Consider the following 144,179-nt stretch of genomic DNA (forward strand, 5'->3'; position numbering starts at 1 on the left):
ATGGCAGAAAAATAAAGAGATACATACTTTTTAGGGTATTATTCTTCAGTATTGATGAAAAAAAATGCACATATATGTGCAGACACTTAACTGCTAGCAAACTATCCCAAAGAGATAGTACAGGAATAATAAAAGATGTATGCAGGTAGGAACATTTCTATATTAACAGAAGTTCAAAATTAATCTAAATATCCTTGAACACTAAGATAATTTTTAAGATTTTTATAGGCATGAAATATGGTATTATGAGATACATTTATTTATATAGATTGTGAAAGTACCTGTTACTATAATCTAATGTCACCAAGAAGTCAGAGATATATTATAAATAATACATACATACCCACAGAAACACACATGCATATTTCTCTGTGTGTTCAAATATAAACATAAATACATATTATTTTCCTTCTTTTTTGCTTTAATATGTCTGTATATCTGTAAATGGGTCTATGTGTGGGTCTGTGCTTAACAACTAGGAGAAAAGAAAAAGGACAGCCTTGAAAATAACCAGCAAATGTAATTTTTATCTTATGTTATTCCCCCTAGCTGGAGCAATCTTCCTCTGCTTTCTTCCTGCATGTATGTATGTATGTGTATATATATATATGTATGTATACAAATATAAAAACATATACATCACACAAATAATTACACTTTAATGAACATTGAAAAAAACAGAAGTTATACATGCCAAACTGTCAAGAGATTATTCCCTGAAGAGATAATAGCAGTAAGAGATGAGTACATTATGCATATATATTTTTAACACATGTGATAATTTTCCACTCTAATTTTTTTTTAAAGTCAAAATATGACATTTATAAGGTACCTTTCCACTGTAGAAGAGACACAGCTTAAGATCTCAGTATAGAATTACAAAAAACATTTTATTGAAGACAAAACAATCAGCTATATTTTGCAAAACTTGAACCGAATCTTAAAGAAAATCAGAAGAGACAGGGCTCAGGAATGTCACTCCTGACATTAAGGGAGAGGTGGACCATCAAGGGCAAAGAGCATCAGCTTGTGTAGATAGAGCTGCAGAGGCTTGTTCTGTGATCTGGCAGCAGCCCTTTCTTCAGAATGCAATGAAATAGACCTCGTAAAAGTGTAGTAGAGAGCCTAACGCTTTCAGAAGTTGTGTAGTGTCAATATTCTTCGGATCAACCAGAGATTTCAAGGTAAAATGCTGTAAAATGCTGACCAGGAGTAAAAACAGCTCCATGCGGGCCAAACCTTCTCCAGCACAAACTCTTTTTCCTAAAAATGAGACATAAATGAAATATTCACATAATTCTCATTTGACCTAGTGCACAGGGAGGTGTAGATAAATATGAAATGAAAGACAAGAGTAAATAAATAAATAAACTAAGGAAAGACCAAATAACCAATGGCATCTCCTATTTAACCAAAATCTGGTCTGCTTCATTCCCTCAGAACATATTTCTGTGTACATTCTATTTAAAAATCTGTTCTGTACACATGGAACTGCTGGAACTGCTTTCCTAAGGGTGAGCTGTGACAATTTTCTAGACTCACACACACTCACAGAAACATATATACACATACTCACTCATCCCAATCGGCATGAGACACACTCTCCATTTTTCATCTACCTCTAACCCAAGTCTCAACAACAGTTTTAATTCTCCTCATCTGATTCCTAAAAATAATCTTTACCTTGCCATGTCCCTTCTTTAACACTATTTTAAGAGTTTACCACTATCAGGTATAAAAAGAAATGTCACAAACTAGACACAAGTATTACTACATGTTCAGACATCCCCAGACACATAAGCTATTTCAAGTGTTAGGAATTTCCAGTCATTCCTCCAACTGAAATACTCATCCCCTCAGCTCTGCCAGCTGAGATTCTCTACATCCTTCTAGACCGACCGCAGGTGTCATTTATTCTATACAAACTTCTTTGATCTATTCAGGCAGATATAATTTACTCCCTCGCTGGTATTCCACAAGACTTATTAGTGCTTCTAATACAGAATATTTCACTTGAAGTCATAATTATTCCTCTGTCCCCACACACTGGAATATAAGCTCATAAGTTAAAGCCTTAGATCTTATAATGGTAGCACAGTGTCAGGACAAAAGCAGTCCCACAAACCCTGTAAATTGAGCAGAAATCTTGAGCAGGCTCATTTTGCAACAAGGGATCCAAAATTCAGGAAGAAGATAAGGAGATTAGCAGGTCTCTATGAGATGACCTCTGGGCATTGTTCATAGTCTGGGGATGTTTCTCCATCTTCCCAGATCCATTCTGTTTGTTTTTCTTTTGCACCTACTCTGTGTTTAGGAAGTTGATTTCTTTGGGATGCATAACCCCAGTAGTTACCGTCTTCACTGTGAGTAAACTCAGAGGATTAAACATTGAGAAGGTTAGAGTATGCCCTCCCTCAGTCCCAGCCTGTCAGGCCACAGTTTCAGCAGTGGCTGTATTCTCCAACCTGCAGACCCATCTCCTGCTGAGGCAGCCATTCTCTCTTTGCTAAAAATCTGCTTGAGTTTCAGCAACACCCTCCTTCTCCCGACCCTTTCGACATAGAATGGTAGCATTGTCCTGCTGATGCTCATCCCTGAGTACCTGACCACTCCTTGCCACTTTCCTTAATCGTGTCCGCACCTCTGAAAACAGTTTCTTCATTAAACTGTCTAAAGTATCCTACCTTTTTCTTTCAGGGACCCTGAAAAATTAAAGGAAGATACTAACTATAAAATATTTCTTCCTGCAAGAAAACTTCCTTTATCTTCTAACTACTCTGCCCTCTGCCCTGTCCCTCAAAATGCAAGATTCAGGAGCTTCTCTCTCTGGGAGCCCATAGAAACCCTTTGAAGAGTATTTTCTCTCTGGAGTATCCTTGCCTTTAACCTGCATTCCTCTTTCTTAGAGGAAGGATGCATCTGTTACTCACATTTGTATCTCTGGACCTGAGTGATCATGAGTCTACTACATATAAGGTATGTAGACCACATGAGTGAATTGACTTCATTGAGTGAATTGACTTCTCAGGGCAGGGGAGAAAAGTCGCAGTGTCTAGAAACCTAGATATCAAGGAGGAGCTCTTAGGAGACTCAGCAGCGGGTAAGAGAGCAGAAGTCAGGAAATACAGCCTCCAGTCCAATGAGAAATTATCTGCACTTTGGGAGTGGTGCCTCTGGCCTCATGCAAATGACAATTTGTCCAGCCCAGACTAGCCTCCATGCAAAGCCCTTCCTTCTCTCATTTTACCACTGAAGTACAGACAAAAATGAAGCATGCTTGCCTGCTGAAAAAGCCATGAAGTAGTCACTCTTCTTAAAGTTACCAGTTTTATCCAGGAAGTGACCAGGATCAAACTGCTCTGGGTTGGGAAACTCTTTGCCATCGTGCAGAATAGAAGTCAGAGATGTTAATATGGTTGTGCCCTGAGATAAAGAGAAACAGATTAACTGTATTTTTTTAATGGTCATGGAGCTTGAAAAAAAAAAAAAAAAACTACCTTGTCTAACCCTTTCATTTTGTAGATGAGATGCCTGAGGCACACACACAAAAAATTATTCTTTCCATGTCAGAGAACAAATTAATGACCAAGCCTGTGCTGTGCTTAGACACGCAGTCATGTCCGACTCTTTACAACCCCATGGACTGTATCCCACCAGGCTCCTCTGTCCATGCGGATTCTCCAGGCAAGAATACTGGAGTGCCATGCCCTCCTCCAGGGGATCTTTCCAACCCAGGGATCAAACCTAGGTCTCCCTCATTGCAGGCAAATTCTTTACTGTCTGAGCCACCAGGGAAGCCCAATGACCAAGCCTAGAAAGTGAAAGTGAAGTCGCTCAGTCGTGTCCGCGACCCCATGGGCAGTAGCCTGCACCAAGCTTCTCCGTTCATGGGATTTTCTAGGCAAGAGTACTGGCGGGGGTTGCCATTTCCTTCTCCAGATGACCAAGCCTGACAGTTCAGGGCACTGTTAAAACCTGACTCCAAGACAATCGTCTTCAGCTTGTAGCCTACCTGCTGCACTTGCCTCCCAGTAAATCAAAGAAGCTGCATTTTCTTGACAAAAGACAAACAAAAGAAAAAAAGCCATATTGTTTAAACATGCTGATGTCACTGAAAATCTAACTCATTCTCTTTGGAATCAACTATGACATCTTCTTCAAAACTACATGAGTGGCCATATTTTTGAAAACTATTTTCTTCTCCTACTAAGATGAGAAACTGGTAAGCATACGCGCCTCCTGCTATGTTTTTGCAATGTATTTGTTGAATATTCTTCTGGAAATATGATGGCATTTCTGGTTTCTTTTAAGGTTTTCCTAAACTCAGAGATACCATGTAACATAATGATTTAGAATTTAGCTTTCAGAATCAATTAAGCATTTCTCTCTACTAAATTAATCTCTGTGACTATAGGCAAGTTGTTTTTTGTTTTGTTTTGTTTTGCATTTCCATTCCTCATTTTCATCACAAGTAAAATATAAACAAGGAGTTCCCTGCTGGCTAGGGTTCAATCTGTAGCTTAGGTTTAATCCTTGCTTGGGAAACTGAGATCTCACAAGTTGCTCAGCATGCCAAAAAAAAAAAACTAAACTAACAACAACAACAAAACAGAAACAATAAATTTGTATTATTTTATTATATAATGAGATAATATATGAAATACTTTTAAAACAGAGGTTAATATCACAAGCTAAAATGCTCAATAAATAGAAATTTTGCTACTATTATGATAACAATGATTTTATTCACAATATCTTGGGATCATAATACTACAGAGACAAAATTCAAATTCAGATTCATTTGAATACCTTCTGGTATACTGTATGGCCTTTCCAAATATATGATATAATTCTCACTCCAAAACATCATGAACTGAAAAACAGATTGTCATTTCCATGAGGGCAAATAAATAAAAGAATCAAGATTTCTGGGAGAAATAAAAAAAAACCTCAGATATGCAGATGACAACATTTTCTTATGGCAGAAAGTGAAGAGGAACTAAAGAGCCTCTTGATGAAACTGAAAGGTGAAAAAGCAGGCTTAAAACTCAACATTCAAAAAACTAAAGTCAGGGCATCCAGTTCCATCACTTCATGGCAAATAGATGGGGAGACAATGGAAACAACGACAGACTTTGTTTTCTTGATTCCAAAATCACTGCAGATGGTGACTGCAGCCATGAAATTAAAAGGCACTTAATCCTTGGAAGAAAAGCTATGATCAACCTAGACAACATATTAAAAAGCAGAGACATTACTTTGCTGACAAAGGTCTGTCTAGTTAAAGCTATGGTTTTGCCAGTGTCAAGTATGGATGAGAGAGTTGGTCTATAAAGAACGCTGAGTGTCAAAAAATTGATGTTTTTGAACTGTGGTGTTGGAGAAGATTTTTGAAGGTCCCTTAGACTGCAAGGAGATCAAACCAGTCAATCCTGAAAGAAATCAGTCCTGAAAGTTCATTGGAAGGACTGAAACTGAAGCTCCAATACTTTGGGCACCTGATGAGAAGAACTGACTCATTGGAAAAGACCCTGATGCTGGGAAAGATTGAGGGTAGGAGGAGAAGGGGATGACAGAAAATGAGATGGTTGGATGGCATCACCGACTCGATGGACATGAGTTTGACCAAGCTCTAAGAGATGGTGATGGACAGGGAGGCCTGGCATGCTGCAGTCCATGGGGCTGCAAAGAGTTGGTCATGAATGAGCAACTGAATTGACTGAAATAAAGGAGAAACTGAACTTTCAGTCTTTCCTGAACCTGTTTCTTATGACACAGCAACTCCTGTGATTCATTTTCTGGCCTGGGTGGGCTTAGAGATATACCATAAGCATGAAGTACAGAAACATAGTATGGTCACACTACACAGGCTTTCATATAAGGTTAATAAGTGACAAAAAAAAAATTATCCTGGATGATGGGACCATTTGTTGCTGTTTAGTCACTAAGTTGTATCTGACTCTTTGCAACCCCATGGACTGTAGCTTGCCAGGCATCCCTGTCCATGAGATTTCCCAGGCAAAAATACTGGAGTGGGTTGCCATTTCCTTTTCCAGGGGATCTTCCCATCTGAGGAAGATGGAACCATCTACTTCAAGGTATAACAGAGTAACTGCTTTTGAGTTGCCCTCACAAACCTGAAATATATATAAATACAGAGAGGAGGACTTTCGTGGTGGTCCAGTGGTGAAGAATCTGCCTGCCACAGGACATGGGTTTGATCCCTGGTCCGGGAACATCCCACATACCTGAGGGCAACAAAGTCCGTGCACTACAACTACTGAGCCCACATGCTCTACAGCCTGCATGCTGCAACAAGACAAGCCATTGCAATGAGAAGTCCAGGCACTGCACTAGAGACTAGCCTCTGCTCACCACAACTAGTGAAAACCCACACGCAGCAATGAAGACCCAGTGCAGCCAAATTAGATAATACTTTCTGAAATCTACGGGGGGGAGGGGGGGGAGGGGGGGGAGGGGGTGTGCGGGGAACACAAAGTAACAGCTTTCCCGCATTGAACAAGAAGCAATCCAGGACTGTGATACTTTAATAAAGAGGAATTGGTAGGCCCTATATTCCCTCCTAATATACTTCTAAGAACATTTTCCTCCTAGAGTGCAGGGAGGTGGCAGCCAAGCAAAGTGGGACCCTTACTGAGCTAAGGAGACAGAGATCAAAACCTGATGCCTACAACTCACGAGGAAGGACACAAGTCAGGAAGAATCTATAAACAGGGAAGATCTCAAAATATACGAGACTATTCTCTGTACTTTCATGTCTGTGGGTTGGGCAGCTTCAGGACCCCAATTAGAGTACGACTCCTGAGGAGGTGAGAACTGAAGGTGGATACCAGATACTGTACAGTGATAGAGAAGTTGAGGTTCCAACCCAGTGAGAGTGGAAAGAACTTTCCTGGCAACTCAGATTTTCTGTCATGATTGATCCCCCAAATTCTAAGTTGTTGGATTAGTGAACCCACCCTGGACTAAGGGTCATGCCCTAAGATTAAATCAAAAATTGAAATTAAATCACAATGACAATTATAGTAAGCTTAAGAGACTAAAGGACATCTGTCAGTAATTTAGGTGCCTATCAAAATAAAATTCAGTGCCCTTTAAAGAAAGGGTAACCCAGACTCCCCATAAGCCATCATTCAAAATGTTCACTATAAAACATAAAAATAAATGTGAAATGAAGGAAATGTGGCCCAAATTTGAAGAAAATATAGCCAATAGAAGTAGAACCCATCTAAGAACTACACAAGAACTACAAACCATCTATCATAAGTATATCCATGTTCTTAAAGGAATAATTAATAACAAAAAAATAATAAATGCAAAATCTCTACAAAGATTTAAAACTATAAAAATAGAAATTCTAGAAATGAAATTTTTACTGAATTGAATTAAAACATTAGAGACTGCAAATAAAAGATTAGTGAATTAAGAGACATATCAATAGCGTAATGGCTGGGAAACCCCTACTGTAAGAACTTTCCAAAAGACAGTAATTATAAACTGTGAAATACACACAAACACACACATTCTGCAAGGTAGCCAAAAGCAGAATATACTAAAGTGTAGAAAACACTTGAGAAGACAAAAAGATACTGGGTGAGTTTTCCATTTTAATGATGTTATCATGAGGACAGGTCTCAGACAACAAAATATTGAGTGACTAAAATATGGCCATAAGCCAACTCTCATTGGTGTAAAGAATCAGTGACTACAACAGCTGTACCTTCTGTACAGAAACAAAAAAAAAAAAAAATGGGGGGTGGGAATACAATAAAAGAAAGAGCTAGAAAAGAAGACCCTTAAATTCCTTATATAAAATATCCCAAATCTCTGATAATCCTATAATCCTTGAATCACATGTGGAATGAATTCCAGATAACTACCCTAAAGTTAAAAAAAAAATCTAAATTTAAAACTCAGAATTTCGAGTACAGAACAGAATAGTTCAGTTCAGCTCAGTTCAGTCTCTCAGTCGTGTCCGACACTTTGCGAACCCATGAATCACAGCACCCCAAGGCCTCCCTGTCCATCACCGACTCCCAGAGTTCACTCAAACTCTTGTCCATCGAGTCCGTGATGCATTCCAGCCATCTCATCCTCTCGTCCCCTTTTCGTCCTGCCGCCAATCCCTCCCAGCATCAGAGTCATTTCCAATGAGTCAACTCTTCACATGAGGTGGCCAAAGTACTGGAGTTTCAGCTTTAGCATCATTCCCTCCAAAGGGCTTATCTCCTTCAGAATGGACTGGTTGGATCTCCTTGCAGTCCAAGAAACTCTCAAGAGTCTTCTCCAACACCACAGTTCAAAAGCATCAATTCTTCAGCACTCAGCTTTCTTCACAGTCCAACTATCACATCCATACATGACCACAGGAAAAACGATAGCCTTGACTAGATGGACCTTAGTCAGCAAAGTAATGTCTCTGCTTTTTAATATGCCATCTAGGTTGGTCATAACTTTTCTTCCAAGGAGTAAGCATCTCTTAATTTCATGGATGCAATCACCATCTGCAGTGATTTTGGAGCCCAAAAAAACAAAGTCTGACACTGTTTCCACTGTTTCCCCATCTATTTCCCATGAAGTGATGGGACCAGATGCCATGATCTTCATTTTCTGAATGTTGACCTTTAAGCCAACTTTTTCACTCTCCTCTTTCACTTTCATCAGGAGGCTCTTTAGTTCTTCCTCACTTTCTGCCATAAGGGTGGTGTCATCTGCATATCTGAGGTTTTTATATTTCTGCCAGCAATCTTGATTCCAGCTTGTGCTTCATCCAGCCCAGTGTTTCTCATGATGTACTCTGCATGGAAGTTAAATAAGCAGGATGACAATATACAGCCTTGATGTGCTCCTGTTCCTGTTTGGAACCAGTCTGTTGTTCCATGTCCAGTTCTAACTGTTGCTTCCTGACCTGCATATAGATTTCTCAAGAGGCAGGTCAGGTGGTCTGGTATTCCCATCTCTTGAAGAATTTTCCACAGTTTATTGTGATCCACACAATCAAAGGCTTTGGCATAGTCAATAAAGCAAAAATAGATTTTTTTCTGGAACTCTCTTGCTTTTTCAATGATCCAGCAGATGTTGGCAATTTGATCTCTGGTTCCTCTGCCTTTTCTAAAAGCAGCTTGAACATCTGGAAGTTCCCAGTTCACATATTGCTGAAGCCTGGCTTGGAGAATTTTGAGCATTACTTTACAGAATATTTAACCACTGCTAAAACAAGCAAATGAACAAAGCTTGGTGTTCCTCAAAGGAAATAAATGAATCACGAGTCCCTATTATATATATTATTATATATAATAATAACAATATATTATTAAAAATATGTAGGACATAATCCAAAATTATTAGACATACACACATGCACACACACACACACACACACCCAGAATATGTGACCCATATACAAGAGAAAAAGAACAGTAACACTAAAATAACAATAGTGATAATGAAATAAACATATAAGAACTCTGAACCACAATCAAATTTTGAATTTATAACTATAGTTAAGGAAATGAAAAAAAGTCTCAACATTAACTAAAATGTTAATGAATGAATGATCAAAATATAAATTGCAGAAAGAACCCAAATGGAAATTCCAAAACTAAAGTTTATGGTTGATTAGATTAATTATTAAATAGACTTTACAATAGTTTGAAATAAAAAGTTAGTAAAATAGAAGAGAAAATAAATAAAACTTTTTTCAGTCTGGAGAAAAGGAAAAAATTGAAAACAAATAAGCAAACAGAACCTAAGGAACCTTTTCAACAACACCATAAGGTGATTAGAGTACCAAAAATAAATAAAATAAGTAAGACAGAATGCACAAAAAATATTCAAGAAAATAATGAAGAAAATATAGACATCCTACAATGTAGACAAATAAAACAAATAAAAACAAAAGCAGACTTAAACTTAAATGTATTGTAGTTAAAATATAATCAAATACACACAGAAAACTTGAAGGCAGTCGAAGAAAAATGGCCCATTACCTACACAAGAACAAGAATTCAAATGACTGCTGACTACTCATCAATAAAAATGGAAACCAGAAAATAGTAAAATGAAATATTTAAAGTGCTAAAAAGAGAAAACTTATAGCCAGTTAACACAGTAATCTATATGCAGATATGCACCTGTTGTAAACAAAGTTTTATTGGAATACTTCTGTGGCTATTTCTTAAAATATTATCTATGGTTACCTTTATTCTACAATGGCAGATTGAGACCACATGGTCCACAAAATCAGTACCACTGCTTGGCCTCTTAAAGAGATGTTTGCCAACCCTGTTTAAAGCAAACATTATAACATTAATGGTAGCTTTATAATATACATACATATTATACATGTGACAACGTTGGTATAAGAGAGAAGGAACAGGTTAAATACTCACATATGATTGCAGTGTTCTTATATTTTTTAATTTAATAGTTTAATTTTAAGAAGACTGTAAAAATTTATGATTACATATTGTAATCTCAAGACAAATCACCTAAAAAATAGTTCAGTGACAATAGATATTTATACTCCTGAAAATAATCTACTAATCCAGAGGAAGGCAGGAAATGAGAAGCAGAGTGACATAAAAAAGAGGGACAAACAAAAAAAACCAATTATTTAAAAATACAGTTATTCCTAAGAGAAGACAGTAAAGGAGGAAGAGTAGAATTATGAACTTGGTGGATAAGTAGGACACAAATGATGAATCTGCAAATATAAACCCTCCATATCAGTAATTATATTAAATTGCAACAAACTAAACATTCCAATTTTAAAAGTAGAATGCACTTAATAGACATATAGGGACAATCTATCCAGAAGGAACAGAGCACGTTCTTCTTAAGCACACATGAAACATTATCCAGAATAGATCATATGTTACGGCACAAAACAAGTATTAAGAAGTTTTAGAAGACTGAAATCATATCAAGTATATTTCCAAACAAAATGTTAAAAATTGAGAAATCAATTATAAGAAAACTGGAAAATTCACAGAGATGTGGATATTAAACAATATGCTACTGAACAATCAAAGGATCAAATCATAAATCAAAAGAGAATCAAAAAGTACCTTGAAACAAAAAATAAAATAAAATGTAAACATAGCATACCAAAACTTGTGAGGTCAAGAAAAGCAGTTCTAAGAGAAAAATTCAGTGATAAATACCTACATAAAGAAATGAGAATGATATCAAACAAGCAACCTAACTTGACACCTCAAAGAACTAGAAAAAGAAGAAAAAACAAAGCTCAAAATCAGCAGAAGGAAGGAAATAGAGATCATAAGGTAAATAAAAGAAACAGAGACCAATAAGACAATTAAAAAAAAAAAAAAAACACGAGACTAAGAGCTAGCTTTTTAAAGCCATAAGGAAAATCGACAAACCTTTAGCTAGACTTACCAAGAAAAGAAGAAATAAGACTAAAATAAGCAGAAATAAGAGGAAACATTACAACTGATACCAGACAAATACATACAATCATAACAAACTATTAATATAATGAACCATACTGGAACAAATTGGAGAACTTAGAAAAAATAGATTCTTAGAAACCTACAACCTATCAAGAAAGAATCATGAAGAATTAGAAATTAGAAAATTTGAATATATGAATCATGAGTAAGGAAATTGAATTGGCAATCATACACTCCCAAAACACAAAGTGCAGGACCAGACAGTTTCACTGATTAATTCTACCAAATATATAAAGAGAAATGAATACCAATTCTCAAACTCTTCCAAAAAATACAAGAGGAAAGGCCACTTCCAAACTAACTTTAAAAAGCCAACATTACCCTTCTATTACAACCAAAAAGAATATTACATGAAGTGAAAGTTACAGGCCAATATCCTTGATATCTGGTTCCATCACTGCATGGCTAATAGAAGGGGAAAAAGTGGAAACAGTGACAGATTTTGTTTTCTTGGGCTTCACAGTAACTCACTGAAGACAGTGACCACAGCCATGAAATTATAAAACGCTTGCTCCTTGGAAGAAAAGCTATGATAAACTTAGATAGCATATTAAAGAGCAGAGACACTACATACCAACAAAGGTCTGTACAGTCAAAGCTATGGTTTCTCCAGTTAATTATGTATGGATGTGAGAGTTGGACCATAAAGAAGGCTGAGCGCCAAAAAATTGATGCTTCTAAATTGTGCTGCTGGAGAAGACTCTTGACGAGTCCCTTGGACTGCAAGGACATCAAACCAGTCAATCCTAAAGGAAGTCAGCCCTGAATATTCATTGGAAGGACTGATGTTGAAGCTGAAGCTCCAATACTTTGGCCACGTGATTTGAAGAACTGACTCATTGGAAAAGATCCTGATGCTGGGAAAGATTGAAGACAAAAGGAGAAGAGGTCAGCAAAGGATGAGATGGTTAGATAATATTGCCAACTTAATGGACATGAATTTGAGCAAACCTGGGGAGAGAGCGAAGGTCAAGGAAGCCTGGTGTACTGCAGGTCATGGGCTGAGAAGAGTCAGACATGACTTAGGGACTGAAAAACAAAAACAATCCTTGATAAACATAGATGCAAAAATCCTCAACAAAATATTAGCAAACTGAATTGAAGAATACAGTAACAGGTGGATTTATGAGAAAGCTGGATTTATTCCAGGGATGCAAGGATGGTTCAACATGTGTAAATCAACTGGTGTGATAGAATTCATTAACAAAATGAGGAATAAAAATCATAGAATCCTCTCAGTTGATTCAGAAAAAAAAAAAGCATTTGATGAAATTCAACATTCACTTATTATAAAAACTCTCAACAAAGTGGTATAGAAGGAAGGTACCTCAACCTAATACAAGTTATATATGACAATCCAACAGTCAATATCATTCAACAGTGAAAAGGTGAAAACTTTCCTCTAAGATCAGTAACAAGACCAGAATCACCAGTTATATTGAACAGAAGGAATCAGGGTTTGGGGAAATTTTTCTTAAGACACAAGAGAAATGAGTATGATCAAATGCTAATGGAAAAGAGCCAGCAGGGAAGGAGAGAATACAGAAAAAAAGAAGAAATTATTATTTGAAGAGGAACCATGAAAAAGTGAGAGGAAAGAGATCCATGACACAGATGGAAAGATTTACTTTAGACAAAAGGAAAGCCCTTCTTCCACAACAACAAAATGAAAGAGAAAATAAAGGGATGTGGATATAGCTAAGTTTGTAAATCTAGTGGAAGGGAGTTGAGGGAGTTCCCTATAATGGCTTCTGGCTTCTGAGTGGAAGACCAGATCATTTGGGGAAAAGTCCATAGTGGAGAACTGGAAGGGAATAATTCAGAGCTGAAGGTTGTTGGTGTGCTTGTTGGAGCAAGATGAGTTCAGTTACGAAGCAAGAATGTTGGATAAAATTAAGGAGACCTGTTAAGTTAGTGACAATAATATCAACCTGATGGGCTGCATGGTCTTCCAGAAAGGATCAGTTGTTTAAATGCAGGTAGGGAGGAAGAAAACTGTTGCACTGGACTTTTGACAAGAAAGTGAGACAAATAGGGAGGTGCTTACTGACTAAGTGGTAAGAGTAATAAGACATACACTGTAAAATAAGGAGTGGACAAAAGAGTAGCCTAATGAACAGGCAGAATATGTACTGAGAATCCTGTGGGAGTCTAAGCACTATTATATTTATTAAATTGTATCTACAAATTAAAAGGAAAGGAGCATGTGGTCAAAGGGTGAAATGCCTGAGACATGACTATGTAATACCTGTAGACAATTAGGCAATCTATGCATCTATTGCTGTGATAGTTGAAACCTAAGAATCTTAATGAGGTGTATAGATGAAATACTTCTCACCTTGGGAATGATATATTCTCTGAATTTAATGTCCTGAGCTGCTGCATGGGGTAGGTTGTTGGGGACAACTACAATGTATCTCATGATCTCATGGATCACAGCATCTGTGTAGGGCATGCGGCTCCTGTCCTGCATGCAGGGGCTCTGGTTTCTGCCAACCACATGGTTAATTTCTTCCTGGACTTTAGCTGGCAAGGTAGAAATCAGAATTTATGTCAAGTGATATCTCAAAGGCTCACAGCATGCAGTTTAACCATTTTGTTTATGTCAGTTTTATTTTATGAAAGTTCTAAGAGAGTAGAAGTACTCTATGCAGTAAATACTTAATAAATGGACCAGCTGAACAATGCTTGGTTGACTCAACACATAGGAATAATGACTAAGTTAAGGGAGAATGACCAAGATACCAGAGTAGGAAGACTCTGAGATCACCTCCTCCCACAAGCATTACAAAATGATTAATACAATGATTTGCAGAGCAACTATCAATAAGAACAACATGAAGTCTAAGAGAAAAGTTCTTCAACAACTAAAGACATAAAGATGGAGTCACGAGATGCATAGGAGAAACAGAAACATAGCATAGTTAAGACTGTACCCCCAGGTAGGAGACCCATGAACAGGATAATTACAATTACAGCGGTTCTTCCTGAGGAGTGGGGGTCACTGGGCTCCCTAAGCCAGGAGTGCTGCACCAGGAAGATGAGCCCCCAGAGACCTTGGCTTTGCAGGCCAGCAGGGCTTAATTTGAGATGAGCACCTGAGGTCAAGGGAGGTGGCCGAGAGGAGCAACCCCACGTCCAAGGAGCGGCAGCTGCACGGGTGCAGGAGGGCCAAGAGGAGCTACTCCACATTCAAGGTCAGGAGGGGCAGCCGTGAGGAGATACCCCTCGTCCAAGGTAAGGAAAAGCAACTGCACTTTGTTGGAGCAGCCATGAAGAGATACCCCACGTCCAGGGTAAGAGAAACCCAAGTAAGACAGTAGGTGTTGCAAGAGGGCATCAGAGGGCAGACAGACTGATACCATAATCACAGAAAACTAGCCAATCTGATCACATGGACCACAGCCTTGTCTAACTCAATGAAACCAAGCCATGTCTTGTGGGGCCACCCACGAGGGGAGGGTCATGGTGGAAAGGTCTGACAGAATGTGGTCCACTAGCGAAGGGAATGGCAAACCACTTCAGTATTCTTGCCTTGAAAACCCCATGAACAGTAGGAAAAGGCAAAACGATAGGATACTGAAAGAGGAACTCCCCAGGTCTGTACATGCCTAATATACTACTGGAGATCAGTGGAGAAATAACTCCAGAAAGAATGAAGGGATGGAGCCAAAGCAAAAACCATACCCAGTTGTGGATGTGATTGGCGATAGAAGCAAGGTCTGATGCTGTAAACAGCAATATTGCATAGGAACCTGGAATGTCAGGTCCACGAATCAAGGCAAATTGGAAGTGGTCAAACAGGAGATGGCAAGAGTAAACGTTGACATTCTAGGAATCAGTGAACTAAAATGGACTAGAATGGGTGAATTTAACTCAGATGACCATTATATCTACTACTGTGGGCAGAAAATCCCTTAGAAAAAAGGGAGTAGCCATCATGGTCAACAAGAGTCCGAAATGCAGTACTTGGATGCAATCTCAAAAACGACAGAATGATCTCTGTTCATTTCCAAGGCAAACCATTCAATATCACAGTAATCCAAGTCTATGCCCCAACCAGTAACGCTGAAGAAGCTGAAGCTGAATGGTTCTATGAAGACCTACAGGACCTTTTAGAACTAACACCCAAAAAAGGTGTCCTTTTCATTATAGGGGACTGGAAAGCAAAAGTAGGAAGTCAAGAAACACCTGGAGTAACAGGCAAATTTGGCCTTGGAGTACAAGATGAAATAGGGCAAAGGTTAATAGAGTTTTTCCAAGAGAACGCACTGGTTATAGCAAACACCCTCTTCCAACAACACAAGAGAAGACTCTACACATGGACATCACCAGATGGTCAACACCGAAATCAGATTGATTATATTCTTTGCAGCCAAAGATGGAGAAGCTCTATACAGTCAACAAAAACAAGACCGGGAGGTGACTGTGGCTCAGATCATGAACTCCTCATTGCCAAATTCAGACTTAACTGGGGAAAACCACTAGACCATTCAGCTATGACCTAAATCAAATCCCTTATGATTATACAGTGGAAGTGAGAAATAGATTTAAGGGACTAGATCTGATAGACAGAGTGACTGATGAACTATGGATGGAGGTTCATGACATTGTACAGGAGACAGGGATCAAGACCATCCCATGAAAAAGAAATGCAAAAAAGTAAAATGGCTGTCTGAGAAGGCCTTACAAATAGCTGTGAAAAGAAGAGCGGCAAAAAGCAAAGGAGAAAAGGAAAGATATAAGCATCTGAATGCAGAGTTCCAAAGAATAGTAAGGAGACATAAGAAAGACTTCCTCAGTGATCAATGCAAAGAAATAGAGGAAAACAACAGAATGAGAAAGACTAGAGATCTCTTCAAGAAAATTAGAGACCAAGGGAACATTGCATGCAAAGATGGGCTCAATAAAGGACAGAAATGGTCTGGACCTAACAGAAGCAGAAGATATTAAAAGAGGTGGCAAGAATACATGGAAGAACTGTACAAAAAAGAGCTTCACGACCCAGATAATCACGATGGTGTGATCACTCACCTAAAGCCAGACATCCTGGAATGTGAAGTCAAGTGGACCTTGGAAAGCATCACTACGAACAAAGCTAGTGGAGGTGATGGAATTTCAGTTGAGCTGTTTCAAATCCTGAAAGATGATGCTGTGAAAGTGCTGCACTCAGTATGCCAGCAATTTTGGAAAACTCAGCAGTGGCCACAGGACTGGAAAAGGTCAGGTTTCATTCCAATCCCAAAGAAAGGCAATGCCAAAGAATGCTCAAACTACCGCACAATTGCACTCATCTCACATGCTAGTAAAGTAATGCTCAAAATTCTCCAAGCCAGGCTTCAGCAATACGTGAACCATGAACTTCCTGATGTTCAAGCTGGTTTTCAAAAAGTCAGAGGAACCAGAGATCAAACTGCCAAAATCTGCTGGATCATGGAAAAAGCAAGAGAGTTCCAGAAAAACATCTATTTCTGCTTTATTGACTATGCCAAAGCCTTTGACTGTGTGGATCACAAGAAACTGGAAAATTCTTCAAGAGATGGGAATACCAGACCACCTGACCTGCCTCTTGAGAAACTTATATGCAGGTCAGGAAGCAACAGTTAGAACTGGACATGGAACAACAGACTGGTTCCAAACAGGAAAAGGAGTATGTCAAGGCTGTATATTGTCACCCTGCTTATTTAACTTATATGCAGAGTACATCATGAGGAACGCTGGGCTGGAAGAAGCATAAGCTGGAATCAAGATTGCCGGGAGAAATATCAATAACCTCAGATATGCAGATGACACCACCCTTATGGCAGAAAGTGAAGAGGAACTAAAAAGCCTCTTGATGAAAGTGAAAGAAGAGAGTGAAAAAGTTGGCTTAAAGCTCAACATTCAGAAAATGAAGATCATGGCATCTGGTCCCATCACTTCATGGGAAATAGATGGGGAAACAGTAGAAACAGTGTCAGACTTTATATTTGGGGGCTCCAAAATCACTGCAGATGGTGATTGCAGCCATGAAATTAAAAGACGCTTACTCCTTGGAAGAAAAGTTATGACCAACCTAGATAGCATATTCAAAAGCAGAGACATTACTTTGCCGACTAAGGTCCGTCTAGTCAAGGCTCTGGTTTTTCCAGTGGTCATGTATGGATGTGAGAGTTGGACTGTGAAGCAAGCTGAGCGCCGAAGAATTGATGCTTTTGAACTGTGGTGTTGGAGAAGCTTCTTGAGAGTCCCTTGGACTGCAAGGAGATCCAACCAGTCCATCCTAAAGGAGATCAATCCTGGATGTTCATTGGAAGGACTGATGCTAAAGCTGAAACTCCAGTACTTTGGCCACCTCATGAGAAGAGTTGACTCATTGGAAAAGACTCTGATGCTGGGAGGGATTGTGGGCAGGAGGAGAAGGGGACGACAGAGAATGAGATGACTGAATGGCATCACCGACTCGATGGACAAGAGTTTGAGTGAACTCCGGGAGTTGGTGATGGACAGGGAGGTCTGGCAGTTTCATGGGGTCACAGAGTTGGACACTACTGAGCGATGAAACTGAACTGAACTGAGTGAGCTGCAGGAAGTAGAGATTCCACTCTTAAAGAGCATATACAAAATTTCACCCACTCTGGGACCCAGAAGAAGGAGCATTAATTTGAAAGGAGCCTTGGTCAGACCCATTTATTGATCTTGGACAGCCTCCCAGAGAGGCACAGGGCAGTTGGGGCTCACCTCTGGAACATATATGCTGGTAGCAGCTACTTTGGAGAGCTCATCCCAACACATGGACATGGATGATAGTAAGTGCAATTTTAGAATCTTCCCTGTGGCTTAGTAGTGCCACAACTTGGCCCTTCTCATCACCCAGTTATCACCCGTTCTTGGATGTGGGAGGCCAAGCAGCTAGCTGGGCTGGGACATAGTCCTACCCACCAGCATACCAGTTACCATAGCAGCCCTGAGCCCCAGCTGCCCCTGGACTCAACCCCACTCACCAGTTGGGAAACACCAACCCCAGGATGCCCTGGGCCCCCATCTGGACAACGGGCAGGCCAACTGCAACTCCTGGACCCCTAGGGTCCTACAGCCAGGGAACACAGGATCTGGCTCCCCCCAACAAGATACCCAAGACCCTGCTGCCAGAGATGTCAGGATGTGGCCTCATACACCAGAAGGCAGGTACTATCCTCAAGACTCCTGGGGCCTGGTCCACCAACCAGCAGGAAAACCCCAGCCCCAGGACCATAGCAGTCCTGCAGCCAACCATGTCAAGATCCAGCCTACTCAACAGCAGGTCAGCACTACTAGAAGACATCTTGGGTGGTACAGGAGAAACTAATACAACATTGTAAGACAATTAAACTCAAAAAATAAATAAAAGTGTCCTAATGAATCAAAGCACAAAACATGATATAGTAAAGGAAATATTCTCTTAGATGAGGACTGAATAAACAAGAGGATGAGAAATTATGTTTGTAAGGAAAATTTGTTTGCCCCAAAGGGTATACTTGAACAGAATTTTTTAATTTAAAGAGTGAGGCTTTCTGATGAAGAAAGATTATGATTTTATTGAGTCAATCCTTCCATTGCAAATGCATCTGCGTAGAATTAACTTTTGACAAAAGTATATTTATCTGGACTTGGAAAGCTTATCAAGCAGTATCACTGCAGAGAAAGAAGATAGCTAATTCTTTCTAGACCTAAGGACAACTCTTCTTACTGCGTCTGTCAGTGTGTGTTAAATCACTCATTCATGCCTGACTCTTCACAACCCCATGGACTGTAGCCTGCCAGTCTCCTCCATCCATGCCATCCATGGGACTTCTTCCATGCAAGAATACTGGAGTGGGTAGCTATTCCATTCTCCAGGGAATCTTCTCGACCCAGGGATCAAACCCAAGTCCTTGCATTGCAGGCAGATTCTTCACTGTCTGAGCCACCATGGAAACCCTGCTGCACCTGACCTGATGCAAATCAAGGATACTTCACCACAGTAGGGAGGACAGTGATCTCTGCCCTCCATAACTCTGCTCTGGTTAAATATTTCATTCTCTTTTTGTACTGTAATCTAATTTTAATGTAATTCATACAATGATAGGAAGATGTACTAAGGATGGAAGTTTTTCTTGTACATCTTCTAGGCAGATGAAGAGTAAAAAAGTCATCAGTGTTGCCTGCCAATTTCTAACTGGAATTTCACTCTGTCCATCATCTCTGATACTACCTGTGACCTCTGGGTGCTTCAGCAGGAGCAGCAGTCCATATCTCAGAGTGATGCTTATTGCCTCTATTCTAGCAGTAAGCAAATCCCATAGACTGGTTATCAAGTTGTCCATGGTAAATTCAGACTGTTTACTGTGTTTCTCTGAGCAGTGATGTATTAGGATTACTTAGTAAGTAAAAGCAATTTACAATAATTCCATATAACAACATAATTTTTTAAGTTTACTTATTTGACAAATTAAGCCAAACATTAAAGAATGTTATAAATGATGGTAAAGTTAGATGAGTTGTTAGAATTTCTTCAATTAAAATATAACCAAAGTTAAACTTCCAACAAGTCCTTTCTGTTTCCTCACTTTCTCACCCAATGGAGTAAATCAGTTCTTCAGTAATTTCTTTCTAACCTGACTCTTATCAAGTCATCACTGCTACTCACCATCAATTCGGGCATCTATAGTCTATTTCATTATATCTGAATTTCTCACTCAGGCCTTCAAAACCACCTATCCTCAAACTAAAACACTATTCCCAAATTCATCAGTCATTAAACCCACGACAGTTCCTCGGTTACTATCAAGACAATCTCTAAAAATTCCACACACTTCATCACTACACTTATCTTTCCCTGAACCAGTTTTGTCTCTGCTAATCCTCAAAACATACTTCATCTGTTTCCTACTGTCTTTCCAAGAGTAAGCCTTTCTAGATGCCCATCCATTTCTGCCTTCTCTCATTTCTTACATCACTCATTCATGGAATTTATTTAATGAAAAAGAATATACTATCTATCACTTATCTTGAATGTGTATGTGTGTTTCAATCTGTTCTCAAATAAAGAACCAGCTTTAACATGGTAAATATACAAGCTTCCAAGCAATTTTCAGTGACACTGCAAAAATAATTCAAGACATCCAGTACAGTTTGCACAACAATAAGTTGCACAAGCAATGAATATATCTTTAAGAAGGAGCATTTGTTTTAATAAACTGATTCCACTGAGAAGAACAAAGCTATTCCATGCATCACATCACTCCACCTACAAAGATGAAGTAGCAAGTCTGGGTCCCCTTTTACCTTTTCCATTTTAATCAGGAAGTAATCAATAAAGTCTTGAGGGTTATTGAGGTCCAAGGATTCTTGGTGTTCCTTTATTTTCTCCAAAATAAACTTTCTTTGCTCAGTCATGTTTTTAAATAATATGTTATGACTCCCTGGGAGATAATGTAGTAAAGAGGGGAAAGCATTGTAGAGCTGAAAAAGAAAAGAAACAGTCAATTCATTCAGCAAACATTTACAAGCCCATATTATGGTGCAGGCATATTGCTATAAAATGAGTAAATAAAGATGAGTAAGATATGCTCCTTGCACTGGAACCCATTTGGGATTTGAAGGAGAGGGAACTGATGAAATGGCCTGATGACAGTATGCACAAATTAACAACTAATTTCAAAACCATTAGAATTATTTTCCTAACCACAACTCTGAAGAAATTCAGGATCATACCACATCTTTCCAAATGAGGGTACTGAGGGTCAGAAAGGTTAGTCAACCAGTCTTAGTCACAAAGCTAGTGACAGAGGTAGAATCTAGTGTTTATCCCAGTTTACACTACACACATGTCTACAGAGAGTCACCCAAACAGTGTGCAGGGATCATACACTTTTTCTACATTTATTTTTATGAAAATATATTAACAGTTGACACATATTATATTAGCTTCAGGTGTATAAAATGGTGGTTGACCATTTACATGCATTACAAATTGATCACCATGATAAGCCTAGGAATCATCTGTCATCATACAGTTATTGAAACATTACTGACTCTATTCCTTATGCTGTAAATTATATCCTTGTGACTTATTACAATTATACCTGTTTGTGTTTCTTAATCCCTTTTACCTATTTCATTCATCCCTCTACTTCTTCCTCTCTGAGAATCACCAATTTCTTCGCTGTATCTATGAATTTGTTTCTGTTTTATTTAAACAATGCTACAATGAACATAAGGGTGCATATATCTTTTTGAATAAGTTTCTTTTCTTCAGATAAATACCCAGAAGTTTTCTAGAGAGAATTACCCAGTTAAGTCCCAGATCACATAGTAGTTCTATTTTTAACTTTTTGAGGAACCTCTATACTGTTTGCCATAGTGACCATTTCAATTTACATTCCTACCAACAGTGCATAAGTGTTCCCTTATTTCCACATCCTCCCAAAACTTGTTATTTCTTCTCTTTCTTAAAATAGCCATTCCGAAGACTGGTGTGAGGTAAAATCTTACAGTGTTTTTATTTGTATTTTCCTGATAATTAGTGTTCTGACCATCTTCCCACAGGCCTATTGGCCAACTTTTTTCTTCTTTGGAAAAATATCTATTTGAACCTTCTGTCCATTTTTTTAATTAGAGTTTTGTTTTGGTTGTTGAAGTGTATGAGTTCTTTGTGTATTTTGAACACTAACTCCTTGTCAGATATATGATTTGCAAATATATTCTATTCAGCAGGCAGGCATTTTGTTTTGTTGATAGTTACCTCCACTGTGCAAAAGCTTTTACATTTGATTAGGTCACATTCCTTTATTTTTGCTTTTGTTTCCCTTGCCTAACAATGCATAACCAAAAAAAGATCAACAACATTAATGTCAAAGAGCACATAACCATGATTACTTCTAGAATTTTTATAGTTCTGGTTCTTACATTTAAATCTTTAATCCATTTTGAATTTATTTTATATGTGGTGTGATAAAGGCATCCAGTTTGATTCTTTTGTATGTAACTGTCCAGTTTTCCCAATACCATTGATTGAAGAGGGTGTCTTTTCTACATTTTGTATTCTAGCTTCTTTTGTTGTATATTAATTACCTACTAAGTGTGCATTCATATCTAAGCTGTCTCTTCAGTTCCATTGATCTATGTCTGCTTTTGTGCCAGTGCCATACTTCTTTTTCTTTGCTTGTGTGGTTGGAACTTCCAGTACTATGCTGAATAAAAGTGGGGAGAGTGGGAATCGTGTTGTTTCTGATTTGAGAGGAAATACTTTCACAGTTTCACCGTTAAGAATGATGAGAGCTTCTCCAACAGTGGCTTTATTGTATTCAGGTGTGTTCGCTCTCTATTCACTCTGGAGTTTTTTATCATAAATGGATGTTGAATTCAGTCAAAAGGTTTTTTTGCAAACTTAAAAAATCATATGATTTTTATTTTTCATTTGTTAATCTGATGTATCACATAGATTGATTTGCAGACACTGAACAAGCTTTGCATCCCCAGAATAAATTCGGCTTATTTATAGATTATAATTGTGATAATGTATTGCTGATTTCAATTTCATGCACAGATGGGCACAATAAAGGACAGAAATGGTATAGACCTAACAAAAGCAGAAGATATTAAGAAGAGGTGGCAAGGATACACAGAAGAACTATACAAAAAAGATCTTAATGACCCAGATAACCACGATGGCATGATTACTCACCTAGAACCAGACATCCTGGAGTGTGAAGTCAAGTGGGCTTTAGGAAGCATCACTACAAATAAAACTGGTGGAAGTGGTGGAATTCGAGCTGAGCAATTTCAAATCCTAAAAGATGATACTGTTAAAGTGCCAAACTCAATATACCAGCAAAGTTGGAAAACTCAGCAGTGGCCACAGGACTGGAAATGGTCAGTTTTCATTGCAATCCCAAGAAAGGCAATGCCAAAGAATTTTCAAACTACCACACAACTGCACTCATCTCACATGCTAGCAAAGTAATGCTCAAAGTTTTCCAAGCCAGGCTTCGACAGTACATGAGCCGTGAACTTCCAGATGTTCAAGCTGATTTTAGAAAAGGCAGAAGAACCAGAGATCAAATTGCCAACATCTGTTGGATCATAGAAAAAGCATGAGAATTCCATAAAAGCATCTACTTTTGCTTCATTAACTACACCAGAGCCTTTGACTGTGTGTATCACCACAAACTGTGGAAAATTCTGAAACAGGTGGGAATACCAGACCACCTTACCTGTCTCCTGAGAAACCTATAGGCAAGTCAAGAAGCAACAGTTAGAACTGGACATGGAACAATGACTGGTTCCAAATTGGAAATACATCAAGGTAGGAAAGAAATACATCAAGGCTGTATGTCACGCTATTTATTTAGCTTATATGCAGAGTACATGATGGGAAATTCCGGGCTAGATGAAGCTCAAGCTGGAGTCAAGATTGCCAGGAGAAATATTAATAACCTCAGATATGCAGATGACACCACCCTTATGGCAGAAAGCCAAGAAGAACTAAAGAGCCTCTTGATGAAAGTGAAAGAGGAGAGTGAAAAAACATCTTAAAACTAAACATTCAAAAAACAAAGATCATGGCATCTACTCCCACCACTTCGTAGTGAATAGATGGGGAAGCAATGGAAACAGTGACGGACTTTGTTTTCATGGGCTCTAAAATCACTGCAGATGGTGACTGCAGCCATGAAATTAAAAGACACTTGCTCCTTGGAAAAGAAGCTATGACCCCCTACACAGCATTATTAAAAAGCAGAGACATTACTTTGCCAACAAAAGTCTGTCCAGTCAAAGCTATGGTTTTTCCAGTAGTCATGTATGGATGTGAGAGTTGGCAAAGAAAGCTGAGCACCAAAGAATTGATGTTTTTGAACTGTGGTGTTGGAGAAGACTCTTGAGAGTCCCTTGGACTGCAAGGAGATCCAACCAGTCCATCCTAAAGGAAATCAGTCTTGAAAATTCATTGGAAGGACTGATGCTGAAGTGGAGGCTCAAATACTTTGGCCACCTGATGTGAACAACTGACTCATTAGAAAAGACCCTGAAGCTAGTAAAGATTGAAGGCAAGAGGAGAAGGGGATGACAGAGGATGAGATGATGGAATGGGCAGCATTACCAACTCAATGGACATGAGTTTGAGCAAGCTCCAGGCTTTGGTGACGGACAGGGAATCCTGGCATGCTGCAGTCCATGGGGTCACAAAGAGTTGGACGTGACTGAGCAACTGAACTGAACTGAATATTCTATTGAGGATTTTTGCAGCTAGGCTCAACAAAAATATTGACCTTAATTATTCTTTTCTTTTCAATGTTTTTTTTTTTTTCTAATTTAGGTATAAGGGTAAAGCATCATAGAATAAGTTTGAAAGTGTTCCTTTAGACATGTTTGGAAAGGTCAGGCATTAGTTCTTTTGTAAATATTTGGTAGAATTCACTCGTGAGGCCATCAGGTCCTGGATTTGGGGCTTTGCGGAGTTTTAATTCCTGGTTCTATTTCACTACTAGTGTTCCGTCTTCAGATTATCTGTTTCTTCCTGATTCAATCTTGGTATGTGTGTTTCTATTAATTTATCCATTTTCTACTAGGTGTTTAATTTGAAAGTGAAAGTGAAGGCCCTCAGTCATGTCCAACTCTTTGCAACCCCATGGACTGTAGCCTACCAGGCTCCTCCCTCCATGGGATTCTCCAGGCAAGAGTACTGGAGTGGGTTGCCATTTCCTTCATAATTATTCATTGTAGTCTCTCATGATTCTTTGAATTTCTGTGATATCAATTGTAATGTTCCTCTTCCATTTCTGATTTTATTTATTTGCACATTCTTTTTTTTCTGATGAGTCTGGCTAGAGTTTATCAAATCTGATTACCTTTTCAAAGAACCAGCTTTTGTGTTCACTAATCTTTTCTATTGCCCTTTTAGCCTCTATTGTTTATTTAGTCTCTGATCTTTATTATTTCCTTCCTTTTGCTAACTTTGGACTTTGTTTTTTCTTCTTTTTCTAGTTTTTTTTTTTTTCTTTGTTGTTGTTTTGTTTTTTGGTGTGTGTTGGTGTGTGTGTGTAGCAGTTTTATTAAAGTAAGAAAAGGGACAGAGAAAGCTTCTGACATAGACATCAGAAGGGGGACAGAGAGTGCCCCCCTCGCTAGTCTAAGCAAGGGAGTTATATACTTTTTTAATTAGTTATTATGATAAATCAAAAGAATGTCTCAAGGTTGTAAAGATCTTACTAGATCCACTCCCATAATTTACATTTTAAGATAACAGGATTAGCCAGAAGTTTTTCAGGAAGGAGAAACTGTCCTCAAGCAGGATGTATTGTTGTTATATAATCCTTAGTACAGAGTTTAAAATAAGTTGTTTGTGTGTAATCATCAGTATCAGGCTTAAAGAAAAAAACATTTTGTGTGACAAAGACTAAAGAATGTAGAGGGGAAAAAAAGATGTTTGTCCTTTCCTCCTCCTTGAGAATTCCAGAACCCTACTTCTGCTTCATGAGCCCAGATCCCTTTCTCCTCCTTAGGGATCCCAGACTTCTTATCAACCTGCCTAGGAATTGACTCTCTTATTCCCTCCTTTTCTTTTGGGAGAAATATGTTGCCAAGGGAAAGGGGCACCCTTTTCATTCTATAACTACTTCCTGCTGTTGAGGGGTGTCATCCCTAAATTGTTGAGGCAACATATTCTCCTAACTCTCATATTGAGGGTCTCTGATCCATGGGCCCCAAGTAATAGTTGGGGAAGGCTGTGACACTTGTAGGAGCCTGGATAACCGTTTGTAACCTAAAAGCTTTCAGAAGGTTAGAAACAGACTCCATTATACAGTTACAGATGTAAGCCAAAATAGTCATTAAACCAAACTGAAACATAATCAAAATTAAAAGTACATTATGTACATAGTTACATCAATTCATCTTAGGATGGCTAGATGTCATAAGATCAAGAAGAAGCATCACATACGATTGTTGTTGGTAAAGACTTGAAGAAAGCCCTTTTGGAGAAACCCACCATGGGAAGCCTTCAATTGATGAGGAAGTTGAAGAGCTGAAAGCTGACTCACATGGTTAATTGTAAGGCTTCAGGGTCTATAACAATGTCTGTGTGTAAGAAGGGTCTTCCACAGATACATTCAAATGGGGACAGTCCTTCCTTTTTAGGGGCAGTCCGAGCCCTCATTAAAGCTATGGGTAGAACTTTAAACCAACTGTCTTGTGGTTCCTGAGTTAGTTTACACAGATGTCTCTTAATAATGTCATTATCCTTTTCAACTTTTTTTGAAGATGAGGTCTCCAGGAACTGTGTACATGATATTCTGTTCCTAGAATTTTCAACACCCCTTGAGTTACAGCAGTTTTTTTTTTTTTTAAACATAAAGTAATTTCTTTTTTTTTTTTTTTAATTTTAAAATCTTCAATTCTTACATGTGTTCCCAAACATGAACCCCCCTCCCACCTCCCTTCCATAACATCTCTGTGGGTCATCCCCATGCACCAGCCCCAAGCATGCGAGTTACAGCAGTTTTAAAGACACAGCCATTGTTGCTCTGAACATCAGAGTTTAAGATTTCACTTTCATCATGAGAAGTCAGTACAGTAAGATATTTGCCCATTAGTCAAAATCAATAGTAGATTTGAGTGAGGTGAAGTTGCTCAGTCATGTCTGACTCTTTGGGATCCCAGGGGGCATAGCCTACCAGGCTCCTCCGTCCCTGGGATTTTCCAGGCAAGAGTGCTGAAGTGGATTGCCATTTCCTTCTCCAGGGGACTTTCCTGACCCAAGAATCAAACCCAGGTCTCCCGCATTGCAGGCAGATGCTTTAATGTCTGAGCCATCAGGGAAGCACATAGTAGCCTTCAGATCAGTTCAGTTCAGTCACTCAGTCATGCAACCCCATGAATCGCAGCACGCCAGACCTCCCTGTCCATCACCATCTCCCGGAGTACACTCAGACTCGCGTCCATCGACTCAGTGATGCCATCCAGCCATCTCAACCTCTGTTGTCCCCTTCTCCTCCTGCACCCAATCCTTCCCAGCATCAAAGTCTTTTCCAATGAGTCAACTCTTCGCATGAGGTGGCCAAAGTACCAGAGTTTCAGCTTCAGCATTATTCCTTACAGAGAAATCCCAGGGCTAATCTCCTTCAGAATGGACTGGTTGGATCTCCTTGCAGTCCAAGGGACTCTCAAGAGTCTTCCACAACACCGCAGTTCAAAAGCATTAATTCTTTGGCGCTCAGCTTTCTTCACAGTCCAACTCTCACATCCATACATGACTACTGGAAAAACCATAGCCTTGACTAGACGGACATTACTCGGGAAAGCAATGTCTCTACTTTTGAATATACTATCTAGGTTGGTCATAACTTTTCTTTCAAGGAGTGTCTTTTAATTTCATGGCTGCAGTCACCATCTGCAGTGATTTTGGAGCTGAAAAAAACAAAGTCTGACATTGTTTCCACTGTTTCCCCATCTATTTCCCATGAAGTGATGGGACCGGATACCATGATCTTCGTTTTCTGAATGTTGAGCTTTAGGCCAACTTTTTCACTCTCCTCTTTTACTTTCATCAGGAGGCTTTTTAGTTCCTCTTCACTTTCTGTCTAAGGATGGTGTCATCTGTATATCTGAGGTTATTGATATTTCTCCCAGCAATCTTGATTCCAGCTTGTGTTTCTTCCAGCCCAGCGTTTCTCATGATGTACTCTGCCTAGAAGTTAAACAAGCAGGATGACAATATACAGCCCTGACGTACTCCTTTTCCTATTTGGAACCAGTCTGTTGTTCCATGTCCAGTTCTAACTGCTGCTTCCTGACCTGCACACAGATTTCTCAAGAGGCAGGTCAGGTGGTCTGGTATTCCCATCTCTCTTAGAATTTTCCAGTTTTTTCTGATCCACACAGTCAAAGGCTTTGGCATAGTCAAGAAAGCAGAAATAGATGTTTTTTCTGGAACTCTCTTACTTTTTGCATGATCCAGCGGATATTGGCAATTGGATCTGTGGGTCCTCTGCCTTTTCTAAAACCAGCTTGAACATCAGGAAGTTCATGGTTCACGTATTGCTGAAGCCTGGAGAATTTTGAGCATTACTTTTCTAGTGTGTGAGGTGAGTGCAATTGTGCAGTAGTTTGAGCATTCTTCAGCATTGCCTTTCCTTGGGATTGGAATGAAACCTGACCTTTTCCAGTCCTGTGGCCACTGCTGAGTTTTCCAAATTTGCTGGCATATTGAATGCAGCACTTTCACAGCATCATCTTTCAGGATTTGAAACAGCTCTACTGGAATTCCATCACCTCCACTAGCTTTGTTCGTAGCGATGCTTTCTAAGGCCCACTTCAGTTCACATTCCAGGATGTCTGGCTCTAGATTAGTGATCACACCATCGTGATTATCCGGGTCTTGAAGATCTTTTTTATACAGTTCTTCTGTATATTCTTGCCACCTCTTCTTAATATCTTTTGCTTCTGTTAGGTCCAGACCATTTCTGTCCTTTAACGAGCCCATCTTTGCATGAAATGTTCCCTTGGTATCTCTAATTTTCTTGAACACATCTCTAGTCTTTCCCATTCTGTTCTTTTCCTCTATTTCTTTGCATTGATTGCTGAAGAAGGCTTTCTTATCTCTTCTTGCTATTCTCTAGAACTCTGCGTTCAGATGCTTATATCTTTCCTTTTCTCCTTTGCTTTTTGCCTCTCTTCTTTTCACAGCTATTTGTAAGGCCTCCCCACACAGCCATTGTGCTTTTTTGCATTTCTTTTCCATGGGGATGGTCTTGATCCCTGTCTCCTGTACAGTGTCACGAACCTCATTCCATAGTTCATCAGGCACTCTATCTATCAGATCTAGTCATTTAAATTTATTTCTCACTTCCATTGTATAATCATAAGGGATTTGATTTAGGTCATACCTGAATGGTCTAGCGGTTTTCCCTGCTTTCTTCAATTTGAGTCTGAATTTGGTAATAAGAAGTTCATGATCTGAGCCACAGTCAGCTCCTGGTCTTGTTTTTGTTGACTGTATAGAGCTTCTCCATCTTTGGCTGCAGAGAATATAATCAATCTGATTTTGGTGTTGACCATCTGGTGATGTCCATGTGTAGAGTCTTCTCTTGTGTTGTTGGAAGAGGGTGTTTGCTATGACCAGTGCATTTTCTTGGCAAAACTCTATTAGTCTTTACCCTGCTTCATTCTGCATTCCAAGGCCAAATTTGCCTGTTCCTCCAGGTGTTTCTTGACTTCCTACTTTTGCATTCCAGTCCCCTATAATGAAAAGGATATCTTTTTTGGGCGTTAGTTCTAAAAGGTCTTGTAGGTCTTCATAGAACCGTTCAACTTCAGCTTCTTCAGCATTACTGGTTGGGGCATAGACTTGGATAACTGTAATATTGAATGGTTTGTCTTGGAAATGAACAGAGATCATTCTGTCGTTTTTGAGATTGCATCCAAGTACTGCATTTCGGACTCTTTTGTTGACCATGATGGCTACTCCATTTCTTCTGAGGGATTTCTGCCCGCAGTAGTAGATATAGTGGTCATCTGAGTTAAATTCACCCATTCCAGTCCATTTTAGTTCACTGATTCCTAGAATGTCGACGTTCACTCTTGCCATCTCCTGTTTGACCACTTCCAATTTGCCTTGATTCATGGACCTGACATTCCAGGTTCCTATGCAATATTGCTCTTTACAGCATTGGACCTTGCTTCTATCACCAGTCACATCCACAGCTGGGTATGGTTTTTGCTTTGGCTCCATCCTTTCATTCTTTCTGGAGTTATTTCTCCACTGATCTCTAGTAGCATATTGGGCACCTACTGACCTGGGGAGTTCCTCTTTCAGTATCCTACCATTTTGCCTTTTCATACTGTTCATGGGGTTCTCAAGGCAAGAATACTGAAGTGGTTTGCCATTCCCTTCTCCAGTGGACCACGTTCTGTCAGACTTCTCCACCATGACCCACCGTCTTGGGTTGCCCTGGGGGCATTGCTTGGTTTCAAGGAATTAGACAAGGCTGTGGTCCTAGTGTGATTAGATTGACTAGTTTTCTGTGAGTATTGTTTCAGTGTGTCTGCCCTCTGATGCCCTCTTGCAACACCTACCATCTTACCTTGGGCGTGGGGTATCTCTTCACGGCTGCTCCAGCAAAGCACAGCCGCTGCTCCTTACCTTGGATGAGGGGTATCTCCTCTTCACCGCCCTTCCTGACCTTCAACGTGGGATGGCTCCTCTTAGGCCCTCCTTCGCCCACACAGCCATCACTCCTTGGGCTTGGAGTTGCTCCTCCCTGCCGCCACCCCTGGCCTCGGGCACCGCCCCTGGCCTCGGACGCGGGGTGGCTCCTCTCGGCCATCGCCCTTGACCTCGGATGGGGGGGTGGCTCCTCCCGGCTGCTGTCCATGGCCTCGGATGCAGGGTATCTCCTCCCAGCCGTCGCCCCGACCTCAGACATGGGGTAGCTCCTCTCCGCCATTCCTGCACCATTACAGCCTGGCACTGTAGGCTGCTGCCCCGACCTCGGCCGTGGGGTAGCTCTCGGCCGCACTTAGTGCACCGGCCACCACCGTCTGCGCTTGGTGCGCCAGCTGCCGCCGCCTGTAGCTTTAGACATTAGCAAAACAATAGTAGATTCCATGTCCTGGCTATTATCAACAGTGCTGCGATGAAGATTGGGGTACACGTGTCTCTTTCAATTCTGGTTTCCTCAGACATGGAAGCTACCTAGATGTCCATCAGCAGATGAATGGATAAGAAAGCTGTGGTACATATACACAATGGAGTATTACTCAGCCATTAAAAAGAATACCTTTGAATCAGTTCTAATGAGGTGGATGAAACTGGAGCCAATTATACAGAGTGAAGTAAGCCAGAAAGAAAAACACCAATAAAGTATACTAGCGCATATACATGGAATTTAGAAAGATGGTAATGTAACCCTGTATGTGAGACAGCAAAAGAGACACAGATGTATAGAACAGTCTTTTGGACTCTGTGGAAGAGGGTGAGGGTGGGATGATTTGGGAGAATGGCATTGAAACATGTATAATATCATATAAAAAACGAATCACCAGTCTAGGTTCGATGCAGGATACAGGATGCTTGAGGCTGGTGCACTGGGATGACCCAGAGGGATGATATGTGGAGGGAGGTGGGAGGGGGGTTCAGGATTGGGAACACGTGTACACCCATGGTGGGTTCATGTTGATGTATGGCAAAACCAATACAATTTTAAAAAAAAAAGCTAACTATCAAAAAAAAAAAAAAAAACACTGTAGCAATTATCCTTAAGGAATGTGGCCATGGGCTCTTTCTTTTTTTTTTTTTTTACTAAGGAACAAACTAAACTCTGATCCTGTGGGCAAGCTCAAAGCAGGAGCCTGCACGAGAGCAATTTGAAGAGCCTTAAAAGCCTTTTGAGTCTCTGGGGACCTAACCAGCTTGATTTGGGCCTGCTGAGTTTTGGTTATAAGTTTATCTAAAGGCCAGGCAAGTTCTCCATAACCCAGAATCCAAGTGTGGCAGTAGCCTGTAATGCCCCCAAATCCTCTCAAATTGCCTAAAAGTCATATTTGGCTCATTTAGAAATTTCAGACAATAAACTATAAGGATTAGGCACTATTTTTATATCTTGAATTAGTCTCCGTTTATCATTTGACATTTTTACATCCAAAATACGAGTGTTGCATGGACTATTACAGGGAATTAGCTGCGACCTCGCGCACTCAAGCGCGGGCGACGGCAACCTGGCGCACTCAAGCACGGCCAAGAGGAGTTAACCCACGTCCAAGGTCAGGGACAGCGGCCAAGAGTGCCAGGCTGCGATGGCGCAGGAACGGCTGAGAGGAGCTACCTAAGTCAGAGGTCACTGGTGGCCGGGAGGAGACAGCCCGCGTCCGAGGTCAGCGGTGGCAGCTGAGAGGAGCTAATCCGTGTCCGAGGCCAGGGGCGACTGGGAGGAGCTACCCTGCGTCAGAGGTCAGGGATGGCCGGGAGGAGATACCCCGCGTCCAAGGTCAGGGGCAGCGACCAAGAGGAGCTACCCCACATCCGAGGTCACGGGTGGCCGGGAGAAGCCACCTCACACCCGAGGCCAGGGGCGGTGGCCCTGAGGAGCCACCACGTGCTCGAGGCCAGCGGCGGTGCCCGAGGCCAGGGGTGGCGGCAGGGAGGAGCAACCCAAGGAGCGGTAGCTGCACGGGCGTAAGAGGGCCTAGAGGAGCTATCCCACATTGAAGGTCAGGAAGGGCAGCAGTAAGGAGATACCCCTCGCCCAAGGTAAGGAGCAGCGGCTGTGCTTTGCTGGAGCAGCCGTGAAGAGATACCCCACGCCCAAGGTAAGATGGTAGGTGTTGCAAGAGGGCATCAGAGGGCAGACACACTGAAACAATACTCACAGAAAACTAGTCAATCTAATCACACTAGGACCACAGCCTTGTCTAATTCCTTGAAACCAAGCAATGCCCCCAGGGCAACCCAAGACGGTGGGTCATGGTGGAGAAGTCTGACAGAACGTGGTCCACTGGAGAAGGGAATGGCAAACCACTTCAGTATTCTTGCCTTGAGAACCCCATGAACAGTATGAAAAGGCAAAATGGTAGGATACTGAAAGAGGAACTCCCCAGGTCAGTAGGTGCCCAATATGCTACTAGAGATCAGTGGAGAAATAACTCCAGAAAGAATGAAAGGATGGAGCCAAAGCAAAAACCATACCCAGCTGTGGATGTGACTGGTGATAGAAGCAAGGTCCAATGCTGTAAAGAGCAATATTGCATAGGAACCTGGAATGTCAGGTCCATGAATCAAGGCAAATTGGAAGTGGTCAAACAGGAGATGGCAAGAGTGAACGTCGACATTCTAGGAATCAGTGAACTAAAATGGACTGGAATGGGTGAATTTAACTCAGATGACCACTATATCTACTACTGCGGGCAGAAATCCCTCAGAAGAAATGGAGTAGCCATCATGGTCAACAAAAGAGTCCGAAATGCAGTACTTGGATGCAATCTCAAAAACGACAGAATGATCTCTGTTCATTTCCAAGACAAACCATTCAATATTACAGTTATCCAAGTCTATGCCCCAACCAGTAATGCTGAAGAAGCTGAAGTTGAACGGTTCTATGAAGACCTACAAGACCTTTTAGAACTAACGCCCAAAAAAGATATCCTTTTCATTATAGGGGACTGGAATGCAAAAGTAGGAAGTCAAGAAACACCTGGAGGAACAGGCAAATTTGGCCTTGGAATGCAGAATGAAGCAGGGTAAAGACTAATAGAGTTTTGCCAAGAAAATGCACTGGTCATAGCAAACACCCTCTTCCAACAACACAAGAGAAGACTCTACACATGGACATCACCAGATGGTCAACACCAAAATCAGATTGATTATATTCTCTGCAGCCAAAGATGGAGAAGCTCTATACAGTCAACAAAAACAAGACCAGGAGCTGACTGTGGCTCAGATCATGAACTTCTTATTACCAAATTCAGACTCAAATTGAAGAAAGCAGGGAAAACCGCTAGACCATTCAGGTATGACCTAAATCAAATCCCTTATGATTATACAATGGAAGTGAGAAATAAATTTAAATGACTAGATCTGATAGATAGAGTGCCTGATGAACTATGGAATGAGGTTCGTGACACTGTACTGGAGACAGGGATCAAGCCCATCCCATGAAAAAGTAATGCAAAAAAGCACAATGGCTGTGTGGGGAGGCCTTACAAATAGCTGTGAAAAGAAGAGAGGCAAAAAGCAAAGGAGAAAAGGAAAGATATAAGCATCTGAATGCAGAGTTCCAGAGAATAGCAAGAAGAGATAAGAAAGCCTTCTTCAGCAATCAATGCAAAGAAATAGAGGAAAAGAACAGAATGGGAAAGACTAGAGATGTGTTCAAGAAAATTAGAGATACCAAGGGAACATTTCATGCAAAGATGGGCTCGTTAAAGGACAGAAATGGTCTGGACCTAACAGAAGCAGAAGATATTAAGAAGAGGTGGCAAGAATACACAGAAGAACTGTACAAAAGAGATCTTTATGACCCAGATAATCATGGTGGTGTGGTCACTAATCTAGAGTCAGACATCCTGGAATGTGAAATCAAGTGGACCTTGGAAAGCATCACTACGAACAAAGCTAGTGGAGGTGATGGAATTCCAGTAGAGCTGTTTCAAATCCTGAAAGATGATGCTGTGAAAGTGCTGCACTCAATATGCCAGCAAATTTGGAAAACTCAGCAGTGGCCACAGGACTGGAAAAGGTCAGTTTTCATTCCAATCCCAAAGAAAGGCAATGCCAAAGAATACTCAAACTACCGCACAATTGCACTCATCTCACACACTAGTAAAGTAATGCTCAAAATTCTCCAAGCCAGGCTTCAGCAATACGTGAACCGTGAACTTCCTGATGTTCAAGCTGGTTTTCAAAAAGGCAGAGGAACCAGAGATCAAATTGCAAACATCTGCTGGATCATGGAAAAAAGCAAGAGAGTTCCAGAAAAACATTTATTTCTGCTTTCTTGACTATGCCAAAGCCTTTGACTGTGTGGATCACAAGAAAGTGTGGAAAATTCTGAGAGAGATGGGAATACCAGACCACCTGACCCGCCTCTTGAGAAATCTGTGTGCAGGTCAGGAAGCAGCAGTTAGAGCTGGACATGGAACAACAGACTGGTTCCAAACAGGAAAAGGAGTACGTCAAGGCTGTATTTTGTCACCCTGCTTATTTAACTTCTATGCAGAGTACATCATGAGAAACGTTGGACTGGAAGAAACACAAGCTGGAATCAAGATTGCTGGGAGAAATATCAATAACCTCAGATATGCAGATGACACCACCCTTATGGCAGAAAGTAAAGAGGAACTAAAGAGCCTCTTGATGAGGGTGAAGGCGGAGAGTGAAAAATTTGGCCTAAAGCTCAACATTCAGAAAACGAAGATCATGGCATCTGGTCCCATCATTTCATGGGAAATAGATGGGGAAACAGGGGAAACAGTGTCAGACTTTATTTGGGGGGGCTCCAAATCACTGCAGATGGTGATTGCAGCCATGAAATTAAAAGACGCTTACTCCTTGGAAGAAAAGTTATGACCAACCTAAATAGCATATTCAAAAGCAGAGACATTACTTTGCCGACTAAGGTCCGTCTGGTCAAGGCTATGGTTTTTCCAGTGGTCATGTATGGATGTGAGAGTTGGACTGTGAAGAAGGCTGAGCAGTGAAGAATTGATGCTTTTGAACTGTGGTGTTGGAGAAGACTCTTGAGAGTCCCTTGGACTGCAAGCAGATCCAACCAGTCCATTCTGATGGAGATCAGCCCTGGGATTTCTTTGGAGGGAATGATGCTGAAGCTGAAACTCCAGTACTTTGGCCACCTCATGTGAAGAGTTGACTCATTGGAAGAGACTCTGATGCTGGGAGGGATTGGGGGCAGGAGGAGAAGGGGACGACAGAGGATGAGATGGCTGGATGGCATCACGGACTAGATGGACGTGAATCTGAGTGCACTCCAGGAGTTGGTGATGGACAGGGAGGCCTGGCGTGCTGCGATTCATGGGGTCGCAAAGAGTCGAACATGACTGAGCGACTAAACTGAACTGAACTGAAAGTTTCTGGAAGAGTTTGAGTAGGATAGAAGTTGGCTCTTCTCTAAATTTTTGGTAGAATTCAGCTGTGTAGCCGTCTGGTCCTGGGCTTTTGTGTGCTAGAAGATTTCTGCTTACAGTTTCAATTTCCATGCTTGTGGTGGGTCTGTTAAGATTTTCTATTTCTTCCTGGTTCAGTTTTGGAAAGTTGTACTTTTCTAAGAATTTGTCCATTTCTTCCAAGTTGTCCATTTTATTGACATACATTTGCTGATAGTGGTCTCTTATGATCCTTTGTATTTCTGTGTTGTCTCTTGTGATCTCTCCATTTTCATTTCTAATTTTATTAATTTTATTTTTCTCCCTTTGTTTCTTGATGAGTCTGGCTAATGGTTTGTCAGTTTTAGCCTCTCAAAAAAACAGCTTTTGGCTTTGTTGATTTTTGCTATGGTCTCTTTTGTTTCTTTTGCATTTATTTCTGCCCTAATTTTTAAGATTTCTTTCCTTCTGCTAACCCTGGGGTTCTTCATTTCTTCCTTTTCAAGTTGCTTTAGGTGTAAAGTTAGGTTATTTATTTGACTTTTTTCTTGTTTCTTGAGGTATGGCTGTATTGCTATGAACCTTCCCCTTAGCACTGCTTTTACAGTGTCCCACAGGTTTTGGGTTGTGTTTTCATTTTCATTGGTTTCTATGCATATTTTGATTTCTTTTTTGATTTCTTCTGAGATTTGTTGGTTATTCAGCAATGTATTGTTCAGCTTCCATATGTTGGTATTTTTAATAGTTTTTCTCCTGTGATTGACATCTAATCTTACTGCATTGTGGTCAGAAAAGATGCTTGGGATGATTTCAAGTTTTTTTCATTTACCAAGGATAGATTTATGGCCCAGGATGTGATCTATCCTGGAGAAGGTTCCGTGTGTGCTTGAGTAAAAGGTGGAATTCATTGTTTTGGGTTGAAATGTCTTATAGATATCAATCAGGTCTAACTGGTCTATTGTATCATTTGAAGTTTGTGTTTCCTTGTTAATTTTCTGTTTAGTTGATCTATCCATAGGTGTGAGTGGGGTATTAAAGTGAAGTGAAGTCGCTCAGTCGTGTCCGACTCTTTGCGACCCCGTGGACTGTAGCCCACCAAGCTCTTCCATCCATGGGATTCTCCAGGCAAGAATACTGGAGTGGGTTGCCATTTCCTTCTCCAGGGGATCTTTCCAACCCAGGGATCGAACCCGGGTCTCCCACATTGCGGGCAGACGCTTCAGCCTCTGAGCTACCTTTTTGTTATTGTTAATTTCCCCTTTCATACTTGTTAGCATTTGTCTTACATATTGCGGTGCTCCTATGTTGGGTGCATATATATTTATAATTGTTATATCTTCTTCTTGGATCGATCCTTTGATCATGATGTAGTGTCCTTCTTTGTCTCTTTTCACAGCCTTTGTTTTAAAGTCTATTTTATCAGATATGAGTATTGCTACTCCTACTTTCTTTTGGTCTCTGTTTGCATGGAATATCTTTTTCCAGCCTCCACTTACAGTCTGTATGTGTCCCTTGTTTTGAGGTGGGTCTCTTGTAGACAACATATATAGGGGTCTTGTTTTTGTATCCATTCAGCCAGTCTTTGTCTTTTGGTTGGGGCATTCAACCCATTTATGTTTAAGGTAATTATTGATAAGTATGATCCCGTTGCCATCACTTTATTGTTTTGGGTTCAAGTTTATACACCCTTTTTGTGTTTCCTATCTAAAGATCCTTTAGCATTTGTTGGAGAGCTGGTTTGGTGGTGCTGAATTCGCTCAGCTTTTGCTTGTCTGTAAAGCTTTTGGTTTCTCCTTCATATTTGAATGAGATCCTTGCTGGGTACAGTAATCTGGGCTGTAGGTTTTTTCTTTCATCACTTTAAGTATATCCTGCCATTCCATCCTGGCCTGAAGAGTTTCTACTGAAAGATCAGCTGTTATCCTTATGAAATCCCCCAGTGTGTTGTTTTTCTCCCCTTGCTGCTTTTAATATTTGTTCTTTGTATTTGATCTTTGTTAATTTGATTAATATGTGTCTTGGGGTGTTTTTCCTTGGGTTTATCCTGTTTGGGACTCTCTGGGTTTCTTGGACTTGGGTGATTATTTCCCTCCCTATTGTAGTGAAGTTTTCAACTATTATCTCCTTAAGTATTTTCTCATAGTCTTTCTCTTTGTCTTCTTCTTCTGGGACTCCTATGATTTGAATGTTGGGGTGTTTAACATTGTCCCAGAACTCTCTGAGGTTGTCCTCATTTCTTTTAATTGTTTTTCTTTTTTCCTCTTTGTTTAATTTATTTCTACCATTCTATCCTCTACCTCACTAATCCTATCTTCTGCCTCCATTATTCTACTATTTGTTCCCTCCAGAGTGTTTTTTATCTCATTTATTGCATTATTCATTATATATTGACTCTTTTTTATTTCTTCTAGGTCCTTTTTAAACCTTTCTTGCATCTTCTCAATCCTTGTCTCAAGGCTATTTATTTGTGATTCCGTTTTGTTTTCAAGATTTTGGATCATTTTCACTATCATTATTTGGAATTCTTTATCAGGTAGATGCCCTATCTCTTCCTCTTTTGTTTGGTTTAGTGGGCATTTATCCTGTTCCTTTACCTGCTGCTCTGTCTCTTCATCTTGTTTATATTGCTGTGTTTGGGGTGGCCTTTCTGTATTCTGGCAGTTTGTGGAGTTCTCTTTATTGTGGAGTTTCCTCACTGTGGGTGGTAAGTGAGTAAGTGAGTAAGTAAGTTAAGTCACTCAGTCGTGTCCGACTCTTTGCGACCCCATGGAGATTCTCCATGGGATTCTCCAGGCAACAGTACTGGAGTGGATTGCCATCTCCCTCTCCAGAGTGGGTGGTAAACCACTATTAAAATTTTAAATAAAGTGCCTAGAATTTTAATGTGCTTTTTTAAAAGAAAATAAATGAGTTTTCTTAATTAAAAAATAGTAATCTTTTTTAATTTATTTATTTTTAATTGAAAGATAATTGCTTTACAATATTTTGTTGGTTTCTGCCATACATCAATATGAATCAGCCATAGGCATACTTATGCCCCCTCCCTCTTGAACCTCCCTCCCACGTCCCACTATATCCTACCCCTCCAGTTAAGGGGATGAGGGAGCCATTGAAACAAATGGAGAGAGTAACACAGAAACACATACACTACCATATGTAAAATAGATAGCCAGTGGGAATTTGCTGTATGACTCAGGAAACTCAAACCAGGGTTCTGTAGCAAAAAAAAATAATAATCTTTTTATTTGTAGAACCCTGAAGTTTATGAGCATTTCCGAGGCTATCTTATTATTTGAATCTCATAATCAACTCATACAACAAATATTTTAAAATTCATTTTACAGATGAGGCAAGTGAGAATCAGAACTGAAGGACTTCACCCAAATTTCCATTCCTAAGACATGGTGACGATTCCAGCTCTGGTCTTATAACTTGTGAACTCTGCATTGGAAAGCATTTCAATTTGTTTACATTCCACATTTGTTGAGTAATTCTGATGTATCTTACAATCTCATTTTGGCATAAAAATCTGTTTAAAATTACTTATTGAGTCATTAATTTCACCATGATTAACTAAAAATGAGAGTTCAGAACAATTTGGCCCTTTGTAATATTTAGAATTTCAGGAAGCCAGGATTCAAAGATTCAAAGAACTTAATTTCAAAGAAATGCAGTTATTAGCTGTCCCATCCCATACTTAATATCCACTGCCTTATGACATTTCTGGTCTTGAAAGAAGAGTAGATTTTTTTTTTGATGATTATATTTCTTCTCTCACTCTCTCTCAATCTCTGGTACTGGAAAAATAGCAAATTTTAAAACAATTTTACTCTTCCTCTCTCTTGCTCGCTCTCTCTTTTAGCATCTCTTCTAGTAATTCTTTTGCCTAAGAAACTTGTGTCTTAAGTTTTTCTATGCAGCCTTTCTGGGTGCTCATATGCCTGGCCATTTTATTCTTCACAGAAGGAAGAACACATAGAAATGATTGAGGTGGAACAGATCTTGGAAATCATATAATTAAATGCCTTATGTCCAAATTTTAAGAGCAATGTGACAATGGTTCAGAGAGGCATACTTCTGCATCTAGTCACACAGAGGGGTAAAATCAGAACTGGCAGTTGAAAAGTCTTTGCTTCTCAAATGCAAGGTGTTTTTAATCATGCGAATCTGAAGAAATTGTGTACATAATATTAAATGTAGGAAATACTTGCTATTAAATATTAACTTCTAGTACACAAACATGAGAAAGCTGAAAGGTTATGAAAGTTTATGATAACCTGTCTTACCCCAGATAGTAGGGACCTCAAAGTTTAATAGGCAACAATCTTTTACCAGATGCCCTCAGGCAGAGTTCAAAAAGCACTAGGTTGTTAATCAAAGACATACTCTCTTGCTCTTTGCTCCCAGTGACCATTAAAAGAATATGTGGGAATATTTGAGTACAGAATTTACTTTCTAAGTCTCTTACCAGGATTCTAATTTGTGAATAGGTGGAGGATGGGTGTTGCTGCTGCTGCTGCTGCTAAGTTGCTTCAGTCATGTCCGACCCTATACGACCCTGTACGATCCCACAGACAGCAGCCCACCGGGCTCCCCCGTCCCTGAGATTCTCCAGGCAAGAACACTGGAGTGGGTTGCCATTTCCTTCTCCAATGCATGAAAGTGAAAAGTGAAAGTGAAGTCGTTCACTCATGTCCGACTCTTAGTGACGCCATGGACTGCAGCCTGCCAGGCTTCTCCGTCCATGGGATTTTCCAGGCATTGGTGGAGGTTAAAAATCATGCCACACCCCGAGTCAGCAGTGTTCAGTGCCAAGAAGGAACCTCCCAGCTAGAAAGAGTTCCCTTCACCAGGAAAGGGAGAGAAGACTGAGCAACAGGCTTCTCCAGCCTCTGGGGTCACTGTAGAAATGTTCTGCTTTGATTTCACCCTCACAGACTCACAAAGCTGAGATGTATAAGGATGGTGAGGAACAAGAAGAAACGCAGGGGTTACTAATAGCAGCCACATGGTGGGGGTCACTGCAGTTCATATTGACCCACTCAGGAGACAAACTCAGCAGATTTAATCACTGATTAAACCAACATGCTGCAAGCCACCTGACATCTCCTGCAGATGAGATCAGCTTTTGAATCAGAAGTATTCACTGTATTCACATTCACATTTGTGAATTCAAATATTCACAAATTCACAAGTATTTGCTGATGCAGCTACTAGAGTCCCTCCCCACTCCCTGTCCCCAGACCCCAGCCAGAGACCAAGAACCACAAAAAGCCAGCTCAGGTTTCTGAGGCTATGTGTGTACAAGATGCAAGCCTAGACTCCCCTGGCTGATACTCACTGTTGGGCATACACTTAGACTAACCCAACCCCTCCAACTGAGCACCTGCATGCCCACAATCTGAGCCCTGTCTGTGGTCTCCACTGCAGTGCACATGTCTAGAGGAAAAGTTTGCAGCTGTGGAAGAGCACACTAATAGCCAGGACCCCTGCAACTGCCAGTGAGCCCTCAGTTGGCCCAATCCTTGCTGCCTACCCCAGCCCCTACACACTGTATGTGTGCCTGCACCCAGCCTCTGCCCCAACAAAAGACCACAGCTGGCCCCTGCAACTGAATCTGTGCCCACCACCAGCTCTGGCCACCACCAACACCTGTCCTGATCCCTGGTCGCTGGGCCTTGAGTTACTACTATTAGTAGTAGTAACTGGCCCCTATTGCCCTTGCTACCACTATGGAAGCCCAGCAGTGCTCACTGAGGTTCATATAGTTGTCAGTGTTGTAGACTCCAGTGCCTAAGCTGAGCCTTCCCAGACCCAACTGTATATCTTTTTTTTTTTATGTTGGAGTATAATTGCTTTACAATGTTTTGTTGGTTTCTGCTGTACAACAGAGTGAATCAACTCTATGTATACATATATCCCCTCCCTTTAGAGCCTTCCTTTGCTGTTGTTGTTGTTGTTCACTAAGTCATCTCTGAATCTTTGTGATCCCATGGGCTGCAACACATCAGACTTCTTTGTCCTTCTCTGTCTCCTGGAGTTTTCTCAAATTCATGTTCATTAAGTTAGTGGTACTATCTAACCATCTCACCCTCCATCACTCTCTTCTCCACCTGCCTTCAATCTTTCCCAGCATCAGGGTCTTTTCTAATGAGTCGGCTCTTACCACCAGGTAGCCAAAGTATTGGAGCTTCAGCTTCAGCATCAGTCCTTCCAATGAATATTCAGGGCTGACTTCCTCTAGGAGGAGTGACTGGTTTGATCTCTTTGCTGTCCAAGGGACTCTCAAGAGTGTTTTCCAGAATCACAATTGGAAAGCATCAATTTTTTGACGCTCAGCCTTCTTTATGGTCCAACTCTCACATCAGTACATGACTACTGGAAAATCCATAGCTTTGATTATACAGACCTTTGTCAGTAAAAAAGTGGTCCACCAGAGCAGGAAATGGCAAACCACGCCAGTCTTCTTGTTGCCAGAATGCCAGAATGAATAGTGTGAACAGGCAAAAAGATATGACACTGGAAGATGAGCCTCCCAGGGAGAAAGGTATGCAAATGATACTGGGGAAGAGCAGAGGGCAATTACTAATAGTTGCAGAAAGAATGAAGAGGCTGGGCCGAAGCAGAAATAACACTCAGTAAAGTAATGCTCAAAATTCTCCAAGCCAGGCTTCAGCAATACACAAACCATGAAATTCCAGATGTTCAAGCTGGTTTTACACATGGCAGAGGAACCAGAGATCAAATTACCAACATCCACTGGATCACCGAAAAAGCAAAAGAGTTCTAGAAAAAAAATCTATTTCTGCTTTATTAACTAAGCTAAAGCCTTTGACTGTGTGGATCACAACAAACTGTGGAAAATTCTGAAAGAGATAGGAATACCAGACGACCTGACCTGCCTCTTGAGAAACCTGTATGCAGGTCAGGAAGCAACAGTTAGAACTGGACATGGAACAGCAGACTGGTTCCAAATCAGGAAAGGAGTACATCAAGGCTGTATATTGTCACCGTACTTATTTAATTTATATGCAAAGTACATCACGAGAAACGCTGGGCTGGAGGAAGCACAAGCTGGAATCAAGATTGCCAGGAGAAATATCAATAACCTCAGATATGCAGATGACACCACCCTTATGTCCGAAAGTGAAAAAGAGCCTCTTGATGAAAATGAAAGAAGAGAGTGAAAAAGTTGGCCTAAAGCTCAACATTCAGAAAACTAAGATCATGGCATCTGGTCCCATCACTTCATGGGAAATAGATGGAGAAACACTGGAAACAGTGTCAGACTTTTTTGGGGAGGGGGCTCCAAAATCACTGCAGATGGTGACTGCAGCCATGAAATAAAAAGAAGCTTACTCCTTGGAAGGAAAGTTATGACCAACCTAGACAGCTGACTAAAAAGCAGAGACATTACTTTGCCAACAAAATTCCGACTAGTCAAAGCTATGGTTTTTCTAGTGGTCATGTATGGATGTGAGAGTTGGACTATAAAGAAAGCTGAGTGCCAAAGAATTGAAGCTTTTGAACTGTGGTGTTGGAGAAGACTCGAGAGTCTCTTGGACTGCAAGGAGATCCAACCAGTCCATCCTAAAGGAGATCAGTCCTGAGTGTTCATTGGAAGGACTGATGTTGAAGCTGAAACTCCAATACTTTGGCTACCTGATGGGAAGAGCTGACTCATTTGAAAAGACCCTGATGCTGGGAAAGATTGAAGGCAGGAGGAGAAGGGGATGACAGAGGATGATTGGATGGCATCACCAACTCAATGGAGATGAGTTTGAGTAAACTCTGGGAGTTGGTGATGGACAGGGAGGCCTGGCGTGCTGCGGTTCATGGGGTTGCAAAGAGTCGGACACAACTGAGTGACTGAAGTTAACTGAACTGTGGATGTATCTGGGAGTGAAAGTAAAGTCCGATGCTGTTAAGAACAATACTGCATAGGAACCTGGAATGTTTGGCCCATGAATCAAGGTAAATTGGATATGATCAAGCAGGAGGTGGCAAGAGTGAATATCAACATCATAGGAATCAGTGAACTAAAATGGACAGGAATGGGCAAATTTAATTCAGATGACCATTTGGAAATATAGTCAACATTTATACTCAGTTGAAGGCTGGAGGAGAAGGGGATGGCAGAGGATGAGATGGTTGGATGTCATCACCGACTTGATGGACATGAGTTTGAGCAAGCTCCAGGAGTTGGTGATGGACAGGGAAGCCTGGCATGCTACAGTCCATGGGGTCGTAGAGTCAGACACTACTGAATGACTAAACTAAACTGACCTTAAACTGACACATTAATTCATTCTAGATGCATAATATCCCAATGAAGTAAGTACTGTAGCAAGGCATTACATTTAACAGATGAAAACATAGAGTTCCAGAGACTAACTGACATGCCCAAAGTCACATGGCTAATAAGCACCAGAGATGGGCTTTGAATTGATGGACTGGCTCCAGAGTCTGATTTCTTAACTATTAAACAACCAGATGCCACCTCTAAATCAGATAGGTCTGAGAATTCCCTGGCAGTCCAGTGGTTAGGACTCTATACTCTCACTGCCAGGGGCCCAGGTTTGATCCCTGGTTGGAGGATTAAAATTTCACAAGCCATGTGACCAGTAAGTAAATAAGTAAATAAATAAGATAGCTCTATGTGAACTGGTGTGAAACCACCTCCAGTTTATCCTGGTAACTCGAAAACCAGGGCACAGATCAAGAGGCATAGTAAGTAACATTTACGATCAAAGATGCCTAATTTAGTTTGATCATTATTTCCCCTAAATTTTATGAAATGTGTTTGTTGGCATCCAATTTGCTCTTGTCCACTCGGAAAGTTTTCTGACTCAAAATCTTTACAGACGGTTAGATCACTCACAGGCATGCAGGCACTCATCCTCTCTCTATCTCTCTCTCTCTCTCTCTCTCTCTCTCTCTCTCTCTCTCTCTCTCTCTCTCTCTCTCTCTCTCTCTCAGAATTTTCAAGGTTTTGAATCTCAGCACCAAGCTTTGTGATCCTTGTGCCTTGAGATTTTTTTTTTCTTTCATTGTACTAACAGCTTGGTGGACATTTTCTATCTAGATGTCAGTATGTGGAAGTCTTTTCTCTAGACTGATTTAGTTTCTCTATGGAAAAAATATCCTACAGTATTCCCTTACTTAGTTGCAGGATTACTGGGAGTAGAATGGAGGAAGGGGCTAAGGACCTCAGAATTCAGGACAAACACCATGGCCCAAGGTCCCTATTTTCATCCCTGTACCTCATTCTGCCTTCACTCTACAAACTGTCCCAGATCCTAGGTATCTTTATTCCCCTTCCACACAATTTTTCCAGTTAATCCAGCCCCCACTTAAGTCATTCAGACCTTGCCCACCTCCATTTAAGTACTCAATTAGAGCATCTCTTTCCTCATTACTGAAATTTCCCACACCATTGTCTGCTTTCTTCCAAGTAAAGTAAGTTAAGTATTAGTACCACTCAGTCAAAACCGCTCTCTTAATTAGGGCCAACTAGGAAATCCTCCAGAGAAGGCAACGGCACCCCACTCCAGTATTCTTGCCTGGAAAATCCCATGGACAGAGGAGCCTGGTAGGCTGCAGTCCACGAGGTCGCTAAGAGTCGGACACGACTGAGCGACTGCACTTTCACTTTTCAGTTTCATGCATTGGAGAAGGCAATGGCAACCCACTCCAGTGTTCTTGTCTGGAGAATCCCAGGGACAGGGGAGCCTGGTGGGCTGCCATCTATGGGGTCGCACAGAGTCAGACACGACTGAAGCGACTTAGCAGTAGCAGCAACAGGAAATCCTGTTAATCAATCCAGAGACCACTCAGGGGGAAATTTCCCACCTTCTCAATTAAATCTTATTTATTCCTTCTTTTTAAAGTATTTCTCCTCCATTGGCTTCTTTGGGCCTGTCCAACTAATTCTGGTTCCTTCATCATCAAACTTCATCATCAAACATGAAAGTGAAAGAGGAGAGTGAAAAGCTGGCTTAAAGCTCAACATTCAGAAAACTAAGATCGTGGCATCCAGTCCCATCACTTCATGGCAAATAGATGGGGAAACAGTGGAAACAGTGGCTGATTTTATTTTTCTGGGCTCCAAAATCACTGCAGATGGTGACTGCAGCCATGAAATTAAAAGACGCTTACTACTTGGAAGGAAAGTTATGACCAACCTAGATAGCATATTAAAAAGCAGAGACATTACTTTGACAACAAAGATCTATCTAGTCAAGGCTATGGTTTTTCCAGTGGTCATGTATGGATGTAAGAGTTGGACTGTAAAGAATGCTGAGTGCCAAAGAATTGATACTTTTGAACTGTGGTGTTGGAGAAGACTCTTGAGAGTCCCTTGGGCTACGAGGAGATCCAACCAGTCCATTCTAAAGGAGATCAGTGCTGGGTGTTCACTGGAAGGACTGATGCTGAAGCTGAAACTCCAATACTTTGGCCACCTCATGCGAAGAGCTGACTCATTGGAAAAGATCCAGATGCTGGGAAAGATTGAGGGCAGGAGGAGAAGGGGACAACAGAGGTTGAGATGGTTGGATGGCATCACCGACTCGATGGACATGGGTTTGGGGGGACTCTGGGAGTTGGGGATGGACAGGGAGGCCTAGCGTGCTGTGGTTCATGGGGTCACAAAGAGTCAGACATGACTGAGTGACTGAACTGAACTGAACATCATCACACTTCTCTGCACCTCCATGGCTGTAGTGGTTGTCTGGACCCTCAAAATGCTCTGTCTAGAAATGGAGACCTCCAGCACCTTTTGAGCTCCATCCTGATAATATTCCAAACCATATTTGAGAACTCCTGCATAATTTCTGTCAAATATCATCTGTACTCACATTATTTTATCACATCTTCTTGCTCAAATTTCTATGTAATCATGTTGCTGTTTGGTAGAAACAAATGCAATACTGTAAAGCAATTATCCTTCAATTAACAATAAATAAATTTTTAAAGTAATTAGCTTCCAATTAAAATGAATAAATTTTAAAAATAAATAAATAAAAGTTTTAAATGGGTAACTAAAGAAAAAGAATATACGTTGACCCTGCAATCAGAAAAAAAAAAATATTTCTACCTAATCAAATTAAAAATTTTTAACTCAGTATTCAGATTACTTTCCAAATGCCAACTTCAACTTCATATCAACCCAAGCCCCAACTTTACCAAATCATTTAAAGCCCTTTGCTCCATCTACTCAGTCTCTTTGCCAATCTACTTGTCCAGAGTTCAGAATAGTTTCACCCATCTGAAATTTCCTTTCCTGTCCTCCATGACCAATTTATATCATTACTTCTTTTAAGATTTCACTATGTTCAATCACCAATTATAGCTTCACTTTAGAGTATGAGCTGCTTCTTAAAAGTTATGATTCTTTCATCCAAGATGTAAGAATATGTATACTCTGCCTTTCTTCAGTGAGAACTCCACCGCTTACAAAACAGGGACTGTGTCTTACAATTCAATAACATTAACAACACTGAAAATCTCCCATGATGCTTGGAGCAAGTCCATGCACACAGTAGCTGCTGAAAGTGCCTGTCACATAGTATCTACCCAATCACCTAAATGCTTCCAGAAAGAATTAACTGATAAACTTTATACATCAGTTCACATTTTTCCTGTTCCATTTTAACCAGAAAGAGTCAAAGAAGTTCCAATGATTGTTAATGTCCATGAATTTTTCTATTCATTTAACTCTCTCCAAGACAAAACTATTTGAACCAGCAGTATTGCTAAATAACTTATTATAGCTTTCCTGGATATGGTAAGCTTAATAGGAGAAGCCTCACATATCTATTTTTTTTAAATAAACTTATTGAGCACATTTATACCTACACCAAGCACTGCACAAGGCTTTGGGACTATGAAAGTATTTATTGACAAGGTCTCTACCCTTGAGCAAGACTTTTACTATGCATATAAGATAATTCTCTATACTGGATTTTTTGGGGGGAAAAGACTAATTAAAAGCAGAATCATTTCTTACACTCATATGTCCTTTTGCTGTCTATAATTAATTCACTCCAATTGTTTCACTTTTTAAATCAATTGTTACACAATCCTGAGATATTAGCTGTTAGGAATTATTACAGTGCAGAATTAGCAGCTTAAAACAGGGGTTAAGAAAAATTATGCAACTCTCTACAGAGCACATAGCTAAATTAGTGTTCTTTCTATTTCTACAAGATGACTCAGGAAATGGAATCACATTTCAGAAATAGGAAACTTTCTAAGACGTCATGAATTCCAACTTCAGATGAAGCAACCATGGACCACAGTAGATAAATGATTTCTCTTGGATCACTTAATTACTAATTATGTAGAGTACAAAGCATGTCAGGTCAGCACGGGGTAAAACTGTGACATGTGCCTCTGATTCCAATATATCCAGTCATTTTAACATTTCCCAACCCAGCTACATACTTGGAGGCTGCCAAGGTCCCAACTGGAGCATCCCAACCCAGTCTAAGTCAATATCACTTCCCACAAAGTTTCTCCTTCCCCAAAGCCCAAGTGTCCTCTGTTCAAGATGGAGCTTCCTGCTCTCTGGGGTAAGATCAGTTAAGTAGTTTGAAGATCAGGTATCTGAAGTGTTGTTTAGAAGGTAACCCCATGGAAATGGAAGCATTTCAACAAGGTAATTGGGCCACTACTGACTGGTCTAGGCAGTCCTTTGAAAGTCCAAGAATACTTTATGGAGCCTTGAGGTGAAAGTGAAAGTCGCTCAGTCCTGTCCAACTCTTTGAGACCCCATGGACTATACAGTCCATGAAATTCTCCAGGCCAAAATACTGGAGTGGGTAGCCCGTCTCTTCTCCAGGAGATCTTCCCGACCCAGGAATAGAACCAGGGTCTCCTGCATTGTAGGTGGATTCTTTGTCAGCTGAACTACCAGAAAGCAGAGCCTCGGAGTAGGGTGGAAAAATTGACAGAAGGCCTATAGTCATGGGTTATAGCCCTATTTCCTACTCTTGTTTTCTCAAAAAACTTTAAAATATTTGCTTCAAGAGTTAATTTCTTTAACAATTAAAGAACAGAATTAAGTGTCCCCAGGGTCTTTTCCATATGGTTGCCTCTGAGTTCTGGGCAGGATTTTTGTGTTAAAACACTAGAAGCCACAGGTTGGTTTAGATAATATTTAGATTTGGACAAGATGAGAACATGAAAGATGGCTCGGGAATAAAATGACTTGGCCTCACTTGGACTCATGGCAAGCTCAGACTCTTGATGCTTTCAGTTAGTAATTTCTTTATCAAGTTAATAAAACTTTGATCTTTGTAATCAAAATGGTTCTGGAAAAGTTGTGCCTGTTGCTCTAGAAGAAAAACTAGGAAGAATTACTAAAAGCACGTTTATTTTTATTTTCATCTTTGGTACAAAAAGAAAGTAAAATAAGATGTTTTGCTTTGTCTTTTTGAACTACAAGCATAGGTAAGAAAAGGAGGGGTAGGAAGCGTTCTGGATTTCTTGTTTCAATGAACCAAAAAGCATATTGCCTTTCCAGTAAAAGCCTTTCAGTTCCACTTTAAAGGGAAATGCTCGCCATCTTGTGAAATTTTAGGATATTGCCACATAGGCCCATGACCAGAACACAGTGATTTTAAACACTTTAATACAGTTTAAAAATTGACCTTAATTTTAGCTTAATTCCTCTTTTTACAAACAAACTTATAAGGAATAAGAAATGTTTTTTTTTAATATAGAGAAATTGCTTACCAGTGAGGAGAGGGAAGCAGAGAAGGGCAATATAGGAGCACAGGATTAAGAGGTACAAACTATTATGTAGATTTAAAAAAAAAAAAAGCTACAAGCATATAAAGTACAACACAGGAAATATAGCCAATATCTTACGATAACTATAAATGGAGTGAAAGTGAAGTCACTCAGTTGTGTTCAACTCTTTGCGACCCCATGGACTGCAGCCTACCAGGCTCCTCCATCCATGGGATTTTCCAGGCAAGAGTACTGGATTGGGTTGCCATTTCCTTCTCCAGAGGATCTTCCTCACCCAAGGATCGAACCTGGGTCTCTCGCATTGTAGGCAGACACTTTACCATCTGAGCCACCAGGGAAGACCCAATAAATGGAGTATAACCTTTAAAAATTGCAAACCACTATATGGTACACTTGTAACTTGCCTAATATTGTACATCAACTGTACTTCAATTTTTTAAAGACTTTTTTGGAAAAGTGCACCTGTAAAGTATTACTATAATAATATGCTAAAAACTGATTTTTACTGTCTCTTCCTTCATTTAGATTGAAAAATGAACTCAAAAAAGAGGAGGAACAATTTGTAATGCAAGATAACAATCAGAGCAACTATGTGAGTCAAGTCCAGATCCTTGCCTGAGCAAGAACCATATGGGTTATTAGAGTTGGTCTTGGGGGCTGAAACATTACCACTAAAGTTTTAACCCATTATCTAGTATGAATTTATGATAAGCAGTCCTGATACCAGAACCAAATTATAGACCATGAAGAAAGTAAAACCAATGATTCTTAAATATATACACTTATACCCTGGTATTTATTGGTGAGTAATCAAATAAATTTATGTTATTAATTTTCATTTAAAGAAAAAAAAACCACTTGATTAGGTTTGCCCTGACTGGTACCTAGACAACGAAATCCATTGAAAGGTAGTATTCCTTGTTTAGTCAGTAAGTCTGTCCAATTTTTGCAACTCCGTGGACTGTAGCCCTCCAGGCTCCTCTGTCCAAGGGATTTCCCAGGCAAGGATACTGGAGTGGGTTGCCATTTCCTCCTCCAGGGAATCTCCCTGACCCAGGGACTGAACCCTGTGCCTCTTGCTTGGCAGGTGAATTCTTTGCCACCAAGCCACCTGGAAAGCCCCAAAAGGCACTATAATTTGGCACCAAATCACCATAGGCATAGACACAGAGAAAAACATGCAAACGTGTGTCTGGTCATACAAGTACAATCTTAACATAAAAGATGGTAAATGCATCTTGTGTATATGCTTGTTTTATGCTTATTAGGATATGATAATGTCATTCCAACAAATTCCACAAAAAATAGTCACAGGTAGCTAACACACAATTATTCTGTAAGAATACAGAACTGTATTCTGTAACTGTTGTGAAAACACATTCAGCTCACTTACTGGTGTCCAGAGAACTAAATAAGGCGCTGGGTCTAACTCGCCAGCCACCTACGCCAGACAAGACTATCATCTGCATCTGCCATCCAGCTACAGCACGTGGTCCCTTGAGGCGGCCCTAGGCACTGCAGCGCTCCACTGTGCCCGCCATCTTCAGAAAGGCCGCAAAGAAATAAACCAGAACTGGTTACAACTAGTAAGGCCTAAGATGGTGGAAGATTTGCCTTCTAGTAGACCCTGAGCCTTATTGTGCACTCATTGTAATACATTAGCATAAGTGACACACCCACCAGCGCTAAGATGATGGACAGTCACCATGCCAACAGCTGGAAATGCCCAGACAAGGACTGAAAAGGAGTATTGCCTCAGTTCCCATCCAAACCACACCTCTGTTCTCAGTCATAAATGTTCCTCCTGCTACTTCCAGTTCCTCTGTTTAACCTCAACTCTCCTATATAAATGGTGTCTCTTCCCAAATCTGGTTGAGAAGTTGATTTGTGAACCAGGTTCCTACTCCATCCTTGGCCATTGAATAAAGCTTGTGTCCTTCCAGTCTTAGCATCGGTTTCGTTATTGGCTGTGCAAATATTATGGAAAAAAACTTCCCTGGCCAAGACAAGGGGTGTTGGTGGGTGCTAGGACACTGGCGCGGGTCCAACCAATTTGGTAACAGATCAGAGTTTCAAATTCACCATAAGAAGTTTTCTCTCTGCTGAAAGAGGTTTACCTAAAAGAGGTACCACTGACATAAGACCTCTGCAGCTGCTCAGAACTCACTTCCTGTGCAGCCTGCCTTGGGACTTGTGTTGCAAGTGCCAAGCCCAAGGAACCAGGGCCCACTTCTCCCATCCTGGCAGACTGGGCCTGATTAAGAACTGAGTGCACGATCAAGCGTGTTTTATGGAGCATCTGGAAGGTGTCACCAACACCTGTCACCAACAGAAACAGATGTCCCCATAAGAACTACAGCTCCATTATTTCAAGATGCATGATTGTAATAGCAATAATTTGCTTGATGGCCTAGAACTCTCCACAGCCATCATTCACGTCCATAAAAAGGAAAGGAACAAATAGGTACCACTGTTACTGAGCCCAAGTTCCTTCTGCTGGTTGCACAACAGGCTAATAAATCAGGAAACCAGCTGTTGGGACAAGCAATAATAACTTTAATCGGAAAGCTAGGAGCCCAAGATGGCAGACTAGCATCTCAAAAAACCATCTTCCTTCAGTCCAAATTCAGGCTCCTTCTGTATACAAGTGGGGGAAGGGACCCACTTTGGCACCATCCAGTGGCTAAGCCAAGCCACTAAGGGTAACTGTGCTGTGCTAAGTCGATTTCAGTCGTGTCTGACTCTTCTGTGAACCCATGGATCCTAACCCACCAGATTCTTCTGTCCATGGTATTCTCCATGCAAGAATACTGGAGTGGGTTGCTGTCCCCTCCTCCAGGGGATCTTGCTGACCCAGGGATTCAATGGAGTCTAGGCAGGATCTTTACCACTAGCGCCACCTGGGAAGTTAATTGATAGTTGTTCACTAACTGTTGCTTTCTTGGGGGAGGGGCCCACGGTTGCGCCAGCCAATGGATGCCCCGGCCCCGCCAGCAGTGTCAGCCGCCAGCCCTTGGTGGAACCAGGCACGCAAGCGGCTGAGACCATTGTGGCCACGTAGAGGTGCTTGACTAGTCCATCAAGCATGATCACCGTCTGAGTCAGTGAGTGCTGTGGGCTCAGCCCACCTCTGACCCCACCAGCCAGTCTGTGACGTCCGAGGTGGCCCCAAGCTGGTGCCCCCCAGAGTGGAGCTCCTGCCTGCTGGCTTGTGCAGGGGGTGGGCAGCAGGAGTCTGGTGAGATAGCAGCAGCTAGGTACAGAGAAGTACCGCGACAGAGTGGCTCCTGACTCAATGGAACACATAGGTGGGCCCCAGGAAGGGAAGGGCACATCAGGCCTCAGGTTCTGATTTGGGAGGCCGCCACTCTATCACCAATGAGAGAATATGAACTGATCAGCTTAATACATGGTGTTTTGAGAGACACTGACAAAATACAATGACAGATACATTGACTATACCCAGTTCACAAATCATGAAGTAGGCATGATTTGGTGATAACTTTCCTCCTTATATGCAAATGTGACCCATTATAATGTGATGGAACACTTTCAGTAACTCCAAATAATTCAGTTCCAAAATACCGCTTGGATATTTTCATAAAGACTTGAAGCAGTTTGTTACAGTAGGGTGAGAAAGAGAAACCAAGAAAAATAAAAGGAGGAGAAATGGGATATATTGTAGTCTCCAAGCACTATTAAATCTCTTATTGGGCAAAAGCTTGATTCAAGAAACATTTTAAGAAGATTAGACAGGGACTGCCCTGGTGGTCTAATCATCAGAACTCTTTGCTTCTACTTCAGGGGGCCCAGGATTCTATAATTGGTCAGTTCAGTTCCATAGCTCAGTCATGTCCAACTCTTTGCGGCCCCATGAACCACAGCACACCAGGCCTCCCTGTCCATCACCAACTCCCGGAGTCCACCCAAACCCATGTCTATTGTGTCAGTGATGCCATCCAACCATCTCATCCTCTGTCGTCCCCTTCTTCTCCTGCCCTCAATCTTTCCCAGCATCTGGGTCTTTTCAAATGAGTCAGCTCTCCACATCAGGTGGCCAAAGTATTGGAGTTTCAGCTTCAACATCAGTCCTTCCAAATGAACACCCAGGACTGATCTCCCTTAGGATGGACTGGTTGGATCTCCTTGCAGTCCAAGGGACTCTCAAGAGTCTTCTCCAACACCACAATTCAAAGGCATCAATTCTTCGGAGCTCAGCTTTCTTTAGATTCATTTTAGCTATCAGTATGTAAGAGCCCACACTGTGGTCTTTCCTCCCACCTCAAGGCTATGCTTACCTGTGTTTCAGCAATGACTGACCTTCACCCCAGGCCTTGAACAAGAGTCTCTAATCCTAGAGAGGGCTTGTCACCTTTTCCCCTAGACTCCAGGCTGGAATGAAGTGGACAACTTGGTTTTTTAACTCCTGTTTCCCCTGTAGCATCTTCTTTTAAAAAAAATTATTTATATACTTATTTATTTGGCTGCACCAGGTCATAGTTGCAGCATGTGGGATCTAGTTCCCTGTCCAGGGACCAAACACAGGCCCCCTGCATTGGGAACATGGAATCTTAGCCACTGGACCACCAGAAAGGCACCCTATGCTTAACTTTTAATTGGTGGTTGACCAGTTGGACTACAAAGAAAGCTGAGCACTAAAGAATTGATGCCTTTGAATTGTGGTGTTGGAGAAGACTCTTGAGAGCCCCTTGGACTCCAAGGAGATCCAACCAGTCCATCCTAAGGGAGATCAGTCCTAGGTGTTCATTGGAAGGACTGATGTTGAAGCTGAAACTCCAATACTTTGGCCACCTGATGTGGAGAGCTGACTCATTTGAAAAGACCCAGATGCTGGGAAAGATTGAAGGCAGGAGGAAAAGGGGACGACAGAGGATGAGATGGTTGGATGGCAACACTGACACAATAGACATGGGTTTGGGTGGACTCCGGGAGTTGGTGATGGACAGGGAGGCCTGGTGTGCTGCGGTTCAGGGGGTCACAAAGAGTCAGACATGACTGAGTAACTGAACTGAACTGAACTGACCATTTCACTATTTCTTGTCTTTTTTCAAAAGAATCAATAAAGCCAAACAACAAGAATCCAGTTTCACTGTTCTTACAATTACAAAGTTGCCCATGTTTTTCCAATGCCTTGTGCATTCCTTTCCACAAATAAGCCAAACTCATTCTCCATTGGTGAATATTTTAATAATTGCCCTCCTCTATTGCATCAGGCAGTGTGTCTACTTTCATGATTGGTTTTGATTTCCTGTCCCATCCTGTTGTCTGCTTAGTCATCATCAATCCTGACCAACCCCCCCGCTCCGCCCCCGAGGCTGTCGTTTACCCATCCATCTCCCCTCCCCCGTCCCCCCACTTGCTCTGGTCATAGCCATGCTGTGGTCCACAGCGTGTGGTCCACACTGTGTGTCCCTTTAGTCGAGTTTGTGCTTTGCCTTCATGTCTCATTAAATGGTGTTTTTCCCCCATAGCAGTAAGTTGAACTGGTGTATCACTATGCAGTTACAGGAGAAGGCAATGGCAACCCACTTCAGTACTCTTGCCTGGAAAATCCCATAGACGGAGGAGCCTGGTAGGCTGCAGTCCATGGGGTCGCACAGAGTCGGACACGACTGAAGCGGCTTAGCAGCATTGCATCAGGGCACCTGCACTGTATACCAGCAGTGACAGGGCACTCATTTCTGGACGGGCAGCAGGTAAGCTAGCTCTAAATCCTACCTTAGCATCTGCTTTCATGGATCACTCCCAATACATTGTCATGGGTTAGTATATAGGTTTATTAGGGAGGATTTTTAGGATCCTCACCGCGGGTAGGAGACAAAGTCAGGCCAAGCAGAAAGACAGATGAGATACAATGCAGCTTAACAAAGGTGTGGGGAACTCTGAAGCTATCACAGGCTTCCAGAGTCACCTAAAGTTGGGGTCTTGGCACTTTACACCTCAATATTGATCAATCATTGCCTGTGTTACTCAGGAAAAGGGAATGACATTGGGTAATGAAGAAGAGGGCTGATAGCTGGTATCTGTCAGTTGGCAGTACATCCAAAAGCTGGGCAAATAAGCCCTTTGGTCCTGTGTGAAGACAGATTGGGACAGCATCACCCAGTACCTATTGCAACAGTCTACAACACCCCACAAGGCCTGGCCCCTGGGTTCCTCTTCAAAAGTATCTGCAACGACACTCCCTTTTTTCACTTCCTCTGGGCATACTGGCTTCTCTCTTGTCCCTGGAACACACCAGCCTCAGAGCCTTTGCATGTCCTGCTCCCTCTGCCTTGAATGCTCCTTCCCCACATGGCCCTGTGGCTCCCAGGCTCAGATGTCCCTCCTCAAAGAGGGTACCTGACCCTCAGCTTAAAACAGTCTACCCATCCATGTCACTTTTCCCCTTGCTCTGCTCTGTCTTTCTCCATGTTGTTTCTCACTCTCTTACCATGAATTATACTTGTTTCTTTATTGTCTGTCTCCCCCTGCAAAGCAAGCCCCATGAGGGCCGGGCTGTGACCTATCTTGTCCACTATTATGGGTCCTGCCCTGGATCAGTGCCAGGCACAGGGTCAGGACACAGCAGAAGTTAGGGAAGTGGATCAAGTCCCTCTCTCCTCCTCCCTGCACCCTCTGGATGCTCCTATGAGGTTAGAGACGCCCCCAGGGCTGTGCCAGGAAAATGGGCAACCTGACTTCCTGGGCCCAGATCACCTCCTGCCTCTGAGTCTCAGCTGCTTTATCAGAAGCCACCACTCACTGAGGAAGAGGGACAGGGTGCCCAGTGGAGCCAAAGAGGAACTACCAGGTTGTGGTACAGTTTATCAATAGAGATGGATCGGTTGGGATGTAAACAAGTTGTAATTTGTGAGAACTAAAGGCAGCACACCAGACTTCCCTGTCCTTCACCAACTCCTAGAGCTTGCTCAAACTCATGTCCATTGAGTTTGTGATGCCATACAACCATCTCATCTTCTGTCATCCCCTTCTTCTCCTGCCTTCAATCTTTCCCAGCATCAGAGTCTTTTCCAATGAGTCAGTTCTTTGTATCAGGTGGCCAAAGCATTGGAGTTTCAACTTCAGCATCAGTCTTTCCAGTGAATATTCAGGGTTGATTTCCTTAGGACTGACTGGTTTGATCTCCTTGCAGTCCAAGAGACTCCAGCCTTCAAATAACATGCCAGCCAGGTTCATGTATGATACATAGAGTTCGCACTTGCAAGTACTTACTTACATGGGAAAGTTATACTAAAGGAGATGTCACCCTAAACTGGCCAAGATAGGGTTCTTTTGACCTTTTTTTTTCTTTTTTTTGCATATACAGCTAGAGAAAGCCAGTTATAAAATCAGATAGACTGAATGAAATGTTTAGTTTGATTATATTTAGCTTCTAAAAGAGGAAATGATAATGTAATTTCTTTGCAGGACACCAACAAAAACCTGCTTGAAAACATATCAAAATTTCAAAAGGCCACTGATGCAGGCCGGGCGGGCCCCTCCTTCTGTTCCTCCCAGTTCCTCTAAGTGTCCACAGTATCCTCTCCTCCTTGCTATCCACCTGTCCCTGAACTTCCTTTTTATAACACTGAAACTGATTCCCTTCAGAAGGCAACAATATTTCTAAAGCACTAATTAAAATGTCTGTGATTCAGAACTAGAATAAAAAATTTCACAATTTATATGGAAACACAAAAGACCCTAAATAGCCAAAGCAGTCTTGAGAAAGAAGAGTGGAGCTGGAGGAATCAACCTTCCTGACTTCAAATTATACTACAAAGCTACAGTCATCAAGACAGTATGGTACTGGCACAAAAACAGAAATTTAGACCAATGAAACAAGATAGAAAGCCCAGAAATAAACCCATGCACCTATGGGTACCTTATTTTTGACAAAGGAGGCAAGAATATACAATGGGGCAAAGATAGTCTCTTCAATAAATGGTGCTGGGAAAACTGGACAGTTACATGTAAAGAATGAAACTAGAACACTTCTTAACACCACACACAAAGATAAACTCAAAATGGATTAGAGACTTAAATGTAAGACCAGAAACTATAAAACTCTTAGAGAAAAACATAGGCAGAACACTTGACATAAATCAAAGATCCTCTATGACTCATCTCCTAGAGTAATGGAAATAAAAACAGAAGTGAACAAATGGAACCTGATTAAACTTAAAAGCTTTCACACAGCAAAGGAAACTTTAAGCAAGGAGAAAAAACAACCTTCAGAATGGGAGAAAATAATAGCAAATGAAACTGACAAAGGATTAATTTCCAAAATATACAAGCAGCTCATACAACTCAATACCAGAAAAACAAACAACCTAATCAAAAAGTGGGGAAAAGACCTGAAGAGACATTTTTCCAAAGAAGACATACAGATGGCTAACAAACACATGAAAAGATGCTCAGCATCGCTCATTATTAGAGAAATGCAAATCAAAACTACAATGAGATATCACCTTACACCAGTCAGAATGGCCATCATAAAAAGTCTACAAACAATAAATGCTGGAGAGGGTGTGGAGAAAAGGGAATGGTCTTGCACTGTAAATTCATGCAGCCACTGTGGAAGACAGTATGGAGATTCCTTAAAAAGCTAAAAATAAAACCACCATCCGTTCAGTTCAGTTCAGTCTCTCAGTCGCTCAGTCTTTGTGACCCCATGGACTGCAGTACACCAGGCTTCCCTGTCCATCACCACCTCCTGGAGCTTACTCAAACTCATGTCCATTGAGTAGGTGATGCCACCATATGACCCAGCAATCCAACTCCTAGGCATATACCCTGAGGTAACCAAAACTGAAAAAGACACATGTACCCCATTGTTCATTGCAGCACTATTTGCAATAGCTAGAACTTGGAAGCAACCTAGATGACCATCGCCAGATGAATGGATAAAGAAATTTCAGTATATACATACAATGGAATATTACTCAACCATAAAAAGGAATGCATTTGAGTCAGTTCTGAGGTGGACAAACCTAGAACATATTATACAGACTGAAGTAAGTCAGAAAGAGAAAGATAAATATCATATTCTAACATATATATGGAATCTAGAAAAATGGTACTGAAGAATTTTATCTATGGAGCAGCAGTGGAGAAACAGATATAGAGAATAGACTTATGGACATGGGGAGAGGGGAGGAGAGAGTGAGATGTATGGAAAGAGTAACAGGAAATTTACATTACCATATGTAAACTAGATAGCCAATGGGAATTTGCTGTATAGCTCAGGAAACTCCAACAGGGGCTCTGTATCAACCTAGAGAGGTAGGGTAGGGAGGGAGATGAAAGGTAGGTTCAAAACAGAGGGGATATATATATACCTATGACTGATTCATGTTGAGATTTGACAGAAAACAACCAAATTCTGTAAAGCAATTATCCTTCAATAAAAAAATTAATTTAAAAAAAGAAAATAAGAATATCATCGAGCATACAAGAAGCCAAAAATGTTGTTTTTCTTCTTACTCTTTATATAACAGGTAACTTCTTTGTGAGTTACTTGAGTATGTACTCCAGCAAGATGAGGAAGTATAATAAAACAAAGAGAAATGAAAAAAGAATGTCAAAATGAAATTTCTAATATGATAACCCTGTAGTAACTGTATACATCAATCAATCCAGATTGGAACAAGAATATAGAGGCCTCTGGGAATGGGTCAGTGGTTTGTTAAGGCCATCCTACCAGCTCACAAGAGTCTACTGTTAATTTTCAGGAATGTTGCAAGTCAGCTGTTTAAAACATTTTAACATTTCTTATCAAAAATTAGCTTCTGTAAATATATAGTTAAATAAGTTATATTAAAAACAAAGAAAATAAACATGCCAATAAAATGTCTGTGATTATTTTGGTCATTTTTTAAAAACATTTTTTCAAAATTTTAATCTTAAGGAGAAAAAGTCCTTTTAGGAGGAACTTGTATTATCTCCCTGTGCCTTTGAGATGTAAATATTCTACCTGATCTTCTTAAGCATCCTGTTCTGTGTCTTGAGGTCTTGATTTGTTGACCAGTGAGAAAAATCTCTCTGGTCTCTTCCACCCAGAAAGTACTCATGCAGTGTACATTTGGCATCCAGTCAAACAGACTGGGATTCTGAGCAGTCTTTTTGCCTGGCGTGCCTGCTTTCCAGGGTCCTGATCTATAAGGCCTTTTTTTCAGTTCAACCTCATTGCGTCTGCTTGTATGAAGGCCTTGACTTTATAGATTATTACTGAGGGTGGCAGGGGTAGGCAGAAGGGAAGGAATAAACTCCCCAGAATTTGTGAGGGCTGCATCCCTTGCACTCTCCTGTGGGAACACCTCTTGCATCTTATTGGTTTGAGTCATTATTAAGATCCTTTTTGTCAATGGTCAGATGATGGATCCTTTCAACTGGAAAAAACTTCTAAATTGGTAAATTTTTAGAGAGCTCTAATCATAAACCGCTGTTTAATTGGTATGTATGGAAAGAGTAAACTAAAAATGAATACACCAGCAGTATTTTTCACAGAGCTAGAATAAATAATTTCATATTTGTATGGAAATACAAAATAACCTTGAATAGCGAAAGCAATCTTGAGAAAGAAGAATGGAACTGGAGGAATCAACCTGCCTGACTTCAGGATCTACTACAAAGCCACAGTCATCAAGACAGTATAGTACTGGCCCAAAGACAGAAATATAGATCAATGGAACAAAATAGAAAGCCCAGAGATAAATCCACGCAGCTATGGACACCTTATCTTTGACAAAGGAGGCAAGAATATACGATGGAGTAAAGACAATCTCTTTAACAAGTGGTGCTGGGAAAACTGGTCAACCACTTGCAAGAGAATGAAACTAGAACACTTTCTAACACCATACGCAAAAATAAAGGCAAAATGGATTAAAGATCTAAACGTAAGACCAGAAACTATAAAACTCCTAGAGGAGAACATAGGCAAAACATTCTCCGACATAAATCACAGCAGGATCCTCTATGACCCACCGCCCAGAATATTGGAAATAAAAGCAAAAATAAACAAATAGAGCCTAATTAAACTTAAAAGCTTCTGCACAACAAAGGAAACTATAAGCAAGGTGAAAAGACAGCCTTCAGAATGGGAGAAAATAATAGCAAATGAAGCAACTGACAAAGAATTAATCTCAAAAATATACAAGCAACTCCTGCAGCTCAACTCCAGAAAAATGAACGACCCAATCAAAAAATGGGCCAAAGAACTAAACAGACATTTCTCCAAAGAAAACATACAGATGGCTAACAAACACATGAAAAGATGCTCAACATCACTCATTATCAGAGAAATGCAAATCAAAACCACAATGAGGTACCATTTCACACCAGTCAGAATGGCTGCGATCCAAAAGTCTACAAGGAAGAAATGCTGGAGAGGGTGTGGAGAAAAGGGAACCCTCTTACACTGTTGGTGGGAATATAAACTAGTACAGCCACTATGGAGAATAGTGTGGAGGTTCCTTAAAAAACTGGAAATAGAACTGCCTTATGACCCAACCATCCCACTACTGGGCATACACACCGAGGAAACCAGAACTGAAAGAGACACGTGTACCCCCAATGTTCATCACAGCACTGTTTATAATAGCCAGGACATAGAAGCAACCTAGATGTCCATCAGCAGATGAATGGATAAGAAAGCTGTGGTACATATATACAGTGGAGTATTACTCAGCCATTAAAAAGAATACGTTTGAATCAGTTCTAATGAGGTGGATGAAACTGGAGCCGATTATACAGAGTGAAGTAAGCCAGAAAGAAAAACACCAATACAGTATACTAACGCATATATATGGAATTTAGAAAGATGGTAATGATGACCCTGTATGTGAGACAGCAAAATAGACACAGATGTATAGAACAGTCTTTTGGACTCTGTGGGAGAGGGAGAGGGTGGAATGATTTGGGAGAATGGCACTGAAACATGTATATCATATAAGAAACAAATTGCCAGTCTAGGTTCAATGCAGGATACAGGATGCTTGGGGCTGGTGCACTGGGATGACCCGGAGGGATGGTTTGGGGAGGGAGGTGGGAGGGGGGTTCAGGATTGGGAACACATGTACACCCGTGGTCATCTGAGTTAAATTCACCTATTCTAGTCCATTTTAGTTCGCTGATTCCTAGAATGTCGACGTTCACTCTTGCCATCTCTTGTTTGACCACTTCCATTTTGCCTTGATTCATGGACCTGATATTCCAGGTTCCTATGCAATATTGCTCTTTACAGCATCGGACCTTGCTTCTATCACCAGTCACATCCACAGCTGGGTATTGTTTCTGCTTTGGCTTCATCCTTTCATTCTTTCTGGAGTTATTTCTCCACTGATCTCCAGTAGCATATTGGGCACCTACTGACCTGGGGAGTACCTCTTTCAGTATCCTATTATTTTGCCTTTTCATACTGTTCATGGGGTTCTCAAAAGATGACCATTATATCTACTACTGCGGGCAGGAATCCCTCAGAAGAAATGGAGTAGCCATCATGGTCAACAAAAGAGTCCGAAATGCAGTACTTGGATGCAATCTCAAAAATGACAGAATGATCTCTGTTCATCTCGAAGGCAAACCATTCAGTATCACAGTTATCCAAGTCTATGCCCCAACCAGTAATGCTGAAGAAGCTGAAGTTGAACGGTTCTATGAAGACCTACAAGACCTTTTAGAACTAACATCCAAAAAAGATGTCCTTTTCATTATAGGGGACTGGAATGCAAAAGCAGGAAGTCAAGAAACACCTGGAGTAACACGCAAATTTGGCCTTGGAATGCGGAATGAAGCAGGGCAAAGACTAATAGAGTTTTGCCAAGAAAATGCACTGGTCATAGCAAACACCCTCTTCCAACAACACAAGAGAAGACTCTACACATGGACATCACCACATGGTCAACACCAAAATCAGATTGATTATGTTCTTCGCAGCTAAAGATGGAGAAGCTCTCTACAGTCAACAAAAACAAGACCAGGAGCTGACTGTGGCTCAGATCATGAACTCCTTATTACCAAATTCAGACTCAAATTGAAGAAAGCAATTAAAACTGCTAGACCATTCAGGTATACCCTAAATCAAATCCCTTATGATTATACAGTGGAAGTGAGAAATAGATTTAAGGGCCTAGATCTGATAGATAGAATGCCTAATGAACTATGGAATGAGGTTCGTGACACTGTACAGGAGACAGGGATCAAGACCATCCCCATGGAAAAGAAATGCAAAAAAGCACAATGGCTGTCTGAGGAGGCCTTACAAATAGCTGTGAAAAGAAGAGAGGTGAAAAGCAAAGGAGAAAAGGAAAGATATAAGCATCTGAATGCAGAGTTCCAGAGAATAGCAAGAAGAGATAAGAAAGCCTTCTTCAGCGATCAATGCAAAGACATAGAAGAAAAGAACAGAATGGAAAGACTAGAGATCTCTTCAAGAAAATTAGGGATACCAAGAGAACATTTCATGCAAAGATGGGCTCGATAAAGGACAAGATAGACCTGGACCTAACAGAAGCAGAAGATATTAAGAAGAGGTGGCAAGAATACACAGAAGAACTGTACAAAAGAGATCTTCACGACCCAGATAATCATGGTGGTGTGATCACTAATCCAGAGCCAGACATCCTGGAATGTGAAGTCATGTGGACCTTGGAAAACATTGCTACGAACAAAGCTAGTGGGGGTGATGAAATTCCAGTAGAGCTATTTCAAGTCCTGAAAGATGATGCTGTGAAAGTGCTGCACTCAATATGCCAGCAAATTTGGAAAACTCAGCAGTGGCCACAGGACTGGAAAAGGTCAGGTTTCATTCCAATCCCAAAGAAAGGCAATGCCAAAGAATGCTCAAACTACCGCACAATTGCACTCTTCTCACATGCTAGTAAAGTCATGCTCAAAATTCTCCAAGCCAGGCTTCAGTAATACGTGAACCATGAACTTCCTGATGTTCAAGTCGGTTTTAGGAAAGGCAGAGGAACCAGATATCAAATTGCCAACATCCGTTGGATGATGAAAAAAGCAAGAGAGCTCCAGAAAAATATCTATTTCTGCTTTCTTGACTATGCCAAAGCCTTTGACTGTGTGGATCACAATAAACTGTGGAAAATTCTGAAAGAGATGGGAATACCAGACCACCTGACCTGCCTCTTGAGAAATCTCTAAGCAGGTCAGGAAGCAGCAGTTAGAACTGGACATGGAACAACAGACTGGTTCCAAATAGGAAAAGGAGTACATCAAGGCTGTATATCGTCACCCTGCTTATTTAACTTCTATGCAGAGTACATCATGAGAAACACTGGACTGGAAGAAACACAAGCTGGAATCAAGATTGCTGGGAGAAATATCAATAACCTCAGATATGCAGATGACACCACCCTTATGGCAGAAAGTGAAGAGGAACTAAAAAGCCTCTTGATGAAAGTGAAAGAGGAGAGTGAAAAAGTTGGCTCAACATTCAGAAAACGAAGATCATGGCATCTGGTCCCATCACTTCATGGGAAATAGATGGGGAAACAGTGGAAACAGTGTCAGACTTTATTTTTGGGGGCTCCAAAATCACTGCAGATGGTGATTGTAGCCATGAAATTAAAAGACACTTACTCCTTGGAAGAAAAGTTATGACCAACCTAGATAGCATATTCAAAAGCAGAGACATTACTTTGCCGACTAAGGTCCATCTAGTCAAGGCTATGGTTTTTCCAGTGGTCATGTATGGATGTGAGAGTTGGACTGTGAAGAAGGCTGAGCGCCAAAGAATTGATGCTTTTGAACTGTGGTGTTGGAGAAGCCTCTTGAGAGGCCCTTGGACTGCAAGCAGATCCAACCAGTCCATTCTGATGGAGATCAGCCCTGGGATTTCTTTGGAAGAAATGATGCTAAAGCTGAAACTCCAGTACTTTAGCTACCTCATGTGAAGAGTTGACTCATTGGAAAAGACTCTGATGCTGGGAGGGATTGAGGGCAGGAGGAGAAGAGGACGACAGAGGATGAGATGGCTGGATGACATCACTGACTCGATGGACGTGAGTCTGAGTGAACTCCGGAAGTTGGTGATGGACAGGGAGGCCTGACGTGCTGCGATTCATGGGGTCGCAAAGAGTCGGACGGGACTGAGCGACTGAACTGAACTGTACACCCATGGAGGATTCATGTTGATGTATGGCAAAATCAATACAATATTGTAAAGTAATTAGCCTCCAATTAAAATAAATAAATTTAAATTTAAAAAAGAATTTCTGCAGAAAATAAACCCTTTCTTCATTCTTTTATCTGAAAAAATGAAAAATAAATACAAAGAAATATAATGGCTTACTTCAAGAAAGTCTATAGTTAAAAAAAAAAAAAAACCTCTTTGGGAAGCCTGTTTGAATTTGTGGTCTCAGCTTCATCTCAATGGGTCTTACAGATGCCAATATAAACACTGAAAGTGAAAGTCGTCCAGTCGTGTCTGACTCTTTTCAACCCCATGGACTATATAGTCCATGGAATTCTCTAGGCCAGAATATTTTAGTGGGTAGTCTTTCCCTTCTCCAGGGGATCTTTCCAACTCAAGGATCAGACCCAGGTCTCCCAAAGTGCAGGCAGATTCTTCACCAGCTGAGCCACAATGGAAGCCCAAGAATACTGGAGTGGGTAGTCTATCCTTTCTCCAGGGGATCATCCCGACCCAGGAATCCACCTGGGATCTCCCACTTTGTGGGAGGATTCTTTACCAACTGAGCTATCAGGGAATCCCAATCCTCTGTCAGACCAGTGATTAGCACTCCAAGCTCTCACTGCTGAGGGCCCTGGGTTCAGTTCCTGGTTGCTGATCTAAGATCCCACAAGGTGAGTGGTGTAGCCAAAAAAAAAGAATAAAAGGACTCTCATACTAAAAATACAAAACAGAAAACATTAACATTGTTAATCAGCTATACTCCAATATACAATAAGAATTAAAAATTTTAAAAAATGGGTGAAAAAAATAAACCAGCTCTTTCACTCCCCCACCACAGAAAACAAACAAACAAAAATATTTGTTGGTTAATGTTAGGTTAATTAACAAGAGAATAGAAAGGATTATTAAGGGGAAAATCATGGGACTTTCCAACAGGATGGAAATCTTTAGAAGGCTATTAAGAAATGAGATAAAATGGATGTTATGGGATTAAAACAAAGGCTTTGATACAGCACTAAGGTTGGATAGGTCAAATGAACCCCCTCCATTTGTCCCCCCAATGTTAAAGGGCCCAAGAAAGTCCTCTTTATTTACCCCAGTTTGGAGAAATTTTAAAAGCTGGAAGAGGAAAAAATTACACTGAGAAGGCTAACAACAATTGCTTGGGACAACAGTTATTTAGACTAATTAATCAAGTTAAAGATTGACTGAAGAACCTGGGTCCCTTGACTCGACCCCACAAAGCCTTTTATATAGGAGTGGATAAAATGGGGACTAGAAAGGAAAGGTTTCTGGAACTCCTTTTAAGCCCAAGACTTTTGATGGGATCCTCATGGCGGCTAAAGGTAAAGGTCTAAGAGCTGATGGAACTGAGATATGAAGCTTATAAGAAAATTGGTCTATTCGAACAGGCTTTATGTTAAGATGATTGCATCTCTTTTACCTGATCATATTGTGAAGACAGACCTCATGTCTCACTGGGAATTGCTTCCCCCGCCTGGCATCATAAAATAGGGCTACAAATATGCCCTTCAGGGAGTGTTAATTAAAAATACTGAAGGGGAGCAATAGAGTTACCTAAGGCCAGTGTGAAGTAACAAATAGGGGCTAATATTCAGGGGCTATTAGAAGCAATAACAGAAACTTTTACTCCTAGTATAAATTTGTCTGGGTTTGATTTGTGTGCTCAGTAGAGAAGGCCTTTATTGAATGCCTTGTGCAAACTTTTTGAAGGCATGATACATTGAACCCTGAAGTTCTAGAACATAGAAGTCATTTTGCTTCCATTTTAGTCAGAGATCTTCCTGCTGATAGAAAGAAGCAAATTAAAGACAATGTAGTTGAGCATATCAATCTTTTGCTATCATTTTGGTGGCGGTCCAGGTCTTTTTATTTATTCATTTATTTATGGCTGTGCTGGGTCTTCTTTGTTGCCCACAGGCTTTCCCCAGTTGGAGTGCTTGAGCATCTTACTGTGGCGGCTTCTCTTGTCGCAGAGCATGGGCTCTAAGGCAGGTGGGCTTCAGCAGTTGTGGCGCACCGGCTTAGTTGCTCTGCAGCCTGTGAAATCTTCCCGGACCAGGGACTGAATCCATGTCCACTAACCACTGGATCACCACTGAAGTCCGGTAGTTCAGTTCTTTGAGGAATTAAAAGCAACTATATTTGTCCCGCAAATTTCTACAAATCAGAGATGTAAATACAGCCCACAAGGACCTGAGACAAAGCCTAGTTAATTCAATCAGGTAACTTAAACAAAAAAGGCTGGGGTTGGAGTTGGGGTGACAGGCAAGGGAGAGGAGAGGGCATTTTAAAAGTTCAAACTGCTGAAAAGACTCCCTCATGGAAACTCTAACTGACAAAGAGCTCTAATTAACCAGCTTAAATGTAAGCACTTATGAATTATATTTCTAAACATAGTAAAAACTAATCCAATTGTTTTTCAAGTTCACATGACCTAAGATTAATCTCTAGTAAAGAAAAGCAAATTTAAAGTTATTGATTTAAATAAACGTGTCTGTAGAGAAGGCAATGGCAACCCACTCCAATACTCTTGCCTGGAAAATCCCATGGATGGAGGAGCCTGGTAGGCTGCAGTCCATTGGGTCGCAAACAGTCAGACACGACTGAGCGACTTCACTTTCACTTTTCACTTTCATGCATTGGAGAAGGCAATGGCAACCCACTCCAGTGTTCTTGCCTGGAGAATCCCAGGGACGGGGGAGCCTGGTCGCTGCCGTCTATGGGGTCACACAGAGTCGGACACGACTGAAGCGACAGCAGCAGCAGCAGCAGCGACAGCAGCAGCAGCAGCAGCAGAGTTATCAAACTAAAAATAGTTTATTCTACCTGGGTTTACTAGTTAAGCAAGTTGTGTTATCTCTGTTACAACATTTGTCAGCAATTAACAACTTGGGATGATGGGTGACCCTGTTTAATGTTTCATGAATTTTCTTTGTTTTGATTTGTTTTTCCATTTGTAGAGGCTGTTTATTGGCATTGGTAGTCTGAGTTTTCTCCCCTTTTCTCTCTTCTATTTTTTTTTAACTGAAATAGAGTTGATTTACAATGTTGTATCACAAAGTTTTCATGGGTAATCAAAACATAATTGTTGAGAACAAGTAAATATAAATGGGATGGGACTTTTTAGGTGAAGTCTTTAAGACTAGTTATGTTTTATGGTATGTCTACTTAAAGAGGGAAAGGACATAGGTACATCTATGGCTGATTCGTGTTGATGTATGGCAGAAACCAATGCAATATTATAAAGCAATTATCCTTCAATTTAAAAAAAGAATTTAAATTAAGAAAACACTAGTTACTCCAAACCTTTTTGGTAACTTGAAACTTTAGAGTGTTGATGAAAAACTTAATCAGTGGTCAATCTAAGAAAGAAATGGAAATTTTACTCAAGCAAACATGAGGATTATAACCCAGGTGACAGTCTTTCCTAGAGCTTTCAGGACTGTTCCAAGGAGGTAAGAGGGGAGACCAGTATATGCATGATTGTGGAAAAGGGGTATAGGTAATCAAGCACACATCTTGGCAGAAGTTTTCTGCTATTCACAAGGAACAGATATCTTGGTTAATGGTTTTAGTGCTCTTCTAAGTATGAGAAGATGCAAAAAAAACTGAGTTCATAAAATTTTCTGCTGGAAATGTCTGTCTGAGGGCAGGTTCTGTCAGTTTTCCCAGAGCACAAAATGCCTTATCCTGATCTTCACCTGGAATTTCTTTCAGAATGTATTGTGGGTCCGTGACTGCAGTGGCTTATGACTTGATTTATTGAATTGGACAGTGAACAACATTATTTTACAACCCATCTCTTTTGGTCTTAATTTCTACCAAGGTTTGGAAGACATTTGTCCCATGGTACTAGGAAGGCTCATTCCCAGGTTAGGTGAGGAGTTTGTTAATAGGCTACTCACTGTGCTATTTATTACCAAACTGACTAGGCTCTGTTAACAGTAGCCAAAAGCCTCTGGACTGCCTATCTTACTATCCTGTTGTGGTCCAGAAAATGGTTCCCTCTTGCTGCTTCTTCCCCTTTCTAGAGTTGTTGTTGCTGTTGTTTCATTGCTAAGTTGTGTCTGACTCTTTGGTAACCCCATAAACTGTAGCCCTCCAGGCTCCTCTGTCCATAGGATTTCCCAGGCAAGAATACTGGAGTGGGTTGCCATTTTCTTCTCTAGGGGATCTTTCCAACCCAGGGATGGAACCCAAGTTTCCTGCATTAGCAGGCAGATTCTTTACCACTGAGCCACCCAGGAAGCCCTATCTAGAGTTACACAATTACAGCCATCAATCATATACGATTGTATATTTGGTCAATTGTTTCAAGTCACCTAGCCATCATTATTTTTATCAGAAGTTCAGTCACACATTTGGTAATGCAAGAAACAATAATCTTGTAAAATAAGGCAGAATACAATAATATAGCTAGTGACATTCATAAGGTCATAAGTAAGAATTTAAGCTGAGATCTTCCATTAGGTGCAGCCCAGCATATGTCCAGATCATCTGACCCAGTGCTTTCAGTACCAATCACTCTTTCTAAGGGAAACGATATATTGGCATTGTCCATACATTTCACCAAAGATATCCTCATGTACAAGGTGAGTGATGTGTTGCCCTGACCACTTACAGGACAGAGAAAGTCCACACCTTCTAAGGAGTTACATGGCTGGTGTCAGAAGAAAAAAAAAAATGGATCTTTAAGGTTGAGCAAGTATTAAGGTTAAGCAGGTATTTCTTCCATTGGAAGGTCTGGTTAATGCATAATACAGATGGACAATGCACAAAGGAGGGATGAAGGAAGTCTAAAGGGGTGGAGAAAAAAATTATGTTTAAAGTTTGCTGGTCTTGCCTTAAAATATGAATTTTATTTCATCAAGAGTTTTGCTAAATTAAATAATGAAAATTTATTGAATATTAAATAAGATATTGAAACATTAACTACTAAACATAGGGTTCTTTTCAGAAAAACTAAAGATATTTTGGATTATTGATAAATATGTTCAGTGCTGCACTGAAAATTTTTCTATAAGAAAGCACATGACTTTTTTAAAAATTATAAATAACATTTATGTTTTCATTTCTACAGAAAGCTAATGTAAAAGGCAGTCCATAATTTCTTGTTCTTAATTTTCACTAGAAATTAAGGTATTTAAAGATTTTGACTGAGAAAAAAAAACAAAAACAATGTAAGAGCTATGAGTTGAGCATTATTCAGTGTCTTACTGAAGACTAGAGCCTGGAAGACGGACTCTCAGATAGCTCTGAGGAACTTCTCTGAAGAGGTGAAAGAGGAGCCAATGTATTAATACATATGAATATCTTGGTTGGGAAATATATGTAGTCAAATATACAATTTAAAAAACAGAAATCAAGTTAATGTTTTCAGCACTTGTATACGGGAAAATGCCAGACTCTGTGGTCTTTGAAATTCTTCCTTAGATTATACACCTTAATTATCTAGGGACCCATATATCCAAAACACAGACTACCTCATCCTGAATCCCTTTCAGGATGTACTTGTAGGTCAGCAATTGCAGTGGCTAATGGCTTGATCCTTGTAGGATAGGAATAGCGGGCAATGATCTTTGTTTACAAGGTTAAAAACTCATTTGGGAGAATGGCATTGAAACATGTATAATATCATATATGAAACGAATCACCAGTCCAGGTTCGATGCATGATACTGGATGCTAGGGCCTGGTGCACTGAGACGATCCAGAGGGATGGTATGGGGAGGGAGAAGGGAGGGGTTTCAGGATGGGGAACACTTGTATACCTGTGGCAGATTCATGTTGATGTACAGCAAAACCAATACAATATTGTAAAGTAATTAACCTCCAATTAAAATAAATAAATTTTTATTTTTTAAAAAAATCTACTAAATTAATAAGGAAAACACCTTCTTATCCAAGGAAGTGTTTTTTTTTTTTAAAGATACAAGGAATGGAGATGCATTTTGTAAGAAGGAAAGAAAGGTAATTTGTCCTAAAGTTTGTTATTTCTAAATGGAAAAGAAAATAAGGAATGAACCAATAGCGAAATAGAAAGCTGTAAGGGGTCTGTGAAAAAAAAAAAAAAAAAAGAATCGTTAGAAAGGAATTTTATATGTGGTTAGGGCTGGCTAAGATTGAAATAAATTTAAGTGAATGAGCTTTGTGTGAATGAGTTTTAATGGTAAACGCAAGATGGTGCAAAACCTGTGTTTTTGTTTTTCTCTGTTAAGAGAGCAAAGTTTTCTTACACTATTGATCTACTTTTGATAACAGACTATAAAGTTTTTTTAACCTTTTACATAATCTGTTGCAACTTTCTGTATTGGCCTTTGAAATCGCTTTTTGCCACATTGGTTAAGTAAACAAGTATTGTTTCATAGTGATCTACAATCCTATCTAAGTATTTTAAAATTTGTTGACATCTTTGACAAACTTTCTGAAATCAAACTCTGATTTTGATTCTTTTGATCTTTAGCTAAATTTGGGATGCTCCAGAATTTCCCTGAAACATCTCAGAGAGGGATTAAACTAACTAGGCTTATTTGGCATGTTAATTACATGGGAAGCATGGTTAAATGAGTGATGATAAAACTTCTTGGGCTATACATTAATATAAATGTTCTAGAAATTATATGAAATTCCTAAAATTGGATATGTCCTGGCATAATGCTATGTCATAATTTTAGCTATTATCTTAATATGTTATATGTTACATAAATAACCAAACTTCTTTGTCAATTGCATTGTAATCAGGTCCTTAACCATGCCATTTTAAGTCTTTGACTATATCACTCTAGTGCTTTTACAAAAATGAAGATCTTCAAGAAGGTTCATAGAAAGGACTTTTCTTTTTACAAGTATAAGTTCTGATAACTTTTAGATCATATCACTGAAATGGGTAAGAAATTACAGAATTCTAGAGGAAAACTGATGGTTTCAGAAACTGCTAACAAGAGATCAACAAGAATAAATTGATAAATATGATTTTAAGCTTCATGACTATTTGTCCAAAATAGTACTGGCTTTTAATATTTGTTCTCCAGATATGAGGAAACCTTAAATATTTAAATTCTATCACATATTACCACTATTATACATTTTTTTAAGAGTTACCCACATATTTAATTTTATTCCTGCTTCTCTACTATGTTATCTGGGAATGTCCCCCTTCTTAAAAAAGTTTTTACTATCACCCTTTAGTTTGTTTTGCTAATAACAGATCTGTTATTATTTATTTATTTATTTATTTGGCCAGGCTGTGTCTTAGTATGGCACTTGGGATCTCTGATCCTCATTGTGGCATGCGAACTCTGAGTTGAAAGCATGCGGGATCTAGTTCCCTAACCAGGAACTGAACTAGGGCCCCCTGCACTGGAAGTTCGGACTCTTAGCCACTGGATCACAAGATAAGTCCCTAGTTTTGTCTTTCTCTAAATGATTTCATTTTTAAAAGATATACATATATTTTTAAATATTTTATTATTCCTATTTTGTTAATTTTTATATTTTGGCCATGACACACAGCATATGGGATCTTAGTTTCCCAACCAGGGACTGAACCCACATCCCTTGCAATGGAAGGGCAGAGTCTTAACCCCTGGGCCACCAGGGAAGTCCCTAAAGATATTTTTGCTTGTGTACAATTCTTAGGTTTATTATTATATCCTTTTAGCACATTAAAGCTACCTTCCCATTGAGGTCCAGTTTCCATTTTTGCTTTTACAAAATTAAATATTAAGTTTTTCTTTTTAAGTGAAACCTCTTTCCTTCTTTCTTCCTTCTTTCCCTTTCCCTCTCCCTTCCTCCCTCCCTCTCTTTCCTCTTTTTACTCCTTCCTGACTAAAGTATACCTATGTAAACAAAGATGAAACATTTATCTTTTTTTCTCTACATGATTTATCCAGAATTTGGCTTCTTCAGTGGGCCCCTTCTGAACTTGTTGGCTTGTTAGTATCCAGATTGCAACCGGTTATACTAATCATTGTTCTAACTTTTTCTCTCTGTTGTTTTTAAACTGTTTATGCTTTGAGTTGTCTCACTGCTGTACTATAGTCTTACTAATGCTATTCCTTATATCCTGCCTATTTTATAAGATTCTTGTTTCTTGCATTACCATCATGTAACCAGGTCTCTGACTAAATTAACAATGGCTAAATGTCTTGAGGCAATTTGTCACATATAGAACTCTCTGTAAAATTAATTGTAATAGTGTAATTCTAAATATTATGAGTTTGAGCAGGCTCCAGAAGTTGGTGATGGAAGGGAAGCCTGCCATGCTGCAGTCCATGGGGCCGCAAAGAGTTGGACACAACTGAGCAAGTGAACTGAACTCTAAATATGGGGAAAAGCAACATGGGAGAAACATTTCTTGAATCACAACAATCTAGTAAGATAAATGATACAGAGACTCTATAGGATAACAGGGCCTAATTCAAATATAGCACATGAATAGCCAATCAACGGAACTCTCATCCTAGGAATGAGTCTTCCTAGCCCACGGGACAAATTGGTCATGAAATGCCTCCCACATCTTGGTCAAATTTATGACCCAAAGTGGGAAGTAAACCAAAAAGAACAAAGAGCATCACTCATCACCTAGTTAAACTAGTGAGTTAAATCATAACCCACTGCAGTTACCTACCAACAGTGTACCCTGAAGGGAATTCAGGATGAAAAAAGGATGAGGCACTCTGTGCTTTGGCCCCTAGATAATTAGATGCATATCCTGGGAAGAAGTTCAAGGACTCCAGATTCTTGCATCTTCACATATGTAGAAAAGTATTGAAATCACTAACTTGAGATGTCTGTTCTTCATGATTAGCAGTGATCTTTTACCAAGATGTATGTTTAACTACTTGTATTTCCTAGTCAAAAAATTCACATATATACTGACTTCTCCCCTACCTCTTTGGAGCAGCTTACTCAGAGCTACTGATTGACTGGTTCCTGGGCAGTAGTCCTCAGTAAGACTCTGAATAAAGCTTAACCTCACAGCTCTCAAGTTGTGTACTTTTAAGTTGACATAGGGTTTGGCTGGAGAAAACAATAGAATGCTTTCAAAATAGCAGTCCTAGTGGAGGATGGGCAGAATTGAGAAGCCAGAGTGCAAGACAATTAGAAGAGACCTGGGACATATGAGAACAAGGAAAGACATGATACCTAGAAGCAAAACAGAAATCCAAGATGCCTTGTTTTAAGGAAGGTGCAGGTTGTGTGTTCTAGTAAAGGTAGCCAGTAGCTACATGTGCCTACTGAGCATCTGAAATGTGGCAAGTGGCATAGATTAAAATAACACTTTGAATATATGGTACTAAATACCATGTATTATTTATCTAGGCTGTTGTGGGTCCTTGTTTCTGCACTCAGATTTTCTCTAGTTGTGGCTAGCGGGGGCTACTCTTTGTTGCAGTGTGGGGGCTTCTCATTGAGGTGGCTTCAGTAGCTACAGCACACAGGCTCAGTAGTTGCGACACACTGGGCTTAGTTAATCGGAGGCATGTGGGATCTTCCTGGACCAGGGATCAAATTCGTGTCCTTTGCAATGCAAAGCGGATTATCAACCACTGACCACCAGGGAAGCCCAGAACAGTGTACTATTAAAATTGATTTATTGGTTCTACCTTTTCCTTTTTCATTACGGTTATTAGAGAGTTTTAAATTACATATGTAGCTTGCACTGTACTTTGGACAAGGATGAAGCATACATTTACAGATTTGTTCACCAAACATTTGTGGACTATCTCCCTGCTCAGTTGACAAAACTGATAAAGAGAGAACAGCTCCTATGGGGGCTTCATTCCTTTCAGGAGACTATGATTATGTGATGAGTCTCATGTGATGTGTGCCCTTGAGGTGTGCCCTGGATATGTGGGCACATCAGATCCTAGGCGTGGTGAACCAGCAGAGAAGCCTGTTCAGGAGGCTTCGTCCTGGAAGACCACTGATGTTAACTAACTAAATCAAGAAGTAGAATGTTGCAAATCAGAGGGAATCACTTCATCAAAGTCTGTGACTCTGTTTTTCCTCTTTAGGAAGTTGTCCAAAGGCTTAGCATTTAAAGAATGGTAGGATATTAGAGATATTCCAATACATTCCTTCTATTTTTGCCCTCATTTTAGATTAAGCATGACAGAAGAAATAAAATCACATGAACATGGTAGGCAAGGACAACAGGCCAAACCTTAAAATTACTCTTGGCTAAAATAATTCTATAAACCAATGGCTGCAGAAAAAGGAGTTCTTGGCCATAAAACATACAATTTGTACTAAGGACAGTAAAGCTGACACCCTGTTTCATTTTCTGAGGAAGTTAATTAGCCTTGGAGACAGTAGATAGCAGCCACAGTGGTCACTTGACACTCTCAGGATCTGACCTCCAATGGAAGGGAGGCACCCTGCACCTCAGATCCACTCCTAAGAATAATACTGTCATTAAACAAGTGTCAGACATTTGGCACATTATCTGAGGAAAAGAACTGGAAAAAGTTCTCAGAGTGTAATACCCATTCATCCTTTTCCAATCAATAAACCTAAATCACAATTGTTACTGTATTTGTAAATCCATCAAACTTGCTGTGCTTCAGAGAGCTTTCATTTTGTGTGGATTTGCCCAAATTAAGAACTTTCAATCATCTTGCCATTTACAAACTTAGAAAAGAGTTTAAGAATTGTGGCCAGCAGTGTCTGACTCTTTTCCACCCCATGGACTGTAGCCCACCAGGCCCCTCTGTCCATGGAATTTTCCAGGCAAGAATACTGGAGTGAATTGCCATTTCCTCCACTATGTGATCTTCCCAACCCAGAGATTAAACCCGTGTCTTTCGTGTCTCCTGCATTGGCAGGTGGATTCTTTATCACTAACGCCACATCAGAAGCCCAAAGTAAGAACTAATTGCAAACAGGAAAAAGAAAAATCAAGAACTTGAAAATAGTTTTCTGCCTGAAAGTTTTGCTTCAGGTCTTATAGACTAGAACTGCTTATGTCTAAACTGTCCCTGGTGCGTCCAAGTTTCAGAGAACTGCAAAGTAAAATCCTAGCACTACCATCTAATTAGAATCCTTACTCTTAGAAAGCTAGTCCATAAAGGACATCATCCACAAAGAATATCAGCTATTACCCATGGTGGTGAATACTACTTGAGAGACGATTTGCTCTTTCAGAGTAGGGTTGGTGGAATGACCTGTTCATCTCTTAACAAATCAATCTCTAGAGTGATGAGAGCCATTGTTTGAGCAAATGACTCCACTAGTGGTTAGTCACCAAGAGATGACCTTTGGTAACCTCAGCTATGGTTTTTCCAGTAGTCATGTATGGATGCAAGAGTTAAACCATAAAGAAAGCTGAGCACCGAAAAACTGATGCTTTTGAACTGTGGTGTTGGAAAAGACTCGTAAGAGTCCCTTGGACTGCAAGGAGATCCAACCAGTCCATCCTAAAAGAAATCAGTCCTGAATACTCATTGGAAGGACTGATGCTGAAGCTGAAACTCCAATACTTTGGCCACCTGATGTGAAGAACTGACTCATTTGAAAAGACCCTGATGCTGGGAAAGACTGAGGGCAGGAGGAGAAGGGGATGACAGAGGAGGAGATGGTTGGATGGCATCACTGACTCAATGGACATGGGTTTGGGTGGACTCCGGGAGTTGGAGATGGACAGGGAGGCCTGGTGTGCTGCAGTTCATGGGGTTGCAAAGAGTCAGACATGACTGAGAGACTGAACTGAACTGATGCTGGGAAAGATTGAAGGTGGGAGGAGAAGGGGATAACAGAGGATGAGATGATTGTATGTCATCACCAACGTGATGGATGTGAGTTTGAGTAAGCTTCGGGAGTCAGTGATGAACAGGGAAGCCTGGTGTGCTGCAGTCCATGGGGTCGCTAAGAGTCGGACACAACTGAGAGACTGAACTGGACCGAACCTCAGATCTTAAGGCTCCTTAACAGCCAGGGTTCCCCGTCTCTTCTTTGAGGAGAATGCATTTGCCACTTCCCTGAGCAATCTGCAGGTTTAGGGCTGCTGGCCACCTTCCTGAGTTTACTTCCCTTCATAAAGGAGAGGTTGTAATGGCAGCAAACCAGCCTGGGGAGGGACTTGCTAGGGAGTATTTTAAGGCCATTTGGAAAGCATTCATTTCTTCAGGTAAGTCCCAAAACAGCCAAATGTAAAGAAAATATTGTTACAACATAACTATCTTATATTAGCATCAGAGAATAATTTGGAGTAAGCTGCAAAGAAATAAAGGAACATGGCTGTTGGCACTTTCCTGGTGGTCGTTGTGGTTAGGACTCCATGCTCTCACTGTCAAAAATCTGATCCCATCCCTGGTTGGGAACTAAGATCCTGAATGCTCTGTGGCAGGGCCAAAAAAAGAACATGGCTGTTTCAAATGCCAGTGTTCTCACACCTGGAGGGAAAGGCTTGCAAATCTCAAAGGAGTGGAAACCCCAAAACAAGAGGAAAGGACTCAGAAATCTCGTCTGGCTTGAGATAAGAAAGAGGACACATGGTCACATGGTAAAGAGATACCACACTGCCTTTAAGTCTATTAATTTATTGAGTAAAAATGAAATCATTGTCAGACATATTAAATTCAGTTTGGTTTGAATTTGGCTGATGTCCATTTGCAGCAGAGATGAATGAAGGGAGAGAGAAGATACAGTGATGCTGGCAAAGGGACACCGAACAAGGCCATTTTCCATTAATTATGAAAGCAGGCATCACAGCCAGCGTGAGTCATTAGCAAAGGGGGACGTAATGCTGAATGAGCAGCGACAAAACCAGAGTAAGCAAGAACTTGGAAGAAGAGAGGCCAGAGCTTTCAGAGGACAAAATGCAGCAGGGGTTGCATGGAGAGCAGCGCTGGGCGGGGAGCTGCCCGCTCACTTGGGGAACACAGTGATCACGTCATAGCCCTCGGGTGGAGTGACCCGTTCCCGGGCATGCCTTTCACAGTAGATCTGATCCTCCACGAAGAAATGGCCCTTCTGTTTCAGATTGGTGCCACAGTCGGTGCACACGTAACACTCGGGGTGGCGGTGACGTTCCCGCAGCTTCACGAACACGCCGCTGCAGGAGGCGGGGAGAAGAGGTGCTCCATTAGTGACGAGCACCTGAAGGTGACAGGCTGGTGCTCCTCCCAAGGGGCTCCTTTCCAAGGGCAGATCAGAGCCTCCCTGTTGGCCTCTAGTCATAAAGGGGCTTCTCCTGCCGAGAGGCCAGAGACATTCCCCTTGAAGACTTCCAGAAGTCCCTCCCACTTCAACAGAGCAGCCCTGCTTTTTCTGGTTTTACATGTCCATACCCTAAGGGTTTCACAGCCAAGGAAAGCCTTCACCACGTGGCTTTGGGACACAGGACCAACCTCGCCTCTCTGCTCCGTTTTCCAGGCAGGATTTTTTTCTCCATCATGCCCACAACGGGAAACATCCAGCACTTTCCACATTTTCATGGTTTACACAACCTGCAGAGCCACTGATGCCTGGGGAAGGCAGATACTCACACAATACCAGTGCCACATTTGTCACACATGGGCAGCTTCTGGGCGTTTCCAATTGAGGCAGCCACTTTGGTGACCGGAGCCTTAACACTTCTGAATCCTGAGGGCTTGTTGGGATCCCCTAAAAGGAGGAAAACATTTGGGTTAGCCAGGAAGGGCAGGATTGTATAAGCATCATTTAGCTCTTTCAGAGTCACTTATATGTATGTTCCAGCAAGGTCATGGGCACCAGAATCAAACAGACTTGACTGCTGTGTGATCCTGGGCAAGTTACTTAACTTCTCTGGTCCACAGTTTCCTTTTCTATAAAATAGAAGAACGTTTCCCCTTCAGAGTGGAACAAAATGGTTGAAAAAGACACATGTAGCCCTCCCTGGCATATATGGTCAGCCCTCAAAACAAATTACATTACATGCTGATTAAATACAAGCAAACACATTGATATGGGACTTAAAAATACTTTACATAGATGGAAAAAATTTAAAACACCTGATAATCAAATGGCAGTGTAGTCAGATGCCAAAAGAAACCCACACTACAAGGACAACAAAATCATTATAGTACAGAATGCTATAAGTCAGACAAAAACCACCTGTCGCAGAGCAGAGACAGTAGCAGCCTTCCTGCAGTCAGCTGCTGCATGCAAAACCAGCTCCTAGTTTCCAGAGCTCTGCCTACAGCCCAGTTCATCACCTGTGTAGGCAGCTGTGAATAATAATGGTAAGCTACTAATATTACTATTATTGCTATATATTTGGCTGGCTGTGTTTCCACATCACATTTTTTTTTCCTGTGATGTTGGCCCAGTAAGTATTGTTATGTCTGTCAGCTATTTACACATCTCTGTCTGGACTACAAATTACTAGACCACCAGAGCTCTGTTTCACATATTTTTTCAATACTCCACAGAGCCTACCACAGTCTTAGCAGAAAAGAATGGTGGGCTACAGTCCATAGGGTTGCAAAGAGTTAAACATGACTGAAGCAATTTAGCGTGCACACATGCACAGCCCAAGGTATCATCTTGCCTTTCCAAACCTTTCTCCCTTCCTTGGTCACAGTCCCAGCTTTGTTCATTATAGAATCTTTTTTTTTTTGCATTAATTTTTATTTTTATAAAATATTGCACTCAAGTATTATTTCTGTCTTGATTATCAAGTTTTGGGGTACCAACTTAAATTCTATACCCAAAGCAAATGCCTCCCTCACCTTATCCTAATTCTGGCCCTGCCTGAAGGGATCTCAGAGGGGCCTGGCTGGGCAGCCTCATGACTCTGAGTGTCCCAAACAAGCTCCCTCACTTTCTGGCTGGAACCAGCTGGGCTGTCTACCTGCTGAGAAGACAAGGAAATGGCATCTTTGCATACCTGGAAAGCTTGGAGAGAAAATCGGTAGTTCTAAGGGAGCCAAACCTATGAGGTCAGGGTCTCTTATGTGATGGACTGTTTTTCACAGAAAAATTACCAGGAAAGTTAGGAAGTGCAGGAGGAGAGAAGTAACATGACACATGAGCCCCATTGTGTAGGAGAACCCACATCTCTTTTTGGAACAGAGAGAAGAGAACTGATGGAGCTGGGCACAGTGTGAGTAGAGGAGGCTGTGTGCTGCCTAATGCTGACCTTGCTGCAGCTTATGCAGCCCTGCAGCACCACCTGCTGGCTCAATTTTCTTCTCTTACCTAGTCAGCCAACACTGCAAATGCAAAGAAAATTCCACATCTTTTTTCTGTCCACTTCACTGTTCAACAGCACTCAAGGGCTCCATACTGCCTACAGAATCAAATTCACAGTCCTTAACCGCACACCTGGTGGTCCTCCATGATCTGAACTGCAGATCACCTAAGGATTCTCCGGAAACCCTGGACACCTGCCAAAATGAGCCTAGATACCTTCTGAGCAAGCCTCCAGCTGACTGCACCTGGGAAGTCCTGTATTAGATATATGTCACCGCAATTAAAAAAAAAAAAAGACTCCTTCTCCCTGCAAATTTTAGAATTTGACCTAGAGCAAGAGGGAGTATGAGGAATCCTGGACCCTTTCTCCCAGTCCAGAGGCTAAATTTCACCCCAAATGAGAAGACCCACATTGAGTCTGGAGATTTATCACCAAGCCCTGCTGCAGCCTCATGGCTCAGAAGATAAGGAATCCGCCTTCAATGCAGGAGACCCAGGTTCAATCCCTGGGTCGAGAAGATGCCCTGGAGGAAGGAATGGCAACTCACTACAGTATTTTGCCCAGAGAATTCCATGGACAGAGGAGCCTGGTAGGCTGCAGTCCATGGGGTCGCAGGGAGTCGGACATGACTGAGCGACTTCACTTTCACTTTCATGCATTAGAGAAGGAAACAGCAACTCACTCCAGTGTTCTTGCCTGGAGAATCCCAGGGACGGCGGAGCCTGGTGGGATGCCATCTATGGGGTCGCACAGAGTCGGACACGACTGAAGCGACTTAGCAGCAGCATAAAAGAAGAATTTTTCTAACTTCCTGTGCCTCTAAATTGCCAATTTCTCTAAGGAACCCACTAAAGTGGGGAGGAAGCCTGGGTGCTGGGTGTGTTCAGTAGGGGACTTTCAGCTCAGGAAGGACTCCTGGGGAGCTGACTCTGCAGTTGGGGACTTTCAGGAGGAAAGGGACTATCTTCCAGAGAGAGCTCAGTTCTGACCCTCACTGGCTGCCCTGGGCAAAGAGCCAGCCACTCTGGAGCCTGGCTGAAGTGTATCTCACAGAACCACCACATGTCCCTCCCAGAAGTACCAACTCTCTCTTCACAGGCAGGCACACTGGGAGGAAGAGAGCAAGAGAAGGCAGGACTCCAGTAAGCCTCAGGGAAAAGGACAGTGCAGAGTGAAGAGGGCTGCAAACCCCAATTCTCCAGATGTCACCGGTGGCTAGGTTGACGGTGAGAACCAGAGGTGCTTATGAATGACCACCTGGGAGGTGGGTGAGCCTGAGAACTGTGGCTCACAAGTCACCTTTTTGAGAAGAAGGAAAAGCCTCCCTTCTACAGCACACCCGTCTGCCAGCAATTTCTCACTGTTGTTGCTACAAAGCTGAGATAGCTTGCTGCCACCCGCTTGAATATTATCATAAGAAACAAACAGTGTCTGATGTATACAGGGCAGAGATGATCTCCTCAGACTTGCAGAGCCACACAGGTAGCCCTGGGCGCCTCGAGCATCAGGTCTCACATGTGGACAAGCCAAGGCTGGCCTCGAACCTCTTGATGAGGTTTCAAACATCATCCCAGTTACCAAGCACCTACTGTGTGCGCCAGTCACAACTATGGATGTTTTGTGTAATTTGATCCTCACACCAATCTTAAGAGGAAAGGATTTTTATCCCTGGTTGACAGATAAGCAAACAAGTCTAGAAAGGTTCAAAGGGTTGCCTAAGGTCAGTTCCGGGGTATGTGGCCAAACAGGGGGCCCTCAGACTTTGAAGAGGCCATCCACCCTAGAGCAAGAGCAAGTGCATGGCCCCAGAGTGAAGCCCAGAGCCTGGCTTCCCTGTGCTGCTGATTCATTCACTCTGTTGCCACAGCCCATGACCTTCACCCACTCACACGTGCCAACCACCACAGAAGCATGGTATGTGGGCTCAAACGAAACTAGTGGCCAGCGGACAGCCCCACAGAATGCCACAACCGTCAAGTTCACCCCCGCCTTCAGCCTCCCTCAGTGCCTGCAACAGGAAACAGCTAAGCAGGTGTGGCTGAGAGCTCATTCAGTCCCCCTCTTTTTTTTGAAAGAGCTTTTAGCATTTAAGAGGCTGGCCTTCCAAAGCACACTGTGCTCTCTCCACCCCTCAGGCTGTGTTCACCTGTGTTTCAGCAATGACTACCCCTCAGCACAGGCCTCAAACAACAGCTTTTCTGACCATACACACGGCTGATTACCTTTCTCCTCAGACTCCAGGATTTCCTGCAAAACCAGGAACGAAGTGGACTGTTTCGGAGGCTCATTTAACTCCTGTTTCTCCTGAAGCATCTTGTAAACTTCAGATTCTTTGTCGATGACGAGTCCGCTTGGGAGCTGAGAATGGTCTAAGCTGTAAAGAATGTTTGCAAGTTCATTAGGACACGTCAGAAGTTAGGGGAAAAAAATCCACCAGCCACCCCCTTCCAAGCGAAGACACCCCATTGTCAAAGAGTGAAGAGAAATTATCCCAATGGATGAAGCCAGCTCCTAATGCAGCCATGGATCCCCTGATGATACGGTGAGGTGTCTATAGGCAGGGCTGATTGCTGCTTCAAGTCAGTAAAAGGCTAGTTTGGGTGATTCAACTACTCTTTGGCCTAATCCCACGGAATGGGAATGCTGTGTTTCTTTCAAAATTATATAAACAATTTTATGTCGAAAGAAAATTTAGAAGAGGGAAAATGTCAACCACAACTGAGCACTGAAAACTCAGCTGGGTCCCCTTAGTCCAGGCCTCATTCTTTCCCCAGAGCAGAAATCAGTGTTTCCTGATGATATCAAAGTGCTCTCTCTGTCTCTATAAACTCTCCTCATTCTCACGGCAAGGAGCTCTGGTCTCTTCATCCACCATACAGAGGTAACAGTGTATGCCTTGTCCAGTTCACAGTGTTGGTGGCAAGGATGAGAAAGTAAGTACTTTGATTTTTTTATTGGAGTACAGCTGATTAAGAATGTTGTGTTAGTTTCAGGTATACTGCTGCTACTGCTACTGCTAAGTCGCTTCAGTCGTGTCCGACTCTGTGCAATCCCATAGATGGCAGCCCACCAGGCTCCTCTGTCCCTGGGATTCTCCAGGCAAGAATACTGGAGTGGGTTGCCATTGCCTTCTCCAAGAAAGTGAAAAGTGAAAGTGAAAGTGCTCAGTCGTGTCCGACTCTTAGCAACCCCATGGACTGCAGCCCACCAGGCTACTCCATCCATGGGATTTTCCAGGCAAGAATACTGGAGTGGGTTGCCATTGCCTTCTCCAAGAAAGTGAAAAGTGAAAGTGAAAGTGCTCAGTCGTGTCCGACTCTTAGCAACCCCATGGACTGCAGCCCACCAGGCTACTCCGTCCATGGGATTTTCCAGGCAAGAGTACTGGAGTGGGGTGCCATTGCCTTCTCCGGTTTCAGGTATCGAGTGAATCAATTATACATATACATATACCCGGTCTTTTTATAGATTGTTTTCTCCTATAGGCCATTACAGAGTATTGAGTAAAGTTCCCTGTGCTAAACAGTAAGTCCTTACCAGTTATCTATTTTATATATAGTAGTGTGTATAAGTCAATCCTGATCTCCCAATTTATCCTTTCTCCCACCCTCAAATCCCTGCCTTTTCCCTCTGGTAACTATAAGTTTGTTTTCTACACCTATGATTCAGTTTCTATTTTGTAAATAGGTTCATTTGTACCATTTTTTTTTTCTGGATTCACATATAAGTGATATCACATGATATTCGCCTTTGTCTGACTTAACTTCACTATGGCAATCTCTAGGTAAGTACTCTGAAAACAATACAGTGCTGCTCCGTGTAAGGGAGATGGGGGTGGGTGGGTGACAGTGGCCTCAGCTCAAGCCTAGGGATGGGGCAAACCAGGCCTTGCTGCCCACACCTCCCCTTGTCCCTCTGGGCTCCCCACGACAGGATGAGACAGGCAAAGTTGGGGCCTCTTTCCTCCAGAGCCCATTTTCCAGGGGAGGCACTGCTGCTGCCTGGTCTGAGGGAGGGAGGAGAGTGAAAGGGAGGCAGGCTCCAGTGAGCTTTACCTTTGAAGTCTGTCCTGCGTCCCACCCCGTCCACTGCCTGCTCTAGCCACGCCATCCATTAACAGCCCAGCTGACCAGCTTTCTAACTTGTCCCCTGGCTGCCACTCTCAGCCCCTGGAACTGTCTTTCCTCTGACCGGAGGCCAGAGAGAGATTTCAAACATAAGAATCAGACTGTGTCATGATGTGGCTCAAAGTGTTCTCATCTGACTCAGAACCAAATATTTACAGTTTTAATAACAAAAACACAAGCTTACCCAAATTCATCTTCTTTGGAGTAAATATTTGCTACAAAAAGTACAAGGGCCATAAAAGATGTAGCTCTGCTCCCCTCTCCAAGCACATCGCTTGCTAGTCCCTGCTCACTCCAGGCAGACAAGACTTCATGGGGTTTCTAGGACGCACCAGCCTCAGGGCCTTGGCACATCCTGCTCCCTCTGCCTGGAATGTTCGCTCCCCACATGGCCCCACAGCCTCCATGCTTCACTCAGGTCTCTGCTCAGATGTCCCTCCTCAGAGGGGTCCCCGACCCTCAGCTTAAAACACTGCACCCCATCCACATCACTTCTCCCCTTTCTGGGCTCCATCTTTCTCCACGTTTCTAACTCTTTTACCATGAATTATACTTATTTCTTTATTGTCTATCTTTCCCTGCAAAGCAAGCCCCACGCGGGCCAGACTATGGCCTGTCTTTTCCATCATTGTGGGTCCTGCCCTCAATCAGTGCCTGGCACAGGGTCAGAGCTCGGCAGGAGTTAGGGAAGTAGACCAAGTCCCTCTCTCCCCCTCGCTGCACCCTGTCTCTGCTCCTGTGGGGTCACAGGGAACCCCCCAAGGCTGTGCCAGGGAAATGAGCAAACCGAGGTCCTGGGTCCTGATCACCTGCGGCCTCTGAGCCTCAGCTGCTTTTCCAGAAGCTGCCACCCGCTGGAGAAGAGGGACAGTGTGCCCGGGGGGAGCCAAAGAGGAAATACCAGATGGTGATGCAATTTATAACCCACCCATTGTATAATCAGTTTACATTCCATTTAAAATGTGCCTCAAGTCACAAGGTCACTCACGTCAGTGAAATTCCGGGTTTTTGCTCTGACTACACAGCCAGGTTCTCACAGTTGAGGACAGAGCCCTCCAAGAGTGCCAGCTGCTCTGCTGCCCTCAGGGAAGGCCAGCGTGTAATGGGGAGGGGCGCACCAGCGGGTCACCTGTGCTGGCCATGGGTGCGGGAGGGGGGGCCACCACCTCTGTCCGCCCACAGTAGGTGGCCCCTGTACTTGTCTCTCTCTTCCATCTCCCCAGGCAGGTGATGGGCCACCCTGAGGAGTGACAACCACCAAGGTCCATGGTCTACCATGGGCCCACATTTTCAGCCCTATCATTTGAGTTATACGCCAGACTCCTTCTTTGGGTCTTGATTTCTGAGCTGGCCCTGTACTAAATGAATTATGTTATTTTGACAAATGTTTTTCTCTGTTACACTTAGAACTATTTTAAAATCAAGATCAGACCGTGGAATGTTCTTGGGGAGAATTTTTCCCCTTCTTTGGCGTATGTTGTTATGTCTGGAAGCCACCAAGGGACCGCTAAAAATGACAGACCCCAAATTACAAGGTCATCACATATGCTTCCAGCAAACTGTCTTGGAAAATATCTCTGTGATTAAAAAAAAGAAAACAACTTAGTGTTTCTTCTTAAATAATGACAATATCTTTCTACCACTTGACAATTTATTTATAAAGCACTTTCAACATCCATCGTCTTATTTGAAGCTATGGTTTGCCTAATTCAAAAATAATATCCTAAGACCCAAGCCTTAGACATTAGACTATCAGATATGGACAAATGACATCACAATATCTTTTTTAAAAATTCTAGGGCAAAAATATGCATGAGTAATGGAGTCCTTAAAAAAAAAAGCATTCTCATTCTGTATGTATAGTAACAGCATTGAAAGGGAGAATTCTAAAGTGATAAGTTTTCAAAAAATATTAGGTATATGACTAGAATTACCAGGAGAAAAAGCCTGTGAGGGTGGGTCACTAAAAGCAGTCTTCTAAACTCAGTCTTTACAATTTTTAAACAAAATACAAGAATTTAATCAATTTACCTCCTTCAGAGTAACTATCCATTACACTCTTCCTCTTTCCTGCTTCTTGTTGCTCCCTGCCAGACTTGATGCTGAATGTATACCACCAGTTCCCTCAGTGTTTAATATTTTCTTCCAGTCTCTTAGGCCCTGACCACAGGACCTGTCTCCCCAGCAACAGCCCAAGCCAGGCACTCTCTGCCTCATGGAGTAGCTGACATAGCCCGGTGTTTAAGGCCAGTGATTTTTCAAACATCAGGAAAAGACTCCCTTTGAGTTGGTCTCAAGAGGAGGATTTCAGAGGCCAAGCCTGCAGACCTTAAGAGAATACACAAGCCTGTTCCAGTCAAAAGAACAGCTGGGATGAAGGCTGGAAGGTCAAGGAGAAGAAAGAAAAAGCACACCTATGGTTATGGGACAGTAGAGTCCACTCCACCAAACTAGCAAAGTGCCCAGAGTGGACATAAAAGACTCTCACTTTTATTTTTTTTTGCACCATCACCTGCAGCACAACTTAATAATATGTATATAAATCTCAACTAAGACAAAGAAGCCATAAGAAAAAAAAGTCCCACTGCTGCTAGAACCTTAATGGCACCATTTTTCTCACACAGTAAGTCAACTTTGGTTCCACACTAAAACTGCCTGTTTGTGTGACAAATTTGAGACAAAAAGAGAGATGACTTGAATTATAAGATGCATCCAGAAAGAGAAGATATTCTCTTCATAAAAATAATTTTGCAGGACGTCCCTGGCAGTCCAGTGGTTAAGACTTTGCTTTCCAATTCAGGGGGTGCAGGTTCCATTTCTGGTCAGTGAACTAAAATCCCACATGCCTTGGCCAAAAAACCAAAACATAATTTTTATAACAAAATTCACTAAAGACTTTAAAAAGTGGCCCACATTTAAAAAAAAAAAATCTTTAAAAATAAATAAATAAAAACTAAAAATCATTTTCCCACTTCGGAAGATGAGAGTAGGCATAAGTGTCCCTATTCTTTCTGCTAAGTACATCTAAACACCTGGACATCAAATATAAGGTGAACATAAGATGCAGAAGGGGGACAGGAGAAGGCAGGCCAGCAGAGACCCTGGGACCCAAGGAGTGACCGTGGTGAGTCCCCAGGGTTTCCTTTTTGCTTCATATATTTCAGATGTGGAGCTAAATAAGGCAGCAACCCAGAAAGGCCAACAAGCTCAGATAAGAGAAGTCCCCAGAAAAGCGTGACCTCTCCCACAAAATGATGGAGAAGGCGACAGCCAGGATGGTGCAAGACTCAGAAACAATAACCACTTTTTTCCAGACAAATGAAGAAACAAAAAAAGAAAAAAAGGTCAGTGCAGAGTCTAGACTTCCACCCTCACTGGGCTGAAACGAAATGCACCAACCACCCCACCAGGGTACTGGAGAATGACCAGTAGGAAGCCCGTATGTCATCCCTACCCAGCTGAATGAAGCCAGTCTAGTGGGCAGCCTTGACTTTCACTACCACCCAGCAGTGAACAGGCCACCACTCACCCACTATGGGTCTCTGGAGGCCATGTGGGTAGCCACAACTCCTACTCCAGCAACAGTGAACAGGTCCCAGTAACCTCCAGTATCAACACAGACAGAGTGGGGAAACTAAACTTCTACTCCCAGCTTGGTTAAAACCACTCCTGTAGGTGGCCCATCACCTGCCCGGGGATGGAAGGCTCCCACAGTTCCCTGTGGGTAGGAGGAAGACAGACAAGGGCAGGGACCAGGAGCCGTGGATGGGCAGGGGTGGGGGCTTCCTTCTCCCAGTTGCAGCCTGGGCAAGTGACCAGCTGATGAGTCTCTTCTACGTAAATTTTGCCCTTCCCTGAGACCACAGAGCATGTTCATTCTTTGAGCTTCACTGATGTGACTAACCCCAACATTCTAATTTTCAGGATGTTACCAATGATGGAAACTGGCTGAAGGGTACAGAGGATCCCTCTGTTTTGTTCCCTATAACTGCAGTGTGCACCTATAATTACTGCAAAATAAAAAGTTAAGTATAAGAAAAATTTTCTCCAAATGATGAAGGTTAAACACTAACTGGAAATGATGTAGAGATTTTAGTATGTGACTTTTACATAGGTGGCGAGGATGCAGGCTGACTCAGATTCTTTGTATCTGAGATGCCCCAACCTGGTCACCCCAATGTTCACAACAAATACGTAATTCTGAGAAACCTGATGGAATCATTTTTGAAAGGGGATCCTGGCCAGAATCCTCCCTAAGTTTTAGTCTTCAAAGGCCTAGATGCTGGACCTCATGAGAAATATAGAAGCATACAGTAAGTTAGAGCAAAATCTTCTCCATGACATTTGTCTACGTGCTTCCACTGTACAGAGCTCCTAGTACTTGGAAGTAATGGGCACGGAGCACTTCATGCATGCTGAAATCTGTAGTAAGTAGCATCTATGGTGCACCACCAGAGGCCAGGCCCCATGGTGGATATTTTTTGCACATCTCATTAAAACTTCTCAATAACCTGGTGGTCAGGTAGTTCGCATTATCTGCTTTATAGATGAAGAAACTGAGTTTTAGAGGTTGTGTGGTTTACCCAAGATCCCAACAGCTAGCAAGAGGCAGAGCTAGAATTCACGCTCAGGTCCCTCTATCTATCAAGCTTGCACCTTTAAGAAAGCATCCAGTGGCATCATATATATACATTGAAATCTAGGCCCAAATCACCAGAAAATGACGACAGCCCCTAAACTCAGTGGAAAGAGGTCCAAGGGCAGGTGAAAGTTTTCTTTTGAACAGAGCAGAATTTCCTCCACCCTCGGTACACAGTAGGCAGTCAATAAATAACTGTTAAGATGGACATGAGTTTGAGTGAACTCCGGGAGTTAGTGATGGACAGGGAGGCCTGGCGTGCTGTGATTCATGGGGTTGCAAAGAGTCGGACACGACTGAGCAACTGAACTGAACTGAAGCTGAACTGACCCAGAGGCCCTCCCACTCAATCATGTGTGTGTGTGTGTGTTTGTGTGTGTGTTGAGAGGACAGGCGGCAGATGGTACCTTTCATATGCCTTACCAGGTTAATCTGGAAATGGCAAGGCGCCTATGTTCTTGTCTGATGGGGATGTGGCTCTGGGAAATCCTATAAGACACACACACACCAGGCTATTTTGAAGTGCATGCGACAAAAAAACTCAGAGTGCACCCCAGGGAATCCGTGATGACCTCAGATGCAAAGTATGAAGTGAGCCAATTCTGGAACCTCAGTGAATTTCACAGACTAAACAGTGGGGGGTGAGCACTTGCGACTTCTGCTGACGGAGCAGGCAACAAGACCCGGTGGCTGCTGGGTTTGCACAAGACTCTTCCTTCACTGATAAGCACAACTGGCCTCTCTTGGAATAGACCAGTAAGCAGAGATGCATGCAGAGGGCATTTCCTCTGCCAGGGGCTGCCAGTATTTCCACTGTTTCTGGATTCATCCTCAAAGAGTTTGGGATGGAGCAGAGCTGGGCCCCTCTCTGCTGCAAAAATCTGGAAGGAGACTGGCGATAAAGACTGAGGCCACTGTAGCCAAAAAGTCTGCAATAGGAGGGGACAGGGCCTGGAGGACAGGCTTGCACAGTGTCCAAACAGTAGAGATTTAATTGTTTCGGATTGGAAGGAGGGGGCAGGCGGGAAGCATGAGAGAAGAAAGAAGACACGATTGAAAGAATAACAGCCAAGGCCATACTAAAAATACTCCCCAGGCACATACTTCTCCCAATGCATAGCAGCCTTTCAGTGAAGGATGTGTCATTTCCTGGGTTATTAAATCCAGATCATGGAACATTCCACTCTGGGACAGTAAAAGAGGGTCACGTTCTCAGCCTCCCTCAGCACAAAAGCACCAAAGAGTGGAGATCACAGCTCTGGATGTTTCACCCCCAGAGAGGAAGCTGCCTGAGAGAAAGCTTCACTTCAGAGTCTGGCCATGGAAAGCTAGGGGGGGCCCAGCGTGGCACTCTTTCTCAGGTACCCCAGAAGTTCCCACAGTCACCTTGAATGGTATCATCATCTCAAGCCTGTAGGACTCAGAATTGGAGGACAAAGAAGTGTTAATAGCCACTTTGCCTTGGTATACTACAGCAAATGCTGGTGACCATTAACATCTTGCAAAGCCAAGTCACATCACAAGAAGTCTCCCCTAATAGGCTCTGTGAAGCTTAGAAAGAAATCACAGAGCCCTCTTGGTGCTGAGCCCAGGGGCCTGCATGCAGCCAAGAACCCTATGATGTCTCTCTCTCTTTCTCAGGGAGAAGGACCATATGATTAAGTATGATCAAGGAGCTCTCGAGAGGGTCCCCCAAATAGCTCTTTTCAAACATTTAAGTAGTTTGGAACCTCTCATGTCTTAACCTGTCCTACTCTGCACCTGAAGTAATGGGTGCAGATCACCCTGCCATTTTTTCACCCTACACAGCCAGGCAGAGTCTTGCTGAAGGTGAACTGCAGAGAAACTGAACAGCAAAGCTGGCTTCAGAGCTAATATGAGGACTGAGGGTTTCAACCCTAAATGAAAACAAAAAAACAGTCTAAGGAATGAGGGAAAATATTTGCGAGCAATGTGACCAACAACAACGGGTTACCTTCCAAAATATGCGAACAGCTCATACAATTAACATTAAAAAAAAAATCAAAAAATGGGCAGAAGACCTAAACAGACATTTCTCTCCAAAGATGACATACAGATGGCCTACAGGCACATGAAAAGATGCTTAACATTGCTAATTATTAGAGAAATGCAAATGAAAACTACAATGACCTACCACCTCACACTGGTCCGAATGGCCATCATCCAAAAGCCCACAAACAATAAACGCTGGAGAGGATGTGGAGAAAAGGGAATCCTCCTACACTGCTGGTGGGAATGTACATTAGTGTAACCACTATGGAGGACAGTGTGGAGGTCCCCTAAAAAAGCTAAACATAGAGCTACTCCTGGGCATAATATCTAGAAAAGACGAAAACTCTAATTTGAGAAGATACACGTGCCTCAATGTTCACTGCAGCACTATTTATAATAGCTGAGTGCCTAGCAACAGACAATTGGTTTAAGAAGATGTGATACACACACATACACCAGAATATTACTCAGCCATTAAAAAAATGAAATATCACCATTTGCAACATGAATAAATCTAGATAATATCATACCAAGTGAAATAAAGTCAAAGACAAATACTATATCACTTACATGTGAATAACACACAAAAACAGAATAACACTTAAAAAACAGAAACAGTCAAACTTATGGTTGCCAACACGTAACAAATTTATGGGTGCCAAAGGGGTAAGTGGGGGAGGGATAAATTAGGAGTGTGGCATTGACAGATACATACCACCATAAAGAAAACAGATGAACAATAAAGATTTACTGTGTAGCACAGGGAACTATATTTAATATCTTGTAATAACCTATAATGAAAAAAGAACCTGAAAATATTTAAATACACATATATAGATAAAAAACTCAATCACTCAGCTGTATACCTAAAACTAACACAAGGTTGTGAATCAACTATACTTCAATTACAAAAAAGAAAGAACTGAGGGTTCCAATGAGGAAAGATCCTCTGTGATCAGACAAGTTTGGACCACATGATATTTTCCAACAAATTTGACTGTCACTGACATCGAAAAATCAGGAGATTTCAGATGAAAAACTTTCTGACTTCTATTTTGATGCAATTATCCATCAGAAATGGAAATCCTAGGTCGGCATGTGGGGTCTGACTGGAGTCAAGAGTGGTTTCCCCTCTGGGCTGGGCATGCACTGTACAGCTCCCATGAGCTGCCCTGCGCCCCCGTGTCTGCACCCAGAGCTCTGTCCTCAAGTCGTCGTCTTCCCTGCCACCTTTGGGCAAGTGAGGTGACAACTGATGACCTAGTCCCTCCTGTTTTCCACCACCCAGAACTTATCCCATCTCTTATTCTCTCTCCATTCTCAAACCCAGTTCTTTGCCATGGGCTGCAGGATTTCCTGTGTTTTTGGATTCATCTTCAAAGAGTTTGGGAGGGAGTTGATACTGGGCCCCCTCTGCTGGGAAGACGTAGAGGATCCTTTAGATGAAGACTTAGAGGCAGCTGTGGCTGAAGGGGACAGGCCTCCCCAGCCCTGAGCAAGATGTCTCCTTAGACCTCCCCACCCGGGCCAAGGCCTCCTTTATCCCAGATCAGAATCTGTTCCAGTGGACACACATTTATACATGCACGGATGTCTCTTCTTCCTATCATTTCTACTGGAGGGAAAAAAGCAAATATTGCTTCACCAAAAACAGCATCGTGAAGTACCCATCCCTTGCCCAGATCAGATGGTGAACACAAGCAGAGAGCCCCAACTCTAAACACAGAAGAATTTTTCAGGAAGCAGCAAGGCTGTCAAGAACAGAGGATGGTCACTTGGAAGAAGACAGTGACCACAGAAATCAGAACAATAACAACAGGGTCTTAGTGAAGAATCAATTGGACATTTTACAGCTTACTTCTTATTTCACAACAACCCTACAAGGCAGGTGGTATCACCCCGTTTTCAGAGACGAGGAAAATGAATACAGAAACAACTGTGCTAGGGACTTCCCCAGTGGTCCGGTGGTTAAGACAGTCCTGTCCACTGTAGAGGGTGAGGGTTTGACCTCTGATTGGGGAACTAAGATTTCACATGCAGCCAAAAAAGTTAAAAAACAAAGACAGTGCTAAAGTAGACGTTTTTCTCTGGGCCAGTGGTTGACCCTTCTGCACGCCGCCTGCACAAGCCCGTCCTGGTGTGGTAAGCCTCTCCCAGCACTGGCCCAAGGCGGACTGCATGGGCCTACTCACGCTCTGCTATTCGTCTCCTGCCCACTGGCTGCTGTCTTTGACTCCAAGGCGTTGTTGAAGCTGGAGATATTTTCAGAGGAGTAGAGGCCAGCTGGGTTGTTGTACTGGTTTGTGATGACCCTGGGGGCAGAGCTGGAGGCGGGTGAGGCAGTAAAGGGCACGGCACTCCGGTTGTGGGCGCTTCCTATGTGGAGGGCCTCCTGCAGGCAGGGATCAAAGGAGAGATCAAAGCGGTGTCCAGTATGTACCACTAAGTGGATGGTCCAGGGGGAGTACCAGAGAGAGAGAGAGGTGTTCCAATGAGCCACGATGGCCCTGATTCAATGCCAAACTAGCTGAGGGGCTCTGACCAATAAATCCACCCAACGTGGAGCAAGACTCAGGACATTGCATGAGCTGGGAACATGTGAAGTTCACCTGGCAGCTCTGTTTCCGGATCCTTTCCTGAGGTCCAGCAGAGCCTGATCTCCTGCTGAGTACCCCTGGGCAGGACATCCCTTGATGCCCTAGGCTGTGGGATCCAAGTCAGAGCTGAAACACCCTTTCAGGACACATTCCGGAGGGATTAAGTACCAGGAGGAGAGGAACCGGCATCACTTCAGCGCAGAGCTTGAAGAGGTAGAGATAAATTCCTCAGAAAGGAAAGGTTTAGACAAGCAAGATAAGAAGGTTGTGGTGTCAACACTGAAGCGGTTGATGACTAGGTAGACAAGCCTGGGTGCACTGGCAGAAGCAGGCTACAAGGAATGACTGAGCTGTTGTTTCTTGTGAGGGAAGGCCAAGCTGATAAAATGGAAGGCTGGGGGATACCTATTATGGGGCAGTGCCCAGGTAGCTGCAGCAAAGGACTTTAAATTCTTTCTGTGCTCATCCTCCTCTTTCTGTAATTTGGGGAAGCACCCACCATCCACCTCCACTCTAGACTGCCAGGTCTCAGTAGATAATTACTACAGCTACACCACCTCAGAGCTACTCTATGAATACCCCGCAAAAGCTTTTAAATGTTCCTTTTTAAGGGAAAAAAAAAAAAAAATCACAGCTTTTCTGATGACTCAGCAAGGTGCTTTCTGCATAGGCATTCTGGGTCAACCCCTGCTCCTAGCCGAGAGCTTGCCCTGCGCAATCTACTGAACATGATGTGCACCCTACTTTCTGGGCTTCCCAGAAACCTTCCTGAAACCCGGACTCCTTGTTAACACTCAGACCCAGAACAACTGCCCCAAGAGCTCCTGTCCTCTGTTGCTCTTCCTTTTTTTTTTCTCTCTCTTTCTTCACTAAACCTTAAAGTCTTTCATGCGTTCTCAGACTTGATGATGAAAACCACTAGCTTAATTCACTGTGTACTGACTTAGCTCAGTCGGTAAAGAATCAGCCTGCAATGCAGGAGACCAGGGTTCGATTCTTGGGTTGGGAAGATTCCCCTGGAGAAGGAAATGGTAACCCACTCCAGTTTTCTTGCATGGAGAATCCCATGGATAGAGGAGCCTGGCAGGCTACAGTCCATGGTGTCGCAAGAGTCGGACATGACTTAGCGACTAAACCACCACCAGACTTAAAAGACAACATGAAAATGTGTTTATGATGATTCAGACAGGCTCCCTCTTTGACATGTTGGAATCAGTGAGGTTTGCCTGTATACCTTACACTGAGCTGACTTGATTCACATTGGACAAAAGTTCAGTACACATAGTGTGTTCACCAAAGGGAAGTATAATTAGTTCTCCAAATAACTTTAGCAAAGTTTTAGGAAAGTTTTTACTGCACGAGGAAGAACAATGAAATAAGAAGTGGTCTTTAACGGCAGCAGACTTCCCAAGGGGTGGCCTGGGACCCTGCAGCTCTGTAGGGCAGTCGCACAAGCGGCAGCCAGGATGGCAATTCTTTTCTCCTTTCTCCTTCCCTGTAGCAATTCTGAGGAGCATCTCTTGATGCTGAGCACCAGGGAAAAGCCCTCATACTCTGTCTCAGCTCAGGTTTTTCCCTGTTGCCTCCTGTTTGGCTTTGAGCAAGTTAATCTCTCTTAGCCTCTGCATTCTGCCTGGCACCACAGCAGTCAACCAGCATCATTCCCTTCTCCCTCCACAGAAACCCACATTCAACTGCAATGGAAGTCACTAGAAAATGCAGGTTGGAAATTCTGATTTTTCACTCTACAGAGAATCTCCCAAGAATGTATCTGTTTTGTACATAAAAGGAGTATCTCTAACCCCAAGTGAATACTGGTCTTTCCGGAAGTCAGGCGGTTAATTCAGGGTCTGCCTTTTGGAAGGGATGATGTCATTGTTTGGGCTTTGTATTTATCAGTCTCCAAGGAAACTCAATAATGAGGAAATATAAACTAGGTGTGTAACTGCACTGACCTCAGATAAGCTGGGGTGTGGGCTGGCCTTACATGAACGAACAGATCCTTCAATTACAGATGAACTCTGCTCTTACTCACTCCTCTATTTTCGAGTGACTGGAAGTGGAAGATTTTGGGAAAATGAGAGGTGGGAAGTTTTTCATATGAACAAAGAATTACTGGAATTCAAAAAAATAATAGTCAAATTAAATGTTAAAGTGTTTGAGGTTTTTTTTGTAATCTGAAGAAAATTACCTTCAAAATACTAATGATAAGTACTCGTGTTTAAAATGGAAATTCAAGGATAATACATATAAAAAGCATAACTGATTTTTAAGTATTGCCTTCCTGAAGTGAAAAACTAGGATTTTAGAAAGACTGCACTAAAACAAAATCATTCCTGATATATTATAAAACATACGATGACTTAACAGATTAAAACTTAACATTTATAGTAAACTTAATGAAGTGGCTGAGAACTCCCTAGGAAACTGGAATTGACTGTGGCATGTTTTAAATTAGTTTGCACAGCTACCAATTTATAAACTGAATGCCATTTCATGAACTTTCCTTAGAAGAGCTATAGAGAATACTACGGTCATGTCAGTTTTGAAATGGCAGATGCAAAATGATCCTTAAAGTGACTGTTAGGACTAAGTATTATTTTTATTCATTAATAGGAAAAATTTTGTGTGATTACATTTCTGACATTTTAATGGAAGACATTTGAAAAATACCATTCACATACAACCACACTAATGTACCAGTGAGTTCAATTTCATACCAGTTTCTGTTTTAGGTATAAAAGATAACTAGCTATATTTTATCTTTTGATTATATCTTAACATACCATAAAAATGAAACAGTGTCTGAAACTGAGAAAAAAAAATAAAACTTCAAATCTTCAATTGGGGCTAAATGTATAACAATCACAAACCATTTTAAAAGAAGTTTTCAAAAGCCATTATTGACTTACTACTAACATACCACTAACAACTCATTCATTTATTCTACAGACACACTGAAAAGTAGCCTACCAAGTGCGAGGAGTTTTACAAAGATGTTCTAAACATTCTTCTTTACATTTCCTGTCCTTATTGCTACAGAACATCCATCCATTCATTGTAAAGAAGAAATAAAATCATTATTAATGATTCCAAATATGGGATCTCCAGACAATTTCCCATCCCAGGAAATTCTATTTGGCCAACAAACTGTCCATTGACTCCCTACCCTATTTTCCAATATGAATTACCAATTAATTTTAGCAATTTTAAGGAAAACTACAGCACTTAGCATTTCCACCCTAAGACTCTTGGAAACCAGACAGTGGGATGAAGGGTGGCCAGGGATATCTGGGTCCAATACTACATGTCCCTGCAGTCTGCTAAGTTGTAGGCCTTAGGACCCAAACTTCTTTCCATCTCTAGCACAATTCATTTGCATCAGCAGTCCATCATGAGCTGAGTCAGTGCTTCTATTTTGCTGTGGTTCTGCCACTCCGTTCTACACAGGAAAGCTTCCACCCGCTTCCGTATCCCCTTCCTAACCCGAGTGTCCAGCCCAGGCCCTGACGTCACTGCTCTGGGGTTTTCCAGACCTTTCCTCCTGCAGTTCCCTTACGGGAAGAACCGAATAAGAGCCAGGTCCCAGACGTGTCAGTGGAGGGCCCTTCCTGCATCCTATCCCCAGCATCCAGGCCAGGAAAAACAGAGGTGAGCTGAGCTGTGTCAAAAGTGGATATGTCTCGGGATGCTAAAAGCAACAGCGCTGGTGAGCAAGTACTTACTTGGGGTTCAGAGGCTAAATTCATCTTGTATGGGTGACGTTTCCCTTCCTCTGTCACCAGAGGAGACCAGATTTTCTGTTCAGATCTGCAACAGATTGACAAAGCTAAGCTGTTTCATGCGTGCTAATAAATAACACACACTAAAAATGGAGTGGGGAAGTGTCCCCTCTTACCCAGCTACTAGCACTCTGCTCCCCAGCCTCCCCTCTATTTTACCACTGATGTGATTTTCGGAAGCATCAACCTCATGACATCATGTCTGATTGCTACTCTGACAGCTGCCCACTCAGCCCTGAGGGATTTCCCAGGCTGCTGGCCCTTTGTCCAGCCTCATCCCTCCCCTAATACATTCTGTGTTGCTGACCCAGCTGCACCGGCCTCCTCCAGGCTCCTGAACCTGCCTGATGCCTGCCCCCCACCTCTGTTCAGGACAGAATGAGCTTCTCTCTCTCATCCAGTGTTCTTGATCCAGACCAGACAAAACCAGCTTGATCATGGTGCCTCTTCTGAACCTGGGAAAGCATGTGTCTGTCCCATTACACAGCAACGCCCTAGGTCTCCTCTCAGTTACCTTTAGCGTTTTTGTTTTTCACTCTTACAGGTACAGAATATTCGTACTTATCCTTCTATGGTCAGATTGCCTAGCACAGGGCCAGATGTATACAAGATGTAACTGCCCAATTTAATGGAAAATGGATCAAAAATCAATCTCTGAATGAACGTCTAAAAGGAGAAGATCGCACTGAGACAGGAATGGAGAATGAAGGGTAAATGTGCTCCTGAGGGGACAGTAATAAAACAGTGCACCTCTCACGAGGGCAGGGCTCCGAAGCATATAAGCATGTAAGATGGTTTGGCATCCTGCCCCACACTTGGTCTTCCTGCCAGTCCTGGTACAAGGCAGAAGAAAGCCATAGAGCTACTTTGCAGAGGAGAGCAAAGGATTCACGATGAAGCACTGTGCAAGCTAAGGTTAATGAGACATTAAAGACAGGTAAACAGGAGATCCAAACGAAGAATGTAAACTTGATCCAACAGGAAACAGGGAGCTATACAGGTCGAACCAAATCATTTCTGAAACCATGCCTTTACAGGACCCCTTCCAAGACGAAATGGAAGAACGGGAACTCTGCCCCAATTATGACTCCCAGAGCATTCTTCTCACTCATCAGCTCTAGCTCTCCCTTCTTAAACTTTCAGCACTTTGTCTAATGTGCTTAGTGAAGTCTTTCTCGGTAACTGTAATCTCGTGCAGCATCCAGGGCTCAGTATTATGTGGCGGGAGCAGTAGATTCTCAGTGGTTTCATTTCATTATATCTGACACTATATCATTGATTTTACTTCCTCAAAATTTTTGGTTAGTTGTGTTAGATCAAGTGAAAATTCAAGTATCTTAGAAAAAGATGCCCACACAGTGAGAAGCACTGTAAAAATCAGAGAGGAAGATGAGCAATCTGAAATTCCAATTCCACAGACCTTCAGCCTACCTACACCACACATGGCACTGAGCTGGGGGTATAGGGAATTCTGAAATAGGTGAGGCAGTCCCTGCTTAAAAGCAGCTTCTAGTCACTCTGAAATAAGAGAGCATTTCCTCCTCACCTGGCTACTGTGAGAGTCATGTTGTCTGTGCAGCCTTTGATTTTGTTCTGAGCTTCCAAGTGTGTCATATTGCTGGTATTTTCCCCATCGATGGCTGTGATTACATCTCCAACACATAAATTACCTATAGCAGCCTTGCTTCCGGGAGTGACCTGGAAAAAAATGAGTGAGCAGGTTTAGGTACCATTTGCCTCCAAGGAAACCACTGAGTAAGTTACCACCGGGTTAAGGACTCACTGATATGATTTAAAGCATTTAAAAAGTAGAGAAGGCTAAAATCATAAGTTATAATGATACTGACCCCTTAAAGTTATGTAATACATTGAGGTTTACTAGTTGTTTCTATAAACCATTTCACTGGACCCACACAATAACCTTGTGAGAAAGGAAGGCAAATATCAGTCCCAATATGGTCCCCATTTTAGAGACTAGGAAACTGAGGCTTTGAAAGATCTGGGATCAGCCAACTAGTATATTACTATGTTACTAGTCATCCAACTAGTATAATACAGAGCTAGGTCTCAAACCCTAAACTAGACCCAGAGTTCTTCCCACTGACTCTTGTTGCTTCCTTTAAACAATTTACCAGTTAAAACACATAAACACACACTTTAGAGACATTCTGTATAGAAACATCCTATTTCTATAATTCATGTTATTTACACACAGAAAACAATTGGAACACTGTATACCACACTGTTCACAATATTACATTTCTATAATGTTTCTGATTTTCACAATGAGCTTAAAGTACTTTTGTAACTGAAAAAAAGCAACAAAGAATATTTTAAAGTATGAACCAGTAAACACTGGTTCCTCCTAGCCAAAAAGTTAACTATTAGGGTCAGCCCCTATAGGTGGCTGATTTTCTTCAGGCCAATGCCTCTAAAATAAGGGGTTCCAAATTTATGGGCCACCATGCTTGGGCGAAGCCAGCCAACGACTGCAGTGGGTGATCAAATCCATCTGCCTGCTGAGCATTACATGTGACCTGAATAAATATCATGCCTCATTTGGAGTTGTACAACTATTCTTCAAGTGAATACAGACACTATTGTGATGAACGAAGTACAAACTCATTTTGAAGCAGCACTAACCTCAGAGATGTGTTTTACTATTTAGAATTTTTTTAAACCAAGGTATACTAAAAACATCTAGCTTCTCAGGTGGTGCTAGTGGTAAAGAATCTGCCTGCCAGTGCAGGAGATGTAAGAGACGCAGGTCCGATCCCTGGGTCAGGAAGATCCCCTGGAGGAGGGCATGGCAATCCACTCCAGTATTCTTGCCTGGAGAATCCCATGGACAGAGAAGCCTGGCGAGCTACAGTCCACAGAGTCGCAGAGTCGGACATGACTGAAGGGACTTGGCAGCATACTAAAAACAGGACCATCATCCCAAGGTCAGTCATGACTTTGGCATTAAAAGACCTTCCTCGATGGGAAGTCCAAGCCCTCTGGAAACAGAGTACACCCAGGCTCCCAGCACCCACAGGGTTCTGGCCTCACCTTGGAAAAGGCCTTTGACTCCTGGGAGCCCAGTGAGGAAGATCTTGGGAACACTTGAGGGTCTCCATAAGGCTGAACCACAGAGAAGAGGCCCAACACACCAAATTAGGACACAGGCTTATGCCCTAAGCCTCTGTATCTGATGCAGTTTTCAGCAGCCACAGTTTCCAATCAGCCCTTGCCAGAAGGAAACACTGACCTCCTGAGGTGGCCGGTGTTATGTTGCTGTCAAGGTCTTCCCCTCCTCAGTGCCTGGACCCCACAAAATAAGGGACGGATGACTCTGGTCCCCAAGGTTCCTTCCGGTTCAGACATGCTATGACTTTATCAGGCAAAACTCTCCTGGAATGTAGCAGGATGTGGAAACCAGTGCAGAGATCCTGACCTCCTAACCTTCCTTTCTGGCTTTCCCATCATCTGTTTACCAGAGATCTGGCCTTTAGAAAATGAAAGCCCCCAATCTAAGGTTCGGACCTTCTTCCCATGCAGCCACCGGGAAAAGAAATTTAATACAGGCAAGCATGGCCGCTCTCCTTTCAGTCGACTTCAGGGAGTTAGCTCTGAGTCACCCAGTATGTGCAGTAAAAACAAATTCCGCTCATTTTCTGCTTGTCTTCCTGAGGAGACTGACCTGGTGTGACTTCGTATATGTTTTCCCTTTTCTAAAGAACAACACAGACCCCTTGCTTTAAAAATGGCCCTAAGCATCACTTTATTTACTCTGTCTCCAGGGACAGCAGCCTGATGAACTCATTTGTCATAACCAGTTCTCATGATGTTAAAGAGAAGTTCCCTTGGATAAAATCCAAAATCACTGATGAGGTGCCTAAGGCCCAGGCCATACTAAGCTCCAGCTACAGGGGCCTGCCTTCCTTCTTTCCTGCCTCAGGGCCTTGGCACCTGCTGTAGCCACCACCTGATTAACTTCTGGGCTTAAATGACCCTTCTCACAGAAGACATTCCTGATCTCCAATCTAAATTAGGTCCCGTTGTCAACCTTTTCGTACATTCTCTTCTTCACAGCCCTTGTCACATTAAGTTTGTAAGTCTGTTTTCTGAATTTGTTTATATATAATGCTTGAGAGCCGACTAAATGGTAAGTGTGAGAGCAGGATGTTGTCTGCCTTTTGCACTTGATGTCCTCAGGTGCCTAGCTGCGACCAGCATAGTATGTGGTCAATGAATATGTGTCCAATGAATGATTGAATCCAAAATACCCTGCATTGTTAAATATGTAATCATGCTGCTTCATTTCATCCTTTTTTTAAAAAAATGACTATTTCAAAAGGAATCAAATAACCATCTTCCCCAGCATCACTATCCTGGAATGTGACCACTCACAAAACTAAAATAAGATGGGGGTTGGGGGGGCAAAAAGCTTGAGAAAAAGAAAACATAGTTTCTTTTTACTTTCGTGTGCTCAGCTGCTAAGAACTCTGGAATTTCCAGCACTTGGTTTAAACTGTCTTGAAGGTGAGACATTTCTGCTCAATACATCCTGACAGATTCTGGACAAGCTAGAACCAGTCTTAAGAGTCCTGAGCCTGAGTAATCAAGGCCTGGCCATCCCATCTTTTGGTCTTTTTTTTTTTTTAAGCCAAATTAATGGGAAGTTAAATCTCAGAAAGTTATAAAACAATATCATCAGATGGAACTTGGATGGAATCACACACAAATAAAGTCCATATTCTTTTATGAGCTGTTTATTTCTAGGGGGGGGAAATGGCTTTAAATGAAATTATGGGAGTTTCTTTTTACAAAGCTCTTTCACATACTTTCTGCTACTTGAGATAATAATGACGATGAACTCACCACTAACATGTAAGATAATTTTACAGATGAGGAAATTGAAACCCAGAAAAGCTGTGACTGACTCAAGTTCACACTGCTAAAGGTTGGAGCCTGAACTTGAAACCAGATCCTCTCATTTAACCGAATTCCGTTCCTTTTCTGCTTTACCACAGTGCCACCAGCAGAAGCTCCAAACCCAAATAATTGTCAGAGTCGAAGACAAATCCAGAATTTAGGAGATTCATCTGTTGTGGCCTTCAACACCGGGAACTGGGGTGTCCCAAACTCCTACCAAGGCCTGGGTGCCTCCTGCCATCTATTAACCATCTCCACTGCTCTGTGCTGAGCTGGGACCCAGTAACACCTTCCCTTATAAAATATTCAAATCAGAAATGAAAAGCCCTCAGGAGAGAAGGCCTGCATGTCCTCAGGTTAGTTCCCATCTTGAATGGAGGACTCCGATCCTTATTGCACATTAACTATTCATCACAATCACAGAAACAGTCATCAGTTAATGAGTGCTAATTATGTGTCAAACACAGTGTAAGGGTCTGGCAAAGGTTAATTCACCAATCCTCCTGAGATGCTATTAGGTAGCCAACATTATTGACATCATCACAGAGAAGGAAGCAGAGTAACAAGGGTTAAGCAGTTTGCCTGAGGTTACACAGCTGGTGAGTGGCAGGCTGTGTGGCTCTGGAGTCCTTCCACTTAAACCAGTCTGCCACACTGTCTATTCTAATTTCCTCCTGACCATCAAATTCCATCAGAACCAGCTCATAATGGAATCAGCTTCAGCTTCTTAAAGAGAAGTCCTACCCTCTGCTCTAAAGAGACAGGCCCATTAATTATTTCAATGGACATCTGCAAAACTCTCTTCCAGCTTTCTTCCTCAGAGACCATACAATTTGATCACAACTCTTCCTGCCTGAGAATAAATGGGGTTAAGCACAATTTCCACTAATGAACAATCTGCCATTTTCTGCAGAATTCACTCAGGTCTTTCTCACCCTTTGCCCCGCCAGGCAGACACTTTGCTTAGAGGCCAACCTGTACATCTGCCCTTTCAGACTCCTGAACACAAAAGACGACGCACTGAATTTCACTTCTAAATGGCACAGAATAGGATTATGATGGGGCTCCCCCACTTTCTTCAGTTTACAACCCCTTTTCTTCAATTTACATCACAAAGAGTCGGATACAACTGAAGTGACTTACCACACATGCACGCACATCTAAATAACTAATGCTGTTATATAAACCTGGATGCATACCCACTGGCCATCGCAAATGAAAAGATGACTTTCTTCCTCTGTATTAAGGCATATACCTATTTTATCCCTCCTGTTACCTCCTTTCTCTCATTCATCCACTCGTCACACAGACATTCCTTAAGTACTTTCTGAAAGACAGTGTAGCTTATTAAGATGTGGCTTCTAAAATCATGCTTATGAGCGAAGTACTCCTGAGTGGGATATTTCACCTCTGTGTGCCTCCCTCGTCTCACCCATGAAATAGGAGTGATAACTGTCCTGGCGTCAGAAAGTTGTCGTGAGGATTATACAAGATGCCCCAGGCAGAGAACACTCTCAAGTTCACAGTCTCCTGCGGCAGACAGGCACGTACAGCAGCCGATGCTAGAAACAAGTAAATAGGCAATGAGAGCCTAAAGGTGGAATCAGGGAAGACTCCCTGGAGGAGGCATTGCTTAAAACTGTGCAAAGGGACTACAGGAGGCAGAGAGAGAGTATGCCGGCTTATAGGAACTGCATGTGGACTGGCATAGATAAAACACAGGAAGCAAAGGGAAAGGAAAGGGATGAGTCTGGAAATGTAAAAACAGATCTAGCTGCAAGAGTTCTGTTATTTTCTTTTTAACAAGGCTTTATCTGTACTCTATCTGGAAAACAATGGGGAACAACAAAGGAATTTAAACACAGCCTCTGACTCAACTGTCCAGTTATTGCCAAGAAACAACCACTTAGACCTAGCTCTACTGAGATTAAGGTGACTGCCTTTACAGATGGTGGCAGCTGAGGGAAGCAGACCCATTCAAGGGTCGGCCATTCAGCCTCTAGGACAGCCATTCGGAGGCTGGCTTCCCCTAGAGGACTTGTCCTAAGGCACTTACACTTAGTTACTTGTTTTATTGACAGCGAGAAGGGATTCCTTTAAACCCTAGGCTTAAGATTGAGGGGGCTCATGAAATGAACCTTGCCTACTACCTCGGCTTTTTAATTACTCTGCCTGCTTTAGCTGAGGCAGACACTCTCCATTCAATTAGTCCACGCCATGCTCCTCTGTCCCCAACACAGAAACCTGGAACCAGTTACCATTTATCATCCTTCTTGCTGCTATTAATTTTTCCATTACCTCACCCTCAAGTCAAAACCCTTTTGTTGCCTCCCAACCCCTTCAGGCAAATGTGCTTGTGACCACTGGTTTAGTTTAAAAATTCTATGTAGAAAAGTTTTATAACCAAGACTATAAGACACCCTGGTTTGTCCGGGACAAAACCTATTTTCCCAGCTTAATTATCAAAAGCACCCTATTTCACTCTCAACAGTGTTCCAGCCTGGATGATAAATTGTACTGCCACTTCTTTGACAGAGATGGAGGTTTTAACCAAATATAATACCTGTCAATCAGTTGAAACAACTCTGATGCAAAGTCTCCACTGGCCCCTACCCCCAACCCTGCAAAGAAAAAATTGTCCCTATTCAAAAGGTTCTCTGATGTTTACCTGTGGACAGAAATACAGGTGAATTTCCTGAATGTTCACAGAATACTGTTAACCTTGACCCTTGGGACTGGCATCTAAACTTCAGGCTAGAGACGGACCCAGCTCACCAGTAACTCAGGGGGAAACTCTGACACTGGCAAAGATGAAGCAGTGGTTCCCAAATAAGTTGGTCATTAGAGCCCCTCGGACTTTAAAAATATAAGTAGATCTCTACATCCCAATTCAGATCTACTGAAGAGGGTAAACACAGTGGGACCCAGGAATCTTTATTTTTCTAAGGCTTCCCAGAAAATTCTGATGCTCGCAGACCAGCCTTTCTCCCAAAGCTTCCTCCCTGAGTGAAGTTAACCAGGTAAATGAAAAACACTTAGACCCTAAAACCAGGGCTTCCCTGGTGGCTCAGATGGTAAAGAGTCCACCTGCAATGCAGGAGACCCAGGTTCAATCTCTGGGTCAGAAAGATCCCCTGGAGAAGGAAAGAGCAACCCACTCCAGTATTCTTGCCTGGGAAATCCCATGGACAGGGATCCCATACAGTCTGACACGACTGAGCGATGAACACACCAAAACAAAGGAAAAATAAAATAAAATCCCCTACAACGCTGATAAAGAGCCTTACATGCAAGTGGAGTACTGCAGAAGTCATTTCATTCCAGGTGCCTAAACAACTTAACATGATTCCTATTTTGCCTCAGCCAGAAAGCTCACAGCTAAATGTAGTATGCAATTACAGAAACCATCTGATATAAAGGTCCTGGCACATCTCTTCTTTGTTCCAGTTTTTTGTTACATCTTCTGATGGGTGTTTTTATGGTTGAAATTTTGTATCAATGTATTTTACTGCTGTAAATTACCTTAAATCCATCTTACAAGTTGGCTGTATTAACTAAATATTAAATAATGATACTTTAGCATTTTTAACATCATAGAAAACAAGACTGAACCAAAGAAATTTGGAATTCAAGTTCAATCTCAGTGCCATGTACCTTGAGGGACAACCTCCTTTGAACTAGCAGCTGGGTCAAAGTATTAAGAGATATCAATTTAAAAGACTCTGAGTTGGGTGACATAGCAGAGCCCAGCTCCACAGTATACCATTTAGATGTGGAATCTGAACTCTCCTTAGTCGGACTTCTGACTCAATTTGTTTGTGGGTCGAGGTTATGGCACAGACTTTGAAGCCACATTACAGCCACAGAAGCTGTATGTGCTTAGGCAAGTCGGCCTGAAAACCCCAAGAATGTTTCAAACTGTTCTTAGTTACTCTATAACCATTTTTCTTAAGAAAATGAGGCAATAAAGTAGTTCAGGTCCTTGTACCTGAGCTGTGCCTTAATCTAGCTTCACTTCACGGTTCAGTGCAAAAGGAAACTATTAATGCTAAGGGGTGACCAATTAGACAGAAAGCTCTCGCAGTCTGAAAGATCAACCATCATTTGTTACATAGGAATAGAATTAAAACACAGACAGCAAAGTAGAATGCCCTGATTAATTGATCAAGGAGTCATCAGTCTCTCAAAAGTCCCCATACAAGTCCCTCTGAACCCCATATGCTTTTTCTTTTTTTCAATATTTATTTATTTGGCTGCATCGGATCTTAGTTGTATCACTTGGGACTCTTCACTGCAGCACGTGGGCTTAGCTGCCTAAGGCATGTGGGAGCTTAGTTCCCCAACCAGGAATCAAATCTGCATCCCTGCACTGGAAGGCGGATTCTAACTGGACAACCAGGGCAGTCCAGCCATGTGCTTTTCAACAGCCCCAATAACAATCACCCACAACCCAAAGCCTTACCATTCACTAAACACATAACCTTGGGCAGTTATACTTTTTGTGCCCAGGCTTCTTCATTTACCAAATGACTTTTTTTTTTTTTTTGCTCCACCATTTGGCTTGCAGGATCTTAGTTGCCTAACTAGGGATGGAATCCAGGCCACCACAGTGAGAGCACTGAGTCCTAACCTTTGGACCACCAGGGAAGTCTCTACCAAATGAAATTTATAATAGGATCAACCTCATTTGTGGTTGGATTAAATGAAATAACATTTGTAGTTTAAAACAAAGTCTGGCTCATAATAAGCACTCAATATGCAGTAGCTACCATTAATATTTTTTCATAGTACCACTATATCCCAATGCCTTCCGTGTGTTAGTCAAACTGCTAGGATCTATCTATACACCATCTTAATCCTCGCCACAACCTTTGAAGACAAGTACTATTACTCCCACACTGAGGTTTCAGAGGCTGACCCTTCAGCTAACACAGGGAAGAGACAAGTTTTAATCCTGGTCAGGCTGATACTGAGATTTCATTTTCCCATGACATCAAGATGGCTTTAATTCTTCATTTGCTACATTAAAAACAAGGCAGAAAGCAAAAGCAATGACATCCAAATACTTCATCATGACATGGTAATTTGATTTTTAAAATGCTACATGAATGGAAAAATGTCTGAAAAGTTTTGCAGCAAACTGTTAAAAAGTGTTTACCTCTGGGAAGTAAGACTGGGAAATGGTGTGGGGAAGGCTTTTTACCGTGGGCTGTCCACATTTTTATACTATTTGATTGTGTATACAAAGCACAAGAGTTTTAATGTAAGCATTTTATTGAGGCATATTACACAAACAGAAAAGGACATGATTTGTGAATAAACAACTGGATGGATGATCACAAACAAAAAGTGAGTCCATGGAATCAGAATCAAAGAAACTGAACGCTACCAGAACTTCCATGATCCTGACTATAGATTAATTCTAGTTAACACTGTAGATTAATTTGGCTTGATTAGTCTTATATAACTGCAATGATGTGGTATTTATGCGTTATGTCTGGCTTCTTCCTCTCAACACTGCATGTCTGTCTGATCCATATTATTATGGATAGCTGTAATTCCTCCATTCTCACTGAGGCAGTGTTGCATTTCATTATTTGTTATAAATACATGTATCTATACTGGCATTTATTTTTCCATTTCACTTTTGTTAATGCATTTGAGTTGTTCTGAGTTTGGGGCTATCATGAATAGTACCGCTTTGAAGATTCTTGATATGTCTTTCATGCCATGTGGACACTTATCTATTGAGCGGTTAACTGGAGAATTGTTGGGTCATAGGGTCTGATTGTGACTTCCCTGGTGGCTCAGTTGGTAAAGAATTAGGAGACCCAGGTTCTATCCCTGGGTCGGAAAGATCCCCTGGAGAAGGAAATGGCAACCCACTCCAGTATTCTTGCCTGGGAAATCCCACAGACAGAGGAACCTGGTGGGCTACAGTCCATGGAGTTGCGAAGAGTCAGACATGACTGAGCATATAGAGTCTGATCACATTAAAGCTTTGAAAGTGTAATTTTTTAAGAAATGGATGTAAATTATTGGTACATCACCTTAATTTCATCTATCTGTATGCATTTGACCTCTTTACCCTATATAGGTCTTACCTATGTCCATATCTTCTTATCTGAGTAGTCATCTCTATTAAAATTAGGCCAAGTCCTTGGTCAAGAACCTAGCCTTCTACAAGATCAGAGTGTTCTTCAGAAAGTTGTCTTTCAGGTTGACGGCATTTCCTGAGAAGGCAGTGTGCTATACATACGAAAACACACCACAGACCTCAGTTACAGATGACCTTTCCAGTTCACCCACACTGGCGCTAACAGTATCAACAATCACACGGGGTGCTAAGTGCCACATAGAAATTACCTTTTTCAACTCAGGTTTTCATGGGTACATTTTGTCCTGGACTTGACTCAGTTCCCAGTTTACAGGCCCATCCTTCGCTGGGCAAGGTGGATCTGTCTACTCCCTGGTAATCTTCATTTGTCATAAAAACTGCCCCCAAACCCCCTCCTGGCCACCCAGCAGGCTCTTCTCTGGCAAATCGTCCAGTTCCTCTGCTCTTGTGTTCTTCCCTGCCCGCATGGCCATGGCCTCCCATGGCTGGACTGTCAGTTCTCCCAGGTGGGGCCATGGCTTGTAGCTTTTCAGGAGGAACAGGAAGAGGAGTTGCTGTTCTCTGAGATGCTCTGAGCTCTAAGAGCACTGGGGCTGAGACCAGCCCAGCAAACCCCCCTGGGCACAAGGGTCTCAGGGCTGAGGAGCCCGGGAGAGTCCTACCCCTCATGATGATACCTGTCCCACGATTAGCACTTCTCAGACCTGGGTGCTGGGTAATACTATTACCAATGAAATACTGATAGTTATGGCTTATCAGGGGGCAGAATACTGGAGTTATAGCTGGCCTGGGCGTCAATCTGCCTGGTTTCAAATCCCAGTTCTGCAATTTATCCTGTGTCCTGTGTCCCTGGGTTGTGAAGAAAAAGATAATGTAAGTTCACACCTAGCACAGAGGAGGCACTCACAAAATAATAGCTCCTGCTACAATATTATTATGATAGAGCGGTTAAGGCCATGGCCTTTGAAGTCAGATCACCCAGTCAAAATCCAGCTCTATCCACTCACTACTGCATGACAAGGGCAAAGTATTTAACATTTCTATGATTCAGTTTTTCCCATCCATAAAATGGGCATCTTAATTGTATCTACCTTACAAGCATCATAAGGATTACTGAAAGAATATGTTCATATTTAGAACACTGCTTAGCATATAAAAAGTCTTATATATACTTTAACTAGATTAACTATGACCATTGTTGCAAGTTGATTAAATAAATATTCTCATACAAACCTGTCAAGTGTAGACAGAGGCTCTTGTGATTAACACAAGAGTCATTTAGGCACAGATATTCACAGATGACTAACACAAGCCAAATTCACTGGAAAACATTTCTGAGTTCATAATACATTTTCTCAATCAACTGATGGTTAAAGATATAACTCATGCCATACGAGAGGCTGGGACACTTTTTAACAATAAAAAGGGGGGCCCTCGTATTCAAAGGGCACAAAAATCATTGGTTTGCTCACTTGTTTCTTTATTTTATCCTCACAGAGAACTGAACCCCAGAGAAGGCATGTGACATACCCAGGGTCACCCAGTGTGATGTTCAGGACTGGAGGTCAACCTGAGTTCCTGTCCCAGGCACTCTACCATGCAGCTTTTCAGGCTCTCCTCTGAGACATACTGGAAGTCAAATTATCCTTTAAAAATTAATTTTATGACATTTGCTCATTTTTAATGAGCCTTTACCTTTTCCTTTACAAAGAAGTTAAGAAATAGTTCATTCACTGAAAAATCTGTAAATTCAAATTGCCTGACCTTTGGGCATGGAGCTTCTCACCTGTAAAATGCAAAGAATACTTGTTTCCCTCTGTCCAGGGAGCAGTGACAAGGTATGCCAAGGAATGAGCACAGCTTAGAAAACAGCCCCAGGACAAAACAAATTATGGTGCTTCTCCCAGTCCTGATCAGACTAGTGGTTAGATGATAATTTGACTGGGTGATCTGACCTCAGTGGTTAGATGATAATCTCCTATCAATTATCTATCCCATTGCAATATGTTAACACCATTCTCTGCTCTCTCCTCCCCAAAGACAAGCCAACAGGCTGGCACCCAGGAGGTGGGGTAACAGGCAGTCTCTGGTTAAAGGGACCTAACACAGCTTAGACAGCTTCATGCCATAGGCTCAAGCATTCACTTCCATGACATTCCCTGTAATTTGTCCTCTTCCTCCACTCCTTAGACCAGCTGGAGCAGCTAATATTTCCTAGGTGATCAATTTCACAGAATGAGGGAGCACACAGCAAGGGCCATTAATGCATAATGAGCCTTTATGCAATCTGGCAGATAAGCCCTGCTCTTTCACCCTTAAGGACATGACGTAAGACCTTGAATCTGGAAATAACACTCTTAAAAGTCAGAAAAGACCCTCTGACTACAGAGTATCCATTATTTAGCACCCCTTAGGATGCATGAGCGAAAACCAGAGGCTCTTAACAGAGGCTTCCCCAGGACTCAAGAGGCAAATGGGCAGCCTCCTACCAAGAGCATCCCTTATCTCTGGCTCCACCCCTTCCTGTCTTTTGTCAGTTGCTGGGAGAGGAAAGACAGTCAACAAAAACTCAACAGCAATTTTGGCCAGGGTGTGGATCCTCTGAAGGCTTCCCTTGAAAGCAACTAGAGGAAATAAGAAATTGACATGCGGGTGAGAAAAACTCAAGGAGATAGACAACTGTAGATCTGACAGAGGAAAAAAAATCTCAGGGGACAACTGCAAATGTGTATCTGAATAAGTAGGGAGTCCAAGGTAGAGGCTTAAATGAAAAACTGGGAAAAGGAAGAAAGATAGTTTTATCCATTCAAATTTGGAGATCTGGGTTGAAAATTTATTACAAAAGCACAGATGAAAATACTGAGGAATAAAAGCAGCTATTCACACACATACAAATGTATTCTGTTCGTTTCTGTTCTGAAGCCAGCAAAAAACAAGGAGGCAGGTTAGTGAGCTGCTGAGGTCTGGCTATGTTTTTTTTTAATTGGTGGAAAATTGCTTTACAATGTTGTGTTGGTTTCTACCATAGAACGTCACAAATCAGTCATAAACATATATATAAATCCTCTCCCTCCTAAGCCTCCCTCCCCATCCTCCGGGTCATATTTTACACACTATCATGTGTAAAACAGTTAGTGAGAAGTTGCTATGTAACACAGGGAGCCCAGCCTGGCACTCTGTAATGTTCTATATCTTGACTTGGGTAGTAACTCTACAGGTTATTTATAACCACTTGCTGTGCATTTTTAGTTTATGACTTTTTAATTTCACAATAAAAGTAAGTTTCAAAACAAAATTTCAAGTACACAAGACTACAGAGTTATATTCAGGAACTTTAGTAGTTTAACAAAAGGATGGAGCCAATACCAGAATAATTCATGCAAGAGAAAGCAAACATAGCTATTTAAATAAAACGCACTCCTCTTCCAGCTTAATTTTACGGCTTGCTTTGGTGTGGAGACTCAAAGTCTGCATATACAAAACCACAGCAAACTGTATCTGCCCCGATGATAAATGTACCACACCTACCAACCAGGTGTGTATAACTTTGTGGACACACACCTCAATACTGTTCACTGTTTACAGAGCAGTCTCACATACCTTAACCCACAGCCAGTGGCCAGAGTTATCCCCACTGTGGAGATTAAAATAAAAAAAAAAAAGACAGCCTCAGACAGGAGACTCCCTCCAGGTACAACTCAAGTAAGAACCAAAAATCAAACCTACACCAGATTTCACACACCTGGGGACCCTTTATGACAATGACTTTCCCATGCTCAGGAAGTTCAGAGGTCCATGTTTTTTTCATGTGGAAATAATGAGGTGAATAAACGGGTAAATAACTGTCATTAAGAGGATGTCACCTCCTCTGAATCACCTTCACTTTTCAATCAAAGGACAGCCCAGGGTGTTATAAAGATTAGCTTTCCTCACTAAACCACAAACATCTTGAGAGTGGAGCTGTGTCTCCTCATTTCTGGAACTCCAGGGCTTTGCGTAGTTTCTAGAATATGGGACATGCTCATGACACTTGTGCTAATAAAAAAATAAACAGATAAGGGTACAGACTAATGAATTCACAGTACTGTGGTTTTCCACCCCATACCATCATTCCTGCACAGTGCCACTTGCATTAAGCCTTTTCAAAACCACTAAAATGACAGACAGTAACTGCCCTTTCAACAGATGACCAGTAAAATCTCTCTTCCCCTCCCTTAAGAGTTTTTTAAGTTTTTTTGGTTTTCTTGTTTTAATCACCGCTACTCTGTTCTCCTGCTGTCTTCCATTCTTAACAGGAGCCATATTCTCCAATTCTGAAGGAAAGGTTTCATGTGATACATAAATTCAGAAGCTGGAGAGGGCTGACAGGTTAATTATAGACACAAAGAGTGGGGACAAATGGACTATGAGGTAAGCGAGTCTAAATGTCTCTTCCCTGGATAAGCATTTATTAATAAGCCTGCAAAGATTTACTAGGCACAGCCAGGTTCAGCTCGGTGCCAAGCTTGGGCACGGGGGTCCAGATTTGGGAAAGGTAGTTTCTGCACTTGAGGAATCTGGCTGGTGCCTGGGAAGATTGCATGTATACCTGGGAATACTCAAAGTGGCCCCCTGGGGACAAGAGGTGGAAGATAGGGAAGAGACAGTGCCTAAGAACTGAAGCACCTGTCCCTTCTGGGAGTGGGATGGTTAAAGAAGACCTCATCAGTTCACTAGGCCCACCTGGAAGGAAATGTAGGTAGGACTATGGCTGGACAGAAGACCAAGAGGGGGCCCTGATTGTTTTTCTCCTGTACCTCCCATATTCCTTCCGGGGCTGGAAGCAGGGACTTAAGTCAAAAGGACCTGTAGGTCTTCTCCTCCCTCTCCAAACTGCCCCTCTAAAAAAGAGGAATGTTCAGATGACTGGAAAGGCAGGTCTAGGGTCACCTTCAGCAAGCAGATGAGCCCAAGAATGGAATGAGAAGCCTAGCAAAGAGTGATACCAGAGTGCTTTTGGCTCCCCTATTAAATTCAATCCAAAAAAATTCTGGGCCAACTTCCAGGTGGCACATTGAATGTGGCACCTCTCAGTGGAACATCAAGCTTGCCTTTAGCCGAGACTAGATGACAGCCTGGGCTTCCAAACGCTAAGTCTGGATCTCCCTCGGGTTTCCGCTTTATTTGGGAATGATGGATCTGGTCGTCTCCAGTTGAACCTGGGCCCTTCCAAATAGATGAGGGCTCTCTCAGAATTTTTCAAGCACCACTTCCCCCTGACATACACGTAAGGTAGGACCCTCATCGCACCCCTCCCTGTTTAAGGCTGATCGGTTGATAATCCCGAAATGCCAGGCAAAATATGTCACAGCCATCTCCCGCGAAGGAGTGGAATATCCAAGAGGGTTTATTCGGGTTGGTTTATTGCCAAAATCCCGCCATTTCTCCAAAAGACATTAGAGAGGTAAAACCTGGCCATGAATGAAGTCCAATGAGTTAGACTCCGACTGTTGTTCATTTCACTGGTCCCCCGCGAGCCGCCCCCACCACCACCCCCGGCTCAGTAAACCTCCCACCCGCTCCACCTCAGTTTCCAGGTGGTTTCTGCTATTTCCAAACTGCTTTCGGCCGCTTTACGGCGTGGTTAGAACAGTGAAGTGCTATCTCCCAGCGAGCGGGATCTGCGGGAACCCTGAGCCCCTCGGCAGCTGACAAAGCGCGTCCACACGCCCGCCAAGCTTTCAAGGCGAAGGAACGAAAACTGGCCCCAGCTGTCCTGCGGCCGCGGTAAGTGGATGCTCCGCAGCTCCTGGCTCGCCTGCGAGCTGGGCGTCCGGCAAGGGCGGCGGGCCCGAGACGTGCGGAAAGCAATCCGCACACCTGGCGCACCTGGACGCGCCCGGAGATCCCAGCTCCGTCCCGGGCTCCGGAAGCCACCGTCTCCGATCGCGCCCACGGGGCTCCGGCCGCCTCAGGTCCCCTCCGGGGCACGCCACTCCCCAGCCCGGGATGGCTCCGCTCCCCGCGCGTCTCGGGATCCTCTTACCCGGGAAATGGCGAGAGGCTGCTCGAAGTCCTTGCCCCCCACGAGGCGGAAGCCCCAGGGTCCCGGGCCCTGCAGGACTATTTGCAGGGTGGTCATGGCGCGGCGACGGCGGGTGGCGACCCGAGGGGACAGACGGGGCAGGGCGCGGAGCGGCGAACTGGGCTCCCTGGCAGCTGTCGGAGAAAGAGCGCGCGGCGCGGGCCGGTGGAGCCGGCGGCGGGCGGGAGCTGGGCGGGAGGAGGGCGGGGGCGGCTCCGCCCAGGCCGCGTCGCGGCCGCCCGCCCCTCGCGTCCTCCCGACCGCGTCCTCCCGACCGCGTTCCGCAGCACGCGGCCCGGGCAGAGAGTCTGGCCCGAGAGCCGGGGGTCAGCTCAGGGTCTAGGGATCTAAACAGCCCCGCCCCGGGCGCAGCTCCGGGAGCCCCACCGCGGGCGCTAGGTGAGAGGCGGGCAGGTTCCGGCGACCGCGGAGGAGTCTACGCTTGAAAACCAGTTTGACAGTGCTTTGCAAAGTCACCCCTTTGAGGTCAGCTCCATTTTCACATTTGCTTTCATGTAAACGACAGTGATGTTGTAAAGATGCTGTCCAGTGATCTCGCTAGAAAATGTGAAGCAGTCAGGGCATTTATAGCTCCATTTTACAAATAAATTAGCTGGGTCGGTCTGAGATTAGAAGACTCGCCCGAGGCCACGCAGCTGACAGTGGTGTAACTGGATCGTCGCGAGGCTCCGCTTGCTAAAGAATCCCACACTGGAACTTTGTTAATGCTAATGAGACCGTCGCCTGAGTTTGTAAGGGAACTTCAAAACCTTCCTAGAAACCTCTCCTCCCGGCTGGATTTGCCGTAGATTCTGACCTTCCCAACAATTCAGACCTCAAGTCTGAGGCATACCAGCTGCGTGTAGAGGTAACCCGGTTGAGTCCAAACACCTGGGTTTCCAGCGCGCCGCTATCCTCCTAAGTGGGCTCTGCCCTCCCCTCGCCCTGGAGTACATGCTCCACGCCAGATCGCACCACGTCTCATTGTCCACTTACTCGAGTGAAGCTGAATGCCCAAGATACTTGTAGGGCCACCCACGGAATGGGCTCCAGCTCCCTTTGTGATCTCATCTCCTTGTGCCACTCTCAGTCCACACCGGCCTGTCGCTCCAGCCTCAAGGCCCTGCTTCAGGGCTCCTGGAATGCTTTGCTCCAGACATCCTAAGGCTCGCCCTCTGTTCAGATGTCGTGGTCTCAGTCTGGTCATCTTCCTCTCTAGAACACCGAGTCACCTTCCTCTGCTTGTATTTCCCTATTATGTTTATCATTATGTTTATCGTCATCTGACAAAATCAGTATTTCACTAATTTGTACCTGGCCCCCACCCCTAAGGGTTAGTTCCCCAGGGGTAGGGGTTTTTCTCTGTTTGGGTCACTGCTGTATCCCAGAGCCTAAGAATAGTATTTAATGAAGGCAATACATTGGCCAACGTTATGACCTTTGAATCTCAGGTTCTTCATAGTGTTCTTGGCTCCAGTTCATACTGCCACCTGAGCCCCAGTGTTCTGTCTCCTCGTGATACTGGCCTACCTACCCAGATGCCCTGTGCAGAGATTTACACATATAGGGATCATCTTACTTGTCCAATTGTGTCACAGGACAAGTGACTGGTTCGGGAATGGTTTGCTTGAATTTACAGATTAAAGTGGATTTATGTCATCTATCCATCCCTCTCGTTTTGCACCCTGATATTCTTTTTTTTTTAATCGAAGTTTAGTTGATTTACAATGTGTTAGTTTCAGGTAGATAGCAAAGTGATTCAGATATATGTTCTTTGGCAGATCCTTTTCGAAGTTATAACAAAATAATGAACATAGTTCCCTGTGCTATACAGTAGGTCTTTGTTGTGTATCTGTTTTATATAGTGTGTATCTGTTAATCCCAAACTCCTAATTTATCCCTTCCACCCACTCCCAATCCTGATATTCTTGAATGTGAGAAAAAAGAATAGTGTTACCACAAGGAGCCAGCTACCTGTTCCATCAAAGCCAAAAATTATCTTTTTTTTTAACAAAGCTCAATATTTTTAATAATAAAAGGTACAATTCCCAAAGAATACAGATATTATAAACCATTAGACACCTAACAACAAAGAAACAAAGATACGTAAAGCAAAAATCAGAAGAAATATAAAGGAAAAGAAAAAACATATAATCATTGTGAGACATACTAACATTTCTCAGACAATAATTTATCAAGTGCAGAAAAAATAAGAATGGGAGATGCTGAATGATGTTATTAATAATTTAAGTCTAATAAATTAATATTTACATTAACTTTTATTAATCTTATATCCTACACAAATATATTTAGATTTTTGTATCTCACACATTGTTATTAGATAAAATTATACCATTTGATTAAGATTCTCCTGATTTAAAAACATGCTTGTGTTTCAAGTCCCTGCAGAATTTGGGAGACTAACCAAATTCTGGATCTGCCCGAAGATGGGGAGCAGTTTTGAATATTTTGTGTCCTAGGAAGAGAAAAAGGTTGAAGAGCCACAGCTCCTGTGCTCCCAAAGGTGGGAACTGCCTCTCATTCATCCCTACGTGTCCTGCTGGGGGTGTATAGACCTGATACATCATGTGTGCCAACAGTTCCTATTCTATACAGTATTCTTTTTGGATATAGGGCACTAGTACATCAGTTCAGTTCAGTTCAGTCGCTCAGTCATGTCCGACTCTTTGTGACCCCATGAATCGCAGCTCGCCAGGCCTCCCTGTCCATCACCAACTCCCGGAGTTCACCCAGACTCGCATCCATCGAGTCAGTGATGCCATCCAGCCATCTCATCCTCTGTCGTCCCCGTTTTCTCCTGCCCCTAATCCCTCCCAGCATCAAAGTCTTTTCCAATGAGTCAACTCTTCTCATGAGGTGGTCAAAGTACTGGAGTTTCAGCTTTAGATCATTCCTTCCAAAGAAGTCCCAGGGCTGATCTCCTTCAGAATGGACTGGTTGGATCTCCTTGCAGTCCAAGGGACTCTCAAGAGTCTTCTCCAACATCACAGTTCAAAAGCATCAATTCTTCGGCACTCTGCCTTCTTCACAGTCCAACTCTCACATCCATACATGACTACTGGAAAAATCATAGCCTTGACTAGACGGACCTTAGTCAGCAAAGTAATGTCTCTGCTTTTGAATATGCTGTCTAGGTTGGTCATAACTTTTCTTCCAAGGAGTAAGCGTCTTTTAATTTCATGGCTGCAGTCACCATCTGCAGTGATTTGGAGCCCCCAAAAATAAAGTCTGCCACTGTTTCCACTGTTTCCCCATCTATTTCCCATGGAGTGATGGGACCAGATGCCATGTTCTTCGTTTTCTGAATGTTGAGCTTTAAGCCAACTTTTTCACTCTCTTCTTTCACTTTCATCAAGAGGCTTTTTAGTTCCTCTTTACTTTCTGCCATAAGGGTGGTGTCATCTGCATATCTGAGGTTATTGATATTTCTCCCAGCAATCTTGATTCCAGCTTGTGTTTCTTCCAGCCCAGCGTTTCTCTTGATGTACTCTGCATATAAGTTAAATAAGCAGGGTGACAATATATAGCCTTGATGTATGCCTTTTCCTATTTGGAACCAGTCTGTTGTTCCATGTCCAGTTCTAACTGCTGCTTCCTGGCCTGCATACAGATTTCTCAAGAGGCAGGTTAGGTGGTCTGGTATTCCCATCTCTATCAGGAGTTTCTCATGACGCACACAGTCAAAGGCTTTGGCATAGTCAAGAAAGCAGAAATAGATGTTTTTCTGGAACTCTCTTGCTTTTTCCATGATCCAGCAAATGTTGGCAATTTGATCTCTGGTTCCTCTGCCTTTTCTAAAACCAGCTTGAACATCAGGGAGTTCACGGTTCATGTATTGCTGAAGCCTGGCTTGAAGAATTTTGAGCATGACTTTACTAGCATGTGACATGAGTGCAATTGTGCGGTAGTTTGAGCATTCTTTGGCATTGCCTTTCTTTGGAATTGGAATGAAAACTGACCTTTTCCAGTCCTGTGGCCACTGCTGAGTTTTCCAAATTTGCTGGCATTTTGAGTGCAGCACTTTCACAGCCTCATCTTTCAGGATTTGAAAGAGCTCAACTGGAATTCCATCACCTCCACTAGCTTTGTTCATAGTGATGCTTTCTAAGGCCCACTTGACTTCACATTCCAAGATGTCTGGCTCTAGATTAGTGATCACATCATCATGATTATCTGGGTCGTGAAGATCTTTTTTGTACAGTTCTTCTGTGTATTCTTGCCACCCCTTCTTAATATCTTCTGCTTCTGTTAAGTCCAGATCATTTCTGTCCTTTATCGAGCCCATCTTTGCATGAAATGTTCCCTTGGTGTCTCTAATTTTCTTGAAGAGATCTCTAGTCTTTCCCATTCTGTTATTTTCCTCTATTTGCACTGATCACTGAAGAAGGCTTTCTTATCTCTTCTTGCTATTCTTTGGAACTCCGCATTCAGATGCTTATATCTTTCCTTTTCTCCTTGGCTTTTCACTTCTCTTCTTTTCACAGCTATTTGTAAGGCCTCCCCAGACAGCCATTTTGCTTTTTTGCATTTCTTTTCCGTGGGGATGGTCTTGATCCCTGTCTCCTGTACAATGTCACGAACCTCAGTCCATAGTTCATCAGGCACTAGTACATAGGTTACATCATTTAGTTTTTAAACGTTGTCAGTTGTAGTCTGGCTCTACACAGCAAGAGCTAAAAACAGTCAACACTCTGACCAGGTCATCCCCTTTCTGGGCACTGATTCCAGGATATAATTTAAAAGAAGAAGAAAAAGCTATATGTACAAAGATATTTATAGCTGCATTATTTATAATGACAAAAAATATCTGGAATTAAGCAGCAACAGAAAAGTGGCTAAATATGGTATGGCCATGTGAGGGAGAAGTACACAGCCTAAAAATGATAATCATGAAGTCTATGAGAAGCCATGGAAATGTGTTTTCAAGATTATATAAAAAAGAATGAAACAAAATTATTTCTAAACCAAGTATTTATAAACAAAATTATTTACAGAGTTTATAAATAAAAAATAAAAATTATGTCTACCTACTGCCAAAAATTAGGAGACAGTACAAAAACTTTGAGAGATGCAATTGGAGAAAAAATTTTTTAAATATTGGGTTGGCCAAAAAGTTCGTTCAGAGTTTTCCGTAAGCTATTAGAGAAAAACCCAAACGAACTTTTTAGCCAATCCAATAATTTCTTCTAACATGATGTAAAGTTTTCAAAATAAAAATAAATGGCCTCAGCTCATTGGATGGAGACGAAATGCTAATCTTTCTCCGGGTGGGGGCTCTCATCTTCTGTATTTTTGATCTCCTTCCCCCTGCGCCAGTGAACTAGCTCTGAGTTGGACACACAACCTCTATTCAGAAAATGCCCAGTGATGGATTGACAACTCTGACCCCCAAAGACAAGCAACCTTGTTTTATCTTAAAAGCATTACTTATTAATTCAAACTCTACAGTTCCCTCAGACAAAACCTCTCTAAACTTCAGTTACCTTGTTTATTATTATTATAATGAATTCCATGGAAGTTTTTTGAGTTTTTTAGATCAAAATACCTGTGCATGAGGGGTTGAGGGTAAGGTAGAGAGGATGCTGAAGAAATGGAAGCAAGGAGGACAGGAAAAGGACAGAGGAGCAGTGATCTAGGAAGTCAGGGAATAGTGGGCCTTTCCAACTGTTCACTTTCCAACTGTTTACAAGTGGACAGGACAGGGTGGGTGGCTGTCTGCTGGTGGATTCCCCAGAGGACAAGCCCACCCCCCCTTTTGTCTTCTGCAGAGCTGTCTACTCCCACACCCAGGGTGCAATTGCCAGGAACCTTCAGAACCACTGCTTCCTGGAATAGCAGCCTCATTCCTTTTTTTAATTAACTTAATTATTTTTAAAATATATTTATTTATTTGTGTTTTGCTGTGACTGTCTTGTGAGACTAGGGCTGAGCTAGGCGTTACAGACGGTCTTATTTAGTTTCCAAGACAAGTCCTGGACTAGCTCAGGGGACTGCAGAGCTCCCATTCCTGGAGGTCGTGGCCATGACCCCTCCTCTGGGACTCAAGAGGGGGCGTAAGTGACTCCCCGATTCCAGCCTACACTGGGATCTGAGGCGGCTCTGTCCAGGGGTTAGAGAGCCGGAAGCTCTCATCTAGCCGCCTGGGGAGGGGCTTGGGCGCGCAGCAGCACCCCTATCCCCAAACCAGTGCAACTGTCCGGGGCACCCTGATCTAAAGACATCAGGGCAACTTGTTTATTCTCTCGCCGAAAAGAACTGAAACACTGAAACCCAAGCTCAGAGGTTCGCAAAACAATGACATCTTTTCCCGCCGGTCCTATCCCGCTTGTCTGGGGGTCCCAGCTCGCGACCTCACTCCCAGGGTCAGCGTCCTGTACTCAGTACGGTGTACTGGGATCCCACGCGCCCCTCCAGGACCGCCGACCCGGGGGAGTTGCCCTCCGCTGCGCCAGGAACTGGGCAGGAAGTTCAGCTCCCAATTCTTTCCTTTCTCCGGCTTTATCGTTCAGTCTGGGGGTGGGGGTGGGGAGGTGGAATCCTGAAGTGGCCGTTAGGGATTGGGCGGCTCTGGGATTCCTGTCGACAAAGAGCATGCTCCAGGGAGCGGGGAGCGTGGGCCCCCAAGGACACCTGGACACCGGAACTGGCTCAAGACCCTCCTGGCTGATAAAGGTGTGGGCAGATGAGCTGGGGGATCTAAGGCCTGCCGTGTGCCTAGCAGACAAGCAGCTATTTTGTCCACCTGCTTCCTGGCTCCCTGAACATGTGGCACAAAAATCTTCAAATCATCAAAGAGGCTGGACCACTACCATTTCTCAAGCATCCCTGAATGTTCAAAGAAGAGGGCATTCCTGGTGGCCCAGTGGTTAAGAATGCACCTGCCACTGCAGGGGAACATGGGTTCGATCCCTAGCCTGGGAAGATCTCACATGTGGCAAGGCAGCTAAACCAAAGAGCTGCAACTGCTGAGCCCACACACCTTAGAGTCCCTTCTCCAAAACAAGAGAAACCACAGAAAGAGAAGCCCATCCACCCCAAGAAACAGTAGTCCCTGATAACTACAACTAGAGAAAGCCCCGAACACGGTAATTAAAATCCAGCACAGAAAAATAAACTAATTATTTTTTAAAAAGAAATTCCAAAACAGAATCATAGATAAGGTAGCTCCTATTAAACCTCTGTATTGGAGAAGTTAAGATAAAAAGATAATGTCGTAGAGTAGTGTTATTCACAAGATAATGGATTGTTAAAAATATATAATTTATCTGCTAAGACCTGAATTTGAAGTTGGGTGATTAATATCTTTCAATACTGTTATTATATTTCAATGAACTCTTATGTAACCCATGAGGAAAAACTTCAGAAGTCTAAATTTGAGTCTTAGTGCACTTGGACCCACCTCTTGGTCACCTCCCCAAAAGATGAAAGGTAGCTTGGGGGTCAGAGTTACCCAGCCGATCCTAGCCCAATATTCAGAAAATAAACTTGGTCTTCATTACTAAACAAAGTCAGAATGTGTGCTAGGAACTTGACATATATGGTTGTATTTATCCAGGGAAGAGCCCAATGAATTGTCATGGTGCCCTTATTATAGGAGAAAGCTGAGGCACCGCTGCATTGCCCAGTTCTCTCTTCGTGGAAGGACTTAATTTTCCAGCTCCTGGGAGATGGACACCTTTTAGCTTTTAGCCCCCTCAGGGACTGACACTCCCCAGGGGCATGCCTGTCCCCAGGCTACCTGTGTTCCGTGACTGATCTTAGTGGGGATAAGGGACCGGCCATTTGTCCCAGAATGGGACCTCTCTGATGGGTCATTATGGCTTGGCTCCAGAGCTCATGGAGCTCAGCTTCTCCCTCTGCCCAGTCCAGCTTCCTGTCACACCCTCCACCAGGCACAGAGCCCAAGGGCCCTTCTTAATAAACATCCTGCCTAGAAACCCTATCTCTGGAACCAGAGAATTCAGCCTGCACAGAGAGGTTAAGAGACTTCCCTAAAAGCACTCAGTAACCAAGTAACAGAGAACAGTCTGGGCTGGGGAGGCAGAGGAGGAGCTATAGTGTTCAGGAGACTTTGTAATAGAAAAGGGAGGGACAGGAGGTTTACTCAGGGATTCTTAGGGTCCCAGAAGACTCCTCATGTTCCCAACTCACAGACGGCCCAAAGCACAGGTCTTCTTTCTTCACTAACAGGGTCACCCCCAGCCCACATGTCAGCAACTTGATTAGAAGTCTTTGGTGGGATGGCATTTTGGACTTTTTCCTTGGAGGAAGTAGAAATTGAGATAAGCTTTAAATGTATGAACAAATAAGGAGGCAGAAAGGCTATACTAAGCAGCAGAAACAGAACAAAATAGTAGGAAGGGTGGGGGATGATCTAGCTAAATGACATTACTAAATGATCGGCAGCATGGAAAATTCTGTGGGGTGGGTTGAGTGCCAGTGACCTGCTGTGGTGTGCAGTGGGGACAGGCAAAGTCTTTCCCTCCATCTCATCTCATTCCTCTCATCCTACCCATTCTCTCTGTGTGTGGGACATCCTCCCCCAAATCCATTTCCTCTCAGGGTTTGCCCATGCTGCTGGTCTGGTCTGGCCATGGCTGATACTGAAACTAACTATTTATAGACTTCGAGGACAGATGGAGTGGCAGGGCCAGTTTCCATGACACCAGGGCTCCTGGAGGGTGGCTTCCTCTCTGCTGGGTCTCCACCTACCCCCTCTGGGTCTGTCTTCTCTCCTATCTCTCTGAAGCTCTACTTCCATGTGGTCATTCCTTGGGCAGCATCAGGGCTGCCACTGGGTACCCTCGCAATGATAACTGACTCTAGGTACCACCACCTGGTGCCCGCTTCCTGCTTTAGACCACATTCCAGGCTGAGGAGAGGTCTCAGCCATCACCACTGGGTGATGGGCCGGGGGGCTTCTCCTGTTCCCAGGACTAGTCACCTAGGAGCCTTTAGCTCCTACCCACTGATCACCTGAGTTTATGAATCCCAGAGGGTAGTAAGAGAGGATACAAATTACAGATGTCTAGAGTTAAAAGAGGTCAGAAATAATGGAAAAGAATATGAAAAAAATTATATATACATAGGTATATAAACTGAATCACTCTGCTGTACACCTGAAACTAACACAACATTTTAAATCAGCTATACGTCAATGAAATAATTTAAAACAAAAAGGTATAAAACAAATTAAGATGGGAAAATGACCATGAAGATATCTGCTATCCTGCCAGATACTAGTTCCTATATTGGGTCTTGGAAGCATGATAAAAACAGGACTGTGTCATTGGTCAGCTGTGAGAATTTGGCGAATTTTTTAGCCTCTTGGGGCTGTTTCTTTCTTCTGTTGTGGTCAACAACTGTCTGTTGAGTACTTCCCATTTGCTGCACACTATTCTGTGCACTAAAAAGTCAACAGCAAACAAAACAGACAAAAATGTTCTCCTTTGTTTGGGATGGATATGTATACACTGCTGTATTTAAAATGGATAACCAACAAGGTCCCACTGTATAGCACATGGAACTCTGTTCAATGTTATGTGGCAGCTGGGATGTGAGGGGAGTTTGGGGGAAAGTGGATACATGTATATGTATGGCTGAATCCCTTCACTGTCCACCTAAAACTATCACAACATTGTTTGTCAGTCAGCTATACCCCAATACCAAATAAGAAAGCAAAACAAATTTTCTCCTTACATTTTAGTGTAAGAGATAAACAATAAGATAAATGAGTAAACTCTATGGTGTGTTTTGTGGGTAGGTATGTATTTAAATATATGTATTTAAATGTGTGTGTGCTGCTGCTGCTGCTAAGTCGCTTTAGTCATGTCCGACTCTATGCAACTCCATAGACGGCAGCCCACTAGGCTCCTCTGTCCCTGGGATTCTCCAGGCAAGAACACTGGGGTGGGTCGCCATTTCCTTCTCCAGTGCATGTAAGTGAAAAGTGAAAGTGAAGTCACTCAGTCGTGTCTGACTCCCTGCGACCCCATGGACTGCAGCCTACCAGGCTCCTCTGTCCATGGGATTTTCCAGGCAGGAGTACTGGAGTGGGGTGCCATTGCCGTCTCTGAAATGTGTGTGTATGTCTATGTTATTTACATGCGTGTTTTCCTGCCCAAACGGCCTAAGAGCAAAGATGCTCCAGAGCAATGAGTACACTTGCTTTCCTAACCTTGTTTTTCAAATACCATAAAAGGAACCAGGGCTTCTCAAGGAAATTCTAGGGCTGCAACAGGATAGGTACAAGAGGAACCTGAAATAGCTTTTTATGCAGAAAGTATGAAAGTGCCTGAATAAGTGGTGGATGCGTTGCAGGAGAGGGAAATGTCACATTCTGGGACCAGTGGGAGTCCTTAGGATGGACCACCAAGTGACAATTCTTGGCTTCTCAAGCAGGGAAGAAGTCAAGAGCAGCCGTAATGAAGAGAAAGCAAGTTGATTTAGGGAGAGACACATTCCATTGGCGGAATGTGGAACCCTCTCAAACCATGAATGCAGTCCTGTGGCATGGGGTCGTAGGTTTTTATAGGTTAAGTATAGATAGTTTCATAGGCTGAGTGGGAGGAATAGTCTTGCTATTTCAGAGTAGGGTGGAGGTTTCCCAGAAATTGGACCACTGGCTACATGGCTTTTCTTGGTCCTCTTCAGGACTGTCATGGTGTAAGGGGGAGTCTTTTAGTGTCTCAGTGAAGGTATAATGAGCTCCAGGTCAATGACCAGACTGTTTTCAAGGCCACCTTGGTTTCAACTGGTTCCAGCTGGTCTTTATCACATCTGAACAGCTGTGCCTCTTCATCATTATCTAGTGTTGGTGTCCTGCCCCTTTCCCTCTCATTCTGTGCTGAGATTTTTACTCCCATATTCTTATGGGAAGCAGAAGGTTGGTGGTCCATCTTCTATAGTTGCTTCTGGGCTGGGCAGGGGCATCAACCCTGCCTGTCAGGGAGAAAAGGTCTCTGGATGCCTGGTGTAGGGGTCCCAGGGGCAGGACAACTTCTTGTTTTCAGTCAGAGGGCAGTATGGGTTGGAATCCTTGCACGGCCATCATTTTAATGTGGAACTGTTGTCAGCCAGAAGACAGGGACTTCACCAAGGAATTAAAGAGGCATGGTCCAACGAGGAGGAAGAGAAGGATGACCATGACTGAGCCCAGGAAGGGTAAGAACCGAGGAAGGCTAGGGAGAGAGGGCTTCCTTACTGGTGGACCAGATGATACGAGGGTCTGACCCCTGGTTGTAGCTGTGTAACCATGATGCTTGCTCATAAATCTTTTTGATGCCCATCTCAATCTGGTCCAAATAATTAACAAAGGTACAGCAGGTTTTGTTTATAACCACACAAACACCACCCTGCTTCTCTAGGAAGTAATCCAAGGCCAATCTGTTGTCTATGACCACATTGACCAGTGAGTTTAAAGAAGTTGAAAGTCTATTTAGGGCATTTCTAGCGGTCAGGGTTAGGCTGTCTAAAGTGTTAGTCATATTTTCTAGGGTTACCTCATGGTAGGCAAAGCCTCTTCATGGAGCTGCCAACCCCCCTTCCAGTCATATCCCTGCCAATATTAATCTGATGGCCCTCCTGGGACAGTATTGAGTATTGTTATGTGTTGTGACTGTGAATGGGACTCAATGTCCTAATATACAGGCTCCCTTGTGCCACATAGTGTGGATATAGGGAGAAGCATTTACATAGGGGTCAAATTTTCCCTGGGGTGCCCTTGTCTTTGGGCCCTCATTCTGAGGAGTGCCACATGTGCAGACATATCCTGAAAGTACAGATATCTAAGATGTCTAGGAACCAAAGACTTTAACAAGTAAGCAGCCATTCAGATCTGTGGAAGGGACAAGTGACGAACACAGTGCACAAGGGACAAGAGCCCATTGTTCTATTCAAAATAGTAGAACCCCGGAGTATTCAGTGCCCTCAGCTTAGATGAGATGGTGTAGTAAGAAGGTATTTTTATTTTATTTTATTTATTTATTGGGCTGCACCCGGTCTTAGTTGTGGCACATGGTATCTTCAGTCTTCACTGAAGCACGTGGGTCCTCGTGTTCAAGCCCTCTGCCTCCTTGTTGGTAGCCCCAGTGGAGGACTCCTAGTGGTAGGACAGTGGGGGTCCTGGTTGGGGATTGCACTCCCCACCCCGCACCCAAGGTAGATTACATATCCTTGATTTGGGGCTGTGAGTTCATCAGCATATGCCTGGGCTGCACCAAGGACCGGCTTTTCTCTTTAGAGGTGCAACAGGTTGAAAGGTGGAGATTGCCCCCAAGTAAGATTCATGAGGTTGCAAGGAGTCGGACACGACCGAGCAACTGAACTGAACTGAACTGAAGTCCATAGAACATTGTCAGCTTAGTGAATTGCTCTGAGAACTAACTGGGGTCCTTGGGAAAATGTCCAGATTTTTCTTTGCAAGTCATAGGAAAAAGGACGTGGACTCTGTTCCTCTGTCAGCAGTTGGCACTTCCCTTAAGGGACAGAGTTTGGTATTGGGAGGCTGATTGGTAGCCGTGCTTCCTGTAGTACTGGTGGGACTCACCTCTGGTAACAGAGGATTCAGGACAGGGCTGGAAGGATAAGGTGGTAGGGTTTCCAGGCACCCAGGTGGGGCACTAGAGGTAGGCGGTCATGAAGCTTGCCCCCTATCAGAATTGGAGGAGGGGGCAGGAGTTCCCTGATGTGGACTTCAAGGAGATGGGCTCATAAGAAGATCATCTAAAGCATGAATGCCAACTAGGAAAAGGAGAGGGAGTACAAGAGTTTGAAAACCATCTTTTTGTAATATCATTGTCAAAATTAACTCCAGCAAGAATCATCACTGATGCAAAATCTAGGGTTTGATGAGGAAGAGGATGTTGGTATGGTCTTAAAGTATCTCCCCACAGATTGCTTATCAGATGCAAAGAAAAAAGAAAGAAAGAAACCAATACATAGTGACCAAGCAAGACTTCCTTTTTTAAAAAAGTATTTATTTATTTGGTTGTGCTGAGTCTTCATTGCAGGATCTAGTTCCTTTATCAGGGATCAAACCCCAGTGCCCTGCATTGCGAGCACAGAATCTTAGCCATTGGACCACCAGGGAAGCCCCAGGACTTGCTTTTGGTGACACCTCCCCCAACCCCTTTTATTTAGTAGAGGGTTGTCTGATGTTTCCTTGTGATATTTGGTTCAGGTTATGCTTTCCTGGCTGGAATATTACATAGCAATGCAGCATCCTTCTCAGGATGTTATGTTTGTCACAAATTGTTCTTTGGCCCCTCACAGTTCAGTTGCTCAGCCGTGTCCGACTCTTTGTGACCCCGTGGACTGCAGCACAACAGGCCTCCCTGTCCATCACCAACTCCCAGAGTTTACTCAAACTCACGTCCATTGAGTCGGTGATGCCATCCAGCCATCTCATCCTCTATCGTCCCCTTCTCCTCCTGCCTTCAGTCTTTCCCAGCATCAGGCTCTTTTCCAGTGAGTCAGTTCTTCATATCAGGTGGCCAAAATATTGGAGTTTCAGCTTCAGCATCAGTCCTTCCAATGAATATTCAGGACTGATTTCCTTTAGGATGGACTGGTTGGATCTCCTAGCTGTCCACGGGACTCTCAACAGTCCTCTCCAATACCACAGTTCAAAAGCATCAATTCTTTGGTGCTCAGCTTTCTTTATAGTCCAACTCTCACATCCATACATGACTACTGGAAAAACCATAGCTTTGACTAGATGGACCTCTGTTGGCAAAGTAATGTCTCTGCTTTTGAATATGCTGTCTAGGCTGGTCATAACTTTTCTTCCAAGAAGCAAGCATCTTTTAATTTCATGGCTGCAGTCACCATCTGCAGTGATTTTGGAACCCAAGAAAATAAAGTCTGCCACTGTTTCCACTGTTTCCCCATTTATTTCCCATGAAGTGATGGGACCAGATGTCATGATCTTAGTTTTCTAAAGTTGAGTTTTAAGCCAGCTTTTTCACTTTCCTCTTTCACTTTCATCAAGAGGCTCTTTAGTCCTTCTCTTTCTGCCATAAGTGTGGTTTCATCTGCCTATCTGAGGTTATTGATATTTCTCCTGGCAATCTTGATTCCAGCTTGTGCTTCATCCAGTTCAGCATTTCTCATGATGTACTCTGCATATAAGTTAAATAAGACGTGGCAATATACAGCCTTGACGTACTCCTTTCTCTATTTGGAACCAGTCTGTTGTTCCATGTCCAGTTCTAACTGTTGCTTCTTGACTTGCATACAGATTTGTCAGGAGGCAGGTCAGGTGGTCTGGTATTCCCATCTTTTGAAGAATTGTCCACAGTTTGTTGTGATCCACACAGTCAAAGACTTTGGCATAGTCAATAAAGCAGAAGTAGTTGTTTTTCTGATGCTAATTTTGCTCTTCTGGCAAGGTGGTGTTGAAGTTTGCCATGTTGTTACCAAACACAAGTTTCCTGTGCACAGTGAGGCCAAACACCACCAAAATGTTATGTTGGAGTTGGGAATCAGAAAAAGGCCCTGGCAGGGCCATACAAGCCCAAACCACCTGAAGGCTTACAGCAAAACAGTTAAAGACCAGGTGAGGGAGGGGTGGTCACAAGGTACGTGATCAGCCCATGCACAGTTATCTGATTGGTTGGCTGTTAACAGGTACTTAACATTAATCAGTTCTTAGGTGCCAGTAGGTGAGGGCTTCGTGCTCACTGTCATCAGGCAGTTAATTTCTTCCATAAGTCAGTAAGTGAAAGTTGCTCAGTTGTGTCCAACTCTTTGCGACCCCATGGACTCTACAGTCCATGCAATTCTCCAGGTCAGAATACTGGAGTGGGTAGCCTTTTCCCTCTCTAGGGGATCTTCCCAACCCACGGATCAAACCCAGGTCTCCCACATCAGATTCTTTACCAGCTGAGCCACAAGGGAAGCCAAATTTCTTCCATTTGGTGGTGGTTTTAGCATCTGAAAAACTCAAGAAATAAATGCTTGAGATCCTATTAGTTGGATACTTCAGAGAGGAGCTGTAGCAGAAGATGTGGGGGAAGAGTCTGATCCAGGAAGAACCCATAGAGTCCTGCTCAGTTACAGATGGACTATATTCTTCAAAAATGGTAATGTCATAATAGACAACGGAAGGTTTTGGATATGCTTCAGATTAAAGGAGAGTAGAGTCAGACAGTCCAAATGCTATATCAGTTCAGTTCAGTTCAGTCTCTCAGTCGTGTCCGACTCTTTGCAACCCCATGAATCGCAGCACGTCAGGCCTCCCTGTCCATCACCAACTCCCAGAGTTCACTCAGACTCACGTCCATCGAGTCAGTGAGGCCATCCAGCCATCTCATCCTCAGTCGCCCCCTTCTCCTCCTGCCCCAAACCCCTCCCAGCATCCAAGTCTTCTCCAGTGAATCAACTCTTTGCATGAGGTGGCCCAAGTACTGGAGTTTCAGCTTTAGCATCATTCCTTCCAAAGAAATCCCAGGGCTGATCTCCTTCAGAATGGACTGGTTGGATCTGCTTGCAGTGCAAGGGACTCTCAAGAGTCTTCTCCAACACCACAGTTCAAAAGCATCAATTCTTCGGCGCTCAGCCTTCTTCACAGTCCAACTCTCGCATCCATACATGACCACTGGAAAAACCATAGCCTTGACTAGACGGACCTTAGTCGGCAAAGTAATGTCTCTGCTTTTGAATATACTATCTAGGTTGGTCATAACTTTTCTTCCAAGGAGTAAGCATCTTTTAATTTCATGGCTGCAATCACCATCTGCAGTGATTTTGGAGCCCCCAAAAATAAAGTCTCTGTTTCCCCATCTATTTCCCATGAAGTGATGGGACTGGATGCCATGATCTTAGTTTTCTGAATGTTGAGCTTTAGGCCAACTTTTTCACTCTCCACTTTCACTTTCATCAAGAGGCTTTTTAGTTCCTCTTCACTTTCTGCCATAAGGGTGGTGTCATCTGCATATCTGAGGTTACTTGACCTTGTACTGGAGAGAAACATGGATACAGATGGGAGAAAAGCCTTGCAACAATGTTACATTTACTGGCTGATAACTCTGTGGTTGTGAAAGAGACTATCCCTACCTTTAGGAAATATATGCTCAATTATGTAGGGATAAAGGGCCACATGTATATAAGCTATTCTCAAATAGTTCAGGAAAAAAGTTGTGTTTTTGTGATTGTGTGTGTGAAAGAGAGAAAGAGAGACAAAGAGAATGCAAATAAAACAAATGGGATAAAATATTAGCAATAAGTGAATTTGGGTAATGGCCATATGGATGTTCTTTGTACTGTCCTTATTCTTGGAACTTTTCTGTGATTTTGAACTTAATTCCAAATGAAATGTTTTCTAAGGGAAAAAAAATTAGCATGATAGATGGTGTTATGCTCTGTGGAGAAAAATAAAGCAAGGTTGCAAATACCAAGTGATGAGGGAAGACTAAGCAGCAGGACCCTATGCCCCACGTTCTCCGCTTTAGCTCTTCTCTGAAGTACCTAGATAATAGTATCTCATCCTTTTCAGATGCTAAAACCACCACCAAATGGAGGAAATTAGCTGCTTGATGATCAGGAGCCTGTAGCCACCAGCCTTCTGGTGCCTATGGATTGGTCACCATCAACCAATCAGAGAACTATGCACAAGTTGACCATGTTCCCTGGGACACTCGGCTCTCACCTTGCTGAAACCCTTCAGGGAGTTTTGGTTTTTTGATCAAGACCCATATGTTCTCCTTGCTTGAAAGTGAAAGTTGCTCAGTCATGTCCAACTTTTTGCAGCCCCATGGACAGTAGCCTGCCAAGTTCCTCTGTCCATGGAATTCTCCAGGCCAAAATACTGGAGTGGGTAGCCATTCCCTTCTCCAGGGCATCTTCCCATGGCCCTGCAGTAAACCTTTCTCTGCTCCCAAATTCCATGAACTTGCCTTCAGTAACAAGACTTCAGGAAAGTTCTTGAGTCAAGACCTGAGCTAAGTGAGTGAGCAACCCAGGTAGCTGTTTCGGGGAAGACCATTTCAGGTGGAGGAAGTTCAAAGATGGGAACAAGCCTGGAAACTTCATTGGCAGGGAGGCCAGTGGAGCTGAAGCTGAGTGAGGGGAGGAGTAGGAGATGAGGTCAGAGAAATAACAGAGAGCGTGATGGGCATTTGAGAACCACTAGAAGGAACCACTTGGAAGAAAAGTTATGACCAACCTAGACAGCATATTCAAAAGCAGAGACATTACTTTGCCAACAAAGGTCCATCTAGTCAAAGCTATGGTTTTTCCAGTAGTCATGTATGGATGTGAGAGTTGGACTATAAAGACAGCTGAGCACTGAAGAATTTATGTTTTTGAACTGTGGTGTTGGAGAAGACTCTTTAGAGTCCCTTGAACAGCTAGGAGATCCAACTAGTCCATCCTAAAAGAAATCAGTCCTGAATATTCATTGGAAGGACTGATGCTGAAGCTGAAACTCCAATATTTTGGCCACCTGATGCAAAGAACTGACTCACTGGAAAAGACCCTGATGCTGGGAAAGATTGAGGTGGGAGTAGAAGGGAACAACAGAGGATGAGATGGCTGGATGGCATCACCGACTCAATGGACATGAGTTTGAGTAAACTCCAGGAGCTGGTGATGGACAGGGAGGCCTGTCGTTTTGCAGTCCATGGGGTCGCAAAGAGTCAGACACGACTGAGCAACTAAGCTGAACTCAACTGAAAAGGAAGAGGGACAGTCCTAAGGGCTTTGCAAGGAGGAGTAAGATGATCTGTCTTTTGTTTTCAACACTGCTCGCTGTGTTGAAATAGATGGAAAAGGAGGCAAGAGCAGGAGCAGGGGAGCAGTAAGTGGGTTGTTGCAATAATACAGGCGGGAGATGATTATTGGCTAGGACCCAGGGTGGATGCAGAGGAGTCCGAAAGCAGTATTTGGATTCTGGCTGTATTTTAAAGCATTTGCTGATGGATAGGAAGTGAGATACAGAAGGGGTGTCAAGCATGACTCAAGTGTTTTGGCCTGAACAGCAGCAACAAGGATGGAATTTCCATTAACTGAAATGGGGGAACCTGTGGGAGAGGCCGCTTTGGGGATATACTGAGGAATTTAGTCCTGGACATACTTGAAGTTTCCGACACCCATGCAGTATTTCAGTGGAGGGGTGGATAGGAATCAGGCCATAGGAGAGCCCCAGGCAAGAGATGAGTATATAAAGGACTTTTTAAAGACACAAGAGTGGATGAGGACACCGGGGAAGTAGAAAGGGAGGCAACATCCAAGGACTGGGCCTGGGAACGCCAACTGCAAGCTGCTAGCCTGGCGAATGAGCAGGAACTACCAGAGGAGGCTGAGGGAGGATGGCCAGCGAGGGAGGAGGAGAACCAAGAGGGGGTGAAGTCCAGGAAGCCAAGGGAAGAAAACATTTCGAGGAGGAAGGTGTGATCAGTTGTGCCCAATGCTGCTGACAAGATGAGGGAACTGGTTTTTTTGTGTGTTTTTTTTAATGTGGCTACTCCAGATCTTCTTTGCAGTGTGCAGGATCTTGCTCGCGGCATTCCGGCTCTTAGCAGCAGCTTGCGAAATCTAGTTCCCTGACCAGGGATTGAACCCAGGGCCCCTACATTGGGAGCTCAGGGTTTTAGCCACTGGACCACCAGGGAAGTCCTAGGGATTTAGATTGAAAAATTAACTTCAGGGTGTCATGCTGGTAAGGTCATTGAGGGTCCTGATGAAAGGGTTTTGTGGCATGTGGGGGCAAAATCCTGATTGGAGTGGGATTCTCAAGGGGGAATGAGAGGGGAGGAATTGGAGACAGCAGGTAGAAAGAGCTCTTTTGAGGCCTTTTGCTGTAAAGGGAATGAGCAAAATGAGGCAGTAGCTGGAGAGGAACAGGATCAAGAGAGGTTTTCCTTAAACGAGTATAGCAAATTGGTTATTCTTTGCTGGGTCCTCGAAAGGGACTCCATTGTTTATTATTCTCTCTCTGACCTGACCCTGCTCCCAGTTGACCCTGTAAAACACCACCCCCACTCCCTCCCCACCTCCACCACCACCAACCCAGGGTAAAGTTTAACTTGCTGTCTGTCCTGTTTCTTGCTACAGCTCTTCCTGAAAGCTCTAAGCTCTCTCTTCCCAGAGTTCCTCTTTCCCCATCTCATCTAGCCTGTTTCTCCCGTAATTTCCTACAAGTACGCTCTTAGATGCACACCAGCTGCTCTGCCTCATCCCCCTTTATGATGGCTGCCCTCCTGGACTCTCAATGCCCTAGGTTTAAGGAGCCCCACTTTAATCTTTTGGAAACTTTTCAAAAATACTTAAGACAGTCCATCTGCAATGTATTCCCACCTCTAAATCCACAATCATTCTGTGGGTAGGAAGTATTTTATTTTAGAAGAAGAGATTTCAGGAAGTGGTATCAGTTGAGGGTGGAGTGGGGCATAAGACGATGAGTTCTTAGCGACAGAGAGGAAAGAACAAATCCAAGATAAGTTCCAAGGGAGAACTGATAGATATTGTCAACAGTTGCATGACAATATGTGTGTGTTGAAGGCCTTTAATACAGCATACTCTTTGATCTGGCAATTCCACTTCTAAGAAATTAATCTAGGGGGAAAAGTAGACGAAAAGTATGCCAAAGGTTGTTCATCATATACTATCCATAGTTGCAAAATACTGGAGACATCTTAAGCATCAGCAGTAGAGGGCTGCTAAGGAAACTGTGTGATCACTAAAACAATGACAGAGAGGTGAATGTTTTGTCAAAAATGGTGCTTGTCTGTTTATAATAGATAGGACATGGAAGCAACTTAGATGTCCATTGGCAGATGAGTGGATAAGGAAGTTGTGGTACATATACATGATGGAATATTACTCAGCTATAAAAAAGAATGCATTTGAGTCAGTTCTAATGAGGTTGAAACTGGAGCCTATTATCCAGAGTAAAGTAAGTCAGAGAAACACCAGTATAGTATATAATGCATATATATGGAATTCTGAAAGATAGTAACAACGATCCTATATGCAAGGCAGCAAAAGAGACACAGACGTAAAGAACAGACTATTAGATTATGTGGGAGAAGACGAGGGCAGGATGATATGAGAGAATAGCACTGAAACGTGTATATTACCATATGTAAAATAGATGATCAGTGCAAGTTCAATCCATGAAGCAGGGCAGGCACTCAAAGCTGGTGCTCTGGGACAACTCAGAGGGATGGGGTGGGGAGGGAGGTGGGGAGCGGTTCAGGATGGGGGGACGCATGTGCACCTGTGGCTGATTCATGTCGATGTGTGGCAGGGGCCACCACAGTGTTGTGAAGTGATTGTCCTTGAATTAAATAATTTTTTTTTTAAAATAAAGGTGCTTGTGGTAAGTAAAAGAGCAGGTTGCAAACACATGTGTTACACACATGCTTGTGTGTGGAGAACATACCAAGATGTTATATCTCAGTGGTAGTGGTTATGCAGTTGCTCTGTTTTACTTCAATAACTTTATATTTTTTCGATTTTCTTTTTCATTTTTTATTTTAATTTTTTATTGAAGTATAATTGATTTACAATGTTAGTTTCAGGTGTATAGCAAAATGACTCAGTTATACACCTATCTACATATCTATTCTTTTTCAGATTCTTTTCCCTTATAGGAAAAGAAGATACCAAATATTGAGTATAGTTCCTTTTGCTATAGAGTAGGTCCTTGTTGGTTATCTATTTTATATATAATAGTGTGTATATGTTAATTCAAAATTCCTAATTTTTCCCTGCACCCTTTCCATTTTGATAACCATATTTGTTTTCTATATCTGTGAGTCTATTTCTGTTTTATAGATAAGTTCATTTGTATCTTATTATTATTATTATTTTTAGATCCCACATACAAGCAGTATCATATGATATTTGTCTTTCTGATTTACTTCACTTATTATGGTAACTGGTCTATCCATGTTGCTGTGAATGTTATTATTTCATTCTTTTTTTATGGCTAAGTAATGTCTTTGTTTTCTACATCTGTGACTCTTACTGTTTTGTAAATAAGTTCATTTGTACTATTTTTTTTAGGTTGCACATATTAGTTATAACATACATTTGTCTTTCTCTGATTTACTTCACTCAGTATGACAGTCTCTAGATGTATCCATGTTGCTGCAAATGGCATTATTTTGTTCCTTTTTATGGCCGAGTAATATTCCATCACACACACACACACACACACACACACACACACACACACACACACACACACCCCACATCTTCTTTTTTTGATATTTATTTATTTGACTGCACTGGGTCTTAGTTGAGGCTTGCAGGATCTTTACTATGTCACACAGGATCTTTTGATTGCTGCACCTGGACTCTGAGGTTGTGACACATGGGCCAAGTAGTTGCAGTGTGCAGGCTCTTTAGTTCTGGCTTGTGGGCTCGTTAGTTCCTCTGCCGTGGGAATCTTAGCTCCCTAACCAGGGATCGAACTTACACCCTCTACAGTGGAAGCATGGAATCCTAACCATTGGAACACCAAGGAATTTCTTTCATCTTTGTTTCCTTTCTCAAGATTGCTTTAGCTATTCAGGGTCTTTTTTGCTTCCATGCAAATTTAAAAAATTTTTGTTCTAGTTCTGTGAAAAATGTCATTGCTAATTTGATAGGGGTTGTATTGAATCTGTGGATTGCTTTGAGTAGTATAGTCACTTTAACAATATAGATTATTCCAGTCTAAGAATGTGGTATATCTTTCCATCTGGTTTGTGTCATGTTTGATTTCTTTCATCAGAGTCGTACATTGTTCAGAGTTCAGATCTCTTTACTTCAATAGATAAGTTTATTCCTAGATATTCTTTTTGATGCCATGGTAATTTAAGTGGTTTTCTTAATTTTGCTCATTTTTTGTTGTTAGTGTGTAGAAATGCAACAGATTTCTACACTATTAATTTTGTATCCTGCAGCTTTACCAGGCTCATTGATGAGCTCTACTAGTTTTCTGATAGCATTTGTAGGATTTTCTATCTATAGTATCATGTCATATACAAAGAGTTTTACTTCTTTCTTTCCAATCTGGTTTCCTTTTATTTCTTTTTGTTCTCTGATTGCCATGGCTAGGACTTCCAAAACTATGTTGAATAAAAGTGGTGAGAGTGGACATCCTTATCTTGTTCCTGATCTTAGAGGAGATGCTTCCAGCTTTTCACCATTGAATATGATGTTAGCTCTGTATTTGTCATATATGGCGTTCATTATGGTGAAGGAGGTTCCCTCTATGCCCAGTTTCTGGAGAGTTGTTGTTGTTGTTGTTGTTGTTTTAATATAAATGGGTGTGGGGAATTCCCTGGTGGTCCAGTGGCTAAGACTCTGCACTCCCAATACAGGGAGCCTGGATTCCATCCCTCATTGGGGAACTAGATCCCACATGCTGCAACTAAAGAGTTCAAGGGCTGCAACTCAAGATCCTGTGTGCTGCAGCTAAGGCCTGGAATAGCCAAATAAATAAATGGGTGTTGAATTTTATCGAAAGCTTTTTCTGCATCTGTTGAAATGATCATATATATATATATTCTTTTAAGAGAGTGAGAAGGTACCAGGCTGGTATGTGAGTGGCTTCTCTGTCTGACAGAGTCAGTGAAGGCCCCACTCAAAATGCAAGATGTAAGCAGAGGTCTGAGGAAGAGAGGAAGTATCTGGACTATATTGGAATATCATATGGTTTTTATTCAACTTGTTGATTTGGTATATCACATTGATTGACTTGCAGGCATTGAAAAACTCTTGAATTCCTGGGATAGATCCCACTTGATCATTGCGTATGACTTTTCATGTATTATTGGATTTGGTTTGCTAGTTTTTGTTGAGAATTCTTGCATCTGTGTTCATCAGTAATACTGGTTTGTAATTTTCTTTATTTTTTTGGCATCAGGGTGATGGTGACCTCGTAGAATTAGTATGGAATGGGAGTGTTCCTTCCTTTGCAATTTTTTGGAATAGCTTCAGAAGGATAGGTGTTAATTCCTCTCTAAATGTCTGATAGATTTATTTGCTGAGAGTTTTAAAATCACTGATTGAATGTTAGTGCTTGTAATTCATGTGCTCATATTTTCTGTATTCCTGGTTCAGTCTTGGGAGAGTGCCCCTTTCCAGGAATTTGTCCATTTCTCCTAGGTTGTCCATTTTATTGACATATAGTTGCCTGTAGTATTCTCTTATGGTCCTTTGTATTTCTGTGGTGTCAGTTATAATTTCTCCTTTCTCATTTCTAATTTTATTGATTTGTGCTCTCTCCCTTTTTTTCTTTAAGTCTGACTAAAAGTTGAATAATCTTGTTTGTCTTTTCAAAGAAGCAGCTTTTAGTTTCGTTGATCTTTTCATTTTGTTAGTCTCTATTTCATTTATTTCTGCTTGGATCTTTATGATTTCTTTCCTTCTACGAACTTTGGGTTCTGTTTTTTCTTATTTTAGTTGTTTCAGGTATAAATTTAGATTATTTGAGATTTTTCTTATTTTCTTATGTAAAATTGTATTGCTGTAAACATCCCTCTTAGAACTGCTTTTGCTGTGTCCTGTAGGTTTTGGATTGTTGTGTTTTTGTTTTCATTTGTCCCTAGGTATTTTTTTTATTTCTTCAATGATTTTCTGATTTCTTCTTTGATTTCTTCAGTGATCCATTGGTTGTTGGGTAGCATATTGTTTATCTTCCATGTGTTTGTGTGTTTTTGCAGTTTTTTTTCTTGTAGTTGATTTCTAATCTATAGCATTGTTTGGAAAAGATGCTTGATATTATTTCAGTTTTTAAAAATTTACTGAGGCTTGCTTTGCGGTCCCACACATGATCTGTCTTGGAGGGAAGCAGGTAATGAGAAAAAGAAAAACTCTATCTTTTGTCCTGCTTCTTGCCTTCAAGTATAGATGTATGAGGATGTGAAGCTTGGAGTGGCCATCATCACCAGCTGATAATGATGAGAGGCCAGGAGAATCAAACACTAACCCACAGCCCTGTCTCCTTTCCTGTGAGATGTAAGACATACCTGTGTCACATAAGCTGTTGCTTTGCATCACCTGCTGCTATAGCTGAAGTCATTCTTAACAGATACAGGCAATATGGAGAAGCACAATTTGAGCTTTGCAGATCCGCAGCACTACATACTGCAGCCAGTGAAGGGTCTGTGTGGCAGTGAGGAGGCACAGGCAGTGAGGCTGGACCACACTTTTGAGAGGCTTGTGAGTGGTAAAGAGTAAGATAACATGGATTCCTGAGGGATGCATGAAGATTTTTTCTATGCCATTGATACTGTTGTTGGCTCTGGCAGAAGACTGAGGAGGGACATATTGAATTTTCATTCAGGCACATAATAGGTGCTCATCCAACAGTTGTCTTTATTCCATGAGGTCACTCTTGGAGATGTTGTAATCTTTGAGTATACTTTTAGGTGTTCCAGAGGTATACTGGTCTGCAGACTTGTCCTTGATGGCTGTCCTTGAAAGCAGTAGAATCAGTGGAGAGGACCCTGGCTTTGGAGTGAGACTGAATCCACTTACTTGCTGTAAAACCTTAGGCTGAATTTCTGAGTCTCAGGTTCCTCACCTATAAACAGAGATAAGAATATCTCCCTTATAATTTTGCTATGAGAAATAAACGAGATAATGCATGAAAATTACTGGTACACAGAAAGCGCTGGAAAAACTGGAATGCTCTGTGGTGGGCCACTGCAGGTTGCCCTTCAAACATCACTTCTTGTTCCTTCTTCCTGACAGAACCCCCTCTTTGGTCCAGATGTCTCCCGCTCCCTGATGAAAAAACCCAGGCTCAGCTTAAGTGACATTTCTGAGCTCTCATAACCTAGTATCAGAGACAATACTTGAATCCAGGTGTTCTGACTTGCAGACTATTGTTTTTTTTTAATTTATGTTTATTGAAGTATAGTTGATTTACAATGCTAGTTTCCAGCATACAGCAAATGGGTTAATATATATATACATATACATATTTATATATTTTTTCCATATTCTTTTCCATTATGGTGTCAACTGAAAAAAAAAAAAAAAAAGAGCACAGCCTAGAAGCTGATAGTTCTGTCTCATTCAGCAGTCTTTTGGAGGACATCAAGCCTGGGAAACCGGACTCTCAGGTCACTCTGAAGGACTGCTCCCAGGCAAATTCCGATCTTAAACAAAAGCCTTGTAGGGGGAACTTGCATTTCTCTTCCTGTGTCTTTGAGATGTAAATGTTCTGCCTGATCTTAGGGTGCTGTATGTATATATGTGTGTGTGTTGAAAACTTGACCTCTGCCATGCTATTTTGGGGAGTAAACTTTCTGGATTCTTTTCAATTGACATAGTCCCCCCCATTCCCTTATGGAGAAATCTCTTGTGTCTTAGTGGTTTGAGTCACTATTAATGTATATCTCATTAATAGCCAGATGATAGATGCTTTAAATTAAACTGGAGAAACTTCTAAATTGGTAGATTTTTAGAGAACTCTCATTATAAGCACCTGTCTTATTGGTGCCAATGAAAAAAATCAAAGGTGAAAATATAAATATATCCGTATCTCTAATAGTTAACCTAAAAACTCCTTTAGTTTAAATCAAACAAGAAAAACTGGTTTTGAAAGCCTTATGGTGTTCTTGGCTTCTGCTCAATGGGTCTTACAGATGCTAATAAAAACATTAAATTAGGTCCATTAACAGGAAAGAAAGAACTTTAGGGAAGGTGCAGAGACATTTCCCCAACAAGGTAGAAATTTTAAAGGTACTTATCTTTGGGCTCCAAAATCACTGCAGATTGTGGCTGCAGCCATGAAATTAAAAGATGCTTGCTCCTTGGAAGAAAAGTTATGACCAACCTAGATAGCATATTCAAAAGCAGAGACATCACTTTGCCAACAAAGGTCCGTCTAGTCAAGGCTATGGTTTTTCCTGTGGTCATGTATGGATGTGAGAGTTGGACTGTGAAGAAGGCTGAGCGCCGAAGAATTGATGCTTTTGAACTGTGGTGTTGGAGAAGACTCTTGAGAGTCCCTTGGACTGCAAGCAGATCCAACCAGTCCATTCTGAAGGAGATCAACCCTGGAATTTCTTTGGAAGAAATGATGCTAAAGCTGAAACTCCAGGACTTTGGCCACCTTATGCGAAGAGTTGACTCATTGGAAAAGACTCTGATGCTGGGAGGGATTGGGGGCAGGAGGAGAAGAGGACGACAGAGGATGAGATGGCTGGATGGCATCAATGATTCGATGGACGTGAGTCTGAGTGAACTCCGGGAGTTGGTGATGGACAGGGAGGCCTGGTATGCTGTGATTCATGGGGTCGCAAAGAGTTGGACATGACTGAGCGACTGAACTGAACTGAATTAATCCCAAATAGATAAAGAAATCTTTAGGTAGTTATTTTAAATGGGATAAATAAAATGGACATTTATGGGATTAAAACACAAGGTTTTGATATTACGCGTGTTTAGGTGCGAAGTCAATCACGTCGGACTCTTTGCAGCTCCATAGACTGCAGCACACCAGCCTTCCCTGTCCTTCACTATCTCCCAGAGTCTGCTCAAACTCATGTCCATTTAGTCAGTGACGCCATCCAATCTTCTCATCCTGTTGCTCGCTTCTGCTCTCAATCTTTCCCAGCATCAGGGTTTTTTCAGTGAGTCAGTTCTTTGCCTCAAGTGGCCAAAGTATTGGAGCTTCAGCATCAGTCCTTCCAATGAATATTCAGGGTTGGTTTCCATTAGGATTGACTGGTTTGATCTCCTTGCAGTCCAAGGGACTTTCAAGAGTCTTCTTCAACAAAACAGTTAGAAAGTATCAGTTCTTCGGTGCTCAGTTTTCTTTGTGGTCCAACTCCCACATCCATATGTGACCACTGGAAAAACCATAGCTTTGACTAGACAGACCTTTGTCAGCAAAGTGATGTCTCTGCTTTTTAATATGCTGTCTAGATTGGTCATAGCTTTGCTTCCAAGGAGTAAGCGTCTTTTAATTTCTTGGCTGTAGTCACCATCTGCAGTGATTTTGGAGCCCAAGAAAATAAGTCTGTCACTGTTTCCATTGTTTCCCCATCTATTTGCCATGAAGTGATGGGACTGGATGCCATGAACTTCGTTTTTTGAATGTTGAGTTTAAAGCCGGCTTTTTCACTGTCCTCTATCCCCTTCACCAAGAGGCCCTTTAGTTCCTCTTCACTTTCCTCCATAAGGGTGGTATTATCTGAATATCTGAAGTTATTGATATTTCTCCCAGCAATCTTGATTCCAGCTTGAACTTCATCCAGCTTGGCATTTTACATGATATACTCTACATGTAAGCTAAATAAGCTGGATGATAATATACAGCCTTGATATACTCTTTTCCCTATTTGGAACCAGTCTGTTGTTCCATGTCTGGTTCTAACTGTTGCTTCTTGACCTGCATACATGTTTCTCAGGAGGCAGGTAATGTGGTCTGGTATTCCCGTCTCTTTAAGAATTTTCCACAGTTTGTTGTGATCCACACAGTCAAAGGCTTTAGTGTAGTCAATGAAGCAGAAGTAGATGTTGTTCTGGAAATTCCTTGCTTTTTCCAACATCCAACATACAAAAGATGTTGGCAATTTGATCTCTGGTTCCTCTGCCTTTTCTAAATTCAGATTGTACATCTGGTAGTTCTGTGTTCACATACTGTTGAAGCCTAGCTTGAGGGATTTTGAGCATTACCTTGCTAGCATGTGAAATGAGTGCATTTGTATGGGGTAGTTTGAACATTCTTTGGCATTGCCCTTCTTAGAGATTGAAATGAAAACTCACCTTTTCCAGTCCTGTGGCTGTTGCTGAGTTTTCCAAAGTGGCTGGCATATTGAGTGTGGTATTTTAACAGCATCATATTTTAGGATTTTATTTATTTTTAAATCAGTCTTTAAAAATTTTTTTATTTATTTATGGCTACACTGGGTCTTCATTGCTTTCTCTAGTTGTGGTGAGCGGGTCTTCTCATTGTGGTGGCTTCTCTTGTTGCAGAGCACAAGCTCTAGGTGGGCAGGCTCAGTACTTGCCCTGCGGCATGTGGGGTCTTCCTGGACCACGGATTGAACCCATGTTCCCTGCCTTTGCAGGCAGATTCTTAACCACTGGATCGCGAAGTCTCCATCTTTTAGGACTTGAAATAGCCCAGCTAGAATTCCATCACCTCCACCAGCTTTTTTCATACTGATGTTTCCTAAGGCCCACTTGACTTCATACTCTAGGATGTCTTGCTCTAGGTGAGTGATCACACCATCGTGGTTATCCAGGTCATTAAGATATTTTTTGTATAATTCTTCTTTGTATTCTTGCCACCTCTTCTCAATGTCTTCTGCTTCTGTTAGGTCCATACCATTTCTATCCTTTATTGTGCCCATCTTTGCAGGAAACGTTCCCTTGGTATCGCTAATTTTCTTGAAGAGATCTCTAGTCCCTCCCTACACACACATGCACACACATACAGCCTTCCTGTTATATTGTTTTCGTCTATTTCTTTGCATTGTTCACTCAGGAAGGCTTTCTTATCTCTCCTTTCTGTTCTTTGGAACTCTGCAATCAAGATGGGTGTATCTTTCCTTTTCTCCTTTGCCTTTTGCTTCTCTTTTTTTCTCAGCCATTTGTAAGGCCTCCTCAGACAACTATTTTGCCTTTTTGCATATCTTTTTCTTGGTATGGTTTTGATCCCTGCCTCCTATACAGTATTATGAATCTCTGTCCGTAGTTCTTCAGGCACTCTGTCTATCAGATCTAATCCTGTGAGTCTATTTGTCACTTCTACTGTATAATCATAAGGGATTTGATTTAGGTCATACCTGAATGGCCTAGTGGTTTTCCCTACTTTCTTCAACTTAAGCCTGAATTTTGCAATAAGAAGTTCATGGTCTGAGCTACAGTCACCTCCCATTCTTGTTTTTGCTGACTGTATAGAGCTTCTCTATCTTCAGCTGCAAAGAATATAATCAGTCTGATTTTGGTATTGACCCTCCGATGGTGTCCATGTATAGAACTGTCTCTTGTGTTGTTGGAAGAGGTTGTTTGCTGTGACCAGTGTATTCACTTGGCAAAACTCTGTTAGCCTTTGCCCTGCTTCATTTTGTACTCCAAGGCCAAACTTGCCTGTTACTCCAGGTATCTCTTGACTTCCCACTTTTGCATTTCAATCCTCTGTGATGAAAAGGACATCTTTTTTGGTGTTAGTTCTAGAAGGTCTTGTAGGTCTTCATAGAAGCATTTGACTTCAGCTTCTTTGGCATTAGTGGTTGGGGCATAGACTTGGGTTACTGTAATGCCTGTAATGCAGGAGACCTGGGTTCAGTCCCTGGGTTAGGAAGATCCCCTGGAGAAGGGAAAGGCTACCTACACCAGTATTCTGGCCTAGAGAATTCCATAGACTGTATAGTCCATGGGGTCGCAAAGAGTCCAGCACGACTGAGCAACTTTCACTTTTACTGTAATGTTGAATGATTTGCCGTGGAAACAAATTGAGATTATTCTTTGTTTTTGTGGCTGCACCCAAGTACTGCATTTGGGACTCTTTTGTTGACTAGTAGGGCTACTCCATTTCTTCTAAGGGATTCTTGCCCACAGTAGTAGTAATGGTCATCTGAATTAAATTCACCTATTCCTGTCCATTTTAGTTCACTGATTCCTAAAATGTTGATGTTCACTCTTGCCATCTCCTGCTTGATATTACACTACCTGTTAAACAGGCCGAAGGAAGCCCTATTGGTCCCCAACACTAAAGGCCGAAAAGTTCACTCTGTTACTCCAGTTTAAATTATATATGG

At 42.3% G+C, this 144,179-nt stretch overlaps 2 protein-coding genes across 2 annotated transcripts; both read right to left on the reverse strand.

Annotated features, from left to right (window-relative positions):
* Positions 1-1,081: 1,081 nt before the first annotated feature.
* On the reverse strand, positions 1,082-59,106 carry LOC128067984 (cytochrome P450 2C31-like). The gene is made up of 6 exons (XM_052661127.1): positions 59,052-59,106; positions 20,781-20,957; positions 19,708-19,846; positions 13,834-14,021; positions 3,282-3,423; positions 1,082-1,263 (listed from the first exon to the last, which is right to left on the reverse strand). The coding sequence occupies exons 1-6, from the start codon at positions 59,052-59,054 to the stop codon at positions 1,082-1,084; spliced, it is 831 nt and encodes a 276-aa protein (XP_052517087.1). The 5' UTR covers positions 59,055-59,106.
* An 18,440-nt stretch (positions 59,107-77,546) lies between these two features.
* Positions 77,547-114,594, reverse strand: PDLIM1 (PDZ and LIM domain 1). The gene is made up of 7 exons (XM_052660786.1): positions 114,403-114,594; positions 98,889-99,040; positions 97,286-97,370; positions 93,156-93,355; positions 82,407-82,558; positions 78,515-78,632; positions 77,547-78,081 (listed from the first exon to the last, which is right to left on the reverse strand). The coding sequence occupies exons 1-7, from the start codon at positions 114,496-114,498 to the stop codon at positions 77,895-77,897; spliced, it is 990 nt and encodes a 329-aa protein (XP_052516746.1). The 5' UTR covers positions 114,499-114,594; the 3' UTR covers positions 77,547-77,894.
* Between the last annotated feature and the right edge of the window lie 29,585 nt (positions 114,595-144,179).

The sequence above is a fragment of the Budorcas taxicolor genome, chromosome 23, assembly GCF_023091745.1.
Source record: "Budorcas taxicolor isolate Tak-1 chromosome 23, Takin1.1, whole genome shotgun sequence".
NCBI lineage: Eukaryota > Metazoa > Chordata > Mammalia > Artiodactyla > Bovidae > Budorcas > Budorcas taxicolor.

What these genes read in the sequence shown, in the direction of transcription:
- PDLIM1 (XM_052660786.1), bottom strand. Translation starts at nt 114,498, where the DNA reads ATGACCACCCTGCAAATAGTCCTGCAGGGCCCGGGACCCTGGGGCTTC. An exon ending in AGCCTCTCGCCATTTCCCGG is followed by an intron (nt 99,041 to 114,402) that starts GTAAGAGGATCC and finishes ATTTTTTTCCAG; the next exon opens with GTCACTCCCGGAAGCAAGGC. An exon ending in CCTGGAGTCTGAGGAGAAAG is followed by an intron (nt 78,633 to 82,406) that starts GTAATCAGCCGT and finishes TCCTCCTTTTAG; the next exon opens with GGGATCCCAACAAGCCCTCA.
- LOC128067984 (XM_052661127.1), bottom strand. An exon ending in GAAGCACCCAGAGGTCACAG is followed by an intron (nt 14,022 to 19,707) that starts GTAGTATCAGAG and finishes CTACCTTGCCAG; the next exon opens with CTAAAGTCCAGGAAGAAATT. An exon ending in CTTCATGGCTTTTTCAGCAG is followed by an intron (nt 1,264 to 3,281) that starts GCAAGCATGCTT and finishes TCTCATTTTTAG; the next exon opens with GAAAAAGAGTTTGTGCTGGA.